General features: G+C 40.6%; 3 protein-coding genes and 2 long non-coding RNA genes across 12 annotated transcripts in view; 3 read left to right on the top strand and 2 right to left on the bottom strand.

Annotated features, from left to right (window-relative positions):
• Positions 1-52,125, bottom strand: part of LOC109977736 (NXPE family member 3-like) — a 62,269-nt gene extending 10,144 nt beyond the window's left edge. Inside the window, exons 1-9 of one of the 8 annotated variants that reach the window (XM_065951066.1) lie at positions 46,543-46,759; positions 45,196-45,328; positions 39,639-40,106; positions 38,391-38,686; positions 38,053-38,123; positions 37,729-37,935; positions 37,571-37,647; positions 12,123-12,197; positions 11,399-11,741 (exon numbers count right to left, since the gene is read on the bottom strand). In XM_065951066.1, the coding sequence (XP_065807138.1) occupies positions 11,667-11,741; positions 12,123-12,197; positions 37,571-37,647; positions 37,729-37,935; positions 38,053-38,123; positions 38,391-38,686; positions 39,639-40,106; positions 45,196-45,312 (1,386 nt within the window). In that variant the 5' untranslated portion in view covers positions 45,313-45,328; positions 46,543-46,759 and the 3' untranslated portion in view covers positions 11,399-11,666. Of the gene's footprint in view, positions 1-11,398; positions 11,742-12,122; positions 12,198-31,219; positions 37,648-37,728; positions 37,936-38,052; positions 38,124-38,390; positions 38,687-39,638; positions 40,107-43,411; positions 43,449-44,930; positions 45,056-45,195; positions 45,329-46,542; positions 46,760-51,498 lie in introns of those variants that run through there. The other 7 variants (XM_065951067.1, XM_065951063.1, XM_065951061.1 and 4 more) reach the window with 7 other exon arrangements.
• Positions 52,126-66,639: 14,514 nt separating this feature from the next.
• Positions 66,640-76,539, top strand: LOC136177671 (uncharacterized). Its single transcript, XR_010665180.1, has 3 exons — positions 66,640-66,747; positions 74,113-74,218; positions 76,302-76,539. It is a non-coding gene; the product is annotated as an uncharacterized lncRNA (long non-coding RNA).
• A 10,276-nt stretch (positions 76,540-86,815) lies between these two features.
• LOC110004852 (NXPE family member 3-like) lies at positions 86,816-99,950 on the top strand. The gene is made up of 7 exons (XM_020660349.3): positions 86,816-87,022; positions 88,250-88,382; positions 90,682-91,161; positions 91,980-92,275; positions 92,605-92,675; positions 98,316-98,522; positions 98,606-99,950. Exons 2-7 carry the CDS (start codon positions 88,266-88,268, stop codon positions 99,148-99,150), a joined length of 1,716 nt encoding a protein of 571 aa, XP_020516005.2. The 5' UTR covers positions 86,816-87,022; positions 88,250-88,265; the 3' UTR covers positions 99,151-99,950.
• Positions 94,980-97,870, top strand: LOC136177666 (uncharacterized). Its single transcript, XR_010665176.1, has 2 exons — positions 94,980-95,236; positions 96,225-97,870. It is a non-coding gene; the product is annotated as an uncharacterized lncRNA (long non-coding RNA).
• Positions 99,951-102,114: 2,164 nt separating the features above from the next.
• On the bottom strand, positions 102,115-121,347 carry LOC136177686 (uncharacterized). Its single transcript, XM_065951629.1, has 4 exons — positions 120,828-121,347; positions 117,861-117,935; positions 116,917-117,107; positions 102,115-102,321 (listed from the first exon to the last, which is right to left on the bottom strand). The coding sequence occupies exons 1-4, from the start codon at positions 121,051-121,053 to the stop codon at positions 102,115-102,117; spliced, it is 699 nt and encodes a 232-aa protein (XP_065807701.1). The 5' UTR covers positions 121,054-121,347.
• Between the last annotated feature and the right edge of the window lie 22,832 nt (positions 121,348-144,179).

Raw genomic sequence — 144,179 nt, 5'->3', positions numbered from 1 at the left:
ACCTTATTGGGAGATGATAACTCAAAATGCTCCCAAACAGGAGACGTTTTCCTCTTTCTCACAGGCTCCATTTCTCCAAAAAAAATAGAACCAAAACTCCAACTCTCAACAACCAACTAACGCAAACTAACAAGGAGACATGACAAGTGAGTTCCGCTTCCTTTTATCTACAACCCGAAACACAAACAAATCAATGACAAAGTTCTACTCGAAGTGCGGCCTCGTTTGTCATCGATGACAATTCTCTGACAATGACACGAGCCTCGATACGGGGCCTCGGCTAGAAATGCCCCTCCTACTCGACACACGCTTCAAAGCCTCGGTGTCAAACGTAACATCACTAGTGTTCGCTAATAATTATTAACTGTCTATAATTAATTAATACTTTGATGTGAACGTTAACTTAATGCTAACACAAACAAACACATGATTGTAATTGCTGCAATGTTACCAAAGCAAAAATAAATTATAGCAAAATACACAACTGTAAAGAATAATATAAATTGATAAATGAAGACTTAAATGATTTAAATGGTGAATAAGAGAAGAGCGTGTCACCGACTTTGTCACAAAATTAATTTGACTAGTTAAGTTTTTTATGATGAATAGACATTTTTGTAAAAAGTGTTCTGAGTTCAACACTCAAAGTTCAAACTTTTTTTTTTACAGTGTAAGCACATTATAAAAAAGGAGTTTGTCTTGCATTAATGACTGAACATCTCCTTTCTCAACAAGATGAGAGCTGGGGGATAGTATTGAAGAAGTATGAAAAGGTCATATCAGTAAAGAACATGTGGCGGCTGTAACTCAGTTGGTAGAGTCGTCGCCTCTCAACTGGAAGGTCAAGGGCTCAATCCCCAGCTGAGCAACATGTCCGATGTGTCCTTGGGGTAAGTGAATTGTAACATTGTAACAACATAGTGCTTTGAACAGGTGACAGTCCTGCCAGTTTTACATTTTCCGTGTAACTCCTGCCAGTCATAAAGAACTATAACATTTTTAAAACGGCAACAGCAATAGATCTCTCAACAGACAGCAGATCAAACCAGATGTGAAGGAGCTGGCATTGCTCACTCAAAAGTAATGTTTCCCTGTTACTGCACTGTATTCTGAAATAATTTTCTCCTCAACAAACATGTTACATTTGGAGCGGGTTGTTAAATTTATATGGCGTGTGTATATTAGGTTTAATCACCTGACAAGCCTTTTTATTCAAGCCATCCCATTTCTCCCTGCTTGTTTCAGTTCAGTAAAATCGAAATGTTCATCATGGATTCCAAACTCCAGTACCACAACTCGAACATTTTTTCAACAGGTTATTATTATGCACCCATGGTCAAGCAGTCAGACCCCAGTCCAGCACCCAATCAGAGCCGTTTGTGGTCCATGGTCAGCATACAGCAGCCCTGCCATCTCCATTCAAACTACTCAAATTAAATTTCCCCAACTCCCATTGGATCCCAGGCCTCATCTCGACCATCAGCAAGACACCAAGATCAAACACACCACAGGCATAGCCTCAAGAATCGGAACCAAGCCTCTCCTCACCACTCTCACTGTGCAGTAGCCTTCTACACATCACTGCTTGCGATGTCTTCCTCTTCCTCCACTAGATCAAGTCCACATCAGGAACTGGACCGCTGCTCGCCTCTGACAATCCCTGAATCCCCCTTCAACTGCCACTATGTCCAGAGGCAGGGGACCTTGTAGGGGACAGAGCTTATCACCCCCTGTGCCTGCTCCTTCTGTATCTGACATCTCATATCTTTCTCAAGCTATCACAGCTTTCTTTATATCCTGGAGGTTGCATGCTTCACAAAATTCCTGTGCACATACATCCTTCCATCCCATTATAGTTTCCTCTACTCTTCCTTCAGTCTTTCAGACAAAACTACAGCAGAGTTCACTCTAGCTTTTTCAATATAGATGCACTATTTATTCAGCCTTTCCTTCACGAAGGTCTGAGCTGGATGACTATCTGTCCATCATAGTCGACAGAGCTTTACTTTTCAGAGGAACTGGTTTCTATAGCTACCATGTTAACTTTGCAGCATTCAGCAGTTGAATCAAGGTACTGGGGAGGTCATGACTCCAAACTGTAATGTTGAATCTGTGCAGCCCAAACCTCCCTCTCATACCCCAGAATGTCCTGTCAGCGCTCTTCTACAAAGCTCACGCTCATCTTTCTCACACCCCAATCTTAAACCGTCTATCACACAGGTATCAAAATCAAGGCCCGCAGGCCGAATCCGGCCCGACAGCAGGTTCCATCCGGCCAGCGAGACAATTTGGGAAGAAGGGGAACATCTTTAAAAAACAAACGTATGAGATTTTTTTTATAACTTAAATGTATTTAATTATTTTTAATACTTTTTTAATAAAAAAAAGCTATTTTAGCTTTATTTTGTAGCTCCATTGGCCCCTGTGCTGGTGGTCGAAGAGCCCTTTTCTAAAGTGGTTATAGACTGTGTTGGCCCTTTGCCTAAGACTAGGAAAGGCAATGAGTTCCTTTTGACCATCATGGATGTCACTACCCGTTTCCCTGAAGCTGTCCCTTTAAGAAATATTAAAGCCAGAACCATCATAGAGGCCATCATAGGTTTATTTTCCCAGTTTGGTTTGCCAAAGCAGATGCAGCATGATCAGGGAACAAATTTTGTGTCTGGAGTTTTTCAGGATGTGATGGTCGAACTTGGTATCACACAAGCAGTTTCCTCAGCTTATCATCCACAGTCTCAAGGGGCTCTTGAACGGGCTCATCAGACCCTAAAAACAATGTTGAAGATTTACGGCATTCAATTTCCTGGGGATTGGGATGTTTCCCTTCCGTTTTTGCTTCTTGCCATGAGAGATTCAGTGAGTGAGTCCACTGGATTTACGCCGTTTGAGCTGGTGTTTGGCCATGAGGTTAGAGGTCCCCTGAAGTTGTTCAAGGAACAGTTGCTTTAACCCAAATCGGATACCACTATGTTGCAGTATGTGTCCGAATTTAAAGATCAGTTGTGGTCAGCTTGTCGGGTTGCCAGGGAGAATTTGCATTAGTTGCAGATGCGTATGAAGGGTTAGTTTGACCAAAAGGCTGTTGACCGGCATTATGCCATCGGGGACCAGGTTCTTGCGTTGGTGCCGCAGCGTGCATTTGGTCTAAGTGCGTCATTCTGTGGTCCCTATACTGTTGTGAAGAGGGTAGGAGACAAAAACTATGTTATCAGCACTCCCGAAGGCAGGAGAAAGACGAGACTGTGCCATATAAACCTGTTAAAGCTGTATCTGGGTCGGTCACGTGGTCCCAGTGTGGGCTGGTTGCTGAAGATGTCAGTGAGGAAGCGGAAACTGTTGGGTTCCGGCTGAGAAAATCTGAGGCTCTTAAGTCGCTTGATGACCAACTTGGGCATCTACCTGCAGAGTGTCAGAGTCAGATGAAAGCTCTGTTGGCCGAGTTCTCCCCCATGTTCCAGGATGTCCCAGGGTGCACGTCTCTAGCGGTGCACAATGTGGATGTGGGCAGTGCGGCTCCAATCAAACAACATCCGTACAGGTTAGTACCCTCTAAATTGGAGTGTTTGAGGGAAGAGTTGTCTTATATGTTGAGCATTGGGGTGGTAGAGCATGGGCAGAGTGAGTGGAGTTCTCCAGTGGTACTTGTTCCAAAATCTGATAATACGTCGAGACCTTGTATTGACTACAGGAAAGTGAACCAGCGGACTAAGGCTGATGCCTTCCCAATTCCCAGACTTGAAGACTGCATAGACAGGATCAGAGGAGCCGAGGTTGTTTCTAAGTTAGACCTACTGAAAGACTATTGGCAGGTGCCTCTGACTCCACGGGCTAGGGAGATTTCAGCCTTTGTGACACCGGATGGTCTGTATATTTGCAATGTTCTTCCGTTTGGCATGAAAAATGCTCCCGCTACTTTTCAGCGGATGATGAATACCATCACTTAGGGGTTGAGCTCTGTGGTTACTTATATTGATGATGTGGTCGTGTACAGTAGCTCATGAGAAGAGCACTTCATACAGCTAGCTACGGCAGCTCTTTGAAAGGTTACAAGAGGCAGGTCAATTTACCTAAATGTGAGTTTGGGAAGGGACAAGTAACATATCTTGGGCATCAGGTGGGTCAAGGGAAAGTAATGCCCCGTCGTGCAAAAGTGGAGGCAATCCTCGATCTTCCGGTACCGAGAAACCGACTCGATGTCATGAGAGTGCTAGGCATGTGTGGGTTTTACAGAAGATTTGTTCCCAACTTTGCTGTGGTTGCTGAACCATTGACTAACATTTTGAAGAAAGATGTGAAGTTTGTGTGGACAGATGCCTGTGAGCGTTCTTTCGGAGGGTTGAAAGCCGTCGTGGCATGTAAACCTGTGCTGCTTGCTCCGAACTTTGATGCACCTTTTCAACTTGCCATAGATTTGTAATTTGTTATTTATTTCAAGGATAGCCCCTTGAGATGCATCATCTCATTTTCAAGGGGGTCCTTACAAAACATAAATGAATCATCATAATACAAAATCAAAATAAAAGGTAAATCCAAAACATAATACCAAACATTTAAACACAGAGACACCCACACCACAAACACACACACACACTCACAATCACTCAAGAAAAAAATAACAATAATAATAATAAAAAACGAAAGAAAGAAAGGAAAACCTCTGCATATATATATATATCTATATATATATAGATATATATATCCATACACACTATACAGTACATACACACATAGTGTACGCAACATTAATCAACAATCTTCAACTCATCCCTGAGATCGCCAAAACACCCGAGGCTACGCACTCTACCCGGCCGGGCGGAAGTGCTCGCAGGCGGCGTCGAGACCGTAAACAAAGGCGGGGGAAGCGCGGAGGTATAAGGGCTAAGCTAAAGCTAACACCGCACCGTCTCCCGTTACCCAGCATTTTCCTCGCTAATGTGCGGTCTTTGGTGAACAAAATGGACGAGTTACGACTTCGCATCATCCACAGTAAGAGAATTATGGACTGTAATGTCATGATCTTCACGGAAACATGGCTAAACAACGGAGTACCGGACGATGCTATCAAGCTAGCCGGTCGCCACACAAACCGAGCAGACAGAATAGCAGAGGACTCCAGTAAGACCAGAGGAGGAGGGCTGTGCATTTATATTAACAAAGCTTGGTGTACAGACTCTGTCATTATTGGGAGACACTGCTCAGCTAACATAGAGTTTCTCATGGTTAAATGTAGACCTTTCTATCAGCCAAGGGAGCTCAGCTCCACTATTGTAACTGCAGCCTACATCCCCCCTGATGCCGATGCTAAAGCTGCTATGAAGGAACTTTACACCGCTATCAGTAAACAACAGACTGCTCACCCGGAGGCTGCATTTATAGTTGCAGGTGATTTTAATCACTCAAACTTAAAGACAGTGCTCCCTAAATTTCACCAGCATGTTTCCTGCAATACAAGAGGAAACAAAACTCTGGACCATGTTTACACAAACATCGCAGAAGCCTACACCACGACCCCCCTCCCCCACCTGGGACAGTCAGACCACCTTTCTTTGTTCCTCATCCCCAAGTACTCCCCACTCATCCAACGTGTGAAGCCATCAGTAACAACGATTAAAGTGTGGCCAGCGGGGACAGACTCTGTACTTCAGGACAAGTTCCATCACACAGACTGGAGTATGTTTGCTTCGCAGGCTACCTTGGGCTCTCACACAGACATTGACACCTACACTTCTTCTGTGTTGGATTATATCAACACCACCATCGACAGTGTTACAACATGGAAGCAGATCACCACGTACCCAAATCAGAAGCCATGGATGAACAAGGAGGTGCGTCTCCTGCTGAAGGCCCGCAACACCGCCTTCAGATCAGATGATGCAATGGCCTACAGCGTATCCAGGGCAAACCTGAGGAGGGGCATCATCAAGGCCAAGCACTGCTACAAGCTGAAGGTTGAGGAACACTTCTCCAACTCCGACCCCAGACGCATGTGGCAGGGCATCCAGGCCATCAGTGACTATAAACCCAGAAACTCCACCCCGATAACCACAGATGTCTCCTTCCTGAACGAGCTAAATCACTTTTATGCTCGTTTCGATAGAGACAACAGAGAGACACAGACCACGAACAGACCTCCTGCAGACAACCAGCCCCTCTCACTCACCTCCACAGACGTCCACGCTGCACTGAGCCGGATCAACGCTCGAAAGGCTGCTGGTCCAGACGGCACCCCCGGGCGCGTGCTTAGGGCATGTGCGGAGCAGATGTGGCACTCACACCCATCATAATGAAGTGCTTTGAGCGACTGGTCCTAGCACACCTGAAAAACTGCCTCCCACCCACACTGGACCCATTCCAGTTTGCCTACCGCAGCAATAGGAGTACAGAGGATGCAGTCTCCACTGCGCTGCACTCTGTGCTCACTCATCTGGACAATAACAACACATACGCACGAATGCTGTTTGTTGATTTTAGCTCAGCATTCAACTCTGTCATCCCCTCCAAGTTAAACACTAAACTCGGAGACCTGGGCTTCAACACCTCCCTCCGTCACTGGATAATGGACTTTCTGACCAACAGACCCCAGTATGTTAGGTCAGGACACACCTGCTCCACCACCATCACACTCAACACAGGCGTACCACAGGGCTGTGTGCTGAGCCCATTCCTCTACTCCCTCTTCACCCACGACTGCAGACCTGTACATGGATCCAACACCATCATCAAGTTTGCGGACGATACAGCGGTGATTGGCCTCATCAGCAACAACGATGACACGGCCTACAGGGAGGAAGTACAGCATCTGGCCGCCTGGTGTGCTGACAACAACCTGCTCCTCAACACCAGCAAGACGAAGGAGATCATCGTGGACTTCAGGAGAGAAAGAGGAAGCACGCACAACCCCACTCACATCAACGGGATGGCTGTTGAACGTGTCTCCAGCTTCAAGTTCCTGGGGACCCACATCACAGAGGACCTCTCCTGGTCCACTAACACCTCCAGTCTGGTTAAGAAGGCTCATCAACGCCTCTTTTTCCTGAGGACACTGAAGAGACACCACCTGTCTTCAGCTGTACTGATGAACTTCTACCGCTGTGTGATCGAGAGCATCCTGACCAGCACTGTCTCAGTCTGGTACGGAAACTGCTCTGTCGCAGACCGTAAGGCGCTACAGCGGGTGGTAAAAACCGCCCAGCGCATCACAAGGTGTCCACATCCTGCCATTGAGGATGTCCAAAGAAAACGCTGTCTGCGGCGAGCTCATGGCATCCTTAAAGACTCCTCCCACCCTGCCCACAGACTGTTTACCCTCCTGCCCTCCGGCAGGCGCTTCAGAAGCCTCCGGACCAGAACCAGCAGACTGAGGAACAGCTTTTTCCCCAGAGCTGTTTCTCTACTGAACTCTACCCCCCGAACTCTGAACTCTGTCTCTCTCTCTCTCTCCCTCTCTCTCTCCGCACCCTGCTGACCCCCCTTTCCCCTCCATATCACCTCACACCCTTCATCACCCCACCACTCCTCCTGGTCACACACACACATCTCTCATCCATCTGTATTATTGTATTATAGTATGCTCATATTATCCATCTGTATTATTGTATTATAGTATGTTCATATTATGTCCATATTCTTATATTATCTGTAAACTAGTATAACATGCTCACTGCATCTTAATCTGTATATTATTAGTATAGCATGCTCACTGCATCTTAATCTGTATATTATTAGTATAGCATGCTCACTGCACCTTAATCTGTATATTATTAGTATAGCATGCTCACTGCATCTTAATCTGTATATTATTAGTATAGCATGCTCACTGCATCTTAATCTGTATATTATTAGTATAGCATGCTCACTGCATCTTAATCTGTATATTATTAGTATAGCGTGCTCACTGCACCTTAATCTGTATATTATTAGTATAGCATGCTCACTGCATCTTAATCTGTATATTATAATCCTAAGAACACACTTATTTTGTAGCATTACTTATTTATAGCATTTATTTATATTTATTGCATCCCATTAATCCAGCCATCCAGATCTACCTAATAATTCACTTTCTTGTCTACATTTGTAAATTTTGCAATTACTGTACATAGCACAGAATTACTGTACATAGCACAGACTCTTGCACTCAATTACTGTACATAGCACAGACTCTTGCACTTTCTGCTTATTTGCACTTCTGGTGAGATGCCAAACCTCATTTCGTTACTCTATACTTGTATATGTGTAATGACAATAAAGTTGAATCTCATCTCATTAAGGCACAAGGTACAGAACAGTACATACATGTAGCTATGAGGTACACGAGCAACAGGAGAGCAAGTCCAGACAAACTAAGTCCAACAGAGAAAAAAAATCAAAAGCAAGAGCAGGATGTTTGACAATGAGTAAGTAGAGATGATTTAAAAATATGAAAAGAGGTGATAGATCTAAGTGAGCGAGGTAGGTTATTCCAATCTGATGGAGCTTTAAATTTAAATGCACGGCGACCAATTTCTTTCTTGATTCTTGGTGTGAAGAAAAATAGATGATCAGTATGCCTTAGGCTATACTGTACTCATACATGAGGCAATGATGGGTCCTATATGGACACCTCAGAACAAATCTACAGAGACTGTTATATAAGATAGTGAGGGGTTGAAGATTTCCCTGATGTTATCTAAGGTGTTCCCATAGATAACATCAGCATAATCAAAGATTGGCAGCACCAATTGTGTCACGATTCTTCTCCGGACTTGCAGTGAAAAACATTCAACAGAACGATAAAGTGATTTTAGACGACCATATATTTTCTTAGAAATTGAGTTGATATGAGGTTTGAAAGATAACTGGGAATCTAGGCAAAGGCCCACATATTTAAATTCATCTACTTTTTCTAATGCTGTTCCATCCAGGATATTAATATGCAAGTTTTTTGTTAAGGGCAAAGAATCTGGTCGAGTGCAGAACAACATAAAATATTATTTTTTCTTATTCAGAAGAAGCTTATTGACAGAGAACCATTTTTGGACTAGATTAAAATCAGATCATATTGAATTTGTGAAATGTCCGAACTGGAGGAGTATATTACAGTGTCATCTGCATATAAATGAATTTGACAGTCAGAACAGACTTGTGAGAGGTATTATATATTATATATATTATATATATATATATATATACAAATATTTTTGCTATGCAATTAATAATTGAGATAGGTCTATAATTATTCTGAGTCGGGGTAAAGTCAGAGTGAGAATAACCAGACAGGGAGCTACCAATTGTAGAGAAGTGTTGGCTAAATGCCTCTGCAATTAATGATGGTTCACTGACAGTTTCATTGTTTATTCTGATACGAGTAGTTTTTGTGGGTTTATTTGTTATACTATTGATTCTCTTCCAAAATTGCTTTGGGTTCTTAAAATCAGTTGGCAGACAGTCTTTGTAATAATTTGCCTTAGCATTTCTAGTATTGGTTTTACATTTATTCCTCAGCTCTTTATAAGCATTCATGTCGGAAGAATCATTTGTTGCACGGTATTTTTTCCAAGCCTTGTCTCTTTGTTTGAATAAGTGTATAAGATCTCCTTTTATCCAAGGTAAATGTCAACCCTTGACTTTAATTGTTGTCCAGGGAGCATGTTTATTAATTATTTCAACAAGCTCAGGCAGTAGTAAGTAATTCCAGGCATCTTCAACGGATGGTATTAGTTGAAATCTTGAGATGCTTGTGACATTGGGGTCGGAGCTGTGCTCCTACAAACTGATGAGGCTGGACGAGATCGCCCAGTAGCTTATTTCTCTCGAAAGCTGAACAAACATCAGAAAGCTTATTCAACCATTGAGAAGGAAGCTTTTGGGCTGGTTTTGGCTTTTTTAAGTGTATGTGTCTCATTCAGGCCGAGAGGTTGTGGTGTTTACGGGCCACAATCCCCTCTCTTTTCTAGCAAAGTTCAAAACATCAAATCAGAGAGTGTTCAAGTGGGCGCTAGTTTTGCAGCCTTACAGTTTGGTTGGTTCTTCTTCATTCAGCAGTGTTTTGCAAAACATTTCAGCGGTCAGCATTCCCACGCATTTTCCGCAATGCATTCAGTAAGTTCTCAGAGGTGTTGCTGTTATGAAGGTTGGAATTTGTTAAATATCATGAGTAACACCCGTACTGTACAGATACCCCAAACATTATCTTTGTCAATACCATCCGTCCATTAGCAACAACACTTATCATCCTCCGGCAGTGAAGTCATATCTTCTTTTTCTAACTAGAGCTTTGCATAACACCGCCCTTCAGTGCTATGATAAGCCAAATATATTTTGTGAAGTGACTGACAAGTACTCACTTTCCCAAAGCTTGCCTGAAGGGCCTGCTGTTAGGAGGCTTCTTGATAACCATGTTATGTAGGCATGAGTCTCCCCTGAGTAAAGGAGCCCTCTGTTTGGGGCCCATGTGTTTCAGGCAAAAGCTGTATGAATCAGTGATCGTAAACCTCAATGCAATCTGTGAGAAGTCAAGAGCTTGTAAAAGGAAAGCCTCCATCAAGAAATGTAAGTAATGTTTTTTTTTTTTCTGCCTCAAATACATTGAAACACATCAAAGGAATTGAAAAAAAAAATCTGAAAAGGCTCTGAGATAAAAGTGACATAATTTACATTTTTTAACCATAAAATAGTCTTTTCAAAGTCAATTTAATAGTTCAATAACGTTTGACATGGAGAATAGCATTCCCATTTCCACAAAGAAGCAGAGGATTTTATGGCACACCTTCACCAACTAACAAGGTGCATGAAGAGTGAAAGGCTTGAAGAGTTCAAAAAGCTCCAGCAACACTTGCAGCACGAAGATCAACTTTATTAAAGGGATACTTCACCCATTGAAACATGAATCTGTATTGACATTGGGTCATATATGGAGTAGAAATGTGAAATACATTTTGAAGTTGGTGCCTTCTTGGCCGAGAAAAGGCAGAAAGTGTCTTTTTGGCTCATGTGGATGAAAGACACCAAATCCCAGAATGCACAGCACTGCAGGCCACTCCCACTAAGGTCAGGTTTACAGACATATTTACGTTAACACATAAGGCCGTTTCCTCAACTGATTCCGAGATTTCTTCCAGAAGGAATTGGTATCTTGGAAATTCCTGGCAGAAAACAGACTCTATGTCTGTGTCCATAGGCAAACAGTGAGAGCACCGACACTACTTATGTCTCGGCTGCTGAGCTGGCAGTGGCGGCCAGCAATATAGCCGAGAGACGGTTGCTGCTGACAGGCTGGTTTTGTTTCTCAGCTGCTGCGGCCAGTGGCGGTCCCGGCGGCCAGCCGCCAGCGGCCAGATTTCCAAAAGGGGCCTGGGTGCCCTGTTTTCAGCACTATGTAACTTTGGCAGCGGTCCAAGGTTCTGGTGAAAAGTGCAAACAGCTTTACAGCACTAGTTCACAGAGCAGCTTTCAGCCATAAAGTAACGAAAGTTCTCTACAGTGCAGTTGCACTCAGCAACCTTGGATGGGCGCCAAAGCGCACCAAACTGAATTCACCTCTAGAGTTGCTTTAAAAAGAACTTAAAAAGAGATCACTGACTTTGCTGACCTGATTTGACCAGATACAATTTTTGATAAAAAACAAAATAGGGGTGGCTGTGGCTCAGTTGGTAGAGTCATCATCTCTCAACCAGAAGGTCAATGGTTCAATCCACAGCTCCAGCAGCAACATGTCCGATTTGTCCTTGGGCAAGACACTTAACTCCAAATTGCTCCCGCTGCTTTGTCAGTGGTGTATTAATGCAAATGAATGGGATTAGTTACTTCTGATAGTTTCACTAAATAGCAACCACTGCCATCAGTGTGTGAATGGATGTGAATGTGTAGGTATGACATGCAGTGTTAAAGTGCTTAGTCAGAAGACTAGAAAAGCACTATATAAGCTCAAGTCCATTAACCATATTGAGCTAGAAAAAAGTAGCTCACATATTTTCTATGACAATTATAAAACAGACTCAACTGCATCAATAGATTCAAAATAACATCACTCTACATATGCTTTAACTTTCGGATACAGATTACAGTTTAAATATAAGTCAGTAGCAAAATGTACAAAGATTTTCCTTTCATGTTAACTTTTTTCCTCCCCAAAGTGCACTTACCGATGGTGATCTGACTGACGCAGCTGTAGAAGGTTCCTGAAGAGACATTGTAGCTGCCACTGCTGGGCTCACGGTCTATGACAGAGACAGACATCAGGTAAACTCTTTACATCCAAATCACTTATGATCACCAAAATTATCACAGTCATACTTTCATGTACTTTTTGTTCCATTTTGGATCTGTACAGCAAAAAATGTTTTCCTGGTTCGCAGAGTGTCAATAAAGTGTGCACTAAGCCGCTTACAGCACTGCTCCTGGCAATTTGAGGAAAGTCATGACCCTGCAGTGTTACAGGAATAAAAACCCCAATCCTGCAATGTTAGTGCCCTGCTCCACACATCGAGCCACACAGGGGGAAAACCCTTGACCTTGGTCGGAGTTAAGGGGATAAAATCCATGAGTCTGGCAGCTTTAGTGCTTTGGTCTACCAATTTATAGAGAAAGAAATGGAGTTATCCAATGTAGCAGAACATGGTGAATAAAACTCAATGAGCCCATCACTCTAGAGGACGTTATATGACACAATTATTCACAACATTGTTAAATTAATATCTTAAAGCCTGACAAAAGAGTGTTTGGTGCTTATTGAGAGTATGTGTGTTTATGTGTGCGTAAAAACACAAGAAAGAATTGCCTTAATTTACTCAAAGAAGAGATGAGAAATTAGAAACCCATTGATGAGGTAAAAGTAACCCAACATTCAAAAATAAAATGAACAAACATTGGGGTAGAAATAAACCAGAAATACAGTTAAAATTAATAAGGAGCTTGGGTGAATATATGACATGTGGCTGGGTTAAACAGGTAACAGATCTTGTGTGGTAAAAATAAACCGAGCAGGTAGTTGGCCCTTATTTGACCTGATTTGGGTTTTTTTTAACCCAGCAATTTTGGTATGTAATTTACTACTAACCTTAAAGAAAGATGACATATTCCTGTGTATATCTTTTTGCAGTAAAAGGGTAGCAACTTATAAATATTTTAAGCATAATTCTCAAAAATGTATGTGGAAAGTCACAATTTAAAGTACCGTATTTTCCGCACTATAAGGCGCACTTAAAAGCCTTCAATTTTCTCAAAAAACGACAGTGCGCCTTATAATCCGGAGCGCCTTATATATGGATCAATTGGTTAATTGGTTGATCCATACTGGTTGTACACGGCGCTCAGCGACACTGACTCGGATAATGACGAGAGGGAGCCGGGCATGTTGGATGCCTTACTCGCCCAACTGTTCAATTCGGACACTGAAGAAGAATTCGAGGGATTCGTGGACGGGGAATGAACTGAAAAAGTGAGCTTTACATGTTATACGTAACTGAACAATGTTGAGTTATGCACTAACGCAGGGGTGCCCAACCTTTTTTGAACCAAGATCTACTTTTAAAGTTACCAGTCTGCCGAGATCTACCAGTCCACATAGTGAGCCATAGCCTTTACCAACAGCCTACAAACGCATTTAATACTCACACAACAAACAGAAAATAATAAATGAGAGTTCTGTAAAAAAATAATGCAGACTACAGACTACAGCAGGCTGCTGTGAGATGATTTTGCTTTTGTTAAATTAGCTGCAGACACGGTGAGAGTGAACGGAGTAAAGTCCAACCGACTGTTTGACGTGTGTTCCCACCTCGGTCCGTACGGATCACGGATCAACTGTGTGCTGTAGCACTAAAAGTAAAAAGTAAAAAGGTTCGCGTGGTGGCTGGCGCTCCAGTGCAAGTGTGTGTGTGTGTGCGTTTGCGCTGTTTGTTGGTGTGTCTCGTCCCCCGCGATGCTCACAGTCATGACAGCAGAGAGGAGCAGAGAAAAGTAGCTGCAGCTTCATCAAATGCGCTTAATACTCGTAGCATAGTTTCTATATATGACTTTTTGGTAAAACATTTACCCCCCCGGTTTTACCTGCACATCATTGCGCATGCCTGCACTCTCTCTTGCGCGCTCTCTCTCTCTCTCTCTCTCTCTCTCTCTCTCTATCTATCTCCGCCGCTTGCTCTCTCATGCATGCAGCAATTTCATGAATAAATGAAAAATTAAATACACACAGGTCGGAAGTATACTTGGGCTCCCAACACAGGTATCATGTGTGGGGAAACAGTGCAATGAGATGAAATTGAAATCACTTTTCTATTTTACAATTGTATTTTATATTGACAAAACATCTCGCGATCGACTGAGAATCAGTCAGCGATCTACCTGTCGATCGCGATCGACTGTTTGGGCACCCCTGCACTAACGTTTGAATTAGCGGTATCAGACTGTGTTTCTTTTACGTGTTTACAACTGAACAAGGCTGGGAGATATTGTGAATATGCACATTAACGTTTGAACAACGTTGAGTTATTGTGAATGCAATACGTATAAAACTACGTTTCGAGAGTTAAGAGAAACGTCAAAGAAATAATTTATTATTTGGGGAAATCGTCTTATGTACTTTTGTTTTTGTAGTTTTATACGTTACGTTTTATACGTATTTATATTTATATATTCACAATATCTCCCAGCCTTGTTCAGTTGTAAACACGTTCTATTCTATGCGCCTTATAATCCGGTGCGCCCTATAGATGAAAAGAGTTCTAAAATAGGCCATTCATTGAAGGTGCGCCTTATAATCCGGTGCGCCTTATAGTGCGGAAAATACGGTAATGACAAAATGAAAAGCACTATATTGAAATGCAAAATTAGCTACTACCAGCCTTCAATAGCCCAAATAGTTTCATTTAAAATAGTTTTTTGGCCTCTGACAAAGGAATAGCCAATCAGATTTTAGGATTATAGGGATGCACCAGGGGTGTCAAATCAGATAAAAAAGCCACTACATTTTGTTTGAACCTCACAACAAAATAATGAAATAGGAGTTAAAGATGTATACAACTTTACATATATATATGGGAGCAACTGTGACAAATTAAAGTTTCAGACAACATTGCTAGTGTTTCATGGTACACACTGCATTAAATATACATATAGATTGTATTGATATTTCTGAATATCTTGGTGAGAAACACAGCTTGCAATCACTGAGGTTCCGTGCTCAATTAAAAAAATAGCCTTTGACACTGGAAACTAGAGGCTTAATTTGGAACTCCATGTTATCAAGGGAGATAGAGGTTAAATCATTACTCTGCAGCAGAGGGAAAAGACTCTGTGGCAATGCAGTCGCTACTTGAAGGACACCCCTAGCAGTTTTGCATCAGACCGAGAACTGAATGCACACACTTCTGCTCATGCATCTATTAAGAGAACTTCTGTGGAAAAGCGCTCATGTCCTAATTCTCTAATCTAACACCTACAGTCCACAGTACAGAGAAGCAACTGCATTTATCACTGACCAATGAGAGTCTGCTCAGCATAAGCACTCGCATGTGCTTCTATCTTTAGAGGTAAAGCTGCAGGTATCATTTATTACCGAAGTTGTGGAAAGTTGGGGGAACCATATCAGCCTTTGAGCTGCTTTAAGTTACATCCATAATTTATCACCAGACTAAGTCTTAAAGAGCTTACACGTAAATAATGCTTTGGTATCATCTATTACCGAAGTTGTGGAAAGTGGCGGGATCTTACACGTAAATAATGCTTTGGTTGCAAAGGAATTCACTGTGAGGTCTGAAGGAGTTCTACTTAGTAGCTTTTTTTTGGTAAAAGCTGCATCCAGGAGTTAAACTATATCACGTAGCTGTGATAACTACTTCTACTGCTCTATAAATAAGAGGCCATAGTCTTCCATGAAGCAACTGTTTTCTAGTTTCATGATTTCACGATGATGTTTTCAACCTAAGGCAGTTACAACTTGAAAATAAAGAGCACTCAAATAATCGTGTTTCCTTAATGCATAAGGTGAATGAGTTAGATTTTGCCATGAAAAATCAAGAGATAGTGATACCAGTCTGTTGTGGCAAACTAAAAAAAAAGAAGCTCCAAGCAAGAGCTCCGTGCAACAAGTGGAAATCTCGCGGAGCAACGACATATCGCGAGAAAACTTTGAAGTAGTTTAAAAAAAAAATCGATGTTCCCTTTTTTTTTACTTCCTGCTTTCTTACAGTGCAGACGCTTTTTTTCTTGCTCTCTGCTTTACTTACATTCTTTTGCTGATATCTTCTTTTTTTAAACCTAATTTAATTGACAGCCGGTCCTGGACATTTCCAAATCCTCAGGACTGTATTTTTTGATAGATACAGGAGGTCTTTAGCCATATTTACCTCTGCATCGCTACACTGTGACTGTGGCCTGACAAGAGCACAAGCCTGTGCCGCAGTACTTTGAAACGCTGTACGCAGCTAAAGCTAATCAGCAACAAGATGCCTCCCTTCTCCAAGGACGATTACCACAAACTTCGTCAGAAAATTGCAGTGCAGGAGACAGAGATGAATCGTCTAGAAGTGAACGGACTGTGCGGGAATGACACCACATTACCACTAACTCAGAATAGTGGACAAGAGCAAGCTAACACACGGCTAAGGAGCACAGAGACCTCTACAATGACAAAGGTGGGCTCTGTTTTGTCTAATAAGTCTACGAATGGTAGTCCTCCTTGGAACTGTCTTGGTGCTAAGCCAAAGAAGAAATCATTTCTCTGGGAAAAGGGAGGACGTATAACAGGCAGAGCACAGCGAGCTGAGATATGTGATGTGACCGGCTGGCCTGCACTACCTCCCCTGCAAAGTGCCTCTTAAACCCCTGTATCAAGAGGGACACAGCCGTGGACAGCTGCGAAAGGGAAGGTTAGGAACAAACCTCCCCCACAAATGAATGTGGAACTACAGAACAGATATTCCCCTCTGTTACAGAGCCCTGGATCTTCATCTGGTTCTCCATCCTCAGACACCAGGGTAAGGACTGAAAACATATCAAAAAGTAAAAGGCTACAGGGAAAGCTAAAGCCTGGGCTTCAAACTCTGATTGTGGGTGACTTAGCTGTTAAAGATGTATAAAGGATGTGCGGTAAAAACACAGAAGTACTCTGTTTTCCCAGAGATATGGTCTCTGATTTAGCAGAAAGGATCTTGCATATTGTGGCTGAACACCCGACTGTGAAGTATGTCATACTGCACATTGGGTCAAATGATGTCACAAAACAACAATCTGAAGTCTTGAAGCAGGACTTCACTGGTCTGCCGAAGATGGTCAGCCCCTTGGATGTGGATGTGTTTATCAGCGGCCCCATACCACCAGTCAGAAGAGCAGAGGAGAGATTCAGCAGGTTGTTGGCACTGAATAACTGGCTTACAACTGCATGTAATGCCCATTCAGTGAATTTTATTAACAATTTTAACATTTTTCTGGGAACGCAGACATCTTTTAAGGCAGATGGATTTTGCCTGAACATGTCAGGGGTGAAACTGTTCACCTCTAACCTATTTTACTCCCTGCCTCAACCATCAGTTCTCTCTGCCAAGGACAAGAGACAAAAGAAAACAGCTTTCAAGAAAGACAAAACACAGCGGGATGAAAACCTTCGTCAAGAATCACGTCTGCCAGTTTCTGAAGAGAGACCTAAAGAGGAGAGACATCGGAACCAAGAGGAGGGGTCTCCACCCATTTTCGACCCCCTCACCAACACCTCCGCATGTCATTCCCCGCTCTCTCGCCCTGGTTTCCGACTCTATCCACTGTCCTCCCTCTGAATTAAAGGCACGAAAAAAGCCCAAAATAAATCTTCAATCAAAAAAAGCAGTTATGTGATTTTGCAAACTTGTCAAACTTAGCATCCATTCCTTTTGAGCCACAACCTGTCCTAAAAATGTTAGCAGATGAAGCTTCTAGGACCCTAAAGCTGGTTCTACTAAACATTAGATCACTGGCAGGGAAATCATTTTTAATCAATGATTTTATTACTGAGCACAAGCTTGATTTTGTGTTTTTAACTGAAACTTGGTTAGATCAAAATAACAGTGCAGCTGTTCTTATCGAGTCAACCCCTCCCAACTTCAGTTTTGTAAGCGAGGCTAGAGTGCATAAGAGAGGAGGAGGAGGAGTTGCAGTTTTGTTTAATGATTCCTTCCAATGTAAGCAATTATCTTTTGGAAATTGTGCTTCTTTTGAATATGTGGCCCTTCAGTCCACCCCCAGAGCCATGTTCCTAAATATTTACGTGCCACCTGAATACTGTGCAAACTTTTTCGATGATTTCACTGAACTGCTGTCTGTGATCTGTATTGATTTTGACTGTGTTATTATTGTTGGTGATTTTAACATCCATGTTGATAACCCCCAGGACAGAGGGACTAAAGAACTGTTTCACACTCTTGATAGCTTTGGGCTGACTCAGCACGTGACAGAGCCCACACACAACAGAGGGCACACTCTGGACTTAATCATCTCCAAGGGCTTCGACATATCCAAGGTTGTTGTTTCAGATGTTGCCCTCCCTGATCACTCCTGTGTTTTATTTGAGAGTCCTATGTCAGTGTACAAAAGTATTCAAACAAAAGTGATCACACAACAGTGTATCACTGAAAACACCAGTGAAATATTTAACCAGGTTTTCTCTTCCACAGCTGCCCTGTCCTGGGGCTCAGTCAAATCACAAATGTTATTGATTCCATTGCTCCCACTAAGGTGAAGGTTGTCTCTGGTAAGAAAAAATCTCCATGGAGAAATTCAACACTGGTAAGAAACGGAAAAAGAGATTGTCGAAAAGCTGAACGCAGGTGGCGTAAAACTAATCTCCAGATTCATTATGACATCTACAAAGAGAGACTTCACACTTCTAATTCACAACTGAGGAATGCAAGGCAATCTTTCTTCTCTGACATCATCACCAGAAACAACAATAATGCTTGTGCCCTGTTTGCTACTGTTGACAGGCTAACAAACCCTCCTGTGTCAATAGCATCTGAATTTCATTCTACCGGGGCCTGTAATACATTTTCCACCTTCTTTACTGAAAAAATCCAGAAAATTAGACAAACTGTCAGGAACTCATCATCAGGATCAGGATACGTGCTGTGTCCATTTAAAACCAACTTAAGCACCATGACACAATTTAATCCAATTAACTTTAAAAACCTGGAGTAAATTACACAACAAATAAATTCCTCCTCCTGCTGTCTTGATATTCTACAAACAGGTTTTTTCAAAAAAGTCTCCCAAGTCATGGCTCCAGATCTGTTACAAATTGTAAACCTGTCTCTTCTCTCAGGTGTCTTCCAACAGGCCCTGAAAACAGCAGTCATCAAGCCACTATTAAAAAAGAACAATCTAGACAAGTCAATAATGAACAATTACAGGCCGATATCAAATCTTCCTTTTTTAAGTAAAATAATCGAAAAAGCTGTTTTTCAACAGTTAAATAACTTCTTGACATTGAGCGACTGTTTCAATGTCTTCCAGTCAGGTTTTAGACAATATCACAGCACTGAGACAGCTCTGGTTAAAGTGTTTAATGACATCCATTTAAACACAGACAGTGGCAGAACCTCAGTCTTAGTTTTACTTGATCTCAGTGCTGCATTCGACACAGTTGACCACAATATATTACTCGACCGACTGGAAAACTTGGTGGGAGTTTCTGGCACAGTACTAAACCTGGTTTGAATCCTACTTAAAGGACAGGGACTTCTTTGTGTCTATAGGTAACTTCAAATCTGAGCAAACAAAAATTACTTGTGGAGTTCCCCAAGGTTCCATCCTGGGGCCTCTTCTGTTTAACCTCTACATGCTCCTACTAGCTCAGATTATAAAAAACAATAAAATAAGTTATCATAACTACGCAGACGACACACAAATATATATTACAATGTCGCCAGGCAACCATGGTCCCATAAAAGCACTGGGTAAATGCATAGAACAAATCAATGAGTGGATGTGCAAACATTTTCTCCAGCTAAACAAAGACAAAACTGAGGTTGTTGTTTTTGGAGCAAAGGAGTGTAAGTCTAAGAGTCAGCAATCAGCTTCAGTCAGTAAGATTTAAAACCACAGACCAGGCAAGAAATCTGGGCATAGTGATGGACTCAGACCTCAATTTTAAAAGCCACATTAAGACAATTACAAAGTCAGCCTACTATCACCTACAATTCTACAATTCACTTAGCAGACGCTTTTATCCAAAGCGACGTACATCAGAGAGTAAGTACAATACAAGCAAGGATCTAGAAAAAGGGAACAATGTCATTAAGAGCAAACGATCAGCTTTGAGTCCGATTGGACACACAGGTGCTGACAGACATTGCACCGAGGCAGTTCTTGAGAGTTCTAATCAGTATAGAAACCATCTTATAAGTCATCGTTATCAAACAAAAACAATCGTGACAACCATCATCATCATCATCAATGATATTGAAGCCATCATCATTAAGTTAGTAGGTATTAATGAAAGAGCTGGGTCTTTAACTTTTTCTTAAAGGTGCAGAGGGACTCTGCAGATCGAATGGAGTTTGGAAGTTCATTCCACCACCGGGGCGCAACAGAGGAGAAGAGTCTAGTCAGAGACTTAGGACCCTGTTGTGAAGGTTGGATCAGACGCCTTTCATTGGCAGAGCGTAGTGGGCGGGAGGGAGTGTAGACCTGGATGAGAGAGTTAAAGTAAGGAGGAGCCGTTTTTGTCTCTGTTTTGTAAGCGAAGAGGCAGAGTTTTAAATTTGATGCGAGCAGTAACTGGGAGCCAGTGTAAGGAGATGAACAGCGGAGTGACATGTGCTCTTTTAGGAAGGTTGAAGACCAGTCGTGCTGCTGCATTTTGTATCATTTGCAGAGGTTTGATGGTGCATGTAGGAAGACCTGCCAGTAGAGAGTTGCAATAATCGATGCGTGATATCACAAGAGCCCGTACCAGGAGCTGTGTAGCGTGTTCTGACAGGTAAGGTCTGATCTTCCTGATGTTGTACAGGGCAAATCGACATGACCGGGCAATCGAGGCTACTTGAACCTTAAAAGTTAGCTGGTCATCAATCATGACACCCAGGTTCCGGGCAGACTTTGTGGGCATGAGTTTGGTTGTTCCAAGCTGGATATTGATCTGTGGTTGCATAGAGGGACTGGCTGGGATGACAAGGAGCTCAGTCTTTGAAAGATTGAGTTGAAGGTGCCGTTCATTCATCCATTTAGAGATATCAGCAAGGCATGATGAGATTCTTGTAGAGACTGTAACATCATCTGGTGGGAATGACAGGAAGAGCTGGGTATCGTCAGCATAGCAGTGTTATGAGAAGCCATGAGAGCGGATTATTGAACCAAGTGAGCTTGTGTATATGGAGAAGAGAAGGGGACCAAGCACTGACCCTTGAGGTACCCCTGTGGATAAGCTGTGCGCTTTGGACACTTCTCCCTTCCACGACACTCTAAAGGATCGCCTAAAGAGGTAGGACACGGACCAGCAGAGGGCAGATCCTGAGATGCCAAGTTCAGAGAGTGTGGATAGGAGGATTTGATGATTGACTGTGTCAAAGGCAGCAGACAGGTCTAGCAGTAATAGAACTGAGGACTGACCCGCAGCTCTGGCAGCTTGTAGCGATTCTGTTACTGATAGTAGTGCAGTTTCAGTAGAGTGGCCCCTCTTAAAGCCTGACTGATTTGGGTCAAACAGATCGTTTCTGGACAGGAACTCAGAGACTTGCTTGAAGACTATGCACTCAAGTATTTTTGACAGAAAGGGCAGAAGAGAAACCAGTCTGTAGTTTTCCACCTGGGCTGGGTTTAGTGTAGGTTTTTTTAGCAGAGGGGTGACCCGAGCTTGCTTGAATGCGGTGGGGAACACACCGGTTGACAGAGAGGAGTTGATGATATGCTTAAGTGCAGCATTAAGCGGAGAGGAAATGGTCTGCATGAGGCTTGATGGTATTGGATAGAGAGGACAGGTGGCTAAGAGTCTAGCACAAGCTTAGAGACTTCATCCTCAGTCAGAGAGGAGAATGAGTCGAGTGAGGAACTTTTGGTTGGTGCCTTTGGGCTGAGTTGGTCAGGCTCAGAAAACTGGTTACTGATGGTTGCAACGTTTTCAGTAAAATACGAGGCAAACATGTCTGGTGTGACCAGATCGGAGGGTGGAGGAGGAGGTGGTTGAAGCAGTGAGTTAAAAGCAGAAAACATTTTTTCTTGTATCTGTGGCATTGCATATCTTGTTCTGATAATATGTTGTCTTGGCCGTTTTCAGGCTGGAGGAGAATGAGACAAGTCTTTGCTTATAGTCATTGAGGTCAGCGGACTGTTTGGATTTTTGCCATTTTCTCTCTGCTGTCCTCAGCCCTGCTCTTTGCTCTCTTATGACTTCAGTGAGCCATGGGCTAGGGTGGGTTTTACGAGCAGGTTTGGACACCAGAGGGCAGCGCTTGTTCAGAGATGAGGCTAGTGTGGAGCAGAGTGTGTCTGTAGAGAGTGCGGTAAAGACCTTTTGGGCAGGCATGGCAGCCATTACCTCGTTAGACAGCTGAGCTGGCTTGAGCGATCGCATGTTTTGGTGGCATGACACCATTCGTGGGTGTGCCTGAGGGAGTTCCGGCAAGGAGATTGTGAATTGAATAAAGAAGTGGTCTGATAGATGCAGAGGGGTGACAGTCAGGTTTGCTGTCGAGCAGTTCCGAGTCAGGATTAAATAAAGAGTGTTGCCAGCTTTGTGGGTAGGAGGAGTTGGGACCTGTGTGAGGTCAAATGAGGATAGGAGAGCAAGGAAGTCTGTTGCCTGGGCTTTATCAGTGTGTATATTCATGTCTCCCATTACAATCAGTGGTGTTCCATCATCAGGGATTTCTGAGAGTACCATGTCCAGTTCCACAACAAAATCATTCAGATTACACCCTGGTGGGCGGTAAATGATAGCAATGTACATTTTAATAGGAGCAGTAACCAAGGTTGTGTGATATTCAAATGAGGAGTTGTTGCTCAGTGGGAAGAGTTTATTGAATTTCCAGGTATTAGAAATGAGGATACCTGTACCTCCTCCACGTCCAACAGAGCGGGGTGTGTGTGAGAACACTGTGTTAACAGAAAGAGCAGCTGGTGTGACTGTATTTTCTGGGCGGATCCAGGTTTCAGTAAGGGCAAGTGCCTGAATGTCTGACATTTTTGCAAGTGCTTGGATGAATTCAGTTTTATTCACAGCAGATTGACAGTTCCAGAGGCCAAAAGTAAATGAAGGGTGGGTAGAAGAGGCTTTCTTAAGCAGAGACAAGTTGTTAAGATTTCGTTGTCTATGACAGATGTGTCTTTTCCTGTTCCCATGAATGACATAGATTTCTTTGTAGCACATGTTGCGTTTAGCAGATGACCAGAGAAAATAGGCAAAACAGTACTCATGTATGCCCGGGCTCTGTGGCCACGCTGAAGCGCCAGACGCTTGATGCTCAGAGAATGAAACTTAAGTGCTCAGTCCAAACAAAGCCTGACAACGACCCACTATCAATATCTACTCAAAGCAATACTTGAAACTTGAAACTTGATACTTGAAATACCTCCTGAACCATCTGCCTCACTCTACCTCCATATCCCCAAGATGTTATCCTTTAAGAATTATCTGAGCCCAGTTGTTTCAAATGAATCCAGATAAGAATGATCTGGATTAGGTAGTCCAATTTTTTTTTCATATCCAGGAGTCCAGTTCACTCTTTTTCACTTTTACCTACCCAGGATCACTAGCCCAACTCACTTTCATCCTTGTTTGAAAAAAAAAAAAAAAAAAAAAATTAGCTCAATCTGATCTAAGCAGGGACTTTTATGGATGAACCAAAGTATTCTATAAAGGCCTAAAACAGGGGTGCCCAAACAGTCGATCGCGATCGACAGGTAGATCGCTGACTGATTCTCAGTCGATCGCGAGATGTTTAGTCAATATAAAATGCAATTGTAAAATAGAAAAGTGATTTCAATTTCATCTCATTGCAGTGTTTCCCACACACGATACCTGTGTTGGGAGCCCAAGTATACTTCCGACCTGTTTGTATTTAATTTTTCATTTATTCATGAAATTGCTGCGTGCATGAGAGAGCGAGCGAGAGAGCGAGCGGGGGAGCGCGCGCAAGAGAGAGTGCAGGCATGCGCAAGGACGTGCAGGTAAAACCGGGGGGGTAAATGTTTTACCAAAAAGTCATATATAGAAACTATGCTACGAGTATTAAGCGCATTTGATGTAGCTGCAGCTACTTTTCTCTGCTCCTCTCTGCTGTCATGACTGTGAGCATCGCGGGGCACGCTGAGACACACCAACATACAACGCAAACGCACACACATACACACACTTGCACTGGAGCGCCAGCCACCACGCGAACCTTTTTACTTTTTATTTTTAGTGCTACAGCACACAGTTGATCCGTGATCTTTACGGACCGAGGCGGGTACACACGTGACCCGGTCAAACGGTCGGTTGGACTTTACTCCGTTCACTCTCACCGTGTCTGCAGCTAATTTAACAAAAGCAAAATCATCTCACAGCAGCCTGCTGTAGTCTGTGAACATCTCCACACAGATTAAAGTTGTTTGTTGTAAACAAAATTAAGGGAAAAACATATGTGATATAAATACAAACGTAATATTAAAATGTAGCCTACCCTAAAATAAGAGTTTTTAAAAAAGTATGTCGATATTGCATTATTTTTTACAGAACTCTCATTTATTATATCTGATATTATTTTCTGTTTGTTGTTTGAGTATTAAATGCGTTTGTAGGCTGTCGGTAAAGGCTATGGCTCACTATGTGGACTGGTAGATCTCTGCAGACTGGCAACTTTAAAAGTAGATCTTGGTTCAAAAAAGGTTGGGCACCCCTGGCCTAAAAGGTTCAGCAGTGCTCTAAATAGGACCTCACACTGCATACTTCGTCCACAGGGGGGCACCACAATCCACACAAGTTGAGAGAACCTCTCAGCTGCAACACATTTGATATGTAATGTCATAGCTGACATTTTCTTGTAATCCAGCCTGAATCCAGCACTCTGCTGGTATCACCATAATCCTGAGTTTTTGGATTAAAGAAATCCTAGTCAAAAATTTAGACAACAAAAACTGAAGGTTTTACCAGTGAACAAAACAGGATTGGATTGGTTTTATCTGATTATGTTTTCCTTTTCTTTTTTAAACAACCTGATTTCAAGATTTGATCCTATCCATAGCTTTAATCCTGTTGGATTACTTTACTACCGGGACTTGATGATATCAGGGAAGTATGATGACTTCTTTTAACGTTGATCTGATCTTCAGAAAATACTTTATGGGTGCATAGTGCCTCATAATGGTTCATAATGCAGAACAAGTGGCATTGCAAGGTTGTGAATCATGCAGATAACCTTTCAAGTCGAGTATTCATGCTGTTAATTATTACAACCCTGATTCCTAAAAGTTGGGATGCTGTGTAAAATTTAAATAAAAATAGAAGGTGATGATTATTTTTTTTAAAGGTTGAAACACCATGCCTGGAGCTAGTGCTAGCTCTGGGGCTACGTGCTCCAACTCATCCCTCTGCACCTGCTTTCTCAGCCTGACACTTCGTACTATTGCCGTCCCCGCTTAGAGAGTCCGGGTCGAACTTGCTGCTCATCTCTTTGCTACAGTTTAACATAACTCCCTGTCTTCAAACAATGACACTTCACCCACAGAGAGCCCTCTGCCCCGGGCCTGACAAGTTCAAAATCCTGGCGGACGGAAGTCCTGTAGTCAAGCCGAGCAACAGTGCCGGTAGCCGGGCAGCCAACTTAACAAAGCTACCAGTCAACCAGACCTCATTTCTCAAAGTTGTGTGTTTTTTCCCCCCTACATGTTATAAAGTCTTGTTTGTGCACAATAGAAAGTGGGGGACTCTGAAAAGAGGTTCCGCAGCCTTCGAAGCAGAACTTCCAGGTTCTGTAACAGCTTCTTCCCACAGGCTATAAGACTTTTGAACAGGAAAAAATAATCCCTCCATTCCCCCTCAAACCCCCACACAGGACTACCTCACTGGACTGTAAAACACAATATAACGTGCAATATATTTATCTGTATAGTATTTTTACCCATAGTTTTTCTTTTTATATCTATTTATATCTGCACCTTATTTTTATTTTTTATACGTAAATACATGCTGCTGTTTTTATCCTGCACTACAACGGGCCAAATGCAACGAAATTTCGTTCTTATCTGCACTGTAAAGTACAAGTTTGAATGACAATAAAGAAAGTCTAAGTCTAAGTCTAAGGTCAGCGGACTGTTTGGACTTTTGCCATTTTCACTCTGCTGCCCTCAGCCCTGCTCTTCGCTCTCTTATGACTTCAGTGAGCCATGGACTAGGGTGGGTTTTGCGAGCGGGTTTGGACACCAGAGGGCAGAGCTTGTTCAGAGATGAGGCTAGTGTGAAGCAGAGTGTGTCTGTAGCCTCGTCTGTAGAGAGTGCGGTAAAGACCTTTTGGGCAGGCATGGCAGCCATTACCTCGTTAGACAGCTGAGCTGGCTTGAGCGATCACATGTTTTGGTGAAAAACATTACAAGGTTAGATTGCCTACAAGAAGAGATGTAGCCAACTGCAAAATTAGAGGTTTTACACGTGTGGGTACACAATTAATTTACATAAAAATCTTCAATCTTGTCTACATTGACAGAAGCGTCATTAATGTCATATTCACAAGCACTGCACTTAGGTAAAAAGAAGTAGAAGCTTTTTGGAGAATCTCCCATGGGGAGAAGAGTAGTCACTATCCAGCCAAAAGGCAGAGATCTAGTGTACTTTTAAGAATAGAAAACACATTAACAAAAACAAATGTTAATACAATACAGCAGGGTCAAAACATCTTGAAACGCGAGGTTTCTTTGAAGACGGATAAGCAAGTAAAGTAGTCTGATTAGCAAATACAACTGCTATAGTAGCAGCAACATTTCACTGGTTTTAATTAAATGTACTTAATAAAACGAAGTATCCCTGCATCATAACATAACAGATGGAAAACAATTTCACTCACCTGTAACCACATGTGCGTAGTCTCGCTCAGCGAAAACTTTGCGAAAAACCAAACAACCTCATGTCCAACGTTTGGGGACATCACAACGTTACCTTGACTCCTGCACATGCGTTTAGCCGCCTTTCAGTATAACCAATCTGGTCACATAAACTTGACACTGTATGGCACTGCGCGAGTTGCGACTAGCAGTAGTGGTCTGTCTTTATTCGTCTGTTTTCCAATGTCGTCAGTGTATAATCGACCAGAAACAACCTGATTTATATCTCACTGCTCGCCGCACACTTCTGGGTATGGAGCTTTTATTCTTTATCATCACATGGACTTTGTTGGCTGTGGCTCAGTGTTTGTTTGATCCCTGCCACTCGCATACGGGCCGGATTCAGTATTCTCGGGGATTTTTACTGGATCTAAGGTATCGACAACAGCCACTGTCGCAACCTAATTACCAGAGACTGTTTAACAGCGGATATCTCCCGTCATCGGGATGATTTTAACAAAAAGGACAACAAAGGGAAAGTACGGAAACAAGGGAGACGGAGTGGTGTCCGACAGAGGCTCAAGCCTCTAAATCTCCACCGTATACCCCGCCCCTCGATGCTGCTCTGTAATGCCCAATCCATCAGAAACAAGATTGACGAGATCCAGGCCAACGTCATTCATCTGGAGAAATTCAGAGACTCGTGCATCATGGCTTTCACTGAGACCTGGCTTACTTCCTCGGACTTGGACACAGATCTAACTCTCAGCGGTTTTGGGACACCGGTGAGGCTTGACAGAAACACTGACGTCACAGGGAAATCCCAAGGGGGAGGTGTTTGCCTCTATGTAAATCAGCGGTGGTGCAAGAACATCACTGTCAGAGAGACTGTGTGCACTGAGGACATTGAACTGCTGTCTGTATCTGTGCGCCCCTTCTATCTCCCCCGCAAATTTCCCCAAATATTCATTACTGTCGTGTAGATACATCCAAAAGCCAACGCGAGGAATGCAGTAAATACTATTCACAAAATTACACATAAACTACAGTCCCTCTCTCCCGATGCACCTTGTTTCATCCTTGACGATTTCAATCACTATAACTTGAAATCATTGAGCAACTTTCACCAGTATATTTCTTGCCCCACCAGACTGAACAGAACTATTGACCTGTGTTATGGTTCAGTCAAAGGTGCATATAAGTCGGTTGCCCTGCCCCCTCTTGGCTCTTCTGATCACAACACCATCCTTCTTACCCCTACCTACAAACCTCTCCTTAAAAGAGGTAAAGTAGTAACAAGGACAGTGGAGATGTGGACTGAAAGTGCTATTGAGGAACTTAAGGGAGCGCTTGAAAGCACAGACTGGGATGTTTTTAATGATGATTCTGCCGATCTTGATGAGAGGGTTGAGGTGATCGCCTCTTATATTCTTTATCTTAAAGACTCAATCATCCCCACAAAACATGTTAAGGTGTTTCCAAATAGTAAACCCAGGCAAATTAAAGCAGTGAAGGATGCACTGCACAGGAAACAGGACATGTTTCTGCATGGTGGGGTTGTTGAGATAGCAGAAGCGAAGAAAGAGGCCAGACATGAAATCAAGAGGGCTAAGCTCCAATAGGGTGGAGGACAGATCTGACCAGGACAACAAGAAAAATGGGTGGATGAACATGGACGGTTTTAAATCACAGACAGAACTTGCAAATGCACTGAATGATTTTTATCTACGTTTTAATGATGAATATGATTTTACAAATGTGGTGACTTGTTCGACATGTTTAGTGACGTGCTGCCACCTCTCAGGCCCCTTCTAACGCTAGTATAAGTGTTCATTCTGTCAGATCCATTTTTAAATGTAACATTAGGTAAAGCCCCGGACCAGATATGATCACTGGCAAATTTCTTAAAGTATGTGCAGATCAGTTATGTGATGTTTTTACAGATCTTTTCAACTTGTCACTTACTGTGCACAAGGTCCCCAAGCTGTGGAAGGATTCTATTGTTGTACTTGTGGCTAAGAACAAATCTCCAAAAGAGCTAAATGACCTGAGGCCTGTGGCTCTGACTCTGACAAATGGTCAAAAGAGTTCTGACCAATCATGTTCAGGGCCTGCTTGAAACTTGAATTTGCATATCAGGCAAACAGAGGTGTGGATGATGCCACTATTACTCTATTTAACTATTTATATAAACATCTTGAGGGTACAAAAACACACACATGCGAGGCATTTATTTGTAGATTTCTCCTCAGCTTTTAATACAATCCAACCCCACATTTTAGCAAAGAAACTGCTGTCCAATTTTAACCTTGATGCTGGGTTGGTGAAATGGATCTTGGACTTTTTAACTTGCAGGCCTCAGGCAGTCAGGGCGAATGGTGCCCTATCCGAGAAGCGGCTGTCATCCACAGGCTCACCACAGGGGTGTGTCCTGTCCCCTTTATTGTATATTTTATATACAAACGACTGTAGAAGCACCTATGACAACAGGCATCTCCTGAAGTTTGCGGACGATACTGTTCTAATCAGTCTGCTCCAGGATGGAGAGGTCGATCATGGGCCTGTTGTGAAGGACTTTGTGGAGTGGTGCGACCACCACTTAAAGATCAATGTTAAAAAAACTGCAGACTTCCTTATGGTAGGTCAATGTTGTAAGACCTTGGCGTCTGGGACGGCCCTCTGATGACTCCAGCTTGCTTTTTTTGTTTTTCTACCCAGACTCTTTGTCCAGATCTGAACTCCTGCCTTTCCTTTGTAAAATACAAAACCCTTTGCTTTTCTTTCTTAGCTTAAGAAGAATTTTTCTTGAGCATGAGGATACAATTTAGAATGGATTTAAAAAGAAAAGTGTTTTTTAAATAAACCACTTTACTTTACCACGTACAGTAAGCTAAACTGTAAATGTTTGAAAACAAGCAGAACATGACACTGCTTCATTTTTTCCTTAGGTAAAAATGTAATTGGAATTTTGGATTTCATTAGAATGATGTTTTTTTTAATACATTTCTTCGTTTGGACTTTTTAAACATTCGTGTGTAAAAAATATGAAACAGACGAGCAGGAAGAACGCCTTAGATTTATGTTCTGGGTCTTTATTTTTCCATGCCCAGGTTTGTAATAAAACTGCAGTTTTTTATATTTCTTGCTATGTAGAGTATAAGTGCAATACTTTTCATTAGGTTTCCAGGATATGCGCTGCTAGACACGCCCAATTAACCACAAGTTTTCCTTTGTTTTTAAGGTTGTTTTTTCCTCTTCTTAACAGAAAATTTTAGCATTCTTTCTTACCGGGGTGGAGGAGACACAGGCCGGTGCGTTACCTGGCGATAGATTCTTTTGTGTAGATTTTGTGGCTGCTTTGCTGCGGTCTAAAAACAGTGTGACTGCATACCTGGGAAACCAGTTCCCTGACTGGGCACAGCTGATATTCATTAGCAGCCGCTCTAGCTCGTGCAATTGTGGGGCGGAGTTTGTATTACGCACCGTCCTTTCCTCAACCACTCGGCATTAATTAATAATTCATTTAAATAATAAATAAACAACTCAAAATTGATAAACAAATGCAAAATATCCATTAAATCACAAAATCAACTATTTGGCTTCAACATAGAGTATTCATTCAGTATGCTGCATTTAATTTAAGACTGACAGAAAAGCCTCAGTGCAACGAAGTATACATTTTAAAGACTTTTTAGATTAGATACATAGCTGTTTTTATTGGTTATTTCATGATAAATACTTTTAATACACCCTCTATTGTCTGTTTTTTTATTGTCTGCTCACCCCTGATTTTGGGGATGTTGGTGGACATGATGTCCATCATGTGCAAAAAGGGTATCCTCTTGTGTCTGTCGGCAGACCACACTTGAAGAGAAAGAAGCAATGCCTGACGATTGCTTTTAAAGACTGGAACTGCTGGGGGTTTACCTCAGTTCTCCTCCAATGAGGATAGAGAATTCAGACACCCCCCACCCCTCACACCTATTTGTTAGTTGTTGTTGGGGAGTGCTGGGCTAAGACTCCTTTGTTTAGTTCCCTCCAGAATAACTCTAGTCAGGCTTGAGAACTGCGATACAGGCCTGAGTCCTTTGTCCAGCACACATGGCTGAGGCCAAACAATACAGAGTAAAGGAAACAAACTTTAATAAATAGACTAAGAGAGAAGATGAAACTTCCATCCACCGTCTCAGGCTGGGACCCATAAACAAATAAGGTTCCTGTGTAAACAGGAGAAAGATGAGGAAGAGGACAGTGCTTCTGCTCAGTGCAGCTTCTCTCAGCATAATTTATTTGTTAATATTCAAAATAAATGTATTTTTTTCTGACTTGTATTTTCTCTGCATGACAGCATATTACAGCATTTTGTACAGAATCCACAAACAACATAGGTACACAATTCACCATACTTCCAAATGCGAATAGTAGAAAATTACCTCAATAAATCTTTATTCAGCCATTAAACTGAGATAGTTTACCTTTACTTAAAATATGAGGTAAGAGAAACTAGCACATTGCTAGTATCAAACAAAAACATGCATGAACCAAAGACTGACATAATAATATTAATTATACTTAACTATATTTATTCCTAAATGAAATGTACTGGAGCAAAAAATTTGACAGAATTTTAAAATAACCAAAAAGACGATATAATCGGCAGCGCCATCTTAGACTGCACTTGACACAGAGTACACACAAAGTCCCTGCTTCTTCACAAAACCATTCTTAAAACATACTTTCAAATTCGACTTAACTTGCTTTTAGTTTTAAACCAAATTCTTACATGTTGACATGTTTTAAAAGCTTCACAAACCTGTGTAAACAGGAGAAAGATGAGGAAGACGACAGTGCTTCTGCTCAGTGCAGCTTCTCTCAGCATAATGAAGAAGCAACGAGAGTCTGCAAACAAAGAGCGTCCAAGGGAGAAGCACAGCGCCACACTGCCTCCTACAGGCAACACTGATATGTGCAGTTTATTCTAAATTGAAACTCTTCTTCAAATAAATATTTCACTGGCCAACATGGCTCATATTAAAGTGCACCTTTATATTATTTATAAAATAAAACAAACCAGTTATAAACATAAAATGTGACAACACCTTTTGTGTGCGTCACACCTACACTCCGTGGAAATAAGAATGCTGAATAGAAGACAATGAAAATAGAACTTGGCTGGTTGAACTACCAAGATTATGTACAAACAAGTAAGAATGCCTACTGGGGGTGGACAAGAGAGATAGTTGTAAGCAAAGATGATACTGTATCCACCACACTTGAAAAAGGGAAAACACTTTTTTCCCCAACGGTACATTGACTTTCCCCAACGGTACATCGACGAAAGGCAAATTAGAAGACTTTGAGTGCATACTTTATGTCATTGGTTCTGAGGAGCCCCTTGAGGGTAGTGTCACAGTTTGAAGTTTGTTAGCGCAAACTAATTACAAGATCCACAGACTATACCTCTGTACAAAGCCAAAAGATTGTAGTGATTCTGAGCTTAGTGATGCAACAACAGACATGCCCTTTTCACCTGACACATCCAACACACTTGGGCCAGCTACACATACATCTCCATCCTTATCCATCACTGCTCTCCCCCACTCCTGTCAAAAGACCTCGGTACGGCAGTAGGCCTTTCTCTTGGAGCAGTCCCAATACTACCTCAACATTCCAAGCTACTCCTTCTTCTCAAACATCAGACCAGCCTCTTATAGATCTTTCCAGTGATGATGAAGTTATTGTACTTGGATATGACACCAACATGCCTTGTGAACTTGTCGATGGTCTTGATGACACTCTGATATACTCACCTCTACACGTCAAGACCACAGTAAGTCCAGATTCCTGGCTAGTTAACAGCCAACAAGAAAGCGGCGCAAACACAGTCTTTGAAAATCAAATAGAAGAAGTAGTGGTAGCTGAGATGGAAGAAGATATTATTCACATTGTGGATTCTGAGCAGGCTTTAAGTTCCACCAGCAAAATTGCCATTGATTTCTTTGAAAATCCAGAGAATATCGTGGAGAAGCAAGTCATTGTGATCCGCAAAGCACACTGTCTTGTGGACATGATTGAAGCATTTACAGACAACTGCATCCTGGATGCTAATATTTCAATCAGGCGTGTGTTTGAACGTGGCGAGGCTGAGGCTGGAGTTGGGAGTGGGGTCACCAGAGACTGCCTCACTGATTTCTGGGATATGTTTTATGCATCAAAGACCTGTGGAACCAACTACAACAGTGATTCTCAAACTTTTTAGACTGCGTACCACCATTATGGTAGATGTTAAAATATACTGTAGGCCTATTTCTACACACATTTTATGCTGGAGGCAAATATATTCATACATTTTTTTTTGATTTATTATTGACTGTTGGCAGCCACACTATAGGCCTACTAAGGGCTAGCGCTAGAACTGGCACTTAAACGCCAAACAACACTGAAATTTGCCTAAATTAAAAGAAGTGCAGCACAATAAAAATGACAACTTTATACCAACAACCTGTTTGAGAATATTTAGTCTCCAGTGTTTCCCACACAAAGACGATATCTGGGCCCAAGTATATTTACGGCCTGTTCTTATTTAATTATTCAATTATTCATAAAATTGCTGCGTGTGTGTGCACGAGAGAGAGAGAGAGAGAGAGAGAGCACGTGAGAGAGTGAATGCGTGAGAGAGTGCAGGCTCCGTGCAACCAGAGCCTCTGAATTATAAGGTTCTGCGTTCAACATAGCAAAAAAAAATCCTTCTCGACTCCTGCGCATAGTTAAGACAGCAAAATAGAGCAGAATCACATCAGCTTCAGAGCAAGAGAGAGAGATAGAGGGTGAGCGACTGTCCGTACACTCTTGTAAATGCATCACAACGGAAGCATCTCCTGGCTCCGTTTTGAAAATGTTAATGTACAGCTGCTTGCCACCGATTCTGTGCTGATCTCCAATAAGTAACAGAATATCTGTTAATGTAGGCCTACAGCTGCTTTGTGTTGATTTAGTACTGAACTCTTATAAGTAACGAAATATCGAGTGGAACTTTTCAAAACTACTCCTGGTGTTTATGTCTGTGCGCATAAATTGAGAAGATTGTTTGTTGCAAAAAACTAGATTAATTTAGAGGGGAAAACACATTTGATATAAATACAACCCAATAGATACAAGCCAGATAAGATAAGAGTATAGTGTTTTATGCTGAACGTTTTTTGTTTTTTTTATCCCAATTTTGCACCACAAATTCCAAGAGAAAGAGTGGACTGCTGTTGCTCGCATCATGGCCTTTGGATGGCAGAAATTTCAGTTCTTTCCAGTCCAACTTCCCCCTCCATTCCTTACAGAGGCTCTATCTCTCTCCTGTTCAGACAATCTACTAGAGGCTTTCTTCAACTATATCAGCGCAACTGAGAAGAATGTGCTAACTGAGGCAATTAGCAACTTCAAAGGGGCAGATATGGATGAACTCCTCAGCATACTCAGCAGTCACAACTGCTGTGTACTCCCAACTGAAGAAAATCTGCCAAGTCTGGTGGAGGAAATAGCCCACAAAGAGATGGTACAAGAACCAGCATTTATCATAAAGTGTTTGAAGCCAATTCCCAGGTCTATTGGACAATCCATGAGTTGGGAAGGACTGAAGAACATTCTGGATGATCTCAAACCCAAGGCAAGAAACATTACCAAAACCATCAAGTTACCAGGATCTATGTCACTGGAAGAACAAACTACCTCAAATCATCTCTTGAGATTTGTAAGAAAAAGAGATGAGAAGGAGCTTGGCCTATTCCTCAGGTACTGCACAGGGTCTGACTTGTTCCTATCTAAGACCATTAAAGTCACATTCACAGCAGAACAGCCACAGTTCGCAAGGGCACCTTTGGCTCACACCTGCAGTTGTTCTTTGGAACTGGCATCTAACTACAAAGACTATGGAGATTTTAGAACAGAATTCATCTCTGAATGGAGGTATTTGAAGAGTGGATTGTAGGTAATGGATTTGGCCTAAAACGGCTTTGTTTGCTTAGACAGCAAAAGAAAACTGTGCGTGCACACTCACTCAGAACTTTAGCAGCGTCATCTTTTATATAATCCTCAAGTTCTACATGTGGAGGGCAGATGCATCGTTGTAGTAAAAGAAGGTAGAACTTTTCTTTTAAATGTATGATCTCTTTAAAATTCAAATATGACAGCTGAAGGCACTGTGGAAAAAAAGTCACACTTGAGTTAATATTTCAATAAAGATATATTTCATAAATTACAGTGTTTGTAATGCTATACAGATCTTCAAACCTGGAAGAGTTTACATTGCCAGTACTGTTCTATGTTGTCAGTGTCAAATTCAAAGTGCTATATATACATTTTTCTAACCACAGTTAAAGGACCAGTCTTACCTCTTTTTTTTAAGATTTATTTTTGGGCTTTTTGTGCCTTTAATGGAGTGATAGGACAGTGAATAGAGTTGTAAACCAGGGAGAGAGAGTGGGGAACGACATGCGGGAGGGAGGCCATGGGTGGGATGTGAACCTGGGCTGCCTGCTTGAGATGACAGCCTCAATACATGGGCCGCACGCCCTAACCATTGCACCACCAGCGCCCCACCAGTCTTACCTCTATCTAAAGTTATACAAATAAGCTGGTGACCACTGCTGTCAACTGCAAAAACTCAAAATCTTACCAAGAATATTTGTCTTATTTCTAGTCAAAACAAATCTCATTACACTTAAAATAAGACACATCACCTAAAAAGTCATTTGATTTCCACATGTTTTGCTTGTTTCAAGCAAATTTTCACTTGAAATAAGAAGAAACTCCATGGAGTTAGTTTTTTTTGCTTGTAATAAGAAAAAACACTGACTCCATGGACAAATTGTTCTACTTATTTAAAGTGAAAATTTGCTTGAAACAATAATCATGTGTTTTATTTATGACACATTGAAATGAAGAAAAGATTGATCATGCCAAGCCATAAAGTCATCCACAACTGCCTCATAACCCTGCTCTCCCCCATCAAGAAGGCTGACAATCAAAGTAACATCAACACATTTCCCAATGTGTCTGTTTTTGATAGATTGATTGATCTTTATTGTCATTGTAAATTTATACAACGAAACTCTGTAGAAGCAATCCAGCTGCAGCATATAAAATATGAAATATGTACACATACAACAGCACACACACACAAATGCTGCAACACTCATTAGTGTACATAATGTACAGAAGGGCTGACAGACAACAAGCTGGTGGAAGAAAAGATCAGGATAGAAAGAACACCATTTACTGTCACGCACTGCCACCTATTGGTAAAAAGTCCATTATCCAACCATTCAGGCTAGGATCAAGTTCAAGGTCCCATATGTAGGATATTTCCTGAATTAAATCATAAAAATGACCTAACTATATCATCAGACATCAAGGAAACATGCTATGCTTCTTTGTCAATAGAAATTTTACCTCAGAGAGGACATGATTAATAATCAAAGCAACAAAACATTTACTCACATAATAAATTGAGCTCATGAATAATTTAACTACTGTGGATCCATACTTTAGCTGATTAACACATTGAATAAAAAAAGTCCACTTAATGTTTAATAAGATAGTTACATGATTGAATGAGGTGAATAGGAGACGCTCCCTCACTGACTTTTCGTTTTCAATTGAGCAGCCAAAGGTTGGATGGCATAATGGATTATTTTAGTTTAGTTTTTTAGTTTTCATGTAAATTGGCTGAATAAATTCATGTCATGGGTATTTAGTAATGGGTAGATGGTGAATACTTCTTCATTACATGTTCCAGAGTAGCTAATTATAATTTAGCAGATAATGTAACTACACAAATTGTTGCATAGTTAATGGGGAATTAACTACTAGTTAGCCATTAGTTAATGGGTAGATAGTAACTTCTCATACAATTCTATGGAGTAAATGGACTAAATGGTAAATTTAGCTTATTGTGGTATGGTAAATTTAGACTTGAGCTCAGATGTATTTAAATTTCCAAATTTCCAAGTACCTAGCTCAATGAGCTGTTTGGGTTAATGTGAATCTTCACACGCCTGTTTTTATTAGAGCTATTTGACTTCAAACTGATTGACAAGAGCTGCATTTTTCCTGAATTGTTAAAATTCCTTCATGAAATTAACAGCTATCTCTTCTTTTGTGGGCATATGTAGGACAATAGAACATCAACCATATTCTTAATGATGGGACGTTTTGGATGAATGTTGTGTGGCAAGTGGTGAGCAAGAACCATATCCCATGCATCCACCAGTTGGACATTAAGTCCTTTGAACATGGCTCTGAGCACCTTGTCCACCTGAAACGAGAACCAGTCACCGTTGCTTATCACATTACCAACGTGCATAGCTTGGAGGGTCCCAGTTCTGATGACCACCAGTGTGCCAGGAGCCCTATTCAACAGACGGACCACTGCCCTGCGGATGCTCTGAAGCCGTCTGATGTAAAGTTCAATTGGAAAAGTGCTGAAATGGGCCCAGATTCCTAAAACTACAACTGTGTTGGTACCACCAACCAGCGTATCAAGTTTTTTGGAAACGTAAAAGTCCTTACTGGTTGGTATTATTGAAATCCGAAGAGGAAGACCATGGATGCGGTACGTTACCATGATTTTGTTTGCATTTTCCCATATCATGTAAGGTCCTGCTGGCTTCGGACTGTTCAGGTTTACTGCCTTAGCCTCTGCAAGTGTGACAGAAGGAACAGATTAAGTTGCAATATTAATGAACCAAATTTTGCCTACAATAACTGTGGAACAGATACCTGGAAGCGAAGCGTCGAGGTACTCAAACCACTGCCTGATGGTTGAGTCTCCATACATGTGGACCACCTTGCCTTTCAAACACTGGCTGATTGCAGAGTCGTTGTTGAATTGGTTAACGTTAAAGCCACCTAGTGATCGCCACACACCCTGGTAGTAATACCCAGAGAGTCCAGACTTCCCACTGTCTTGATTGACTGCAGGTTGCCCTGAGAAGAATTGAAAAAAGGTTGTATGTACTCTTTCACAAGTCACTTTAACTGTCAAGGTCTCAAGCTCATTCAGTTTTGATTTTTATTGGTGAGAGTAGGAAAGATCATGCTTACCTTTCCTTCGTGGCAACACAGTGACACTGGCAGGTCCTGAAGCCGGAATGAAGACTTTCAGGTTGACATTCCTGTATAAAAATTCACATTATATATTGTACTTTACACACACTAATATAATCACTGTCAAAACATGATTTACCAAAAGGTAAAGATTTAATTGCATTAAGTTACTCTGCCTCCATATTTGGGCTTTAAAGATATATAAATACCTTTAGATTTACTCATAAATGTCCGTTGTTATTAACTAGACATATTTAAATCAGGAGATACATAGTAAGCTCTAATATTTGTATGTATTCATCAAGTGAAAAAAGTATTTTTTTAAACTTCATCACCTTTGAAAGAGCTTCAACTCTTCGGTCTTGAGTACATTATTATATCCTGTTTTCATGTGGTTAAACCTGGCATCACAGCTCAGATTCTTTGGCTTGTAGCAGAACCACGGGTCACCTGTATGGAGGTCAGTGTAGTTGCACTGTGGCTGGCTGGTTTGGCGTAGGCAAACATTACAGATGGTAGATTCAGAGATTGAGCCTGAGCGGAAGACGCTTTGGAAGCGAACCCTATCAGGATGATCTCTGTTTAGCCTACGTAGAACTGTGACAGCCTCACTTGAGTGGACAAGGGTCACCTCATAAAACAAAGAACAAAAGTTTAAAGTTATACATACAAGAAATACCCCATGTACAGTACTTGTATAATTAGATAGTTCATAACTATTTTTTTTTTTGCTTCAGCCCACTGAAGTTGCTAATTTATTTAACTTAAGAGAGATTGGTTGATATGGTAAACTCTCCACTAGCTGGCCAGTAGAACTTGTTTTCTTCTCTCTGTTATATCAGCTGAAGACAGACAGAAAATGTTGGGAGGAGAAAGTGGGGGGTGACATACAGCAAAAGGCCAAGAGTGGATTCTAATCCCAGGCCACTGCAACAAGTACTCTGTAAATTGGCTCGTAACATAATATCCGGACCCTTAGTTTTGCAACTATCTAACCCAACAATTCTGACACCATCTCTGGCCCATAGGCAATTTTAGAGTGGCTAAAGTGTTCTGTAGAGCATCAGACCATTAAAAAGTGTAAACATAAAGTGTTATGAGTGTTGTGACCAGCCGTGTGTTGGACAGACTCAGGCCTGTGGCCCAGGTGTAAAGTGTAGGGGGGAGTCAGACTCAATTCCCTCATTGGAGTAGAACTGGGGAATAACAGCAGGGAATCAAAGACTGTAGTCTCCCATTGCTCCTCGTCTCTCAAGTGCTGGCCTTCCTCCGAAGACAGGTCTGTATCACTTTCCCTGCTTCCACAGCATGTTTTTAAGAGTCTTTGTGCGTAGTCGGCAACTAGTTGGTCGAGCACAGAGAGTTTTCTTTCCTTGTATTTTCTTCGGACCAGGAGCGCTGCAGACTTCCACAATGTCTTCGTTTTAACTTTGAATGTTGTTGCTTGTTAGCAAAAGTAATCAGGGGGAATGGTTTAGATTTCATGAATTAAACTACCTACAGGACAATACCATTGCAATAGGTAATTCTTTTGGCATTACTTGTTGTACATTAACATTTAAGGATATAGCCTTGAACTGTACCTCAACCTGTGCGCTTCCTTCCCAGAGTAAAGAGAATACAGCAGAGTAGGAGCCATTAAGGAGATCCACCACTCGTCCAGCCACACCTGCTTCAAGTGCCCTGTTGTGCAACCGGGCAACAATTGCATCTCCTCCAGACTTCTTGGGGTTACCTTGGAAGTTGTACATTTGTATAATAACTTCCAGCTGGTCTCCTACATGCCAATCTCCTCCACCCCTCCTTGGGAGAATGGTAAAGGTGCTGTGGGCGGCATTACTTGTCTGATTCAATGAAAAAGGAGCTGGCAGAGGAGGAGTCTCAGGCCAAGCAATGGAGTCCAATAGGAGACGTTCCTCCTTAGCATCTGCAGAAGACAGTGGCTTGATGGTGCAGAAGTTGTCAGGCATGTAAGGAGCCAACACAGGACCGGTGGAAGGAGCGGAGGTCACTTTCTTGAGGAAGATGATAGAGTTTTCTTCAAAATTAATCTGGCAAGGGGTCGAAAAAGAAGGATGGTTACAACAATGTATCAAACAAATGGACTAAATTGAACTAAAAGAGGATGGAAGATTTTTCAAATATATTGCCATGATCTCTACACAAGAAAGAAAGTTACAGGATTGTGAGGGAATAACAAAGACTTTTTTCAATGCTGAGCCAGAGTGTGTCTGACGGCCAAATTCCACCAGCTTCCACTGTCTCAGCTCGGCCAGTCCGGAGCAATCCGTAGCAGTTACACAAGGCTTCTATTTTTGCCAGATGCCGGAGCACGGTGCATCAATTTACCACAGAAAAGATTGAGCGGGAGGGTCAAGTCATTTTCCATTTAAAAATAAATTGTACTTAAATTTGATGGTGAAGACATGTTTGAAACAGTTGGGACAGTGGCAACAAAATAGTATAAAAGTTGTAAAATGCTTTAAATAACAGCTGATGGAACATCTTACAGTTAATAAGGTTAACAGGAAACAGGCGAGTAACATTTCTAGGTATGAAAAGAGCATCGCAGAGTGGCTTGTCTTTGTTAAGTCAAGATGTGGTGGATGTTTTCTTGTCCACTGACATCCACATATTAAATCCCTTGCAGGCCTTAGCTTTCATAGACGTCCCATTAGGGGACATTCAAATGGTTAAATGGACCAGAGTCACAAATATGTGGACGAAAGTAAAAGCATCTTTTGGTTTGCAATCTCGGGACTAACTTACATTGAATTTATAAAGGGTTTTACTCCCTTCCATACAGATGCAGGATTTAGGAAATGGTCAGAATATGAACTCACTAAGCTACAGCAACTCCACAGGGATAGAAGTCTAAAATTTGAACAGTTAAATAGGAATTCACACTTCCTAACACTGATTTCTTTATATATTTACAGTTCAGGACATTTTCCACTAAGCATAAAGAATGGAATAAAATCTTGGAGCCCCTTGAATTGAGGAGTTTCTGTTTATAGCACAAACAGGAAATGGGGGGTGAGAAAATTACAAGTAATAATAATAATAATAATAACTTTATTTATATAGCACCTTTTAAAAACACAGGTTTACAAAGTGCTTTGACAAACAGCAAGAACAAAGCAAACTAAACCAAACACAGAAAAACATTAACAACAGTAAGAATATAACAGATGCAAAATACCAAAAATAATTAAATACAATTCAACAGAAAAGAACCCAAAGTGCACGATACACAACCAGACATATATAACCCAACCATCATAAGAACCATCATAAGAACCATCATAAGAACCCAGGAACACAAGAACCCAACAACATGAGCTGAGACCAAGAGGACCAAAGATTTAAAAAGATGTAAGAAACTAAGAGATAAAAGCAAATAAAAAGCAATGAGAAGGTAAGCACAGTAAAAGAAATAAAAACAAGTGGTTAAAGGATCAAAAAACCCAAAATTATAATATTAATAAAAATAAAAATGAACTATAAATACGAAACATAAATAGACAAAGTAAGTAAGATAAGAAATTACCAAGTTAAAACACAAGAGGAGATTAAGATATGAGCATGAATACGAGATAAGACCATAAATAAAAGACAGTAAGAAGTAGAAGAAGATAAAAATAGTAAAACCAGTAAGAGAAGACATTAAGAAGACGACATCACATAAAAGCAAGTCTGTAAAAGTATGTTTTAAGAAGGGATTTAAAAGAATTGAGGGAATCTGCAAGTCTTATCTCCTCAGGGAGGTCGTTCCAAAGTCGAGGGGGCCTGACTGAAAAGGCCCGGTCACCTTTAGTTTTAAGTCTCGACTTTGGAACGACCAGGAGGCTCCCACCCGAGGATCTAAGACTGCGGGCTGGCTCATATGGTGTCAGTAACTCTGTTATATAGCTTGGAGCCAGCCCCGTCCGTGCTTTAAAAGTAATGAGTAAAATCTTAAAATCGATTCTAAAACGTACAGGAAGCCAGTGTAATGAAGCTAAAATTGGAGTGATGTGATGTCGTCTGTTACTAGTAAGAAGCCTAGCTGCTGCATTTTGGACCAGCTGGAGGCGAGACAGTGACTTATTTGTGATTCCGGAAAAGAGGGAGTTACAGTAGTCAAGTCGGGAGAAGATGAGGGCGTGGATGATCTTTTCAAGGTCTCGTTGGGTTAGGATTGTTTTAATTTTGGAGATGGTGCGTAGATGGAAGAAGCTTGATCGGACAACTGTTTTGATATGGGATTCAAAGGTGAGATTGCAATCGAATGTTATTCCTAGATTTCTGGCGGTGGGTTGGACATTGGTGAATAAGGGACCGAGGCTGCTCTTTGAGATATGAGTGGTGTTTGGCGGGTTGAATATTATGATTTCAGATTTAGAATTGTTCAGTTGGAGAAAGTTTTGCGCCATCCAGCAGTTGATATCGTTTAGGCAGTTTCTGACAGCAGCTAGGCTCCTAGCATCCTCAGGTCTTAAAGGAAGGCATATCTGTGTGTCGTCTGCGTAGCAGTGAAAGGAGACATTGTGGCGTTCAATTATTTGGCCAAGAGGCAGCATATAAATGGAGAATAAAATGGGACCTAAAACCGAACCGTGCGGTACACCACAGGTAATGTTAGAGGTAGAGGAGGAGTAGTTACCGATGGTGACCGCGAAGGTTCTTTCTAAAAGATAAGAGTAAAACCAGCTAAGTGCAGTACCCTTTAAACCAACCCAATGTCTGAGACGATCAGTTAAAATTGTGTGATCAACAGTATCAAAAGCTGCGCTAAGATCTAAAAGAATTAAAATTGTGCCCTCCCCTCTATCTGTTGCTAAAAGAAGGTCATTGGTTACCTTGAGGAGGGCAGTCTCTGTGCTGTGACAAGCTCTAAAACCGGATTGGAATTTCTCAAAGAGGTTATTTTCAGTCATAAAAGATAAAAGTTGTGTTGAAACCACCTTTTCTAAAACTTTTGATAAAAATGGAAGTTTTGAGATTGGTCTAAAATTGTTAAAATCAGTGGGATCAAGGTTGGGTTTCTTTAAAAGTGGTTGGACCACAGCATGTTTAAAAGCAGAGGGGACTACACCTTCCGCCAAGGAACTATTAATAATGGATAAAATACTGGGTCCAACTGTGTTAAAAACCTCTTTGAGAAATGTTGTGGGAATAAAATCAAGGCTGCACTTTTATCATGTATTTTCAGGTATGACTTTGAAAATTGCAATGCAGATAAAAGGAAGATGGGAAACTGAAATTAATGTAGACATACCAGAGGGAAAAATGTTAGAAATATGAACTGAAGCACATCTTGTAGCCAATTCTAATACATGGAGGGAATTGAAGTGGAAGATAATGAGATACTTACGGACACCAGTAATAGTGGTTAAAATGGTCTCAGCATACTGTGATACATGTTGGATAAATAGTGGTAGACAAATCAGCACCCATACCCATATTTTGAACATTAAAAACATTTTGGGAGGAGGTTTCTGAGGCTCTGGAAACAATATTTCATCAAAAGATCGAATGAGGAAATACTGGGCCTAAAACCGATAGGTTGATGGTAGAGCTATTAAATACCTTTTAGAAATTGTGATAACAGCAGTTCTCAACTGTATCACAATTAAATGGTTAAAACCTGACCCTCCAACATATAGTACATGAGGAAGGGTAATACAATCACTGGGGTGTGTTTGTAATTATTTAGTTTATGATTTACTTTAGTATAGTTTGTGGGTTTTATTACTGGTAATGGCACACTGTAAATAATTATGGTAATGAGAATAGTTACATTATGGTATACAAGTAATTACAATTTTTAATATTATATATTATGGTATAATTCATACAAATTAAATTGAGTTAAAAGGGGTAGATTAAATCATTCTTCTTACTCCTTTTCGGGCATCAAAAACGAATGAACTATGATTTCTCTTTCTTATGTTGTGAATTCACTTTATTTTTTTACATATTTTTAATTACAGCTATTTTATTATTTTGTTTTTCATTTTTTACATGTTCCAAATAAATCAATCAAATCAAAATCAAATCAACAAGGCAGCTCATTTTGACTGTACCAATAATTATCCTTTTCACACATACTGGTCACTACAATGGACAGCTATTCAAAAGCTGTTTTCCACTCCAGTGGACTTTAGCAAGTCAGCCCATACACTGTCATCCATTGGCCAGCTGTTGAAAGTGTGCCAAAATGTAGATGGTCCATATAACTTGCAGGTGATGTTTTTTTCTTAACATAAAGTAAAAACTAAGGAGCAATGTTATTGTGAAAAGATCCAAATATTGATTTTAGTTTTGGAGAAAATCATGATTGATCGGCTGTCCACTAGTTGGGCATCGTGCATTGCCGGCTACATTTCAATGGCAATACTGAGACTTTGCTCATCATGAAAATAACTGATGTTGTGATGGTTTTGGTTACTCTAAATTTATTTTCTCCCATTAAATGCTGTTCAGACAGCCTTAAGGCAAAAACTGAGCACGTAGTTTGAGCTCATTAAGCATGTTTTTCCTTTTTTAAACAGGAACACTCAAAAACTCAAACACTTTATATTATTATATTCAAAACTTAAATTTAAATGGATCTCTCCACCCCAGTTGACATGTGAAAATTGGAAATGTGATTTTGAAAGGGGAAGAATTATTATCGTTGTTTATGCACTATAAGATAAATAAATAAACATTTTTTGCATTATAGAGTTGCATGATGTCCACTCTAGTGGACACTCCTGTAACTTCAGAATTACTATTATTAACAAAATTTAAAAAAATAAATTCAACATTTCATGTCTTAAGTCTGATGTCTTAATTTGAATCTTTATGGAATGAAGCAGTGAAATATTTGAATTAAAAATGCTCCCCACCTAAATGTTATATTATCATCTGTCCCACCTTTGACAAGGTGAATAGCTGGTTAGGATTTTGGGGGTGCAGCAGGTGAGCATCATTTTCAAGTAGGGCCCATGCTAGTGCCCTCACCCCCCAGCCCCTGTAGTGTTTATTTGCAACAAAAAGATTAATGTTATCTGAGAGTACATCGAAAGAGACTGTTGTAAATAGTCTCCTGTAATCAGACTCAAAACATACAAATTCCACCTTTAAAGTTTTACCAATAATCCCAGTTCTCACCTGCAGCAGGGCCATGTTTCTTAGTGTAAAGAACAACACATACACAAGGAGGAGGATGACACAGGTCTTCAGAAGTTTCATGTTGACATGGTTACTTGTAAAACCTTTTAGCCACATGGTGAGTCCTCTGGTACTGGATTAAAACAACAAAAAGGGGAAACAGACTCTGTGTTAAGTTTATCATATGAATTCTTCTGGAAGTCACTTAACTCAGTCATAAAAACCTCTGAATATTTATAGTGTCATCATGTCTCACTACCAACATCAAACTAATCTAGTCAATCGAGAATGTGATAATTATATGTTACCAAACAGGTAGTGTACAACAAAACAACTTTTTGGTGCTAGAGGTTTGACAGGAACATAATTACAATGTTCATACTGATGGTCAAATTCTCACAATCAGGTGTGCCAAGGTTACATGGTCTTATGAAATGTACTGAAGTCACATGAGGACAAACTGTTGACTTAAGGTAGGGTTAGTTTACCTGCAGGCACGCAGTAATGGAGGCATGAAGGAAACATGTACATTTAGTCTAATCAATCAATCAATCAATCAATCAATTTTTATTTGTATAACCTCAACTCATAACAAGTGTTATCTCGACACACTTTACAAAAAGCAGGTAAAAGACCTTAATACCTAACTAAAGATTGTTTTGAAGTAGACATTTTAACTGGTACTATTTTGTTACTTTATACTTTAACACATTTACATTTCAGATTCTAATTCTATTCCGTTTATTCCTCAATGTTTTCTCTTCAGTTTCACTTGTTACTTTGTCGATTAAAAAATCAATGATTCTATATAATTTAATTTAATATCTGTATAATTTCAGATAACATTAAATTAACCTCATCACCTCTGTTTCTCCCAACTTCAGCATATATGATACCATGTCTGCAGTAATTTAATTGAAACTGTTAAAATAGCTCATGCTTCCCAAATGAATACACTTATTTTTGGGCATTTAAATATATTTTGATGGCACTGTACTACCTCTAAATTTATCAAACTGAACATGTGCTTTTTAACTGATGGGATCATAGATTGATAAAGTATGATATATGACATGGGGTTTTATATCAGAGCTTGAACTCAAACAGTGAAGAGTATTTCCTATCCCTAAAGTATCCAGTAACAAAACAAGTAAATGTGATACAGGGGTTCAATTAAAAACAAAAATCAGAAGCAAGAAGCTTAAAGCATGCAGCATAAAAGAGGTACAGAAAACGTTAAAAAAAGTACCTTCAAAGTAGACACTAATGGAAACATGTTGTTTTCCCAGCGTCTATAAAATTAAACATAAGGTACACCCAAACAAAATAAAGAATATTACAGCTTACCTCAGAAGAGATTAATTTGGAGTGAACACAGTGGTGAAATCTCTGTGATGTGACGGAAATCCAAATTAAAAAAAGTAAACCTTTTACTCAGAAAACAAGACAACCTGTCATAACAAGCTTCAAAAAGTGATCAAGGTGCAATTATGAAGATGACGGCTACTCTTCATAAGACTTTCCTCCCTACAAGATCTGGACGATAATGAATAAAAACACCAGCTCAAACAACAGATAACAAAAAGGAACTTTGCTCACTGACAGGTGTTCACTGGCGTTAATGTATTTACTTAGGTTCAGGAGCAGGATCATGCCTAAAACCGCACCTGTATTTACCTGACAGCTTATTCACACCTGGTCACCTCACCACATCCCGTTTGTCTCAGATCCTTCTACCCACCCTCCCTTCCCTACTTCTCATCCCTTCCCTCCTTCCTCATCCGTTCCCTTGTTGTGGATTTTTCTGTTGGTAATAAAAGATCTCAAGTCAAAGTCTTTTGTCTTTGTGTATTTTATTGCATATAGTAAGAGTTGTTTTGCAAAAGGGGTAATCAGCGACAAAAGTAACATCAGTCACAAGTGCATCAAAGATTCCCGGGGCAGTCCCGGTTGCAGAGCATATTTATACATTCACAGGGTGTAGGTATTTTGCATATACATGAGTAATACATGGTCATTGGTTTCAGCTTGCCCTAGTGGCTACAGCTTCTTCTAGTTTGCCTGGTGATTTATCTACTGTATGCAAGCTTCTTTATAAGGTACCTGGTACGGTGGAACAGAACAGAAACTCCTTTGTCAGGAGGGCACTGATTTAGGATCATGCTGTACTCAGATAATGAGGAGCGTACCTGTTGGAGATGCAGACCAAGGCCATAGAGAGAAACAGTTTTTAATTGCTAAATGACGCACAAACATCTAAGTCTTTTAAGTTCAAATGAGGGCGACAGACAGACAGTATTTTTCCACTACAAACACCATACATGCAAACACCAAGGATGCATACAGATCATCACCCCTGCCCCCCCTGGGCCGCTCAGACCACAACCTGTTGAGACTGCAGCCCATTTACATACCTATGGTGAAAAAACAACCCCCCACAACCAGGTATGTGAAGAAGTGGTCTAAGGAGGCCACTGAGGCGCTGCAGGACTGCTTCGACACCACTGACTCGGAGGTGCTGTGCAGCCCACATGGGGAGGACATTGACAGTTTAACCCACTGCATCACAGATTACATGAACTTCTGTGTTAAGAACACTGTACCCACCAAAAAAATACAGTGTTTCTCCAACAACAAACCCTGGGTGACCCCTGAGTTGAAAACCCTGCTCAATGAAAAGAGAAGAGTTTTTAGAGCTGGAGATAGAGAGGAGCTGAGGAGGGTGCAGAAGGAGCTCAAAAAAAAAATCAAGAAGGGGAAAGCCAGCTACCGAGCAAAGATGGAGGAGCATTTACAACATAAAAATGCAAGAGAAGTCTGGAGGGGCCTGAATAACATCTCAGGTCACAGCAGAAGGTGTTTGAGGGGCCCTGAAGCAGGAGACAGGGAGTGGGTAAATGAACTGAATCTGTTCTTCAATAGATTTGATTCTGCTCCCAACCCCACCCCCACCCACCAGAGCACAGACCAGCCCACTTCTCAGACACTCCATCTGAGTACCCTGAGTACCCTGAGTACCCTGAGTACCCTGCCACCCCCCTCAACAGCCCTCTCCTCCTCCTCCTCAGACGACCCCCCAACAACCTCCTCCTCTTCCTCCTCCTCCGACGGCCTCTCCATAACAGCTGATCAGGTGAGAGGATCAGAGGAGGATGTTAGTGAAGCTGACATCCATCATGGACAACCCCTCTCACCCCCTGCATGACACTGTGGGGGCCCTGAGCAGCTCCTTCAGCAGCAGACTCAGACACCCACCCTGCAAGACAGAGCGCTACTGCAGGTCTTTCATTCCATCTGCCATCAGACTGTTTAATCAGACTCTTTAACAGCATCACCACCTCATGCTACACACTGTGTGTTTTTTTTATAACAATAACTCTTTCCAGTGTAGTTACTGTGTAATTTTCCATTATTGTATTTTTTATTTATTCAACTGATGTAAATATGTTTGATTTAATTTTTAACATCTATTTTTATTTTTAATAATTATTTCCCGTCCCCTGTTTTCTTGAGCTGCTGTAATGCACAAATTTCCCCCACAGGGGATCAATAAAGTTTATCTTTATCTTTATCTTTAAACGTATCTCTTTAAGACTCCCATCGAATACGTTTTGAGAATCAGCGGATACAACTGAAGTCCGCTGTTAATATATTATCTATGTTTTTTTTTATACAAAAGAGAGAAAAGGCTTATTTTCAGTTTAGTTTGCTTGGTTTATGAATTTGTTGTGATAGTTTAAAAACGGTGCATGTCCCGTTTGACTCCGGGGAGGACCGTACATGGTGGCGGGCTTTGCTCCAGGCTGCTCTCATTGAATCCCCGTTCAGGTCGCTCACAGATGCGTGAGGGAAATGGATTTATTATCCCACCACCACCGGAGCAGCGTTTCACTGGGGCTATGCCCCACTTTCTATTGTGCACAAACAAGACTTTATAACATGTAGGGGGGAAAAAACACACAACTTTGAGAAATGAGGTCTGGTCGACCGGTAGCTTTGTTAAGTTGGCTGCCCGGCTACCGGCACTGTTGCTCGGCTTGACTACAGGACTTCCGTCCGCCAGGATTTTGAACTTGTCAGGCCCGGGGCAGAGGGCTCTCCGTGGGTGAAGTGTCATTGTTTGAAGACAGGGAGTTATTTTAAACTGTAGCAAAGAGATGAGCAGCAAGTTCGACCCGGACTCTCTAAGCGGGGACGGCAATAGTACGAAGTGTCAGGCTGAGAAAGCGGGTGCAGAGGGATGAGTTGGAGCACGTAGCCCCAGAGCTAGCACTAGCTCCAGGCATGGTGTTTCAACCTTTAAAAAAAATAATCATCACCTTCTATTTTTATTTAAATTTTACACAGCATCCCAACTTTTAGGAATCAGGGTTGTAATAATTAACAGCATGAATACTCGACTTGAAAGGTTATCTGCATGATTCACAACCTTGCAATGCCATTTGTTCTGCATTATGAACCATTATGAGGCACTATGCACCCATAAAGTATTTTCTGCAGATCAGATCAACGTTAAAAGAAGTCATCATACTTCCCTGATATCATCAAGTCAACAGGATTAAAGCTATGGATAGGATCAAATCTTGAAATCAGGTTGTTTAAAAAAGAAAAGGAAAACATAATCAAATAAAACCAATGCAATCCTGTTTTGTTCACTGGTAAAACCTTCAGTTTTTGTTGTCTAAATTTTTGACTAGGATTTCTTTAATCCAAAAACTCAGGATTATGGTGATACCAGCAGAGTGCTGGATTCAGGATGGATTACAAGAAAATGTCAACTATGACGTTAAATATCAAATGTGTTGAAGCTGAGAGGTTCTCTCAACTTGTGTGGATTGTGGCGCCCCCCTGTGGACAAAGTATGCAGTGTGAGGTCCTATTTAGAGCACTGCTGAACCTTTTAGGCCTTTATAGAATACTTTGGTTCATCCATAAAAGTCCCTGCTTAGATCAGATTGAGCTAATTTTTTATTTATTTTATTTTTTCAAACAAGGATGAAAGTGAGTTGGGCTAGTGATCCTGGGTAGGTAAAAGTGAAAAAGAGTGAACTGGACTCCTGGATATGAAAAAAAAATTGGACTACCTAATCCAGATCATTCTTATCTGGATTCATTTGAAACAACTGGGCTCAGATAATTCTTAAAGGATAACATCTTGGGGATATGGAGGTAGAGTGAGGCAGATGGTTCAGGAGGTATTTCAAGTATCAAACACAACAAGGCACTTCATATTGACTGTACCAATAATTCTTTAAATGCAGAGTCAAATGTCACATTTTAAGAGTATTTTAATGTCCAACTGAATTTACATTTGACCTTTTAACTGCTCAATAATGTAAAAATGTGTGACCCTTTATTTTTTTTTACGTTGATGTTTTTTGTAAGCAGGGGTGTGTTCAGACTTTTTGTGACGTATGTAGGGATGGCATCAAGTATGTGTGTATGTCACTTATGCATTTACCCTGTCTGTCTCCAGTACACATTTTCTTTAATTACTACTTACAATATAGTATCATACAGATGTTATTTAATGTGTAATATTTCACGAGACTAACACAAATGAGTTTAAATATCATCTTTTCAGCTTGAATCTTTAAGGACTAAATTTAGCTCCATTAAAATATAGAAAAAGCTCCTCACAGCTTGTTGCCTCACAACCCATCAAGTTGATATTTATACAGGCTTTATATTAAGTTTATTATATGTCCCACCTCTGAAAATTAGATTTAATTTAAAATGTGTTTAATTTAAACTGTTGAAATAGGTAATTCTTCCCAAATGACTACACTTAAGTTTGGGTATTAAAATATGTTTTGATGGCACTACTTCTTTCATATATAAAAATATAAATAGAGGAATATTTTTAACAAGATTTATCAAACTGGTCTGATCTGATCAGCAGGGGCTTGTATGCTGGAATTAGCATCACAGAGAGATGGTCTGAGGAGCCAAGGTGGGGGCGGGGTGCAGCCTTGAATGCCTTCTTGATGTTGCTGTAGGCCAGGTCCAGCGTGCTCCCACCCCTGGTTGCAAAATCCACATATTGATGGAAATGAGGAAAAACAGTTTTCATATTGGCCTGATTAAAGTCCCCTGCCACAATGAAAACTCCCTCTGGATGTGTAGATTGCAGTTCACTGATGGAGCAGTATAAAACATTCAGGGCTTATCTGGTGTTTGCACTGGGAGGAATGTACACTGCTGTGAAGATCATAACAGTGAATTCCCGGGGTAAATAAAAAGGCCTGCTTTTTATAGTCAGTAGTTCTACATCAGGAGAGCAGTGACTTGAGACTATCTCACCGTTGTTGCACCAGTTGTTGTTGGTGTATATGCAAACACCGCCGCCTCGGGATTTACCAGTGAGAGAGCTGCTCCTATCCGACCGAAATAATGTTAGCCCCTCTATGCTAACTGCCTCATCTGGAACGGATGGTTTCAGCCACGTTTCTGTGAGAAATATGGCGCAGCAGTCTCTCATCTCTCGTTTTGCAGTTAAATCCAGCTTCAGGTAGTCCAGTTTGTTCTCCAGGGAGCGGACATTAGAAAGCATGATGGAAGGAAGCGGCGTTCTGTGCGGGTTAGCTTTTAGCTTGGTTGTTAGCCCCGCTCGGCATCCCCGTTTTTGCTTCCGGTCACACCGCTTCCGTCTCCTCCGCTGGCGGACTCCGCTGGTACGAGGCTCCGCTGCTTCACAGGCCGCTGGTTGTAGCCGGCGTAGTATTCCGAGGCTACGTAGAAGGTCCAGAGTAGTCGCATCTACCGGACTGAAACTGTTTGATTTACCTAAAACTAAAATTGCCTGGCGGTCGTATATTACTTTAGAGTAACTACGCTGCAGGTTTACTGTGAAATTATCAGAACTGACTGGGTTATTTGCCATTATATTCCTGTTGCTATCACGAGCCACTGCAGCCGCAGCCGAGCAGGGCGCCGCCATCTTGAATCAGTGACTATGAAAAATGTTTTCTGCTTTTAACTCACTGCTTCAACCACCTCCTCCTCCACCCTCTGATCTGTTCACACCAGACATGTTTGCCCTGTATTATACTGAAAAGGTTGCAACCATCAGTAACCAGTTTTCTGAACCTGACCAACTCAGCCCAAAGGCACCAACCAAAAGTTCCTCACTCGACTCATTCTCCTCTCTGACTGAGGATGAAGTCTCTAAGCTTGTGCTAAACTCTTGGCCCACCACCTGTCCTCTGGACCCAATACCATCAAGCCTCATGCAGACCATTTCCTCTCCGCTTAATGCTGCGCTTAACTATATCATCAACCCCTCTCTGTCAACGGGTGTGTTCCCCACTGCATTCAAGCAAGCTCGGGTCACCCCTCTGCTCAAAAAACACACACTAAACCCAGCCCAGGTTGAAAACTACAGACCGGTTTCTCTTCTGCCCTTTCTATCAAAAATACTTGAGCACACAGTCTTTAAGCAAGTCTCTTGAGTTCCTGTCCATAAACGATCTGTTTGACCCAAATCAGTCAGGTTTTAAGCGGGGCCACTCTACTGAAACTGCACTACTGTCAGTAACAGAATCGCTACAAGCTGCCAGAGCTGCGGGTCAGTCCTCAGTTCTATTACTGCTAGACCGGTCTACTGCCTTTGACACAGTCAACCATCAAATCCTCCTATCCACACTCTCTGAACTTGGCATCTCAGGATCTGCCCTCTGCTGGTTCATGTCCTACCTCTCTGGGCGATCCTTTAGAGTGTCGTGGAAGGGAGAAGTGTCCAAAGGGGTACCTCAAGGGTCAGTGCTTGGTCCCCTTCTCTTCTCCATATACACAAGCTCACTTGGTTCAATAATCCGCTCTCATGGCTTCTCATACCATTGCTATGCTGATGATACCCAGCTCTTCCTGTCATTTCCGCCAGATGATGTTACAGTCTCTGCAAGAATCTCGTCATGCCTTGCTGATATCTCTAAATGGATGAATGAACGGCACCTTCAACTCAATCTTTCAAAGACTGAGCTCCTTGTCATCCCAGCCAGTCCCTCTATGCAACCACAGATCAATATCCAGCTTGGAACAACCAAACTCATGCCCACAAAGTCTGCACCGGAACCTGGGTGTCATGATGGATGACCAGCTAACTTTTAAGGCTCAAGTAGCCTCGATTGCCCGGTCATGTCGATTTGCCTTGTACAAGCTCAGACCTAACTGTCAGAACATGCTACACAGCTCCTGGTACAGGCTCTTGTGATATCACGCATGGACTATTGCAACTCTCTACTGGCAGGTCTTCCTACATGCACTATCAAACCCCTGCAGATGATACAAAATGCAGCAGTACGACTGGTCTTCAACCTTCCTAAAAGAGCACATGTCACTCCGCTGTTCATCTCCCTACACTGGCTCCCAGTTACTGCTTGCATCAAATTTAAAACTCTGCTGCTCGCTTACAAAACAGCGACAAAAACGGCTCCTCCTTACTTTAATTCTCTCATCCAGCTCTACAGTCCCTCCTGCACACTACGCTCTGCCAATGAAAGGCGTCTGATCCAATCTTCACAACAGGGTCCTAAGACACTGACTAGACTCTTCTCCTCTGTTGCCCCCTGGAGGTGGAATGAACTTCCAAACTCCATTCGATCTGCAGAGTCCCTCTGCACCTTTAAGAAAAAGCTAAAGACCCAGCTCTTTCATGAATACCTACTAACTTAATGATGATGGTCTCGATATTATTGATGATGATGATGGTTGTGACGATGGTTTTTGTTTGATAACGATAACTTATAAGATGGTTTCTATACTGATTAGAGCTCTCAAGAACTGCCGCCAATGTTGTGCTTTGCCTCTGTGCAATGCCTGTCAGCACCTGTGTGTCCAATCGGACTTAAAGCTGATCGTTTGCTCTTACTGACATTGTTCCCTTTTTTCTAGATCCTTGCTTGTGTTGTAATTACTCTCTGATGTACGTCGCTTTGGATAAAAGCGTCTGCTAAGTGAATTGTAGAATTGTAGAATTTCTCAACATTATGAGAGCAGAGGGCTGGGGGATAGTATTGAAGATAAATAAGATAAGATATACTTTATTCATCCCAGCAGGGAAATTTAGGTGTTCCAGCAGCCAGCATACATACAAACACACAACACAACACATACATACATACATACATACATACATATCCCACCCATACAAAAAACATGAGCCCACAATACATAGCCAGGATAAAAAAAGTGGTATGGATGGTCCATGTGCATAAGTAGCTGTTACTCATAGATAACAGTACAAAATACTAGCTCTGCCAGTGCATAGTATGATAGATAAATAAAGAATTATTATAAAAAAGCAAAAGTGTGCAAATATACAGGTGCAAAATACAGTTTGATATAGGCAGCTCAGGCTAAAGTTTAAATGTCTTCTGTACTTACTTAAAGGGGAGTCGTTATAAAGTGCAATTGCAGTAGGTAAAAAAGTATTTTTAAATCTGTCCTTTTTGCAGCTTAGCTGTAAACGAAGTAGAAGTATGAAAAGGTCATATCACCCTACCCAAATTAAATCTCCCCAACTCCCATTGGATCCCAGGCCTCATCTCAACCATCAGCAAGACACCAAGATCAAACACACCACAGGCATAGCCTCAAGAATATGACCAAGCCTCTCCTCACCATTCTCACTGTGCAGTAGCCTTCTACACATCACTGCTTGCAATGTCTTCCTCTTCCTCCACTAGATCAAGTCCACATTCACAAACTGAGCTCCACATCAGGAACTGGACCGCTGCTCGCCTCTGACAATCCCTGAATCCCCCTTCAACTGCCACTATGTCCAGAGGCAGCTACCCTTGTAGGGGACAGAGCTTATCACCCCCTGTGCCTGCTCCTTCTGTATCTGACATCTCATATCTCTCTCAAGCTATCACAGCTTTCTTTATATCCTGGAGTTCGCATGCTTCACAAAATTTCTGTGCACATGAAGTGTCTGATGTAACTAGGACAGAGATAATATAAGTTTACAACGGGTGCGTCTTGTGATAGTATCTGAAGGAGATTTAGGAGTCCCCTCAGGTGGAATGTTTAAATTGAGGTATTGTATAGGAGTATTGCCACATGTGGTTGTGTAACGTGATGTTTTATGACCCATGACGAAAAGCGGATGTTTGGATGCATATAAGCAATTGTCTCTGTGTGTTCGAGAGAGATCATTATTGGCTTCTTGATCCTCCTGGTCAGACGTGACCAGTGATTCTGTTTCTTGCTTAAATAAAATTATACTCTTTGAAAGCAAGTCAGTCTCAACGGCGAATTTCTTCATCATCAAACATATCAACAACAAGGAAATCCACATCAATTTTGGCGTCACGAACAGGATCAGTTGGGGCCTTCTGCAGGGGACCACAGCTTGTTTATTATTTCCATCACTTCGTAAGTGTTTCTTTCTTTTTTTTCTGCACATATTGCGGAGCTGTTTCTGTCGTCTATCGGCAATTTTGGCCGCACTGTCAAAGAACTGAAGTGCAATGATGTGTTGATGTTGGAGTAATTCTCCGTCTAAATTGGGGTTTATTGAGTTAAAAAGTATATAAATAAAGGGGAATAAAATAAAGAAGAGATAAATAAGAGAAGAAGAGATAAAAAGTTGAAAGGTAATGATAGCATAAGCGCAACTAGTAACGAGACCAGTTAGCTAAAAAACTATGCAAGTTTAACAAGGACAGGGCCCGTATCCTCTTAACAGTAAGTCATGTGTAAATTAGACACTGAAGTGAAAGTTGGCTTTAAGAAGTAGTCAAATTTGAGTAAAAATAAAACAAAGGGGATCCCTGGCCAGGGTATTTGAATAGATGATAAACGTATAATGTAGGAAAATAAAAGAGAAGAAATAAAGATGAGAAGTGTAAAGATGAGAAGTAAAAAGATGAAAAGTGAAGATAAGGAATAAAGATAAGAGTTTTGAGAAAAGTGGGAAAAAAGCGCTGAGTAAAGGAAAAAGTGTGCATTGAAGCATGCAGTGTGAAGTAATTTGTTAAAAGACAATTTGTTAAAAGTTTGACAGAAGTAAAAGATTTGATAGAGGAAAATTATAAATGAGTCGACTTCAAAATCTGAACTGAAGTGTGTGTGGCTGTTGAAGGGCTCTGTCTCTGTCTGTGTCTTGTCTCTTGTGTTGTGATTTGGATGGTTTTGAGAGGTCTGTGTGGTGTGGAGATGTGTATTTGATCCGGAAATGTTCTTGTATATGTGTGATTGATAAATAGAATAGATGTATTATTAAATAGGCGTATATAGCAGGTGATTGGTTAAAAGGCGATTTAGTAACTTATAAGAGGGGACATTTTTGCTTCATCAGTGATAAAAAATATGAGCCTTTGTTTCAGAGGACTTTTACTTATCTGATCTTCATCAGTGTTAAAAACCTATGAGCCCTTTGTTTCAGGGGACTTTATATATTAAATTTGATAAAAATCTATGAGCCCCTCAGAGGATGTTTGTTTAATCTGATAAATACACATGAGCCTAATAAAGGACGTTTATACATAGCATAAGTGTATATAGTATCTGTTTTTAACAGAAGTGGAGAGACCAGCGAGGATAGTCTGTACCCATTCAGGTAGCAAGATTAGAGAAAAGAACAGAAAAATTCCTGATAAAGTTTAGAACTGCCGGCTGATTGGAGTGTGAACTTCTCTTTCTGTCTGTTTGTGCGTATGTGTGTGTTCACATTAAAATAGGTGGAGAGAATATATTTTCTATTTGGCTGTTGATTGGGAGGATATTGTGCTGATTTCTGTGTGTGCATAGACTCTGTGCACAGGGGTGGAGCAGTGATCTTAAAAGTGTGTGTGTTCTGTGCTAGTATATTACCACCCTCTAGGAAATCAACACATTCTGTTTTATTTAATGTCCAATAACTAAGTTTAGCTGAAACATCATATAACAAGACAAAGTTACAAAAGATAATTAGACACTAACTTTATGAACATCCATTGTGAGTAACCCAGTCAGCTCTAGAAACCAGATTCAAAACGGTTCTTTGTGATGCCATTATTTTGCTTTTCTTATTGCCTTACGCCTTAGTCTCTTTATTTCCGGTCTTCACATAAAATGTGCTTTTATTTAGAAAAACTGCAAAGGGGACTTCTGCTACATCGTAAAGTTATGGGAGTAAATACATACAGCTAAAATAACAACCAAGAGGAGAAAATGTTACACTTATGCTGTTTTGTGAGGTGGATTTATCTTAAAAACCTCGGTTTGGGTGACTTACTCTCTTTTAGAAGGATGCTACATGCAGCATGTTTCCATGTATGAGCTCTGAGCTCTGACTCAGTGATGAGTGACAGGAGGATTAAATGCAAATGTAACCTTACCGTGCTTCAACTGTAATCAAATAGATATGATTGGCTTAGTTGTCACTTAATAAATCTTACTTGAGTGATAAGTTTTCTTTTAATGACTCCACTAGTAAAAAGTGTACATTTTAGTGAAAGTAGGGGTGCCACAACACCCACGGGTGAGATGCGCCTGTCTGTGCATTAAATGCACTAGGTTTGGACCATAGGGTTTGGAGACGATGTTAACCCTTTGACAGCCAGGTTAGACTGGAAGCCCTTGCTAAAATTAGGAGGTGGGTCCAAGAGGCGTTGCCTCACATAGAAAGCCAATTAGATTACTCCTTTTGAAGAGGAGTGGAGAGAGAGCCCTTCCTCCTCTCTCTTCTCTCTGTGGGACACAGAGGGAAGGAAAACACACCCCCAGTAGGGAGACAGCCTTTGCAATAGATAAAAAAAAAAATAGATAAAGATTACCGATAATGTGTGCATATTTTACTGAATTGTTATTGCATTGTCTATATGGATTCAGAGTGATTAAACTTTTGTTTTGTTTTCTTTCTGTTTTCTCTGTTTCTCTCTACTATGCTGTGTGAGAGCTAAAGGGAAGACAGACAGATGGATTGAGTCTGAACTGGATCAGTCTAAAAAAGGCAGATGAGAGGATACCTGGGGGTACTTCACAAACACTGGAAGCTTGCGGATGACAGCATGTAGGGATCCTGAATCCAGCTTGATCAAGGCCAGTGCGGTTTTATCCACAAACTCTTTCAACAAACACCTGAACTTTTCTATCTGTGTATACACATTTTTTATAGTCAACATCTTTGATACATGCTTAGTCTGTTTTCGCATAGAGGCTTACATTGTTTCTTCTATGTATCACATTACAATTATATAGGAGGAAGTCTTGGCAACAGACTGACTAATTGAAGCATTTGGTCAATAATGGAGTATTTTTTATTTGATTGATCATTTATGGAAAAGTTGATTTGATTCAAATGCAGTTGAGTGCTGTGAATGCTGGTTTCATTGTCTGAGTATGGTCTAGCTTGACCTGGGCTATTTTGAGATGGAACATTGACATTATTTCCATAATTTTAAGATAAATAAGTGTGATTAGATGCACTAGGTGATAAAGAAGTGCTTTTGCTTTTATAGTAAGAAGGCTTTGGTCTCCTTTGGGGTTGGCAAATTCATTCACTTTAAAGTGTGGTAACAGTACTTTCTAAATAGGTTGACTTACAATACGAGGAACTAAGAGGGTCATTGTAATGTCAAAGATGGACACCAAAATTACAAAATCAATCACTCCTGTTGATGTAGTACAGAAGACTAATCCTCTTGTTAAAGATATTCCAAAAATATCAGAAAAATGGAGTAAGCGTTGGCCTGACATTGACCAGCCTTGGCCAGTGGAGGGGACTTTGAACCCGGATGTGATCAAAACAATACAGGTACTTGTGTCTATATACAAGGTAAAGCAGAAGAAGGGGAAAAAAGGAAAAAGGCGTATGGAGAAAAGACAAACTGAGCCTGGAGTTCTGCAGTTGTTTGAGAATGAAGGACAGAAACTGTTAGAAGCTGCAAATTAAAAAAGAGGCCGCGGTATGCAAGAAATACAGAAAAATGATAAGGCAGTGGGTAAGTTAATGGAGAACACACCCTTCTCACATACTGCCTTAGTAAAGAAGCCCCCGCCTTATGAGAAGGAAGTGAAGTTTACTGATGTTTACCCTCAGCTCCCAGTGATTATACAGAAGGGCAACTATCACATCACAGACGAGGATGAACAAATAATCGAGAAGGGAAAGGCTACAACGACCATAGAAATGTACCCAAGCTCCGACAGCAAACACAAAAAGAGCCGTTTGAGAAGTTGGAGCGGTCAGCAGTTCAGACGACTGGACATAGAGGATGACAGTGAGAGTGATTCGGATGAAGCTGTTGGTGGATATGACCCAGCAGTAAGACGGATGTTGGCTAAAGCGGAGAAAAAAGGAGACAAGCCAATAAGAAGAGTGGATCCAGGAAAGGACGACACAGATGTGAGCAATGATGATGAAGACTCAGAGAGAGAAGGTCCTTCATATCTTCACCCATTAGCAGCCGGTTCAGGGGTGGAAGATGATGGATGCAGCACTTTAAGAAAGGTGGAGAGAACTATAGATAGATGCCTTGTGAAAATGAATGAATCTACCAGTCCAGCAACCCAGCATGTCTTGGAAAGGCAACTAGAGGAACTGAAAAAAACACGGAAGAAAATAAAGAAGTCTCAAAGGTCTGACACTTTGAGGTATGAATTACGTCCAAGAAATGAAAAGAGATTCGATAAAATGTGTCCAGTAATTTTGCGAGGTCAAAATTTAGAGTATAAACCTTGGCAAAGTACAGACATGTCAAACATACTTGAAAAATTACCCACTCTTCAAGATGGAGCGCATCCTTGGATTTCGAAGTTGGAAGAGGTTTTGGTGGGAACACAGCCTGCCATGGGAGACATTAAGAGACTCTTGGCTAGCCTCATTGGGGTCCCAGCGATGGAGGAAATCCTACAGGCGGCAGGCCTTAATAGATATGTGGCGACTGCAGTATATGATCCGGAATTGTTGGCTGCCAGTAGAGGTCGGATGTGGAGAGCATTGAGAGATACATTTCCAACCAACGTACACCCTGATAATATTCTCATTGAACCATTGGGCCCACAGGAAAACCCAAGAGCTTATGTGTCAAGGGCTCATCAAGTGTGGAGAAATGTCACAGGAAATGACCCGGATTTGAATCAAATGGAGCAATCAATTTTGAGAGCTAGGATACAGAAAGGATTGCCCCTACCAGTGCGGAGCAAGCTGGCGGAGGTGGTAGGTCTTGGAAGCATGGCAAAAGGTGTGTATACAGATCACATAGCACATCAAGTTGATCTGTATCGGAAAAAAGAGCATGACCAGAAGGAACAGGACCAGGAAACTCTTAGAAAGCTTAACCAACTACAGCTGGTGGATAATAAGAAGAAGGAGAAGAAACAAGCTGTGGTTATGCAGAGTCAGCCTCAATCAACTCAATTACCACCACAACTGCAGCATGACCAGATCCAGTATCAGCCACCCCAGCCGTTATCCATGATCCCCAATGCTCCTTTTCCGCAGCCAGGGTTTGGCCAACCACAGATATGGAGAGGAAGAGGTCAAGGAAGTTTAGAAAGAACAGAGGAAGTTTAGAGGAGGTTTCAGAGGAGTATAGAGAGATGTTGAGGTTGGAGAGGACTTTTCTGTTGTTTACAGGAAAGGTCAAGGAGTTAGATTTATGTTGAAGGAATTGTAAGGTAGAATAGTGAAGGTTCAGGAAGTAGAGAGATAAGTGAATGCTCAGATAATAAAATTGTTAGACCTGCTAGGTCTGATGATCCAGAAAGCACATGGTTTAGCCCGTGTGCAAGGGGGGAGTTAGGAGAAAGATTAAGAAAGAATATGGTTTTTGGGTACTGTATTTGCTTGAACAGATTGATTATGTCATAGGCAGGTGTACTATCTGTCTAAAAAACAACGTTCGTAGGGGTGTGATGGTTCCTCCCGGTTACATTCCAACGCCAACAGGTCCTATGCGTGAGTTAGTTGTGGATTTTGTTGACATGATAAGACCGGTAGGAGGTAAAAGATACATGTTAGTTGTTGTGGATAGATTTTCAAGGTGGCCTGAGGCCTGTCCAACTAAGCGGAAAGATGCTCAGTCTGTTGCCAAGTTTTTGTGTCGTGAGGTTATAAGCAGGTGGGGACTCCCAGATCGCATATCCTCAGATAATGGGAAAGAGTTCGTGGATAAAACAGTAAGACTAATTCTGCAAAAATTGGGAATTAAACAACGTTTAGGAGCTGTTTATCATCCGCAAAGCCAAGGTGCTTGTGAAAAAATGAATGGTGTTTTAAAAAACCGCATTGTTAAAATCTGCCAACACACAGGTTTGAATTGGGTGGAAGCGCTTCCACTGGCGTTAATGGTGTGTCGTTCAAGTGGGCTCCGTGATTTGCGCATGACACCCCATGAGTTGGCAATGGGCAGACGGATGCCGACACCTTGTTTGCGTACAAGTGGCAAGGGTCCAAGTTTAGCCCTTTTAGAAGATGAAATGCGAGTGTATGTTAATTACATGGCTGCTTTACATAAGAGAATATACACATATGTCTCTGACAGGCAAAAACGAGAGGAGGTGCAAGAGAGACTCGATGAGCAAAAGACGAATGCAGTGCAACCTGGAGACAAGGTATTCGTGAAGGTATTTAGGAGGAAGTGGTTTAATGAACGCCGCGAAGGACCATTTGAAGTAGTCCGCAGTACGGGAACTGCAGTCCAGGTTAAAGGGTCTCCTACCTGGTATCATTTATCACATTGTGTTAAAGCGCCAACAGAAGAGGTTCCACGATCACAGAACCGAGATGTTGAAAGCGCAAGAGAGCCAACAGAAGCTGCAGAAGCAGCAGAGGTTCGTGCAGACCCCCAAGGTCAGGATCCGGAAGAAGGGATTGACCATGTTGGGGCTATGCATGATGATTTTGATTACACTTTTGATGATGTCAGGGATGACTTGTCAGTCCATGAGCAAGAAAGACGATTTGGTGACATTGATTTACAACTTGTCCCAGAAACAACAGAGTCTATTTCTCAAGAGCATGAGTCAAAGACTCCAGAGGACTGTGATGCCTCTACAGGAAAATCCACAGACCCAGTTGGGCCAAGGAGTCCAAGGCCAACCCGAAGAAAGGTTAGACCAAAACGTTACGAGGACTAGAGTAGAAGTGACTTTGGGAAAGTCAGTTCAGCTCCCATGTCAGTGTACAAAGGAAAATAATGGGAAAGGGAAATTCCGAGTCCAGTGGGAAGATAGCCATGGTAAGGTTATTGATTTATTGGGGACATCACCACTAGAAAAGTATGTGTTGCTTAATGATCGAAGAAGGTCAAAGATTGAGGGAGACTGTAGTCTTTATTTACGTAGATCTCAGATTGAAGATCAAGGTGACTATAAGTGTACATATTATGACCCAAAATTAGTAAATATGGGAGAGCATAGTGCCCAATCGGGGTTAGGTTACAGAAACAGTATTGTGACTTTAGTGGTACTAAATGAAACTAGAATTGCAAAACCCCCGGTTGTTGAAGTAGGAAAACTGTCAACTACCATATCAACTCTCCCGCTGATTGAGAAAATAAAGCAGACATCCACCTTTTCAAAACTGAAGGTTACTGACGTCACAGAGATATTGCGTCTAAATACAGCTGAGCCTCAAATGATTTCTACAACTCAATTTCCTGTAAACATTGTGATTAAAGCTACGTTAGGGAATTCAGCACGCCTTCCATGTAAATGTGGAAAATGGAATAATGATGATAATAATCCCCCTAATTGGAAAAATGTTCGTGGTGAAGAAATAGTGCTAACAGGACCTGAAATTAATAGCGTGCCTCATGATCAAGGAAAGTATATTTTGTATAATCACATAAGGTTGTTTAGGGTTGAAGACGACTGTACACTTGTCCTAATCAATGTAACAAGGGAAGATCAGGGAGAATATACATGCACTTATTTGGATCCAGAGTTTAAATTTGTACCATATCACAATTATTGGGTAAAAGGGTATAGAACTCGTAAGATAATGCTTGTGGTAGAAGGCCTAGATCCTATTGAAGTAGTTACGGTGGCTAAAGAGGTTCAAAAGCAACTAGTCACTCCAAGGGTGACTGATGAACAGATGATGTCTACTACTGTAGCTCAGAGAATAACTAGTAGTATTAACGTATCAACTTTGGTTACTACTCTAGCTGCGAGTAATTTTACAAGTGAGGTTGTAAAGATGGGATCTACTATCAACGAAACAATGATGAGTTCTTCGGTGTCTACAGAGTCTGTAGGTATGATGTTGGCATCTGTTGCTACATCTACATTAGTTAAGGCAGCTGAAACAATTCAGATGACTATGTCGAATCTGATTGGTGATTTTGTAGATGCTGACGGGACATCAGAAGTCATGACTAAACATCTTCATGCATTAGAGAAGCGTGAAACCCAATGGAAAGCTTATGGGTTTGATTCCTCGGTGTTGCAAATTGCAGACCCGTGGGCAAGTAGAAATATGTGGTACCAACAGTTGACTCACTCTGTTAGATTGGCTAGTAATTTGAGTGGTCCATGTGTCGTGAGAGTTCCAGCACCAGGCACATGGCCTTCAATTCTAGAGACGGTACCAGAACCTTTAACTTCTAAATGTCAAAATTATGCGCTATCGTGGTTGGTATTTAAGCAACAAGCACCAAAGGATTATTGGATGGCCGTGTCGGTGCATCTATTTACACCTCAACGGAATTGTGCTTGGTTGAAGAAGTTATCATATATAAATCTCCTTGATCAGTATGAAGATATTACGACAGCAGTCCCTGATCCTATGGAAGTGACACCTGTGAAGGTTAAATCTTGTTTTTGTTCAAATGGTACTCATGGTGGAGATGGTATGTTTATGGGAATATCAGAATGTGATAACTATATGATGCAATTTGGACGACGTGATCAAAGGGCTATTGATGACATGTATACAGTGACCTTTCATGCACCACATCGCCGACTGAGTAAAACTCTAAGTGTAAAGAATCAAACTTTACCGGGTAATTTTACCATAGGAACATTTAAAGATATCTGGTGGATTTGTGGCGATAAGGCATACTTATTTTTACCTTATGGTTGGATTGGATGTTGTTATATGGCACAGTTGAAACTTCTGTATGATGTTTTTGTTATTCAGAAGGGACAAGAGTCTGATGAGGATAACTCTACGACAATCTCTAGCAGTAGAAAGAAAAGAGATTTGGCACAATTTCACAACTTGGAGTCTTATCATTGGAGGATAAGTTTGGGAGAGAAATGGGGAATAGGATTGTTTCCATGGTATGGTGTTACATACTTAGCTGATCATATTGATAATATTACATATACCCTGTAAGGTTTTGCAAACGAGACCATAAAAGGTTTTGAATATTTGTCAAATACTCAGAGGAGTCATCGATTGACGTTGCTGAAACATGACATGGCTCTTGATTACATTTTGGCCAAACAAGGTGGCCTCTGTGTAGCTTTGAATCTAACTGGAGAAGCCTGTTACACTTTGATTCCTGATGCTACTGACAATATGACTAGTGTCATAGATGCTTTGAAACTAATTAGGGATTCATTTGGTCCATCAGAAAGAGCGGGATGGTCTGCGAATACCTGGTTACAAGACCAATTAGGACCAGTAGGAGCTATAGTGGTTCAGATTTTGGTGGCTACCCTTCTATCACTGTGTGTGATGTTTTGTTTTTGTACGCTGTTGTTGACCTTTGCTAAGGCTATGATATTGAGATGGGTAGGAGTTGTGATGCCAGGAGAAAACATTCAGATGCCGCTACTGAGTGGTAATGACCTAAGTGAAGGTGAGGAGGTCATAGAGATTGGAGAGAAATATCCATTTTTGAATATCTGAATTCAACATTGACTCACTATTATTTTGAACTGGAAGTGAATTGATAAAAGGGGGGAATTGAATATTTTAATCATGTATATTAATCATGTATATGTTAATCATGTAGTGGAATAAGGTGAAAGTATGATACAAAAATGAATATCTTTGATGTTTTTGTATGTACAAAGATACTGGCTGTTGATTTTTCTTCCCAGGATGATATTTGGGAGACCAATGTGAGGGTGGCTGATTGTCCAGAGATCCTTCCAGATTAATGGAGTTGAAACAACCAAACTTAAGAAAATGGAGGATGGAAATGGACAACGGAAACCTGAAGGAAGACATCATGATGAGGGGTTTCGATTGAAAAATCATTGAGGGTTTATTACAATGTAACTTGTAATATTGATAAATATTTTTGTATGTTTTACTTTATAGTAGATATTTTTAGCAAGACATATTTTTCTGGAACTGTATAAGATGCATATATTGGGACCTCAGGTGTTTTCTTTCTTTATCGATCCTTAGGGAAAGTGGTGTTAGGTAGGGAGAGGTCCATTGGAAGGTGCGATGGGTCGACCAGCCTGACTTTGGACAATTTTTAGATTTTATTTCTGAGGTTTTGAATGTGTGCATTTATATATCATCCTAAAAAGTTTTCATAACCCTTTTCTTTTTAATTGGTTTGGAGTACTATAGGTGGTTGCCTGGGGCAGAGGGACCGTGAGAGAGTTTTCCTGTCTAGATTGTTTGATGGATAATAAAGAAAGATAGCTGCTTGATGGGTTTTTCGCTCTCACACTCCACAAATAAAATTTTACTATATTACTAAGGTTAAGCATGGACAGAAGTGATTCGTATGAGGCTAATTAACATCATAATTGTATAATTTATCTCGTTTGCTAGGGGGGACTATGAAGTGTCTGATGTAACTAGGACAGAGATAATATAAGTTTACAACGGGTGCGTCTTGTGATAGTATCTGAAGGAGATTTAGGAGTCCCCTCAGGTGGAATGTTTAAATTGAGGTATTGTATAGGAGTATTGCCACATGTGGTTGTGTAACGTGATGTTTTATGACCCATGACGAAAAGCGGATGTTTGGATGCATATAAGCAATTGTCTCTGTGTGTTCGAGAGAGATCATTATTGGCTTCTTGATCCTCCTGGTCAGACGTGACCAGTGATTCTGTTTCTTGCTTAAATAAAATTATACTCTTTGAAAGCAAGTCAGTCTCAACGGCGAATTTCTTCATCATCAAACATATCAACAACAAGGAAATCCACATCACACATACATCCTTCCATCCCATTATAGTTTCCTCTACTCTTCCTTCAGTCTTTCAGACAAAACTTCAGCAGAGTTCACTCTAGCTTTTTCAATGTAGATGCACTATTTATTCAGCCTTTCCTTCACGAAGGTCTGAGCTGGATGATTATCTGTCCATCATAGTCGACATAGTCTTACTTTTCGGAGGAACTGGTTTCTATAGCTACCATGTTTACTTTGCAGCATACAGCAGTTGAATCAAGGTACTGGGGAGGTCATGACTCCAAACTGTAATGTTGAATCTTTGCAGCCCAAACCTCCCTCTCATACCCCAGAATGTCCTGTCAGCGCTCTTCTACAAAGCTCACGCTCATCTTTCTCACACCCCAATCTTAAACCATCTATCACACAGGTATCAAAATCAAGGCCCGCAGACTGAATCCGGCCCGACAGCAGGTTTCATCCGGCCTGCGAGACGTTTTGGGAAGAAGGGGAACATCTTTAAAAGACAAATGTATGAGAATTTCTTTATAAATTAAATGTATTTAATTATTTTTGATACTTTTTATTTGATTGTTTTAAGAAAGACAAAGAGAAAAAAAACTGTCAGAACAAGCATAAATAGATTTGCATAAGTTTGTAGTTTGCAAGATGTGTTGAAGTGCTTTCTACACAGACATGGATATATATTTCTGGTAGCTCATTCTACGACAAAAAAGAAAAGTGAGAAAAAATGTAAAGAAAAATAAATGATTAAAAGGTGATAAAAAGCAACAGAGCAGACTGATTTAACAAAAAACAATAGTAGACATAAAAGTTTAAATAAATAGTGGGCCTTGGTTTGTTCTACTCAAAGTGTTCATACATTTTTGTCTGTGTTCTTCACCATCTTTTTTTACCACCATTTTTAATACATATTTTCATTGAATTTTGAAAAACCTTTATTTAATTAGCAAGGTAAAAACGTAATATATGATACAAAATTAATTAAACTGGACACTTACAACTATTTTCTCAGCAGGGAGTAACATAAAAAAACGTGTTGCCAAGCGCACAAGCTGCTCCTGCATTACGTTTCAGTAATCAGGCTGAACAAAAAGAGAGGTGACCGTGACATAGAATTCAGAGAGACTGAAGGAGAGGTATTTCTGTAGTTTTATTCACTCAGAGTTTTGTTGCCAGAATTTAATCAGAGCTGTGGTTCTTAACTCCGGGGGAACTGTTGCACTGCGCACGCATCCTGGCGGTATTCAGTTTTGTCCACGCGTCTTACCAGCTTCTCCTGTTTTCACTGATGTAAAACAACAGTTCGGCTGATAATCACAACGCTTCCTTCCTGGAGTGAACCACAAAGAGCAGCTCGTCCAGATTTAAATAACTCCTCTTCGTCATGAATAACGGCCCAGACCGTCTCCACATAATCCAGACTGGGTGTAAATTGCGTACACAGGCGTATAGCCTAATGCATCTCCCGACTTACTGTATTTAAACTCTGATTATGGTAAAATCAGTCATTTAAGATTTAAATCTGATTTTATTTACAGATGGTTCATTTTTAGGTAATTTTTAGGAAAGTGTTGTGCTGATCACTTTTCAGTTTCATCCCTTCTAAATACAGTAGCCTGCTGTTGCGCATTTATCACCAGCTCTCATGAGACTGTAAATATGTCATTAATAATGAAAATGTCCTTCTTTTCTGAAAACGATATAACACAGGCTGTCCGGTCATATAGCGGTCCGCTGGTTTAGCCGCAGAGCAGCGCTAAAATGCTTCCTTGAATAACACACGGAGAAGGCACAGATTCATGGCACGTAAAAAGTCAGTAACAGAGTTAGATCAGTATCGATAGTATGGACACATAGAAGAACTGGCTGCCACGCTCATATTAAAAGTCGTTTAACTGATTTTACTCAGTTGAAAAACTGGAACTCAACACTGAGTTGATCAGACTGAAGCGCACATCTGGAAACATTTTATCATTTTATAATGCCTGGCACTAAAATACCTGAAGATGACAGTGTTTCCATCACAGACACATATATTCATGAGAGCAGGTTTTGTCTGTGATGAACCTTAACGAGTGAAAACTGTGCTGTGGCCTGACACCTCTCTCTCTCTCTCTCTCTCTCTGAAGCGTAGCCTGTGTTGTTTGCAAGGTGTTTTCATACGATTTGGTGTGTGTGTCTCGTTGGGTAGTCGCGGAAGTGTACGCTAAGTCGGGTGATGCGGAGGCTAGTACGGTTAGCGACTCTCTGTGGTGACTTGTTTGCCGGCGTCCAGCTGATTATAGGTTTGTATTGGGCATTGTATGGGCATGTAAGTAGCTTGAAGGTTTTGTGCAGGTCAATAGACTGCATTTGTGTCGTGATTTGTTCCTTCTCCTATTATGCCTTTACTGTGTTCTAATTTTTGGGTGAACATGGCCGAGTTTAAACCAGAGGACTTCTTGGAAAATGATGTGACACGTTCGCGGTTGGCTAAACTGGGTAAAACTAAACTATGGAAACTGATGGAATATTTGGAGTTAGATGCTCCGGAGGAGGCTAAAAAGCCTGAACTCATGCAGAGTATACTGGTAAATTGTAACCCTGAGGAGAAAGCCAGAGAGTGTGAGCGAAAAGAACGAGAGAGAGAGCATGAGGAGAGAAAACGAGAGAGAGTGTGTGAGCAACGAGAACGAGAGGAGAAAGAACAAGAGAAACAAAGAGAGCATGAAAAGAGAGAATTAATAGAGAGAGAGAGCTTGAAAAAATAAAACTTGAAGTCGAGAGAGCTAAACTTGCTTTGGATCGTAGATGTCAGGAGCAGCGAGAGGTCTTTAATGTTAATAAGTGTATGTCTTTGATGCCAAAGTTTGATCCTGAGAAGGTGGAATCTTTTTTTGAAATGTTCGAGAAGATCGCTTTGCAGCGTAACTGGCCAAAAAAGGAGTGGGTCACACTCATACAGGGCTCCCTAACAGGGAAGGCCCAGGAAGCATATGTTGTGCTAGACAAGAGTCAGATTGATGATTATGATGTGGTTCGACAGGCTGTCCTAAAATGTTATGAGTTGGTTCCAGAGGCCTATAGACAGCGGTTCAGGACCGACAGACCGCGTCCAGGACAGACTTATCTAGATTTTGCAAGACAACAGGAAGCAGCGTTTGATAAGTGGCTGAGAGCCAGCGAGGTGTATGATTTTAAGAACTTAAGAACACGAAGTAATGGTGCTGGAGCAGTTCAAACAGAGCCTGCCAAAGGTCATGTAGACCTACTTGAATGATCTTGAGGTGAAAACAGTGTCAAAGGCTGCTGAGGCTGCGGATAATTATGTCCTTATTCATAAAGAGTCATGGCGTGATAAACCTAGCAATCACTCTAACAGGACAGAAGACTTCATGACATGTCTGAGGCTTCTGTTATGGTCCTCAGGGCAGTCTCTAGTGGTAGAGGGTGCTGTAGATCTTCCTGAAACAGCTGCTTTAGGGGTTTATGTGTCTGTGAAAGGTTTTGGAGGTGGTTACAGTGCTCTTCCTCTGTACAGGATGTTTGTTCGGACGAACATTTTTGTTGGATATGCTAAGGTGGGAGTGACACCTGAGCTACCAGTGGAAGGTGTTACTTTTCTTTTGGGAAATGACTTGGCAGGTGATAAGGTGATATCAACCCTCATCCTGTCTCCATCTCCTTGTGAAGTTGCTGAGACAAAGGTTTTAGAGGAGCATTATCCAGAGGCTTTCCCAGTTTGTGTTGTCATCTGATCACACATTTTTTATTTTTATTTTTTATTTAACCTTTATTTATCCAGGAAAGTCCCATTGAGATTAAAAACCTCTTTTTCAAGGGAGTCCTGGCCAAGAGGCAGCAAAAGTTACACAGTTACACTCACAACAAACAGACAGAACAGAATTACAATTATAAAAAACAATTAGGAATTAAAATTATAAAACACAGTTACAAGTAAAGGAGGTCTTCTCAAGTGCTCTCAGCCTGGATTTAAAAGTATTCAAAGAAATCAGTTCAGTTATTTTCCAGTCTTTTTGCAGCATGTTCCATGTAGAAGGAGCAGAGTTGATGAAAGCCCTTTTTCCCAGTTCTGTGTGGGCAAATGGAACAGACAGCAACAACTGATCATTTGAACGGAAACAGTAAGAATCAACACTTCTCTGTGTGATTAGGTTACAGATGTAGGGGGGCAGTAGCCCAAGCATGGCCTTGTAAATAAAAGTGCACCAGTGTTCCAGCCAGTGGGCAGCTCCATCACTCTAACATCTCTCCATTAGTGCATGTCCATAGGATCCTGTTTGTGCATTTGTGTATATTTCAGCCTATGTGTGTGTTGCATGACTTACAGAGTGTAAAAACAGAAATTTCCCCTTGCGGGGATTAGTAAAAGTTAATCTTAAACCTCAGAGAAGCATGATTAACAGCGTCAATCTTACTTAGACATTTAGCTGAGGCATTCATATACATCAGGTCTCCATAATCTAAAATGGATAAAAAAGTTGCACTGACAAGCCGCTTTTTCACCTCAAAAGAGAAACAAAATTTGTTTTGGAAGAAGAAACCCAATTTAAGCTTCAGTTTTTTCACAAGATTGTCAATATGGGGAAGGTGAGGGAGTCATCAAGCAAGACACCAAGGTATTTGTACATATGAACCACCTCTATGACATTTCCCACAAAAGTGGACACTGTGGGGACAGTTTGAGGTACTTTCTTAGTGTTTGAGAACAATATTAGTTTAGTCTTGTCAGTGTTGAGGACTAGTTTTAGCTGCAGGAGTGTGTGCTGGACCACACCAAAAACTTTCTGCAGAGATTCAACAGCTTTGGCAGGAGCTGATCCAAAACAGTAAATAATTGTGTCATCGGCATAAAAATGCATGTCAGCGTCTAACACATTTTTTTCTAAATCATGAATGTACATAATGAACAGGAGGGGTCCTAATATTAAACCACAAATTCAGAACACAGACCATCATATTTAATACACTGAGTCCTGTCACTCAAATAATTTGTGAACCAGGAATCTACATAATCTGACAAACCCAAACAAAGAAGCCTATGCTTTAAGACAGCATGGTCCACAGTGTCAAAAGCTTTTGACAAATCAATAAAAAGTGAAGCACAGTACTGCTTTTTATCAAAAGCAACAAATATATCATTGATTACTTTTGTAGCCACAGTGATGGTACTGTGCTTTTACCTGAAGCCTGATTGCAGTTTTGAGAGCTCATTTGAGGTTAGAAACTCTTTTAGTTGATCACACACAAGAGATCCAAGAATTTTTGACAAGACACACAAATTTGATATTGGCCTGTAGTTAGTTAAAGCTGCTGGATCACCTACTTTTAATAAGGGGGTAACAAAAGCTGACTTCCAGAGGGATGGAATTTCTTTGTTTTCGATTGAGAGATTAAAAAGGATTGTTAGAGGCTGTGCTACAAAATCAGCTGCTATTTTCAAAAAGTAGGGCTCTATCAAGTCAGGTCCAGGGGGTTTTCAGTGATCTAATGTTTTGAGGGCTTTATGCACTTGCTACATAGTAAAAGGTACAAAATTAAAGGGTTCTCCTGAAAACCCTGGGGGGTCTGTGCAGGGAGTCACAAGGGCAGCTCCTGTAGAGTCAAACAAAGAACCAGATGATACAAAATGCTTGTTAAAGCAATTTAGGACCTCAGTTCTATCATAGACTGGGACCGAGTCTTTTAGAACAAATGTCAAAGACAAAGAGCCTGAGGACTTTTAATTACAGATAAAGACTTAATCACTTTCCAAAATGTCTGTGGATTATTGAGGTTCTCAGTTGTGACAGATAAGTAATATTCTGATTTAGCATTTTTGATAAGAGAAGTGCATTTGTTCCTTAGTTGCCTGAAAATAGACCAGTCAGAGGCAAAATCACTTTTTCTGGCTTTGGTCCATGCCACATTATGGTGATGGATGGTATCTGACAACTCTGGGGAAAACCAGGGGTTTTCTCGTCCCTTCACCCTGCAATTCCTGATAGGAGCATGTTTATTTACAATTTTCACAAAATGTTTCTTAAAGAATGTCTAAGTTAGCTCAACTTCCGACAACAGACCTATATGCCCCCAATTAACCAAAGACAAATCATGGTGATAAGCTTGTTCATTAAAATGTTTTTTAATTCCTCTTGAAAATAATGCGTGGTTTACATTTGGGGATTTTAGTGTCCCTGCAAGTAGCAACAACACAATGATCACTTAAATCATCTCAGAATTTATGAGGAACATTTGTTAGAATTAGATCAATCAAAGTGGACTTATCAGAACTTTTATGATTTGAAGTTTTTCTGCCTCAAATACGTTGAAACACATTAAAGGAATAAAAAATAAAGAAATCAGAAAAGGCTCTGAGATTAAAGCGACAATATTTACCTTTTTTAACCATAAAATAGTCTTTTCAAAGTCGGTCTAATAGTTCAATAACATTTGACATGGAGAATAGCATTCCCATTTCCACAAAGAAGCAGAGGATTTTATGGCACACCTTCACCAACTACCAAGGTGCATGAAGAGTGAAAGGCTTGAAGAGGTCAAAAAGCTCCAGCAACACTTGCAGCACGGATATCAACTTTATTAAAGGGATACTTCACCCGTTGAAACATGAATCTGTATTGACATTGGGTCATATATGTAGTAGAAATGTGAAATACATTTTAAAGTTGGTGCCTTCTTGGCAGAGAAAAGGCAGAAAGTGTCTTTTTGGCCCAGAATGCACAGCACCACAGGCCACTCCCACTAAGGTCAGGTTTACAGACATATTAACTTCAACACATAAGGCCGTTTGCTCAACTGATTCCGAGATTTCTTCCAGAAGGAATTGGTATCTTGGAAATTCCTGGCAGAAAACAGACTCTATGTCTGTGTCCATAGGCAAACAGTGAGAACACCGACATTACCAGTTTGCCCCGGCTCCTCGTCCTCACCACCGCCGACAGGCAGGCCTTATGTCTCGGCTGCTGAGCTGGCAGCGGCGGCCAGCAATATAGCCGGGAGACAGTTGCAGCTGACAGGCTGGTTTTGTTTCTCGGCTGCTGCGGCCAGTGGCGGCCAGATTTCCAAGAGGAGCCTGGGTGCCCTGTTTTCAGCACTATGTAACTGGCAGCGGTCCAAGGTTCTGGTGAAAAGTGCAAACAGCTTTACAGCACTAGTTCACAGAGCAGCTTTCAGCCATAAAGTAACAAAAGTTCTCTACAGTGCAGTTGCACTCAGCGACCTTGGATGGGAGCCAAAGCGCACCAAACTGAATTCCCCCTTACAGTTGCTTTGAAAAAGAACTCAAAAAGAGATCACTGACTTTGCTGACCTTATTTGACCAGATACAATTTTTGATGAAAAACAAAATGTATTACACATAGGGGCGGCTGTGGCTCAGTTGGTAGAGCCATTGCCTCTCAACCAGAAGGTCAAGGGTTCAATCCACAGCTCCTGCAGCAACATGTCCAATTTGTCCTTGGGTAAGACACTTAGCTCCAAATTGCTCCTGCTGCTTCATCGGTGGCATATTAATGCAAATGAATGGGATTAGTTAGATTAGTTAGATTAGATGGTTTCACTAAATAGCAACCACTGCCATCAGTGTGTGAATGGATGTGAATGTGTAGGTATGACATGCGGTGTAAAAGTGCTTAGTCAGAAGACTAGAAAAGCACTATATAAGCTCAAGTCCATTAACCATATTGAGCTAGAAAAAAGTAGCTTACATATTTTCAATGACAATTACAAAACAGACTCAACTGCATCAATAGATTCAAAATAACATCACTCTACATATGCTTTAACTTTCAGATACAGATTACAGTTTAAATATAAGTCAATAGCAAAATGTACAAAGATTTTCCTTTCATGTTAACTTTTTTCCTCCCCAAAGTGCACTTACCGATGGTGATCTGACTGACGCAGCTGTAGAAGGTTCCTGAAGAGACATTGTAGCTGCCACTGCTGGGCTCACGGTCTATGACAAAGGCAGACATCAGGTAAACTCTTTACATCCAAACCACTTATGATCACCAAAATCATCACAGTCATACTTTCATGTACTTTTTCTTCCATTTTGGATCTGTACAGCAAAAAATGTTTTCCTGGTTTGCAGAGTGTCAATAAAGTGTGCACTAAGCCACTTACAGCACTGCTCCTGGCAATTTGAGGAAAGTCATGACCCTGCATTTTTTGTCTAAATGTTCAGAGTATTAGTTCAATAAATACTTATCAACAGCTTTTTAATTGTTTTTTATGTAAATTGGTTGGCTTATTTAGTCTGTATCTGTAAATGATGATCTTTTATTTTTAGAAGACTGCTTCAAACTGTAAAGAAATGGCAAACATTCAGAGGGATTCAAGTGAAAACACTTATTCATTGCTGTTTCTAGCATTTTACAATCACCGAAATTATTCTAATGGTAAAAGATGGCTAACTAGCAGTAGCAGTGCAAACTGCAAGCTACAAATTACTTCCGCCTACTCTGGAGTAGAATACAAAAAATAGCTCCTAACACAGGTGCATATCTTCGGGATATAAAAAATAACGCTTTAACAATGACATTACTAAAAACGTCTTACTTACCTCGTCACTTGACATTTTTCCGTAAGAAAGCCTTTACAAGGGAAATGTTATCCACTGCTGGAGCTTGACTCCTTGCGAACGTGAGTTGAGGGGGGTTGGACTTGGAGGTGTGTTGCTGGAGTAGAGAGGGAGGCTACAGCATGGAGGAGGTGTGGCCAAACAGCCATTTGTTTTGATTTCATGTTGGTGCTCAAGCCTTTAAACAAAGATGTCATATTCCTGTGTATATCTTTTTGCAGTAAAAGGGTAGAAACATATAAATCTTTTAAGCTTAATTCTTAAATATGTACTGTATGTGGAAAGTCACAATCTCAAGTAATGACAAAATGAAAAGCACTATATTGAAATGCAATATAATAGCCCAAATAGTTTCATTTAAAATAGTTTTTTGGCCTCTGACAAAGGAATAGCCAATCAGATTTCAGGATTATTAGGATGCACCAGGGGTGTCAAATCAGATAAAAAAGCCACTACATTTTGTTTAAACCTCACAACAAAATAATGAAATAGGAGTTAAAGATGTATACAACTCTACATATGGGAGCAACTGTGACAAATTAAAGTTTCAAACAACGTTACTAGTGTTTCATTGGTACACACTGCATTAAATATACATATAGAGTTATCTGAGTATCTTGATGAGAAACACAGCTTGCAATCACTGAGGTTCCGTGGTCAATTAAAAAAATAGCCTTTGACACTGGAAACTTGAGGCTTAATTTGGAACTCCATGTTATCAAGGGAGATAGAGGTTAAATCATTACTCTGCAGCAGAGGGAAAAGACTCTGTGGCAATGCAGTCGCTACTTGAAGGACACCCCTAGCAGTTTTGCATCAGACCGAGAACTGAATGCAAACACTTCTGCTCATGAATCTATTAAGAGAACTTCTGTGGAAAAGCGCTCATGTCCTAATTCTCTAATCTAACACCTACAGGCCACAGTACAGAAAAGCAACTGCATTTATCACTGACTGATGAGAGTCTGCTCAGCATAAGCACTCGCATGTGCTTCTATCTTTAGAGGTAAAGCTGCAGGTATCATCTATTACCTAAGTTGTGGAAAGTGGCGGGATCTTACACGTAAATAATGCTTTGGTTGCAAAGGAATTCACTGTGAGGTCTGAAGGAGTTCTACTTATTAGCTTTTTTTGGTAAAAGCTGCATCCAGGAGTTAAACTATATTATGTAGCTGTGATAACTACTTCTACTGCTCTATAAATAAGAGGCCATAGTCTTCCATGAAGCAACTGTTTTCTAATTTCATGATTTCACGATGATGTTTTCAACCTAAGGCAGTGCTTGTCACTTGTGCTTTATCTGCTCTGTATGAATAAATGTTGTCCCAAGCAGTGATTGAGATCACATTGGATCGCCAAACCTTCATTTTAGCCCAAAGTCAACAAGGAAAACAGAATAATAGCAGAAATTAGCAACACATGATGACATATCATAGTTAAAAGTATCCTCTGGCAGATGTTTTTTTTTTCTTTTTTAGTATCATACACTGCAGAATGCCTTTACCTGCGGATCCGGAGGAGAGACGCTTCGCGATAGCGCGGCGAGGACTGCGCGGACTTCCTGGACAGACCCGCACACCCTCGTCCTGACACTGGAGACAGATGACCTGGCTCTCCTGACCTTCTCTGACTCTGCCGCACCCCATGTGCTCGCCCCCCGCCTGGATCTTCATACCTGTGTTGATCCGACGGACCAGCCGCATGTCTGCCGCTGCTTCATGCCTCTTCACAAGCGGAGGTCACAGTTATCATAACGCATGGCTTGGCTTTGTTGTATTCAAGCACTTATTTTCCAGACTTGTCCACCAATATCAGCTCACCTCCGCTCCATCATGCCAGCCTATCTCTGCGACTTGGGGGTTGGTTGATGTTGCGGCTCCTTACGCACGGCTGAAGGCGTGGCTGCTTCACGTGGTTGGTTCGGTCGCAGTGTCAAGTTGCCGTGGGAGTTTTAATTATCAAAAATTAAGCGTACATAAAGGAAGATCTCTACTAAGTACAGAAGAGACTCCTCACTTTAAAAATTAAGTAATTCTGAAGATTCTGCAGGGGGGTTCCTGATGACGTACCAGACCGGTAACTAGGAATTTCAGACTTCCAAGTAGTGCTGGGCGATATGGCCTAAATTTGATATCACAATATTTTTTTGCCTAATGTCGATATTATATTATGACTCGATATTTATCATATTAAAGTTTATAAATGTAGCCTATAAAACTGAAACACCACTGTATAAAAAAATATATATATCACTGGCCCGACCATTGTAGCCGCTGGCTGAGGAACATTACTTTTGATTTGAAGAATAACAGTCACCAATTTACTCTTGAACCATTCTAATGCAAAAGTCAGTTACAACTTGTATTTCATTAATTGAGCTCGAATTATAAAAATATTGTGTATTTTTCTTATATTATATTTATGTTTATTCATCATGCTGGTAACTGTAAGAGTCTACTTAATCTGATATTAATATGAGTCTGTGATAGAGCTGGAATCTCTCCTTCTTCTTCTCTGTGAGAAACTCTTCATCCTTAGATCTTTACTTTAGGAGCTCTCTTAAGGGCTAAGATGCTTTGTGAATAACTTTTATCTTTACCAGGATCTAGTCTTTAACTTGAAGGTGTTCCAGCTCCTCCAGCTGTCTGTCACTGTGGCTGAAACTTTCTTCCTTCTGTTTTCGTCATGCCCTGCTGTCACTCTCAACTTCTCCGGTGATTTTTTCTCTTTGAATGCTGATTTAAGATCGGCTTTTGTCGGGATCTGATGGTTTTAAAACCGTTTTACCGAACGTGTGTTTTGGTAGAGAAACCCTGCGCTAAAATCTTTGTGCGAGTGAACAATTCGAGTGTAGCGATCGGCTCGCGGAAGTGACAGCAGTGAAGCCGCCAGCTGAACGTGCTGGACTCTGTCAATTATTCATCCGGGCCAGGGCCAGTTATAATGTCGAGCCCTGTGTTATGAGCCCTTTTTTTGGAAGTAATTCGGCCTTGCTCGCATCTTTCTCTTTCTCCTCCGTGTTGGTCGCTTACAAGAGCTGGGCTACTCAGCGGCAGGAGTGGCGCAACAAGCGCTGTCGCGGAAATCTCACGGAGCAACGACATACCACGAGAAAACTTTGTAGTAGTTTAAAAGTAGTTTAAAAAAAAACGATGTTCCCTCATCCATATCAAGCATTAATTAAATATCGATCGAATCGAGCTTCACAATATATCGCCCAACACTACTTCCAAGTTCAAATTGAATGCTCCATAACTTATGAAGGGGGACCTGAAGTGTTAAGTGAATGCATGCACATGTTCACTCACTCTCTGCTGCAGTATTGCTCATCATATTCTTTATAGTGTTTGGCTGTAATTTAAGTTAGGATTCTAACCCTAACTTAAATTACAGCCAAACATACCGTCCAGAAGAAGCCATTGGGCGAAACGTTGAGGAACTCTTTTTATAACACTTTTAACTTTCTTTTATTGTTTTATGACAACCTTTTAAATAGTTTTTTTTTAAAAGGACTACGGATTGTTTTTAGAGCCGTTTTATCTCACAGCGTGGTTTTTAACAGCTCCCACAATGGATTTTAAAGTGGATAAACATCAACGAAGGAGACCGGCAGCAAAACCCACCAGAATACGGTGAGTGACAGCGTGTAAGTGTGCACACTGAAGACAGCAAGTCACCACCGTCTGCCCGGAGCTCCAAGGACCAAACATCGCATTTTATCCTGCTTTTATCTGCTTTTACTGGTTTTATGGATCTTATGTGAAAACTGGGGAGCGACGCGAGGGGGACTCCCTCAGTCCCCCCTCCTCCCCTGTCGGGAAAACCTTTCGGTAGGCCTCCACCAGGCCCCCGACCTGTGAGTTTTAAAGACTGGTTTTATTAATAATCCTACTCCCTCTTTGTCATTTTTAGTCACAGCTCTTCCTTTACTCTCCTCCTTTAACTTCTTCTACTGCCTTTATCTCTTTTTACATTTCCTCCACATTTTAATCCAGTTTTAAAACACACCTGTTCGTCCTCCATTTTAGCTCCTGGTTTTTAGCTCTTGTTTTTATTTTCATTTCTTTTATTTCTGGTGCTTCCTCCTGTGTCCGCGGGGGGTGCTACAGATTTTTCACACACTCTATGTGGGGCGTCTATCAGCTGGGATTCCCCTTCTCCAGCTCTGCAGCGATATGCCCATAACTCTCACCAACCACTTTACACCACTGGCTGCTCCTCCTGGCCGGGGGAGGAGGGGGAGCACTAAACACTGCTCCTCTGCCCCCACCCGGGTCCCCGTCCACACTCAACACACACACAGCTCACACCGGAACTCCACACACAAACTAAACAATACTTCAGACTCCTTCAAGCCATTCACCACTCGGATATACTCAATAATACATTTACTACAGGTTCATTCCCACAGGGGATGATGAGGAAGGTGAACCGTCTCACCTCCTTTATCAAACCCTCCTCACCCAACACCATAACATTTGAAAAGGTTAAATCAAACACAGCTAACTGGATGCATAACAACATGTCTATTCTCAGAGAACACTATGACCAAGTCATTGCTGTGGAGCTGGAGACCGTACCCCCTTACAACCAGGAGGTCTTGGACAGGGCCATCGAGTGGGGGAGGGTGAAGTATAGGAGGAAATTCACGTCCTCCTCTGTCGCCACTCTTAGGGACCTCCTAACCAGGGGGCCCCGGAGTGAGGAGGGCCCTCCTGTGCCTCAACTCTCCCCTCTGGACTTTCCCCCACTCCCCCAACCAGCAGGTCCATCCACCACCCACCGTAACCTCCCTCGCCCTCCTCTCTTACCTACTCCTACCTTCCCTCCGTTCTCCTCCTCTGTCCTCCCTACTACCTTACCCCCCCCCAAACCTAACCTTACCCCTGTTCCCTCCTCCTCTCCTAAACCTAACCTTAACCCTGTTCACTCCCTCTCTCCTAAACCTAACCTTACCCCTGTTCACTCCCCCTCTCCTAAACCTAACCTTAACCCTGTTCACTCCTCCTCCCCCTCTCTCTCCACTATACCACACCCTCCTCATCCCGTAAATCTAGCTCACCCCCCTCCTCTCCTCCCCCCACCACTTCCTCAGGTCTCTGTACATTGGGGGGGCAGCGGCGGCATCGGGGCCCGGCGGGGTGACTCATCCCCCATTGCCAAAACACAGCCCCGGACGGCGAGTGAAATCCACCCACTCCCACAGAGTGCACTCGACCGTCTGGGGGTCACGTGGGCTGGGTCCTCTGCCTTCCCCCCTGTCGCCCCCTCCTCCCCTCCCTCTTCACCCCCTTCATACACATACGTCAATAACCGCACTGAACAGACACCGCCTTACAGTAACATTGTTCTACCCTGCAGTAACACCATTTCATCCTCTCCACTTACAGACACACCACATAACCAGCAGAGGGAGCCACGGCCACAGCTGCTTACCACGTAGCCCTGTGTGAGAAACAGCAACCCAGAGGTGGATAACAAATCAATGATGATGAAGGGAGTAACGAAAGCAAAGCTGAAAACAACCCCAACATCTGAGATATCCACCTCTTATGCCACAAGGGCCTCCGTGGCAGCACATGGCTCCCCAAGTAGGCCGGAACCACACACACACCCACGCACTCACAGGAAAATACAGGACTGGTCGTTGGAGGTCCGGAAGAAGACACTCATTACAGGTGACTCCAACCTCTCCCGGATCCGTCCTTTCACAGACCCACACATACAGGTCGACAGTTTTCCCGGAGCAAACTTCCATCACATAGCCAGCATCCTTAAGAAACTCACTCCATGCCACAACACCACACAGCTAATACTCTCAGCCGGACTCAATAACTGCTTATCAGAACATGACCCTACTACAACACTCAAACAACTACAGACCATGTGGAGGACCAGTCAGACCACCTTCCCCAATGCCACCATTTACATCCCCATCATAAACTTTTCAACCAGACTGGACAAACACAAACAGACATTACTAAAAAAGACTTCATGACACAATAGCATCCAAATACAACTTCATACCGGAAATCAACCCTCTACTCTTTCAGACAGGCAAGGACGACATACATTGGACTTCAGACACGGCCGGGATGTTGTTCAGGTACTGGAAACAGCAATTAAACTTGTAACTGGGGAAAACTGTCATACCACAACTCCCCACCAGTCCAACATTACCAACCTCTGTGCCGTTTTCTCCCTCACAGCCGTACAGCTGGAGATATTAGAAAAAGGTCTCACCTTCATCCCCACACCCAACCCACCCACCCGAGCTCAGAGGGGACCTACACATCTTCCACAGGAGGTTGAAGCTCAAAGACAATTTCCGGGGGGAGCAGAGGCGGGAGCCTGTGCCGTTCACTGGACCGTCCCACTGGTCACCAAACATAGACACACTTTCACCTGCCATTTCTCAACTCATCCATAAAAACAACCTCGCACTCACACATTGGCGCCCCCTGCCACACAGAACGCACAACATTAGTGAGGAACATAAACGCATCATCAGAACATTGGGTAATCACAAACACATAGTCATTAAGCCAGCAGATAAGGGGGGCCAAATAGTTATTCAGGATAGGGACAATTACATTTTAGAAGCACACAGACAGTTAAATAACGGCACATATTATAAAACACTGACACACCCACTACAATTAGAGACACAGACACTAGTTAGAAAGATTACAGAAACACTCTACAGACAAAAATTCATCAATTTCAAACAAAAACAATATTTGGACGGTCCCAGTGAGTCCAGGCCCCGCCTGTTCTATCTGCTCCCCAAGATCCACAAGCCTCCTGAGACCTGGACGGTCTCCTCGGTGGTTCCGGTCGGCCGCCCCATTGTTAGTGACTGCAACCCGGAAACATACACCATAACAGAATACATAGACCATTTCATCAACCCACTCACCAAACTTCACCCCAGTTACATTAAGGACACGTCACCTATCACTTTGTTAATAAAATCAAACACCTGCACGTACCCGGTCACACCTTCCTTTTCTCTATTGACATAGATTCACTTTACACCAATATAGAAACACCACTCGGATTAGCTGCAATACAACACATATTTAACAAACACCCAGACCCATCCAGACCAGACAGCCACCTCCTACAGTTATTACAGATCACCCTCACCCGCAACGATTTTATGTTTAACAATCAGCACTATCTCCAGCTGTGCGGCTGTGCGATGGGCCAGAAATATGCACCAGCATTTGTTGACATTTACCTGGCCCACTGGGAGGAAACGGCCTTCACCAAACTCCCCATCAAACCCCTCCTGTATTTCCGGTACCTGGACGACATCTCGAGGCTCGGACATTGGTTTTATCCGTCTCCCCCACGTTTTTAACCCCTACGCAAGAATCGGCACAAACCCGTGGCAGGCCTTGAAACCTAGTACAATTAATGCAGTTTATGCCATCCGATGTAAGGCCTGCCACAGACTCTATGTGGGGGAGACACAGAACGACATTACAGCAAGAATCAAACAGCACTATTATAAAATGAACAGCGGGAATGACACCAGTGTCTTGTATGAACATTTTAAACTCCACGGCCAACACAATGTTGAGAGCATGGGCCTGGAGAGCAACATGGACTGGACCACTGTCCAGAGACAAGCAGCGGAGAGGAAGTGGATCCACCCTCTTAAAACTATAGACCCAACTGGTCTAAATGAAAAATACTAGGGTGGATCCGCTTCCTTCTTTTTAATAAAGATTTTAGTATCTAGAAATGCTGACCTTCTGGTCTCCCGGGGCCTCTCTTTTATAGGCTTTTATCAGGGGGGCTCCCTCTGCTGGCGGGAAACCCTTTTATTCTCTCCCCTTTAATTTATAATTTTAAATCCTTTCTTTCACCCGGCTCTCCCCCTGTATTGGACTTTATGGATTTTATGTGTATTTATGTTTTAATTTTAGAGGTTTTCACTAACATTGTATATAAACACTAACTTATGATTTTAGATCAGGTTTTAAAGCACTTTTTAAAGCACTTTTAACGGCACACTTCTGTGCCATAGCACTTTTTAAATCCATGCAGGGAGGAGTGGCCCTTCTCTTAAATTTCTTATTCCTACTTTATTTTAACTTGGGATCCCGTCGGGGGAGAGTCCTTCTCTTAAACCAAAAATTGTATGAAGCTCCTTTAATAAAGCCTTGGAGTTGTCCAGTGACGGTGCATTGCACTTTTATCCCTAAGTTATTTATTTATTTTTTACATAATTATATATTTATTTATATAATTCCTTTAAAAAAAAGAAAAAAAAGAAGCTCTTACTTTTCTGATTTGTATGTTGGGTTTTAGCTGTTTTAAAACAAGTGAGGGCATATATATTTTTACTTTGATGGGTTTGTGTGTGTTTTATTGACTTATCTTTTGAAAGCACTTATTTTATTGTCTAATGCACTTTATATATGCAGACCTTTAAGACGGCTTTAACTCCTTCATTTCAGGGCACTTTTAAGATCTTTCCTTTATTTATTTATTACTTTTATTTCCTTTAAGTGTTATTAATATATTATTTAGCAGTGGCCGTCGTCTGGATGCTCCTCAGATGGTTTTATCAGAGGCCCTTGGACACCGGAGGCTTTTAATTAACAATTGCGCCGCCACAGTGGTCCAGTCACCCTTTTATCCAAATTTTGAACTGTCTTAGAGGGCTTTTATCAAAATACCGCGGTGTGGTTTTTAAGGAGGTTTTAAACATATTTAATAACCATTGTCCCCCGAGTGCCCGTGCCCCTCGTAGCGTCCCTAGAGGATGCTGCACACCCTACCTAACCCTAATGTCTTAGCCGATGTGAATACAACATGTTGGCATTTGAGTTTACTTTGTCGGCATTTGTAAAGTTTTCCTTTACCCTTTTTCCTTCTGCTTTGTACTTCTGCATGACATTTACTCGGTTTCTTACTGGTTACTTTTTTAACTATGGTTACATCTGTTACAGACATCTGACCAGTTTGATAAATCTTGTTAAAAATAGTCCTCTATTTATATTTTTATATATGAAAGAAGTAGTGCCATCAAAACATATTTTAATGCCCAAACTTAAGTGTAGTCATTTGGGAAGAATGACCTATTTCAACAGTTTAAAGTAACACATTTTAAATTAAATCTAATTTTCAGAGGTGGGACATATAATAAACTTAATATAAAGCCTCTATAAATATCAACTTGATGGGTTGTGAAGCAACAAGCTGTGAGGAGCTTTTTCTATATTTTAATGGAGCTAAATTTAGTCCTTAAAGATTCAAGCTGAAAAGATGATATTTCAACTCATTTGTGTTAGTCTCGTGAAATATTACACATTGAATAACATCTGTATGATACTATATTGTAAGTAGTAATTTAAGAAAATGTGTACTGGAGACAGACAGGGTAAGTGCATAAATGACATACACACATACTTGATGCCATCCCTGCATACGTTGTTGCACCAATTGGGCCAACCCAGTCACAAAAAGTCTGAACACACCCCTGCTTACAAAAAACATCAACGTAAAAAAAAATAAAGGGTCACACATTTTTACATTATTGATCAGTTAAAAGGTCAAATGTAAATTCAGTTGGACATTAAAATACTCTTAAAATGTGACATTTGACTCTGCATTTAAAGAATTATTGGTACAGTCAATATGAAGTGCCTTGTTGTGTTTGATACTTGAAATACCTCCTGAACCATCTGCCTCACTCTACCTCCATATCCCCAAGATGTTATCCTTTAAGAATTATCTGAGCCCAGTTGTTTCAAATGAATCCAGATAAGAATGATCTGGATTAGGTAGTCCAATTGTTTTTCATATCCAGGAGTCCAGTTCACTCTTTTTCACTTTTACCTACCCAGGATCACTAGTCCAACTCACTTTCATCTTTGTTTAAAAATTAAAAAAAAAACATAATTAGCTCAATCTGATCTAAACAGTGACTTTTATAGATGAACCAAAGTATTCTATTGTTTGGCCTAAAAGGTTCAGCAGTGCTCTAAATAGGACCTCACACTGCATACTTCGTCCACAGGGGGGCGCCACAATCCACACAAGTTGAGAGAACCTCTCAGCTGCAACACATTTGATATGTAATGTCATAGTTGACATTTTCTTGTAATCCAGCCTGAATCCAGCACTCAGCTGGTATCACCATAATCCTGAGTTTTTGGATTAAAGAAATCATATAGTCAAAAGTTTAGACAACAAAAACTGAAGGTTTTACCAGTGAACAAAACAGGATTGGATTGGTTTTATCTGATCATGTTTTCCTTTTCTCTTTTAAACAACCTGATTTCAAGATTTGATCCTATCCATATCTTTAATCCTGTTGGATTACTTTACTACCGGGACTTGATGATATCAGGGAAGTATGATGACTTTTTTTAACGTTCGTCTGATCTTCAGAAAATACTTTCTGGGTGCATAGTGCCTCATAATGGTTCATAACGCAGAACAAATGGCATTGCAAGGTTGTGAATCATGCAGATAATCTTTCAAGTCGAGGATTCATGCTGTTAATTATTACAACCCTGATTCCTAAAAGTTTGGATGCTGTGTAAAATTAAAATTAAAATAGAAGGTGATGATTATTTTTTAAAAAGGTTAAAACACCATATCTGATTAAAAATTGCACAAAGACAACATATCAAATGTTGAATCTGAGAAATTCTATCAATGTTTGAAAAATGGACTCCGATTTTAAATTTGAGGCTGAAAGCATGTTTAAAAAAAGTTTTGAAAGTTGCAACAAGGGGACAAAGAGTTGAGAAAGTCTTTCAATAACAGCTATTGATAGAATACATCTCGTGGATGCTCCTGAACACATCATCAGTGATGTAACCTGGGGTCATCGGGTGTTTCGGGTCTTTCAATCATCATACACCCTCGCCCAGGCGAGATGGAACATCTCACAGTTAATAAGGTTAACAGGAAAAAGGTGAGAATCATGATTGGGTATAAAAAAGAGAAGCAGCAGAGTGGCTGAGTCTTTGTGCAGTCCAGATAGGGATGTGTTCAATGTGTTTAAATTGATGAGGTTTAATTACAGTTGTTTCAAATGACTGTGGTACAGTCATCTCCCCAGTATAACTTTAACCCCTCATACAAGAACACGTATAGCTTCACCTGAACAATGAACGAGCACCGCTCTAAACAGTCTCACCTTTCACTACAGTCAAACGAACCATGTTGAAAGACCACATTCCTGTGGTTCAGGATGTTCTTAACATGTCATTCTCAACCTTTCACCATCTGCTCTCATCATGTTGTGTAAGGAGGTGTCTGTTTATAGCTGAGGGATTATAGAGCATCATGTATGTTGTAAGTAGTAATGATCAGTCTTAAATAAAGGCTACTGTTTGTTTAGTGCTGATGTGATTAATATATTGTAACTAAAATTCAACAATGACATATGATCTGATTTAATAGTGCTCTGGCCAGAGTTTTCAGATTGTGAAATATAAAGCACATGTTGTAGGTATACAAGTCACAAAACAAGATCATTTTCTGATGTTGATGATCACAGAAGGATTCAAAAAGGTTTTTTTAAAGAGTTATAAACATTACAAAACTGGATTCTGGATCTTTTACGTGGTTTGACTGTCATGCACAGGGGTGGGCAACTGGTGGCCCCCATCAACCCTCAATGAGGCCCTCAGGTCAATTTTTACATATCAGTTAATTGGAACCATGAAGAAAACATGACAAAATCTGCCATGAAATCCAGAAATATTGCCCATCCCTGTCATGCGTGTATTAAGTTTCAGATTAAAGATATAAACATTTAGTAAAACATTTTTATTTCTTTTCCATATGGGTGTCTCCACCACCTTGACATATTTCAGCACTCAATGGAGATGCGTTGTTTTTGCAGAGTTTATGCTTCAGGCCCGTACTTCAGTTACTGTCAAACTGGTTTCTTATCTGTTCAGTTGTTGTTCAGCTGGCGTTTATGTTATTGCAACCAACTGTTAAATGTAGGGAGGCAACATTCTTATGAAGGGCATCATTCGTCTTGATAACAGAACTTCTAACCTTGATGACTTTATGAAGCTTCTTTATCACTTTTTTGGCGCTTCTTGTTATGACAGGTTGTCTTGTTTTCTGAGTAAAAGGTTTACTTTTTTTAATTTGGATTTCCGTCACATCACAGAGATTTCACCACTGTGTTCACTCCAAATTAATCTCTTCTGAGGTAAGCTGTAATATTCTTTATTTTGTTTGGGTGAAACTTGTGTTTCATTTTATAGACGCTGAGAAAACAACATGTTTCCATTAGTGTCTACTTTGAAGGTATTTTTTTTAACATTTTCTGTACCTCTTTTATGCTGCATGCTTTAAGCTTCTTGCTTCTGATTTTTGTTTTTAATTGAACCCCTGTATCACATTTACTTGTTTTGTTACTGGATACTTTAGGGATAGGAAATACTCTTCACTGTTTGAGTTCAAGCTCTGATATAAAACCCCATGTCATATATCATACTTTATCAATCTATGATCCCATCAGTTAAAAAGCACATGTTCAGTTTGATAAATCTAGTTAAAAATAGTCCTCCATTTAGAGGTAGTACAGTGCCATCAAAATATATTTAAATACCCAAAAATAAGTGTCGTCATTCGGTAAGCATGAGCTATTTGAACAGTTTCAATTAAATTACTGTAGACATGCTATCATATATGCTGAAGCTGTGAGACACAGAGTTGATGAGCTTAATTTAATGTTGTCTAAAATTATACATCATGATTTTTAGAATCATTGATTTTTTAATCTACAAAGTAACAAGTGAAACTGAAGAAAAAACACTGAGGAATAAATGGAATAGAATTAGAATCTGAAATGTAAATGTGTTAAAGTATAAAGTAACAAAATAGTACCAGTTAAAATGTCTACTTAAAAACAATCTTTAGTTAGGTATTAAGGTCTTTTACCTGCTTTTTGTAAAGTGTGTCGAGATAACACTTGTTATGAGTTGAGGTTATAGAAATAAAAAATGATTGATTGATTGATTGATTAGACTAAATGTACATGTTTCCTTCGTGCCTCCATTACTGCGTGCCTGCAGGTAAACTAACCCTACCTTAAGTCAACCTTTTGTCCTCAAGTGACTTCAGTACATTTCATAAGACCATGTAACCTTGGCACACCTGATTGTGAGAATTTGACCATCAGTATGAACATTGTAATTATGTTCCTGTCAAACCTCTAGCACCAAAAAGTTGTTTTGTTGTACACTACCTGTTTGGTAACATATAATTATAACATTCTCGATTGACAAGATTAGTTTGATGTTGAAAGGTAGACATGATGACACTATGAATATTCAGAGGTTTCATTTTATGACTGAGTTAAGTGACTTCCAGAAGAATTCATATGATAAACTTAACACAGAGTCTGTTTCCCCTTTTTGTTGTTTTAATCCAGTACCAGAGGACTCACCATGTGGCTAAAAGGTTTTATAAGTAATCATGTCAACATGAAACTTCTGAAGACCTGTGTCATCCTTCTCCTTCTGACTGTGTTGTTCTTTGTATTAAGAAACATGGACCTGCTGCAGGTGAGAACTGGGATAAGTGGCAACAATGTTTTTTTGTGAGTCAGATTAAAGGGTACTATTTTCAACAGTGTCTTTTAATTTACTAAAAGGCCTCATTCACCAAGATCTGTGCGACAATTTACACATAAATAAAGTAGAAATCAAGTATGTCCTCTGTAAATGTCTCTCTGAGTCATGACTGTCTATTAGTGAGAAGCAGAGTCCTGCTGGCTGTGTTGTTGTTGGAGCCGTGTTTACATCATGTTTACATGAGTATAAAGCTGTTTCAGTCAGGACTGGACAAAATAAGAATAACATAGCCAACACACTGTTTATTTAAATGTCAGATAAGTGTCTTTAGGCCTTTCTGTGTCAATTTATATGCAATATGAAGATAAGAGTTAACCACTGTGCTAGTAGTCATATATAAGCTCAAGTCCATTTACAATTTCTGTTTAATTACTACAGCAGCACAAAATTGTTAAATGGACTTATATAGCGCTTTTCTAGTCTTCTGACTACTCAAAGCGCTTTCACACTGCATGTCACACCTATCCACACCCTGACGGCAAAGGTTGCTATGTAGTGACATTATCAGAAGTAACTAATCCCATTCATATGGCGCTGACGAAGGGGTTAAGTGTCTTGACCAAAGACACATCAGACATGTTGCTGCAGGAGCTAGGGACAAACAATCGACCTTGCGCTTGAGAGATGACGACTCTACCAACTGAGCCACAGCCACATCTAAAATAGAACTTGCCCCCGGAACCCCCTAGGTGGTTCTGTGTCCTCCTGCCATAGCCTCATAAAATCCTGTGAGAAACACTCTAGACCAGGGGTGCCCAAACAGTCGATCGCGCTCGACAGGTAGATCGCTGACTGATTCTCAGTCGATCGAGATGTTTAGTCAATATAAAATACAATTGTAAAATAGAAAAGTGATTTCAATTTCATCTCATTGCAGTGTTTCCCACACACGATACCTGTGTTGGGAGCCCAAGTATACTTCCGACCTGTTTGTATTTAATTTTTCATTTATTCATGAAATTGCTGCGTGCATGAGAGAGCGAGCGAGAGAGCGAGAGAGAGAGAGTGCGCGCGCAAGAGAGAGTGCAGGCATGCGCAAGGACGTGCAGGTAAAACCGGGGGGGTAAATGTTTTACCAAAAAGTCATATATAGAAACTATGCTACGAGTATTAAGCGCATTTGATGAAGCTGCAGCTACTTTTCTCTGCTCCTCTCTGCTGTCATGACTGTGAGCATCGCGGGGGACGAGACACACCAACATACAACGCAAACGCACACACACACACACACACACACACACACACACACACACACACACACACACACACACACACACACACTCACACACGCACACACTTGCACTGGAGCGCCAGCCACCACGCGAACCTTTTTACTTTTTACTTTTAGTGCTACAGCACACAGTTGATCCGTGATCCGTACGGACCGAGGCGGGAACACACGTGACCCGGTCAAACAGTCGGTTGGACTTTACTCCGTTCACTCTCACCGTGTCTGCAGCTAATTTAACAAAAGCAAAATCATCTCACAGCAGCCTGCTGTAGTCTGTGAACATCTCCACACAGATTAAAGTTGTTTGTTGTAAACTAAATTAAGGGGAAAACATATGTGATATAAATACAAACTTAATATTAAAATGTAGCCTACCCTAAAATAAGAGTTTTAAAAAAAGTATGTCGATATTGCATTATTTTTTACAGAACTCTCATTTATTATATCTGATATTATTTTCTGTTTGTTGTGTGAGTATTAAATGCATTTGGAGGCTGTCGGTAAAGGCTACGGCTCACTGTGTGGACTGGTAGATCTCTGCAGACTGGCAACTTTAAAAGTAGATCTTGGTTTAAAAAAGGTTGGGCACCCCTGCTCTAGACTAATGCTTTGAATTGGAAATTACAATTAAAAAACAAAAATCAAATACACGATTTAATAAGCTACAAGGTTGTAGATAATAATGCACTTTTTCAGACTTATGTACTAAAGCTAGAATCATAGCATATATCTCCAGCGAAAGGATATGAACAATAGGCTGGTCAGAGCAATGAAACTCCCGGGCTTCTTGCCTTCTTCCCCTAGTAAAAGACTATTGCCCTTAGGCATCGTTTTAGAGACATTTCAGTGACTTCCAGCAGCTTACAGTTTACAAATCAACAGTTATGATTAATCCTTATTCTTTTAGAAAAATCACTTATCTTTCTTTCAGTTTATTTTATTGAAGTAAATTTGTTCGATGCGTCTTTGTCACCATCTTCTTTTTCAACCCCTTTCCAGCTACATTATGAAGAAAACTCTACCATCGTCCCTAAGAAAGTGACCTCTGCTCCTCCCACTGCTCCTCCCACTGCTCCTACCACTGCTCCTCCCAGGCCTGATGATTTCTGCACCTTTAAGCCACTGTCTTTGGCAGATGCTGAGGAGGAACGCCTGTTATTAGATTCCATTGCTTGGCCTGAATCTCCACGTCCGCCACCTTTTTTTTTATTAAACCAGACAAGTGATCCCGCCCACAGCACCTTCACCATTCTCCCAGGGAGGGGTGGAGTAGAGCGGCACATAGGAGACCAGCTGGAAGTTATGATACAAATGTACGACTTCCAAGGAAACCCCAAGAAGTCTGGAGGAGATGTCTTACTTGCCCGGTTGCACAACAGGGCACTTGAAGCAGGTGTGGCCGGGCGAGTGGTGGATCACCTTAATGGCTCCTACTCTGCTGTATTCCCTTTACTCTGGGAAGGAAGTGCACAGGTTGAGGTAAAGGTCAAGGCTTAAAATGGTATTGTAAAACAAGTGATGGTAAAGGAATCACCTAATGTTATTGTCCTGTAGGTCATTTAATTCCAAAGTTCAGAGTGCTATCTGCCACTGGGCGGGTAAATGTTTTACCAAAATGTCATAAAAACTATGAGTAATAAGCGCGTTTTATGTAGCTGCAATTACTTTTCCCTGCTCCTCTCTCTGTCGTCATGACTGTGAGACACACCAACATGCTGCACAAACACACACACACACACCCCCACACACACACACACACACACACACACACACACACACACACACACACACACACACACACACACACACACTCACACACTGGAGCGCCTGCCACCACGCGCAGTTATTTAGAGTATTACAAGTTCAACTTTCCAGCTAGTAGAGAGTTGACCAATTCCATCAATCTCTCTTACGTTTTTAAGTTAAGTAAATTATTAACTTTAGTCAGCTGGCACCAAAAACACAGATGAATTATCTTGGAAACATTGATTCAAATGAAACAAACAAATGAAACAAATGATACAGTAGCAGCAGTAGCTCAGTCTGTAGGGACTTGGGTTGGCTGCCGGTTCAAGTCACGGTGCCGACGAAATATGGAAGTTGGTCTGGTAGCTGCAGAGATACCTGAGCACTGCCTAGGTGCCCTTGAGCAAGCCACAAAGTCCCCTCCCCACCACATGTTGCATGATTAACAGAGTGTAAAAACAGAATTTCCCCTTGATCTTAATCTTAAATAAAAAATAGCAGGCAAAGGGTGTATGCTATAATTTGAAAACTCTTGTGTTTTGTTTTATCAGGTAACGCTTGTCCACTCAAGCGAGGCTGTCACAGTTCTGCACAGGCTGAATAGAGAACATCCTGAAAGGGTTCTCTTTAAAAGCCTGTTCCGCTCAGGTTCAATCTCTGAAACTGCCTCCTGTAATGTTTGCCTACGTCAAACCAACCAGCCACAGTGCAACTACACTGACCTCCGTACAGGCGAGCCTTGGTTCTGCTACAAGCCAAAGAAACTGAGCTGTGATGACAGGATTAACCACATGAGAGCCGGATTCAATGTAAGACTCAAGGACAAAGAGGAGAAGCTTTTCCAAAGGTGAGGGAGCACAGCAGTAGAAAAGTTGCATCTAGTTTTACATGTAATGACTTTAAGTATGTAGTATGTGTCACATGGTGGAGAATGTTGTGTTTGTAACTACAGGTGGCAAAGATGAAATGTATAATTTAAGATAATACCTATCAAAACACTTAATCTGAACAATTAAAGTTGACTCTAATCAACAAAACTATGAAGTGTATATTTTCATTCCAAATATGGAGTGATTTATTATGACTAAAGTGTTACCATTTGGTAAATCACTTCTGACATTTATATATTGTAGTGTGTTTAAGAGATTCTTAATCATGGCAGTTTTTCCCACCCAGCAAAATCAACCTGAAAGTCTTCATTCACTCTTCAGGACCAGCCAATGTTACTGTGCTGCCTCCAAGGAAAGGTAAAGCACAGCTTTTCTACTTCCACCTTTAAAAGATATCCATGTGACCTTGAAAATAAAAAATACTACACAATAAAAAAAAAAAAGTGACAATAGCTGTTTATCTCTGTGCCTTGTAGAGAGCATATCACATATAAGGCAAAAATAAATAAATGAAACAGATTCCATCTACAAAACTGAGATAGAGCTGGAAGCGTTTACTTCATTCATGCTCAAAACAAGATTTATTTTATGCAAAATACGATAGGGGTTATCGCAACCGGCTCACCTTTACAGGTACTCTCCCCTACACCATCTGTGAGCCAGTGGAATCGCTCTCTCCTTTTCCCTCCCTCAAGGCACCCCCTCCAAACTGGAAATGAGTTGAGTGGCTTATGCAGGTTTTCAAATGGGCACCCCCCTTCCTCGATGTTTCATTGATTTAAGCCCATGACATCTCGGGGGGGCTCGACGGTAGAACCAGCATCCTGGTACTACCCCCGCAGTTTGCCACTCAACTCTGATGTTTTCCCTCCCCAGGTTTGCTCTGCAAGTGCTCATTCCGCTTCATCCAAATCCACCGGGATGTTGCCTCTGCCTGCTTGGTGATGTTGGCTATCAGCCGCTTCCTAGCCTGGCCTTCAATTCCAAGCAGTCCAAGAGCTCTCCAGAGCGACTGTCCTGCGAAGCCCCTGCAGCCGACCTCCACCGGCAGGTTCCATGCCTTCCACCCATTACGCTGGCTGTCGAGGATGAGATTCTGATATTTCTTGAGCTTGCACTCATGTGCTTCCTCCATCCTCTCTTCCCAGGGTACTGTAAGTTCCATTAGGATCACTTGCTTGGTACCTTTAGACCAGAGGACAATGTTGGTTCTGAGGTTGGTAAGGGTTATCTCCTCTGGAAATTTGAGCTGCTGCTTAGGTCAGCCCGCATCTCCCAGTCACTTGCCGTGCCCAGGACTCCCTTAGTCCTCAACTCTGCTGTTGTTGTTGCACTTTCCCCTGACCTGAGAAAGTGGATGAAACGAGGACCATCAGTACGTTGTTTTGGCCTCTTTCTGGCCTGTTCCACACCAGCAGCCAGTTGTGTCAGGATCTGGTCGTGTCGCAACCTGAATTTCCCATTCGCCAGACTTGACCCACACGAGGAGAGGACATGCTCCAGGTTAGCTGGCCTTCCACAGAGCGTGCAGCAGGGCCTTTCGGCCAATCCCCATGTGTGGAGGTTTGATGGAGTCGGCAGGACATCATACACGGAACACAACAGAAACTTGATCCGGTGTTCTTCCATGCTCCAGATGTCCTTCCAAGTCAGTGCCCTTTCTCGCACACTCTCCCACCTCGTCCAGCTGCCCTGTTTGTTCATGGCTACTGCCTTGACATGTCTGCCTTCCTCCTCTGCCCTGCGTACCTCCCTTTGAACCATGCCACGGCGTTCCTTTGGATTAGCCTTTTTCCAGTTTGCCTTAGTGGAGCAACCCAGGCCTAGCCTGCCCTGGGCTACTGCCCCAACAATGTCAGCATGGTGAAGGCAATCCTCCGCCTCCCTCAGCGCTCTGCTGGCTGACCACTTGCAACCTGTTCTGACCTCAATATCTGCCTGGCGAACTCTTGCATCTTTGCTGTCTCGCAGCATCATGGCCTGGCGGGTTTTTGTTGCCTTGTACTCCTCCACTACTGATGCAGCTGCAGCTTGCTGCCTGTGCTGTACAGGCCAATGGAACAGAAGCTTCTTGGGACCCCCAGCCATCTCCTCAGGTAAGTGTCAGGAGTGTGAGGAGATAGTTCTATTGTACTATTAAAAATTTTAACTATTTAACAACTGCAACGTTTTGCTTTTAATAATTAATATTTTCTTATAAAAGGTATTTTTCCTTAAAGAGCATATTGCAGGTTAAATCTTTTTGTAAATTAACACTTAACATTGTCTGGCAAAGGTTGTAGAATAAGTCAATGTTTGATTTGATATTTTATACAACACAAAAGGGCAAAAGATTAGAGGAGAAAGTGGCCGTTTTCTGTATTGCTGTTTAGAACGTTCTTTTTTTTATCAACATCACGTCATATACAAGGGGCAACCTCCGGTCTCGAAAAATGAAGCCTATGCGGAAGTACAAAAAACTGCAGTTCCTCGAGGTTCCGCTTGAGGTTGGCTGCAGAAGCGCCGGAAGTGCCATAAGCCCACAGCCAAAAAAGCCCGTTTTTACCACAGGAATCAACATGTTTACAGCCTGGTTCAAAAAACGAGATATATCTGAGAAGCTGACGGCTCCTTCTCCTCACACTGTGGGGGGGGGGGGGGGGGGGGGGGTGGGGTGAATTTTTTTATAACTCATCGGATTTTATTCTATGAAGGAAAACGGCTATGCCCATATTTGGTTGTGTCAGATTTGATTGACAGCTCTGCGCGCTGCATCTGTCTGTCAGGTCAGCAGGTCACGAGGCTAACAGCTTGATCCGTCTGATTTCTCCTCTTTCTTACTTCGTTTGGAGAGTTTGTTTAACACATATCTGACAACATACATGGCTTGCTGTGCGGTTAACAGACCATCCAACAAGTTGATGCTTCAGTTTTCTTCGGTAAGTGATATAGTAGTGTTATATTTACTGCATACTTGTGTGTCGGTATTTATATTTACGGACCTAGCTTGTTTAGCATTAGCTTGTAAACCAGTCGACGAACTGTGTAGCTAATTATTTACGGTCAATGGTTTAGAAATGTTTGTTGTTAAGATGTTGAAAATGAGTTTGTGTGATGTTAGAAGCTAACGGTTCACCTCAGTTGTTATCTGACGTTATGATGAATGTTATACTCCACGTAAATGTGGACATTAAAAAACAAACTTTGTGTAGTAATTATCCGTCAGTAACATAAACTGAACTGAACCTAATATGCTGTGTAGGTTATAGAGGATGACATTAAAGTTACATGGTTGATGTAGTGTCTTAAGATTTGAGCAAACTGTTAACAAATTAAAATAAATTCACTTTGTAAGAGCATCTGTAACCATTAAGAACTATATTAATAACCATATTAATTTTCACTGAACTCATACACAGAATATAGCAGTAGAAATATCAATAACATATGAAATATGTATGAAAATAAGATTTAAAGCACATAGATATAAAGTATAAGAAATAGTTTGAAGAATACAGCCATGTACTGAGCTCATGTTAATAATAAATGAGTTACTGTATGTTCTGTACTAAAGCACAGAGACTGTTAATGATTTAAATAATTCAGGTTATATTTGTTTCATGTTAAGATGAAGTACTATCCACAATAAACTGCTTAATTTTTCCTCACAAAATCTGAGACAATTTGATGTGGAATATCATTGTGTGAGTGAGAGAGCTGAAAATAGCATGACTACAATAATGTTTATCTTCTTAACTTTGAATAGATGTTGATTACCTGAATACTGTACCTTTGTTGTCTGGGTAGTACACTGTTGAATTTATAAATGTACTCTTACACACAGATGAATACAGAAAAATAGATGAGAACAAAAAAAATGATTTAATGAATAACTGATATTTTCTCTCTTTCTTTGTCATCCTGAAGACCCCTCACTAAAAGTCCATGTTCTCCTGGATCCATGTCACATGCTCGAGCTTCTTCTGAATGACTTTTCAACAGTCGAAGTTCTGGTGAGAGAAGATGGCCAGCAGATAAGACGGCAGTACATGAAGGAGCTCCACAGGCTTCAGGAGGAGGAGGAGGGTTTGCACCTTGGAAGACTGTATTCATGCTGTTCAAATAAAACTAGATCTCCTCCAAACAACTTGCAATCAAACCATTTTCTTCCCATTTTAAAACCCTTTGTCCAGTTTAGATGGGAGAAGTTGATATTATGTGATATTGATCAGGGAAGACTACATTTCTAAATCATTTTTAACTGTGTTTTTATTCACAAGTTATTGATCTTATTTACTCTCCATGTATCTTGATTTAAGAATGGGGCTGTGTTTAAGGGCATTTTTTTGCAATGACTCTGTTCCATCCCACTTTCAGAAATGAACTGCATTAGTATTTGGTAAAAGAAAATGTCGAAAGAATAAGAAGTTGTGTAAAAGTAGACTTCCTTCCCTAAGCTATTGAGTTTAGCATTAATGCACATTTTAGTCTTGTCAATTCAAATCTGAAATGTATACTCATAAGTAGACATAAAGGAGTGCATTTATATAGAAATATTTATTTAATCTGAAAAACAACATTAAAAAAAATCTGTTTTTACAGCAGAGATGAACATGTTTACAGCTTGGTACAAAACAAACAAATAGGTGTGATTAGCTCATGTCTCGATGGACACACACTCTACGGGGGGTGAATGTTTTGATGACTCATCAGTTTTGATTTGATGAAGGATAAGAGTTATTCACAATAAGGCTTGTAGCTGACCAGCTTGACAGGCGGGCGCAGTGTAACGGTTTGTCAAGAGGCTTAAAACCCGCCTCAGCTCTCAGCCTGTGGGTGTCATCACTCAGGCCACCCGGGGGAGACCTCCCTCACAGCGAGTTGTTGAAGAGAAGCAACTGAAGTCCACCCCAGAAGAACCAACAAATACAGATGTTGTTGAGGCTCAGGTTTCTTCCTCTGTCTCTGCAGCTCTCTGGGAACCTCGACGGACCAGTCACCAATAATCCACACTGTGTCTATAGGAGAAATACAAAGGTGTTCAATTAATGCCTCAGACAAAATGTACAGTTAACTACATGTGACAGCTCAGGCTGTTTTTTTGTTATGAGCCACATCTGAAGGAATAATATTGAACAAGGTAGCTGCAACTCATGATAATAGATGCCAGTCTTAAACACTATTTTTTCTAATAAAGTTTTTGGTGTGAAGCTGACACTGTCCACAGACTCCATGACTTCACGGGGTTCAATAGAAAACAAATGTCTTGTAATAAATACTAAATAATTATTTTTCAATTGTCATGTTCACCTCATCGCTGTTGACATCAGTAAATATAAAACACAGACATTCCTCTTTTTGTCAGAACAGTAACATGAACTGTATGCTTTGTAATATTGATTTCTTCTGGATGTCTCATATTTATTTACAGTTTATGGATAAAACTTTGTTAATGTATTTCTCTGCTAACACTGACAAAGTCTAACTGCTCTGACAAATAACTAATAACCATGACTGTATATTTAAAAAAGTGTAGTTTTAAGACTTTAATTAAATATTTGGGTTGAATATAATTAGTTTTAACTGTGTTGTATAAAAGTTAAATGTTAACTTACTGTTTGTAGAGTTTTCTCAGGACGAGCAGGAGTAGGGGATGATAGCAGCCTAGCCGTTAGCGATGCTGTCAAGTGGACTGCTAACGTCGAGCTGAATGGGTGGAGTTAAGTCCCGCCGGTCCCGCCTTACTGCTGTCGTTAGGTTGATCCGAAGTTAGGTTGAGACTGCAAATCCAATATGGATGCGGCCGTCGATTGGACTCATTTTCTGTAACAGACGGGTCAGGGTTCGTCCAGTAATATTTACAGTCTATGGTCATATATGATGTCATCTTAAGTCTCAAGTGAAATAAGCAAGGTCAAGGAGAGACCTTGTTTTGGGTTTTTTATGGGATCTGTTGACAATATATTTTAAAACAATGACTTTAATAACTTAAAGGTTATTTTGATCAATATTTCTTAGGGCAACCTGAGGTCGATCAAGGCAGTGGGAAGTCTGGACTCTCTGGGTATTACTTCCATGGTGTGTGGCGATCACTAGGTGGCACCAAAGTCCACCAATTCAACAACTCCTCTGCCATCAGTCAGTGTCTGAAAGGAAAGGTGGTCCACATGTATGGAGACTCCACCCTTAGGCAGTGGTTTGAGTACCTTGATGCTTCACTTCCAGGTAGTTAATACACATTCATTTCAGGTGACAGTTTAATATTATTTATATAACAGCTAAACTTGTTCCTTCTGTCATACTTTCAGATGCTAAGGAGATTAACCGGAATAGTCCGAAGAAAACTGGACCTTACATGATATGGGACAATGCAAAAAACATCTTGGTAACATACCGTGTCCATGGTCCTCCTCTTAGTTTTATCTACGTCCCAACCAGTGAGCTGCGTTACATTTCCAATGAAATTGACGGGTTGGTAGGTGGCACCAACACAGTTGTAGTTTTTAGCATCTGGGCCCACTTCAGCCCTTTCCCAATTGAGCTCTACATCAGACGGCTTCAGAGCATCCGCAGGGCGGTGATTCGTCTGTTGAACAGGGCTCCAGACACACTGGTGGTCATCAGGACTGCAAACCTCAGAGGTTTAACACCTTCTGTATCGTTAAACTACAGTGACTGGTACACACTACAGCTGGACAAGGTGCTAAGAGCTGTGTTCAAAGGACTTAATGTTCGACTAGTGGACGCTTGGGAGATGACTCTGGCCCACCACCTGCCTCACAACATTCACCCAGGCCGTCCTATTGTTAAGAATATGATTGACATTATCTTGTCCTACATATGCACCAAATAGGGCTAATAGATGTGCATTTGTTATGAGCAGGTTAAAGACCTCAATCTTTTTTACATTGTGTTACAGTATAGCAGGTAAACTCTGTGTTATCTGCAAAGACCCAATAGTAATCCATCACAGCACTTAGCAACATTTAGCAAAGTTACAGTGGCAAGGAAAAACTGTCTTTTTACAAACCGAAACCTTGAGCAAAACCAGATTCATGTTTAACAGCCAACTGCTGAAACAGTGTTGGGCTTGAAAGTATGTGTTTTATTAGCAGTAACAGTTAGGCATGATAATAGACTGATCAGTCTAATATTAACGTTAGTAACAGTATGATGAAACAGTTAGGACTGCTTATGTTTGATCATGTGTATGTTTTTATCAGACCTCCGAAGGACTTTATATTTTTATTTTTATAAATCATGATTAAAATGATAATTTTGGTCATGTAAAAAAACATGTTTGTTGTGTTGAACTTTCGTGCACGGCCTGAATACACCCTCTTTTGAGAAATAGAAATATCGCATGCTGGTCCATCCATGCTCAAACTGCCTGCAATCCCTAAGTACAACGAGAAGAGATTACCATAATAGGGAAATGGGGAGCTTAAAATGCTTATGAAGAGTAATAATGGTTTGAATATGAACTTATTGTTAATCGCATTGTGTATTCATTTAGAGGGAATTAAAAGTAGTTGAAAAGTCAGTACCTTAGAAATTACCTCATGAAAAATGAAACAGAACCAATTGTTAACAGATTTTTCAAACAAAAAAAATGTGTTTTATTAATAAAGAATGATCTCTGTCTAAATGCATAAAAGACCTAGATGGTCTAATTTACATGCTACACAAACATAGGCCGAAATACACAAACATGCACAAACAGGATCCTCTGGACATGCATTAATAATGAGGTCTCAGAGTGAGTGGGCTGCCCACAGCAAGCTCTCCAGAGCAGTTTCAGGTTCGGTGCCTTGCTCAAGGGCACCTCGGCGGTGCTCAGGAAGTGGACTGATGCCTCTCCAGCTACCAGATCAATTTCCGGACTTGGTCCGGGGACTTGAACTGGCAACCCCTCCGATTCCCAACCCAAGTCCCAACAGACTGAGCTACTGCCACTCTTGGTTGTCGCTAATGCTAAGCTACATGCTATGCTACATGCTATGCTACATCAGAAGCAATACATAACATTTAATAACAAGGCTAATGCTAATGTTACACATAGTAACTTCAGTACACCCTGTTACTTCAAATACATACTGCAACCACATGCTAACAGAACAACAAAAGGCTAACCACATTGCAATTGCAATACATGGTAAATAAGCATACAGCAAGTGACTGTCCTCTGCTCTTGAAGCAAATTTGTCGAACCACTGTGCCGAGGCATGGTTTGGTCACGTGACTAGTGACATTCGAAGCAGTTGAAGGCTTCGAATGTCATACGAATCACCTGATTGGTGATTACCCCAATCCCCTACCCCGGAACATACTCAAGTATGTTCCGGGGTAGGCTATCCCTATTTAGTGTGGTTCATTTGAATTTTTTTCGAGAGTAGGTTGGTTTTTTCGCTGTTGTTGCTGTTGGTTGCTTAAAGAGTTAGTAGTGTTGTATCAGATTACGTATTTTGTAGAGAATCAGTGTAGATAGATAGACCCGGATAATAAGGTAATTACCAGTGTTATTTTGATTTCACTTGTAGCCTATTTACCCTGGAAACCCCCTTAAGGGCAAGCCCTCAAGTACAATGATGTCGCTGTAGAAAACATAATTACACAATTGTTGTCCTTGATGTACATGCCTGTAGTAGCCAATGCCAAATTTCAATGGGGTGGAAAATTACATATGAATGCATTCAAATTATGATTGACTTTGCTAACTGATTGTTTCACAGGTCCAGTGTGTGCTGTTTGATTCGAGGCTGTCATACAGCAACAACACCTCGTCCATGCTGAGGCACTTGTAGCGTATACAATTATAATACGGGGCACCAGCTTTAAGAATAAGCACAAGACTATTAACCTTAATTATAGTAATGAATTAATAAATGAATCTGTCTCATATTATCAGAGTAAGTTCTCAAGTAGTTTAAAACCAGAAAAATACACAGACAAATTACAGAATTTTTATGTGTAAAGTTTAAAGGTCCCATATTATGCTTTTGCTGGTTTTATATGCCCTTTAGTGTGCTTTCCAAGTGTCCTGTGCATGCTTAGGCACATCTATGTGCAAAAATTCAAAGTCCACGGAAACGCGGCTTCTCCTACGTTCTCCTGTTAGCTGTAGCATTAGTCACATGTAACGCTCAGTTCTAGGCCCCCTCGATAAACATTTGTCAGTCCGACGTCATTGTCAGTGTGAGATCACTGATCTAAGCCCATTGGCTCGTTGTGGCAAGCCTTGCAGCTCATGTTGAAATTTCCGAGACGTGTGCTGAGCAACTGACCAATAACGACAGAGCGGATCGGCAGACCAATCAGAGCAGACTTGGCCCACGTGGGGTCTAACAGTGGGGGCTCAGCAGAGCGTAGCTGACGGACTCAGAGCGTAGAGGGAGCAAGGAGGAGCAGTATGAAAACAGACACTTTTTTCGGACTTTAGCTATTATGAACGTACAAAAGTAGGTAAATAGATTAAATATACAAACTCCAAAAAGGGCAGAATATGGGCTCTTTAATATAGAAAATGGTGAACAAGATATATGAATAAAGTAAATATGCAAAGAATATAATTGCAACAGTGATACTGACATGACAACGTAAATAAGAGAATGTTAATTCTTGATTTCTAAGTTTGATATGGTGATTTTCTTATGTTAGAGTAAGGGGGTAAAACGCGGTATCGTTTGAGTGATTTAACTAGGTAAGGATTTATAAAAAAGGGGACTTAATTAATTTGTTATAAAAGTTGATTTAGAGGCTTTGATTTGGATACGACAAGCTTTGCTTCCACACACCCAATGCTTAATCAGAACGCTCCTTACTCTGAGTCACGTTCGGTAGAACTCTGCCGAATGGTACCACTCGTCAAGTTCTTTCGGATCGAGGACGCCGGCGGTCCACGGTGATAGCCGTAGCAAATGTGGTCGGAGTTGATGAGTGAAGTGGGGTAATGGATGGCACAGCGGTCCAGTCGTTGTCCATTGGGTCCGTCTCTCAGCTGCTCAAAGCAGGTCCAAACAACGTCCTTTAAAAATGAACAGTCGTTAACTCTCACTGAAATGGTCAATTCTAGTCAGTTTGAGAATAACAAAAATAAGGTTCTGAAAGATGTGTGGTCAATACTAAAGGGAAAAGCTAAGCGCGTAACTTGGGTCAAAAGGCACCTGAGTTAACGTGCGATGAGAAAAAAACAAGTTAAAATGCAGAAGTTGAAAATGTCTTAAGAAAAAGGCGGACTCATTGTCCCTAACCTAAAGCACTATTTCTATGCAGCTCAAATACAATCAATAAGCACCTGGCTAAATGATAACTCTGAAGCAAGGTGGAGATCCATAGAAAAACACATGTTGCCATGTTTCAATAAAAACAATACCCTTCTGTACAAAGACTAAAAGTAGGACACAAGTAATCAACAATGCATTAATAAGAAACACCTTAAAGACTTGGCACATAATTTAAAAAAAATGCAAAATGAAAGAGGACTTCATTGTACTGAGAGAAATAAAAGAAGATCCTGAATTTAGTCCTAATAAACAGGATACAGTCTTTAATACATGGGTACAAAAGGGACTGACCATATTTGGACAATGTTTAGATGAAAACGGAGTTATACCATTTGACTCTCTAAGGACATATTATGATTTACCACACTCCCACTTCTTCCAATATTTGCAACTGAGAAGTTACACGCAGAACAGTGAAACAGGGAGGAAGACTAGCAGTGATCTCCATCCACTTGTGCAATTTTTGGTAAAGAACTTTAGTAATGTTAGTGTACCACATCAAATTTCAACTGTGTATAATATTTTAGAAAATAGTCAAAATTTTGAAGATACATGGGCAAAGCTAAGATGGGAGGAAGAACTTAATTCACACAAATCTGATGATACCCGGAAGGAAATGAATCGGAATGTGCACTCAACCACTATATCTCCTTACTCGAGAGAATATGCATGGAAAATACAATCACGTTATTTTATAACACAAGTGCAACAAGCTAGGTATAATAATAAAATATTGCCAAACTGCTGGAGGGAATGTGGCGAGTCTTGTGTCAATTTTGGTCAAATTATTTGGTCCTGTCCATTATTAAAAGTGTTCTAGAACAATATTCAGAGAGAAGTCAAAACCATTTTCAATGACGCCATTCACTTAAACACAGACTTTATATTGTTAGGTAAAACAGTGGACAACATTCATAATGAAAACGATCAATATGAGTTAAGAAGTTGGCTTCAAAAAACATGCCCCTTGATATAGAACTGGAGAAACAATTCAACAAATATATCAGATGGAAAGTTTAACTTATTCAACAAATATATCAGATGGAAAGTTTAACTTATAAAATGAGGGGGAACTCAAAACCATCTGAAAAGAGATGGTCTAAATGGTCAACATATTATGATAGGAAGGAACTGTATTGAAACTTTGGGATCAAGACAATCGGACTGACAGTCACTTAGGGGAGCACCACCTAGGTTTTTTTTTGTTTTGTTGTTTTTTTTTGTTTTCTTTCTGTCTTCTTTCTCCTTTGACTCTTCTTCTCTTTCTCTTGTGGCGTATGTGTCACGTCAGGCCTTTAACCTGAAAATAGCCACGTAAAACATCATGTGACATATATGTCACAATAAAACATATTTTAATAATCCTTTCAGTTAATTAAGCTGATCTAATGATATTTAATGAACTATATGTTATATTGTTCAATCCAAAGGATTTTGATTTTAAAATTTACATAAAAAACATGTCATATTGATTAAATTAATAAAATGAAGGAATACAATACATGTTTCCAATTAATCAATAAAATAAACAAACAAACAATGATTGAATACCCTATTCCAATGAAATTTCAATGTCATATAATGTGTTATTTAGTTTGAATAACTTTGAGCAGTTCAGAGCTCAGGATAAATTGACAGTTATTCATGGAGATGACGGTAAAAGTATGAGCAACGTGAAGTTAGCTCAAATTAGGACCCTGAAGACCTGATTACACTACCAGCAACAAATTCATATAATATAATTAGTCAAGTGAGTCTGATTCAGAAAGTAGTGAATTAAGTGATTTAGATCAAACAGTTCCACAAAGTGGGAGTTGGGACACCCCAGGGGGTTGCCAGCCACAAAAGGGAGGTAGCGAGATGCCTTTCAAAGAACTAATATAAAAGTAAAATCATTTAAAATTGTTTGTTTAGCCCATTTTTGTAAAAATAGATACTTAAGTAGTTAGATTTCAAATAAAACCACATGACAGCAGTCAACAGTGTAGGTGTCTGCTGCTCTTTACACATAAACATGAACACACCTGTGTGTTTTTTTAAGTTCTTTAAGGCCACTCAGTCATAAAGTCCATACATGGAAATTATTTTTATTCTGCTTCTAGCCTATCTAAAGATTAATTACTATATAAACGTCCCTCCCAAGAAAGTTGGTGTTGTTTTTGCTGAAAATGTTCACATTGACCAGTTTGTAGACTGGCCTGGGAAATGGGAAAAGTGTGGCTTTTGCAAATTCTGCCAAATCAATGCAACCACCACCCTCTAATGTGTGTCACTGCTTCACTGCAGAAATAAATTGTTATAATATTGTAGTAATATGACCATTTTGTCACAGTTCAACTGCCACAAATGCTGATAAGGCTGATTCAAACTTGGTGTGATAATATGAAAGTTATAGTTTCTAAACTTATTTGCGTTATGTTTAGTCAAGCTTCCTACTTAAGTCTGACTGTTTTTCAGTCATATACAGTAACAGTAACTTGTTTAGAAGACCTCCAATATGAGGTAGTCTTATATATTTTTTTGGTTGCAAAACAAAAAAAATATGGTTTAACCAGATAAGTAAAGTTATAATTTTGAAATATGTTGTGCAAATACAAATAAATAGACAAATCAATGTTATAAAGTGAAAAAACCATCAAGTTGATTTACTGTAAAATGTGGAAAAGAATATACCATAAATGCCCAATGTGATGTATATGTCACTTTTCAGCTCTCCAACACTAGTGGGTGGTATTTTTTAAAAAATGTCAGAAATGTCTTATATGGGGTCCATTTAGTCTAATCTATGTTCCCCATAATTTTCCTATCAGTATTAATGGGTGCGGGTTCTTATGGGCTAAACACAGACCTGACTCCTCTGACCAACCAGCAACATGAAAACACAGGGGAATGCATCAAGGTATGTAATAGAAAACCAGAGAAAAAATTACGTCAAGTTCACCACATAGTTTATGCATTCGGACAACATGTATTTTCCTGTCATTTCAGCTGCTGGCTGCATTCCAGGTGGCAACTGTTCAGCTGTAGGAGGAGAAGATAGTTTTGGAATCAAAGGTCATCCCCCTCTACCGTGTGTTGAATCATACAACAGAGCAACTATATTCACAGACCATCACCCCCATGGGATGATATCTGGCACATAACCTGATCATGTGCTTGGTGGACAGATTACAAGATAAAAAAAAAGAGAGTTCACTGGCAGTCGCTACACTGGTGGATCCATGCTTCAAAACCTTTGGATTCACCAGTCAGAGAGTGGCTGCTGGTGTCAAAGAGCGTCTCATTTCAGAATGTACATAAATCATCAATAGAAACAATGCCCAGCAGCAGCAGCAGCAGCCATCCACTTCTCAAGCACCACCTCAGCCTCGTCCTCCAGCACCAGCAGCAGTCTATTTATTTTTTATTATATTATGAATAAGGAATGACTAATGACATTTCTGGTGATGATTATTTTTTTATTTAACCTTTATTTAACCAGGTAATGACCCATTGAGATCAAGACCTCTTTCACAAGGGTGACAAGTGTCAGCTTTAAACCAATTGAACAGGAATGTGCATGGCGAATCAAATTCTAAACAATCTATGGACCAATAAGTAAAATGTCTTGATTGCAATTCATTTTATTGACCACTAGATGTCTTCCTCTAGCACTGTGTCATTGAAGCCTCGAGTAATGAACCAATCAAGTCTCGAAGCTTCAACAAAGCCTCAATCAGCCATCACTAGTGTACACTGTGTTAAATGAGGCCTCGAGTAATTAATCTATTTGTGATACAATTGGCTACAAAGCCTCATTTCGCCATCACTACAGCACGTCCTCACTTCTCCTCCTGTAAGACTAAATGCCTCCTGGCTTTATAGACGTCCACATTAACAAAACAACCGCAGCTGGGTGCAGCACAATTTAAATAGCAGGTTTACACTTTTCTTTCAAAGCAAAGAAATTAAAAGAAAAACCTTAAATTAACCTCAGATCATTTACTCAACTAAATGAACTTTAAATAATGACATGATATTCTACCAGTAACTTAAATGTTAAAAAAATTATTAGAAAGAAAACATTTCTCAGAAATAAAACCCCTTCAGTTGGTCTGCCCCAGTGATGTCAGCGATGACATCATCAATCTTATAAATAACCAGGAAGTGCTGAGCCAGACCCTTTTAGCTGCATGGGACCACATGGGGAACTGAACAAAAGAACAAACAAAGGTAAGTATGGATAAGAGACAATTATAATTTAAGTAAATAAAAATGACTAAACTTAACCAAGAATGTGTGTTCGCTAATAAATATTAACTGTTAGTGATGGCGAAATTAGGCTTTGTGAAGCAATGAGGCTTTCAAGCCAATTGTATTGCAAATAGATTCATTACTCGAGGCCTCATTTAACACAGTGTACACTAGTGACACCTACTGGTCAAAACTATTTAGAGCAGCCAAATTATTATTGATCACATCACATGCCATTGCATTACTGACATGTTATAGCAAATTGTACTACTGCGGTAACCAATAAGGATTCACATGATATTACTTTATAACATACCTTAGTTAATATAATCATATTATCATTCAGTCATCTTATTTTTTTATGATTTCCTATCAAGATATAGCCTATGAAACAACAATATATATAAATCTATTGTTCAACAAGTTTGAGGACCTATGTTAACTACAAATCCAGGAAAAAAGGAAGATTGAAAGAAAGATCCTTGAAGCACACCTTCAAATCAAAATAATAAGCCATCGATAATGAACACAGATAATGATGATAATGACAGAAATAGAATCAACTAATGGAAGCGATTCAGCATGGCAATACATGAAAGCTTTGTAGCATAATGGTTATGGCAGCGCCATGTTGTCATAGAGGCTTGGGTTCAGTTCCTGGAACTGCTGAACAAATGTTTTGTTTTAATGTTTTTTAACGTTTATCTCATTGGGAGATGATAACTCAAAATGCTCCCAAACAGGAGACGTTTTCCTCTTTCTCACAGGCTCCATTTCTCCAAAAAAAATAGAACCAAAACGCCAACTCTCAACAACCAACTAACGCAAACTAACAAGGAGACATGACAAGTGAGTTCCGCTTCCTTTTATCTACAACCCGAAACACAAACAAATCAATGACGTAGTTCTACTCGAAGTGCGGCCTCGTTTGTCATCGATGACAATTCTCTGACAATGACACGAGCCTCGATACGGGGCCTCGGCTAGAAATGCCCCTCCTACTCGACACACGCTTCAAACCCTCGGTGTCAAACGTAACATCACTAGTGTTCGCTAATAATTATTAACTGTCTATAATTAATTAATACTTTGATGTGAACGTTAACTTAATGCTAACACAAACAAACACATGATTGTAATTGCTGCAATGTTACCAAAGCAAAAATAAATTATAGCAAAATACACAACTGTAAAGAATAATATAAATTGATAAATGAAGACTTATATGATTTAAATGGTGAATAAGAGAAGAGCGTGTCACCGACTTTGTCACAAAATTAATTTGACTAGTTAAGTTTTTTATGATGAATAGACATTTTTGTAAAAAGTGTTCTGAGTTCAACACTCAAAGTTCAAACTTTTTTTTTTTACAGTGTAAGCACATTATAAAAAAGGAGTTTGTCTTGCATTAATGACTGAACATCTCCTTTCTCAACAAGATGAGAGCTGGGGGATAGTATTGAAGAAGTATGAAAAGGTCATATCAGTTAAGAACATGTGGCGGCTGTAACTCAGTTGGTAGAGTCGTCGCCTCTCCACTGGAAGGTCAAGGGCTCAATCCCCAGCTGAGCAACATGTCCGATGTGTCCTTGGGGTAAGTGAATTGTAACATTGTAACAACATAGTGCTTTGAACAGGTGACAGTCCTGCCAGTTTTACATTTTCCGTGTAACTCCTCCCAGTCATAAAGAACTATAACATTTTTAAAACGGCAACAGCAATAGATCTCTCAACAGACAGCAGATCAAACCAGATGTGAAGGAGCTAGCAGTGCTGACTCAAAAGTAATGTTTCCCTGTTACTGCACTGTATTCTGAAATAATTTTCTCCTCAACAAACATGTTACATTTGGAGCGGGTTGTTAAATTTATATGGCGTGTGTATATTAGGTTTAATCACCTGACAAGCCTTTTTATTCAAGCCATCCCATTTCTCCCTGCTTGTTTCAGTTCAGTAAAATCGAAATGTTCATCATGGATTCCAAACTCCAGTACCACAACTCGAACATTTTTTCAACAGGTTATTATTATGCACCCATGGTCAAGCAGTCAGACCCCAGTCCAGCACCCAATCAGAGCCGTTTGTGGTCCATGGTCAGCATACAGCAGCCCTGCCATCTCCATTCAAACTACCCAAATTAAATCTCCCCAACTCCCATTGGATCCCAGGCCTCATCTCGACCATCAGCAAGACACCAAGATCAAACACACCACAGGCATAGCCTCAAGAATATGACCAAGCCTCTCCTCACAACTCTCACTGTGCAGTAGCCTTCTACACATCACTGCTTGCGATGTCTTCCTCTTCCTCCACTAGATCAAGTCCACATCAGGAACTGGACCGCTGCTCGCCTCTGACAATCCCTGAATCCCCCTTCAACTGCCACTATGTCCAGAGGCAGCTACTCTTGTAGGGGACAGAGCTTATCACCCCCTGTGCCTGCTCCTTCTGTATCTGACATCTCATATCTTTCTCAAGCTATCACAGCTTTCTTTATATCCTGGAGGTTGCATGCTTCACAAAATTTCTGTGCACATACATCCTTCCATCCCATTATAGTTTCCTCTACTCTTCCTTCAGTCTTTCAGACAAAACTTCAGCAGAGTTCACTCTAGCTTTTTCAATGTAGTTGCACTATTTATTCAGCCTTTCCTTCACGAAGGTCTGAGCTGGATGACTATCTGTCCATCATAGTCGACAGAGCTTTACTTTTCAGAGGAACTGGTTTCTATAGCTACCATGTTTACTTTGCAGCATACAGCAGTTGAATCAAGGTACTGGGGAGGTCATGACTCTAAACTGTAATGTTGAATCTTTGCAGCCCAAACCTCCCTCTCATACCCCAGAATGTCCTGTCAGCGCTCTTCTACAAAGCTCACGCTCATCTTTCTCACACCCCAATCTTAAACCATCTATCACACAGGTATCAAAATCAAGGCCCGCAGACTGAATCCGGCCCGACAGCAGGTTTCATCCGGCCTGCGAGACGTTTTGGGAAGAAGGGGAACATCTTTGAAAGACAAATGTATGAGAATTTCTTTATAAATTAAATGTATTTAATTATTTTTGATACTTTTTATTTGATTGTTTTAAGAAAGACAAAGAGAAAAAAAACTGTCAGAACAAGCATAAATAGATTTGCATAAGTTTGTAGTTTGCAAGATGTGTTGAAGTGCTTTCTACACAGACATGGATATATATTTCTGGTAGCTCATTCTACGACAAAAAAGAAAAGTGAGAAAAAATGTAAAGAAAAATAAATGATTAAAAGGTGATAAAAAGCAACAGAGCAGACTGATTTAACAAAAAACAATAGTAGACATAAAAGTTTAAATAAATAGTGGGCCTTGGTTTGTTCTACTCAAAGTGTTCATACATTTTTGTCTGTGTTCTTCATCTTTTTTTACCACCATTTTTAATACATATTTTCATTGAATTTTGAAAAACCTTTGTTTAATTAGCAAGTTAAAAAGGTAATATGATGATACAAAATTAATTAAACTGGACACTTACAACTATTTTCTCAGCAGGGAGTAACATAAAAAAACGTGTTGCCAAGCGCACAAGCTGCTCCTGCATTACGTTTCAGTAATCAGGCTGAACAAAAAGAGAGGTGACCGTGACATAGAATTCAGAGAGACTGAAGGAGAGGTATTTCTGTAGTTTTATTCACTCAGAGTTTTGTTGCCAGAATTTAATCAGAGCTGCGGTTCTTAACTCCGGGGGAACTGCTGCACTGCGCACGTGTTAAAAGGTAATATGATGATACAAAAAAGGTAATATGATGATACAAAATTAATTAAACTGGACACTTACAACTATTTTCTCAGCAGGGAGTAACATAAAAAAACGTGTTGCCAAGCGCACAAGCTGCTCCTGCATTACGTTTCAGTAATCAGGCTGAACAAAAAGAGAGGTGACCGTGACATAGAATTCAGAGAGACTGAAGGAGAGGTATTTCTGTAGTTTTATTCACTCAGAGTTTTGTTGCCAGAATTTAATCAGAGCTGCGGTTCTTAACTCCGGGGGAACTGCTGCACTGCGCACGCATCCTGGCGGTATTCAGTTTTGTCCACGCGTCTTACCAGCTTCTCCTGTTTTCACTGATGTAAAACAACAGTTCGGCTGATAATCACAACGCTTCCTTCCTGGAGTGAGCCACAAAGAGCAGCTCGTCCAGATTTAAATAACTCCTCTTCGTCATGAATAATGGCCCAGACCGTCTCCACATAATCCAGACTGGGTGTAAGTTGCATACACAGGCGTATAGCCTAATGCATCTCCCGACTTACTGTATTTAAACTCTGATCATGGTAAAATCAGTCATTTAAGATTTAAATCTGATTTTATTTACAGATGGTTCATTTTTAGGTAATTTTTAGGAAAGTGTTGTGCTGATCACTTTTCAGTTTCATCCCTTCTAAATACAGTAGCCTGCTGTTGCGCATTTATCACCAGCTCTCATCAGACTGTAAATATGTAATTAATAATGAAAATGTCCTCCTCTCCGAAAACGATATAACACAGGCTGTCCGGTCATATAGAGGTCCGCTGGTTTAGCCGCGGAGCAGCGCTAAAATGCTTCCTTGAATAACACACGGAGAAGGCACAGATTCATGGCGCATAAAAAGTCAGTAACAGAGTTAGATCAGTATCGATAGTATGGACACATAGAAGAACTGACTGCCACACTCATATTAAAAGTCGTTTAACTGATTTTACTCAGTTGAAAAAGTGGAACTCAACACTGAGTTGATCAGACTGCAGAGCGCAACGCTGAAGCGCACGTCTGGAAACATTTTATCATTTTATAATGCCTGGCACTAAAATACCTGAAGATGACAGTGTTTCCATCACAGACACATATATTCATGTGAGCAGGTTTTGTCTGTGATGAACCTTAACGAGTGAAAACTGTGCTGTGGCCTGACACCTCTCTCTCTCTCTCTCTCTCTCTCTCTCTCTCTCTCTCTCTCTCTGAAGCGTAGCCTGTGTTGTTTGCAAGGTGTTTTCATACGATTTGGTGTGTGCGTCTCGTTGGGTAGTCGCGGAAGTGTACGCTAAGTCGGGTGATGCGGAGGCTAGTACGGTTAGCGACTCTCTGTGGTGACTTGTTTGCCGGCGTCCGGCTGGTTATAGGTTTGTATTGGGCATTGTATGGGCATGTAAGTAGCTTGAAGGTTTTGTGCAGGTCAATAGACTGCATTTGTGTCGTGATTTGTTCCTTCTCCTATTACGCCTTTACTGTGTTCTAATTTTTGGGTGAACATGGCTGAGTTTAAACCAGAGGACTTCTTGGAAAATGATGTGACACATTCGCGGTTGGCTAAACTGGGTAAAACTAAACTATGGAAACTGATGGAATATTTGGAGTTAGATGCTCCGGAGTAGGCTAAAAAGCCTGAACTCATGCAGAGTATACTGGTAAATTGTAACCCTGAGGAGAAAGCCAGAGAGTGCGAGCGAAAAGAACGAGAGAGAGAGCATGAGGAGAGAAAACGAGAGAGAGTGTGTGAGCAACGAGAATGAGAGGAGAAAGAACAAGAGAAACAAAGAGAGAATGAAAAGAGAGAATTAATAGAGAGAGAGAGCTTGAAAAAATAAAACTTGAAGTCGAGAGAGCTAAACTTGCTTTGGATCGTAGATGTCAGGAGCAGCGAGAGGTCTTTAATGTTAATAAGTGTATGTCTTTGATGCCAAAGTTTGATCCTGAGAAGGTGGAATCTTTTTTTGAAATGTTCGAGAAGATCGCTTTGCAGCGTAACTGGCCAAAAAAGGAGTGGGTCACACTCATACAGGGCTCCCTAACAGGGAAGGCCCAGGAAGCATATGTTGTGCTAGACAAGAGTCAGATTGATGATTATGATGTGGTTCGACAGGCTGTCCTAAAATGTTATGAGTTGGTTCCAGAGGCCTATAGACAGCGGTTCAGGACCGACAGACCGCGTCCAGGACAGACTTATCTAGATTTTGCAAGACAACAGAAAGCAGCGTTTGATAAGTGGCTGAGAGCCAGCGAGGTGTATGATTTTAAGAAGTTACGCAAAGTAATGGTGCTGGAGCAGTTCAAACAGAGCCTGCCAAAGGTCATGTAGACCTACTTGAATGATCTTGAGGTGAAAACAGTGTCAAAGGCTGCTGAGGCTGCGGATAATTATGTCCTTATTCATAAAGAGTCATGGCGTGATAAACCTAGCAATCACTCTAACAGGACAGAAGACTTCACGACATGTCCCAGTAATGAGAGCAGTGGCAGTTGGCGTCAGCCTGAGAATAGTAGGCGACCACACAAGCTGCCTACTTACTCATCTTCTCCTTTCTCTGGGGAGATTATTTGTTATTATTGTCGAAAACCTGGTCACATAAAGTCTCGTCCGGCCCTACAAAGAAAGGGGCCCTCCAGAGCAGAAGCCGGTCGTTCTGTTGCGTGCAACTTAATGAGTTTAAACTCTGTTGGAGATCAGGCAGAAACTGTTGATAAAGCAGATATGAAAATGTTTGATGGTTTCCTCTCTGATGGGACGGTCGCTGTAGAAGAGGGCGTAGCTGAGGCTTCTGTTATGGTCCTCAGGGACACCGCCTCAGGGCAGTCTCTAGTGGTAGAGGGTGCTGTAGATCTTCCTGAAACAGCTGCTTTAGCTGTTTATGTGCCTGTGAAAGGTTTTGGAGGTGGTTACAGTGCTCTTCCCCTGTACAGGATGTTTGTTCGGACGAACATTTTTGTTGGATATGCTAAGGTGGGAGTGACACCTGAGCTACCAGTGGAAGGTGTTACTTTTCTTTTGGGAAATGACTTGGCAGGTGATAAGGTGATATCAACCCTCATCCTGTCTCCAACTCCTTGTGAAGTTGCTGAGACAAAGGTTTTAGAGGAGCAGTATCCAGAGGCTTTCCCAGTTTGTGTTGTCATCTGATCACACATTTTTTATTTTTATTTTTTATTTAACCTTTATTTATCCAGGAAAGTCCCATTGAGATTAAAAACCTCTTTTTCAAGGGAGTCCTGGCCAAGAGGCAGCAAAAGTTACACAGTTACACTCACAACATACAGACAGCAATTAAAATTATAAAAAACAATTAGGAATTAAAATTATAAAACACAGTTACAAGTAAAGGAGGTCTTAAGTGCTCTCAGCCTGGATTTAAAAGTATTCAAAGAAATCAGTTCAGTTGTTTTCCAGTCTTTTTGCAGCATGTTCCATGTAGAAGGAGCAGAGTTGATGAAAGCCCTTTTTCCCAGTTCTGTGCGGGCAAATGGAACAGACAGCAACAACTGATCATTTGACCGGAAACAGTAAGAATCAACACTTCTCTGTGTGATTAGGTTACAGATGTAGGAGGGCAGTAGCCCAAGCATGGCCTTGTAAATAAAAGTGCACCAGTGTTCCAGCCAGTGGGCAGCTCCATCACTCTAACATCTCTCCATTAGTGCATGTCCATAGGATCCTGTTTGTGCATTTGTGTATATTTCAGCCTATGTGTGTGTTGCATGACTTACAGAGTGTAAAAACAGAAATTTCCCCTTGCAGGGATCAGTAAAAGTTAATCTTAAACCTCAGAGAAGCATGATTAACAGCGTCAATCTTACTTAGACATTTAGCTGAGGCATTCATATACATCAGGTCTCCATAATCTAAAATGGATAAAAAAAGTTGCACTGACAAGTCGCTTTTTCACCTCAAAAGAGAAACAAAATTTGTTTCAGAAGAAGAAACCCAATTTAAGCTTCAGTTTTTTCAAAATATTGTCAATATGGGGAAGGTGAGGGAGTCATCAAGCAAGACACCAAGGTATTTGTACATATGAACCACCTCTATGACATTTCCCACAAAAGTGGACACTGTGGGGACAGTTTGAGGTACTTTCTTAGTGTTTGAGAACAACATTAGTTTAGTCTTGTCAGTGTTGAGGACTAGTTTTAGCTGCAGGAGTGTGTGCTGGACCACATCAAAAGCTTTCTGCAGAGATTCAACAGCTTTGGCAGGAGCTGATCCAAAACAGTAAATAATTGTGTCATCGGCATAAAAATGCATGTCAGCGTCTAACACATTTTTTTCTAAATCATGAATGTACATAATGAACAGGAGGGGTCCTAATATTAAACCCTGTGGCACCCCCTTGTGGACACTCACAGATTCAGAACACAGACCATCATATTTAATACACTGAGTCCTGTCACTCAAATAATTTGTGAACCAGGAATCTACATAATCTGACAAACCCAAACAAAGAAGCCTATGCTTTAAGACAGCATGGTCCACAGTGTCAAAAGCTTTTGACAAATCAATAAAAAGTGAAGCACAGTACTGCTTTTTATCAAAAGCAACAAATATATCATTGATTACTTTTGTAGCCACAGTGATGGTACTGTGCTTTTACCTGAAGCCTGATTGCAGTTTTGAGAGATCATTTGAGGTTAGAAACTCTTTTAGTTGATCACACACAAGAGATCCAAGAATTTTTGACAAGACACACAAATTTGATATTGGCCTGTAGTTAGTTAAAGCTGCTGGATCACCTCCTTTTAATAAGAGGGTAACAAAAGCTGACTTCCAGAGGGATGGAATTTCTTTGTTTTCGATTGAGAGATTAAAAAGGATTGTTAGAGGCTGTGCTACAAAATCAGCTGCTATTTTCAAAAAGTAGGGCTCTATCAAGTCAGGTCCAGGGGGTTTTCTGTGATCTAACGTTTTGAGGGCTTTATGCACTTGCTGCACAGTAAAAGGTACAAAATTAAAGGGTTCTCCTGAAAACCCTGGGGGGTCTGTGCAGGGAGTCACAGGGGCAGCTCCTGTAGAGTCAAACAAAGAACCAGATGATACAAAATGCTTGTTAAAGCAATTTAGGACCTCAGTTCTATCATAGACTGGGACCGAGTCTTTTAGAACAAATGTCAAAGACAAAGAGCCTGAAGACTTTTAATTACAGATAAAGACTTAATCACTTTCCAAAATGTCTGTGGATTATTGAGGTTCTCAGTTGTGACAGATAAGTAATATTCTGATTTAGCATTTTTGATAAGAGAAGTGCATTTGTTCCTTAGTTGCCTGAAAATAGACCAGTCAGAGGCAAAATCACTTTTTCTGGCTTTGGTCCATGCCACATTATGGTGATGGATGGTATCTGACAACTCTGGGGAAAACCAGGGGTTTTCTTGTCCCTTCACCCTGCAATTCCTGATAGGAGCATGTTTATTTACAATTCTCACAAAATTTTTCTTAAAGAATGTCTAAGTTAGCTCAACTTCCGACAACAGACCTATATGCCCCCAATTAACCAAAGACAAATCATGATGATAAGCTTGTTCATTAAAATGTTTTTTAATTCCTCTTGAAAATAATGCGTGGTTTACATTTGGGGATTTTAGTGTCCCTGCAAGTAGCAACAACACAATGATCACTTAAATCATCTCAGAATTTATGAGGAACATTTGTTAGAATTAGATCAATAAAAGTGGACTTATCAGAACTTTTATGATTTGAAGTTTTTCTGCCTCAAATACGTTGAAACACATTAAAGGAATAAAAAATAAAAAAATCAGAAAAGGCTCTGAGATTAAAGCGACAATATTTACCTTTTTTAACCATAAAATAGTCTTTTCAAAGTCGGTCTAATAGTTCAATAACGTTTGACATGGAGAATAGCATTCCCATTTCCACAAAGAAGCAGAGGATTTTATGGCACACCTTCACCAACTACCAAGGTGCATGAAGAGTGAAAGGCTTGAAGAGGTCAAAAAGCTCCAGCAACACTTGCAGCACGGATATCAACTTTATTAAAGGGATACTTCACCCGTTGAAACATGAATCTGTATTGACATTGGGTCATATATGTAGTAGAAATGTGAAATACATTTTAAAGTTGGTGCCTTCTTGGCAGAGAAAAGGCAGAAAGTGTCTTTTTGGCCCAGAATGCACAGCACCGCAGGCCACTCCCACTAAGGTCAGGTTTACAGACATATTAACTTCAACACATAAGGCCGTTTGCTCAACTGATTCCGAGATTTCTTCCAGAACAAATTGGTATCTTGGAAATTCCTGGCAGAAAACAGACTCTATGTCTGTGTCCATAGGCAAACAGTGTCCACGGCTCCTCATCCTCACCACCGCCGACAGGCAGGCCTTATGTCTCGGCTGCTGAGCTGGCAGCGGCGGCCAGCAATATAGCCGGGAGACGGTTGCAGCTGACAGGCTGGTTTTGTTTCTCGGCTGCTGCGGCCAGTGGCGGCCAGATTTCCAAGAGGAGCCTGGGTGCCCTGTTTTCAGCACTATGTAACTGGCAGCGGTCCAAGGTTCTGGTGAAAAGTGCAAACAGCTTTACAGCACTAGTTCACAGAGCAGCTTTCAGCCATAAAGTAACAAAAGTTCTCTACAGTGCAGTTGCACTCAGCGACCTTGAATGGGAGTAAAAGCGCACCAAACTGAATTCCCCCTTAGAGTTGCTTTAAAAAGGAACTCAAAAAGAGATCACTGACTTTGCTGACCTGATTTGACCAGATACAATTTTTGATGAAAAACAAAATATATTACACATAGGGGTGGCTGTGGCTCAGTTGGTAGAGTCGTCGTCTCTCAACCAGAAGGTCAAGGGTTCAATCCACAGCTCCTGCAGCAACATGTCCAATTTGTCCTTGGGTAAGACACTTAGCTCTGAATTGCTCCTGCTGCTTCGTCAGTGGCGTATTAATGCAAATGAATGGGATTAGTTACTTCTGATGGTTTCACTAAATAGTAACCACTGCCATCAGTGTGTGAATGGATGTGAATGTGTAGGTATGACATGCAGTGTAAAAGTGCTTAGTCAGAAGACTAGAAAAGCACTATATAAGCTCAAGTCCATTAATCATATTGAGCTAGAAAAAAGTAGCTTACATATTTTCAATGACAATTACAAAACAGACTCAACTGCATCAATAGATTCAAAATAACATCACTCTACATATGCTTTAACTTTCAGATACAGATTACAGTTTAAATATAAGTCAATAGCAAAATGTACAAAGATTTTCCTTTCATGCTAACTTTTTTCCTCCCCAAAGTGCACTTACCGATGGTGATCTGACTGACGCAGCTGTAGAAGGTTCCTGAAGAGACATTGTAGCTGCCACTGCTGGGCTCACGGTCTATGACAGAAGCAAACATCAGGTAAACTCTTTACATCCAAACCACTTATGATCACCAAAATCATCACAGTCATACTTTCATGTACTTTTTGTTCCATTTTGGATCTGTACAGCAAAAAATGTTTTCCTGGTTTGCAGAGTGTCAATAAAGTGTGCACTAAGCCACTTACAGCACTGCTCCTGGCAATTTGAGGAAAGTCATGACCCTGCATTTTTTGTCTAAATGTTCAATATTTCAATAAATACTTATCAACAGCTTTTTAATTGTTTTTATGTAAATTGGTTGGCTTATTTAGTCTGTATCTGTAAATGATGATCTTTTATCTTTGTCCCCCCAAAAATTGAACTCAATTTCAGTATGACAGTCACATGCTGTAATGACTATACTTGTCTGTGTAGACATGTCAAAAATATGCATACATGCTTCTGCTTTGTAAATATTAACAGCTCACTGTCATGTAATTATAAGCAAGAACACTGTGGCTAACTTATGTGTTTTCACTAGCTAATGCATAGAAGAGGAAACCTATTACTTCCTACTAGAAAATGTGTGTGGTTTTCACAGATCATGAAGAGGATATGCAAATGCAATTGATCAGACCTTTTACATCACAAAATTAGATTTATTAAAAAAATGCAACATTAAATAATTCTAACAGAATACAAAGCACTTCAAACAAGTTGGTGTTGGCATTTGATGCCCCAAATGTGCATGTAGCCACATGTAAAATAAGCTTTGCTAGTGGCCAGGAATATATCCAGTATACTGAGCATAGGAATCAGGCCACTTGTAATCCTCCACACACAGCATCTGGGAATTACCAACCGGTTTCCAATATATAAAGCTTCTGTATGCAGCGAAGCGGTACTCCCGGTTGTCTTGCGCTGGCTCCCTTGTCCTGCCAAGTAGAGTGATGTCCTCCCTGAAGTTCCTGTGGACCCGCAAATCACCTGCACCAAGGCAGTAAAGGGCGAATGATGCCAAACGGCTGAAGCAATGGCCTCGGACACTCGACCGGCCCCTCGTCGACGGTATCTAGTCGCTGCAGCCTGCTTCAGCATACCGACATCCGACTGTAAAGAAATGGCAAACATTCAGAGGGATTCAAGTGAAAACACTTATTGCTGTTTCTAGCATTTTACAATCACCAAAATTATTCTAATGGTAAAAGATGGCTAACTAGCAGTAGCAGTGCAAACTGCAAGCTACAAATTACTTTCGCCTACTCTGGAGTAGAATACAAAAAATAGCTCCTAACACAGGTGCATATCTTCGGGATATAAAAAATAACGCTTTAACAATGACATTACTAAAAACGTCTTACTTACCTCGTCACTTGACATTTTTCCGTAAGAAAGCCTTTACAAGGGAAATGTTATCCACCGCTGGAGCTTGACTCCTTGCGAACGTGAGTTGAGGGGGGTTGGACTCGGAGGTGTGTTGCTGGAGTAGAGAGGGAGGCTACAGCATGGAGGAGGTGTGGCCAAACAGCCATTTGTTTTGATTTCATGCTGGTGCTCAAGGGCGACATCTACTGGATCAAAAAATCGCATATAAAGCCTTTAAACAAAGATGTCATATTCCTGTGTATATCTTTTTGCAGTAAAAGGGTCGAAACATATCAATCTTTTAAGCTTAATTCTTAAAAATGTACTGTATGTGCAAAGTCACAATTTAAAGTAATGACAAAATGAAAAGTGCTATATTGAAATGCAAAATTAACTACTACCAGCCTTCAATAGCCCAAATAGTTTCATTTAAAATAGGTTTTTGGCCTCTGACAAAGGAATAGCCAATCAGATTTCAGGATTATTAGGATGCACCAGGGGTGTCAAATCAGATAAAAAAGCCACTACATTTTGTTTGAACCTCACAACAAAATAATGAAATAGGAGTTAAAGATGTATACAACTCTACATATGGGAGCAACTGTGACAAATTAAAGTTTCAAACAACGTTACTAGTGTTTCATTGGTACACACTGCTATAAATATAAATATAGAGTTATCTGAGTATCTTGATGAGAAACACAGCTTGCAATCACTGAGGTTCTGTGGTCAATTAAAAAAATAGCCTTTGACACTGGAAACTTGAGGCTTAATTTGGAACTCCATGTTATCAAGGGAGATAGAGGTTAAATCATTACTCTGCAGCAGAGGGAAAAGACTCTGTGGCAATGCAGTCGCTACTTGAAGGACACTCCTTGCAGTTTTGCATCAGACCGAGAACTGAATGCACACACTTCTGCTCATGAATCTATTAAGAGAACTTCTGTGGAAAAGCGCTCATGTCCTAATTCTCTAATCTAACACCTAAAGGCCACAGTACAGAGAAGCAACTGCATTTATCACTGACTGATGAGAGTCTGCTCAGCATAAGCACTCGCATGTGCTTCTATCTTTAGAGGTAAAGCTGCAGGTATCATCTATTACCTAAGTTATGGAAAGTGGCGGGATCTTACACGTAAATAATGCTTTGGTTGCAAAGGAATTCACTGTGAGGTCTGAAGGAGTTCTACTTAGCAGTAAAAGCTGCATCCAGGAGTTAAACTATATTATGTAGCTGTGACAACTACTTCTACTGCTCTATAAATAAGAGGCCATAGTCTTCCATGAAGCAACTGTTTTCTAATTTCATGATTTCACGATGATGTTTTCAACCTAAGGCAGTGCTTGTCACTTGTGCTTTATCTGCTCTGTATGAATAAATGTTGTCCCAAGCAGTAATTGAGATCACATTGGATCGCCAAACCTTCATTTTAGCCCAAAGTCAAGGAAAACAGAATAATAGCAGAAATTAGCAACACATGATGACATATCATAGTTAAAAGTATCCTCTGGCAGATGTTTTTTTTTTCTTTTTTAGTATCATACACTGCAGAATGCCTTTACCTGCGGATCCGGAGGAGAGACGCGTCGCGATAGCGCAGCGAGGACTGCGTGGACTTCCTGGACAGACCCGCACACCCTCGTCCTGACACTGGAGACAGATGACCTGGCTCTTCTGATCTTCTCTGACTCCGCCGCACCCCATGTGCTCGCCCCCCGCCTGGATCTTCATACCTGTGTTGATCCGACGGACCAGCCGCATGTCTGCCGCTGCTTCATGCTTGAGCATTCTCTTCACAAGCGGAGGTCACAGTTATCATAACGCATGGCTTGGCTTTGTTGTATTCAAGCGCTTATTTTCCAGACTTGTCCCCCAATATCAGCTCACCTCCGCTCCATCATGCCAGCCTATCTCTGCGGCTTGGGGGTTGGTTGATGTTGCGGCTCCTTACGCACGGCTGAAGGCGTGGCTGCTTCACGTGGTTGGTTAGGTCGCAGTGTGAAGTTGCCGTGGGAGTTTTAATTATCAAAAATTAAGCGTACATAAAGGAAGGTCTCTACTAAGTACAGAAGAGACTCCTCACTTTAAAAAGTAAGTCATTCTGTAGATTCTGCAGGGGGGTTCCTGATGACGTACCAGACCGGTAACTAGGAATTTCAGACTTCCAAGTAGTGCTGGACGATATGGCCTAAATTTGATATCACAATATTTTTTTGCCTAATGCCGATATTTTATTATGACTCGATATTTATCATATTAAAGTTTATAAATGTAGCTTATAAAACTGAAACACCACTGTATAAAAAAAAAAATATATCACTGGCCCGACCATTGTAGCCGCTGGCTGAGGAACATTACTTTTGATTTGAAGAATAACAGTCACCAATTTACTCTTGAACCATTCTAATGCAAAAGTCAGTTACAACTTGTATTAATTGAGCTCGAATTATAAAAATATTGTGTATTTTTCTTATATTATATTTATGTTTATTCATCATGCTGGTAACTGTAAGAGTCTACTTAATCTGATATTAATATGAGGCTGTGATAGAGCTGGAATCTCTCCTTCTTCTTCTCTGTGAGAAACTCTTCATCCTTAGATCTTTACTTTAGGAGCTCTCTTAAGGGCTAAGATGCTTTGTGAATAACTTTTATCTTTACCAGGATCTAGTCTTCAACTTGAAGGTGTTCCAGCTCCTCCAGCTGTCTGTCACTGTGGCTGAAACTTTCTCCCTTCTGTTTTCGTCATGCCCTGCTGTCACTCTCAACTTCTCCGGTGAGTTTTTCTCTTTGAATGCTGATTTAAGATCGGCTTTTGTCGGGATCTGATGGTTTTAAAACCGTTTTACCGAACGTGTGTTTTGGTAGAGAAAACCTGCGCTAAAATCTGTGTGCGAGTGAACAATTCGAGTGTAGCGATCGGCTCACAGAAGTGACAGCAGTGAAGCTGCCAGCTGAACGTGCTGGACTCTGTCAATTATTCATCCGGGCCAGGGCCAGTTATAATGTCGAGCCCTGTGTTATGAGCCCTTTTTTTGGAAGTAATTCGGCCTTGCTCGCATCTTTCTCTTTCTCCTCCGTGTTGGTCGCTTACAAGAGCTGGGCTACTCAGCGGCAGGAGTGGCGCAACAAGCGCTGTCGCGGAAATCTCACGGAGCAACGACATATCACGAGAAAACTTTGTAGTAGTTTAAAAGTAGTTTAAAAAAAAAAACGATGTTCCCTCATCCATATCAAGCATTAATTAAATATTGATCGAATCGAGCTTCACAATATATCGCCCAACACTACTTCCAAGTTCAAATTGAATGCTCCATAACTTATGAAGGGGGACCTGAAGTGTTAAGTGAATGCATGCACATGTTCACTCACTCTCTGCTGCAGTATTGCTCATCATATTCTTTATAGTGTTTGGCTGTAATTTAAGTTAGGATTCTAACCCTAACTTAAATTACAGCCAAACATACCCTCCAGAAGAAGCCATTGGGCGAAACGTTGAGGAACTCTTTTTATAACACTTTTAACTTTCTTTTATTGTTTTATGACAACCTTTTAAATAGTTTTTTTTTAAAAGGACTACGGATTGTTTTTAGAGCCGTTTTATCTCACAGCGTGGTTTTTAACAGCTCCCACAATGGATTTTAAAGTGGATAAACATCAACGAAGGAGACCGGCAGCAAAACCCACCAGAATACGGTGAGTGACAGCGTGTAAGTGTGCACACTGAAGACAGCAAGTCACCACCGTCTGCCCGGAGCTCCAAGGACCAAACATCGCATTTTATCCTGCTTTTATCTGCTTTTACTGGTTTTATGGATCTTATGTGAAAACTGGGGAGCGACGCGAGGGGGACTCCCTCAGTCCCCCCTCCTCCCCTGTCGGGAAAACCTTTCGGTAGGCCTCCACCAGGTCCCCGACCAGTGAGTTTTAAAGACTGGTTTTATTAATAATCCTACTCCCTCTTTGTCATTTTTAGTCACAGCTCTTCCTTTACTCTCCTCCTTTAAGTTCTTCTACTGCCTTTATCTCTTTTTACATTTCCTCCACATTTTAATCCAGTTTTAAAACACACCTGTTCGTCCTCCATTTTAGCTCCTGGTTTTTAGCTCTTGTTTTTAGATTGTTTTTATTTTCATTTCTTTTATTTCTGGTGCTTCCTCCTGTGTCCGCGGGGGGTGCTACAGATTTTTCACACACTCTATGTGGGGCGTCTATCAGCTGGGATTCCCCTTCTCCAGCTCCGCAGCGATATGCCCATAACTCTCACCAACCACTTTACACCACTGGCTGCTCCTCCTGGCCGGGGGAGGAGGGGGAGCACTAAACACTGCTCCTCTGCCCCCACCCGGGTCCCCGTCCACACTCAACACACACACAGCTCACACCGGAACTCCACACACAAACTAAACAATACTTCAGACTCCTTCAAGCCATTCACCACTCGGATATACTCAATAATACATTTACTACAGGTTCATTCCCACAGGGGATGATGAGGAAGGTGAACCGTCTCACCTCCTTTATCAAACCCTCCTCACCCAACACCATAACATTTGAAAAGGTTAAATCAAACACAGCTAACTGGATGCATAACAACATGTCTATTCTCAGAGAACACTATGACCAAGTCATTGCTGTGGAGCTGGAGACCGTGCCCCCTTACAACCAGGAGGTCTTGGACAGGGCCATCGAGTGGGGGAGGGTGAAGTATAGGAGGAAATTCACGTCCTCCTCTGTCTCCACTCTTAGGGACCTCCTAACCAGGGGGCCCCGGAGTGAGGAGGGCCCTCCTGTGCCTCAACTCTCCCCTCTGGACTTTCCCCCACTCCCCCAACCAGCAGGTCCATCCACCACCCACCGTAACCTCCCTCGCCCTCCTCTCTTACCTACTCCTACCTTCCCTCCGTTCTCCTCCTCTGTCCTCCCTACTACCTTACCCCCCCCCAAACCTAACCTTACCCCTGTTCCCTCCTCCTCTCCTAAACCTAACCTTAACCCTGTTCACTCCCTCTCTCCTAAACCTAACCTTAACCCTGTTCACTCCTCCTCCCCCTCTCTCTCCACTATACCACACCCTCCTCATCCCGTAAATCTAGCTCACCCCCCTCCTCTCCTCCCCCCACCACTTCCTCAGGTCTCTGTACATTGGGGGGGCAGGGGCGGCATCGGGGCCCGGCGGGGTGACTCATCCCCCATTGCCAAAACACAGCCCCGGACAGCGAGTGAAGGTTGAAATCCACCCACTCCCACAGAGTGCACTCAACCGTCTGGGGGTCACGTGGGCTGGGTCCTCTGCCTTCCCCCCTGTCGCCCCCTCCTCCCCTCCCTCTTCACCCCCTTCATACACATACGTCAATAACCGCACTGAACAGACACCGCCTTACAGTAACATTGTTCTACCCTGCAGTAACACCATTTCATCCTCTCCACTTACAGACACACCACATAACCAGCAGAGGGAGCCACGGCCACAGCTGCTTACCACGTAGCCCTGTGTGAGAAACAGTAACCCAGAGGTGGATAACAAATCAATGATGATGAAGGGAGTAACAAAAGCAAAGCTGAAAACAACCTCAACATCTGAGATATCCACCTCTTATGCCACAAGGGCCTCCGTGGCAGCACATGGCTCCCCAAGTAGGCCGGAACCACACACACACCCACGCACTCACAGGTAAATACAGGACTGGTCGTTGGAGGTCCGGAAGAAGACACTCATTACAGGTGACTCCAACCTCTCCCGGATCCGTCCTTTCACAGACCCACACATACAGGTAGACAGTTTTCCCGGAGCAAACTTCCATCACATAGCCAGCATCCTTAAGAAACTCACTCCATGCCACAACACCACACAGCTAATACTCTCAGCCGGACTCAATAACTGCTTATCAGAACATGACCCTACTACAACACTCAAACAACTACAGACCATGTGGAGGACCAGTCAGACCACCTTCCCCAATGCCACCATTTACATCCCCATCATAAACTTTTCAACCAGACTGGACAAACACAAACAGACATTACTAAAAAAGACTTCATGACACAATAGCATCCAAATACAACTTCATACCGGAAATCAACCCTCTACTCTTTCAGACAGGCAAGGACGACATACATTGGACTTCAGACACGGCCGGGATGTTGTTCAGGTACTGGAAACAGCAATTAAACTTGTAACTGGGGAAAACTGTCATACCACAACTCCCCACCAGTCCAACATTACCAACCTCTGTGCCGTTTTCTCCCTCACAGCCGTACAGCTGGAGATATTAGAAAAAGGTCTCACCTTCATCCCCACACCCAACCCACCCACCCGAGCTCAGAGGGGACCTACACATCTTCCACAGGAGGTTGAAGCTCAAAGACAATTTCCGGGGGGAGCAGAGGCGGGAGCCTGTGCCGTTCACTGGACCGTCCCACTGGTCACCAAACATAGACACACTTTCACCTGCCATTTCTCAACTCATCCATAAAAACAACCTCGCACTCACACATTGGCGCCCCCTGCCACACAGAACGCACAACATTAGTGAGGAACATAAACGCATCATCAGAACATTGGGTAATCACAAACACATAGTCATTAAGCCAGCAGATAAGGGGGGCCAAATAGTTATTCAGGATAGGGACAATTACATTTTAGAAGCACACAGACAGTTAAATAACGGCACATATTATAAAACACTGACACACCCACTACAATTAGAGACACAGACACTAGTTAGAAAGATTACAGAAACACTCTACAGACAAAAATTCATCAATTTCAAACAAAAACAATATTTGGACGGTCCCAGTGAGCCCAGGCCCCGCCTGTTCTATCTGCTCCCCAAGATCCACAAGCCTCCTGAGACCTGGACGGTCTCCTCGGTGGTTCCGGTCGGCCGCCCCATTGTTAGTGACTGCAACCCGGAAACATACACCATAACAGAATACATAGACCATTTCATCAACCCACTCACCAAACTTCACCCCAGTTACATTAAGGACACGTCACCTATCACTTTGTTAATAAAATCAAACACCTGCACGTACCCGGTCACACCTTCCTTTTCTCTATTGACATAGATTCACTTTACACCAATATAGAAACACCACTCGGATTAGCTGCAATACAACACATATTTAACAAACACCCAGACCCATCCAGACCAGACAGCCACCTCCTACAGTTATTACAGATCACCCTCACCCGCAACGATTTTATGTTTAACAATCAGCACTATCTCCAGCTGTGCGGCTGTGCGATGGGCCAGAAATATGCACCAGCATTTGTTGACATTTACCTGGCCCACTGGGAGGAAACGGCCTTCACCAAACTCCCCATCAAACCCCTCCTGTATTTCCGGTACCTGGACGACATCTCGAGGCTCGGACATTGGTTTTATCCGTCTCCCCCACGTTTTTAACCCCTACGCAAGAATCGGCACAAACCCGTGGCAGGCCTTGAAACCTAGTACAATTAATGCAGTTTATGCCATCCGATGTAAGGCCTGCCACAGACTCTATGTGGGGGAGACACAGAACGACATTACAGCAAGAATCAAACAGCACTATTATAAAATGAACAGCGGGAATGACACCAGTGTCTTGTATGAACATTTTAAACTCCACGGCCAACACAATGTTGAGAGCATGGGCCTGGAGAGCAACATGGACTGGACCACTGTCCAGAGACAAGCAGCGGAGAGGAAGTGGATCCACCCTCTTAAAACTATAGACCCAACTGGTCTAAATGAAAAATACTAGGGTGGATCCGCTTCCTTCTTTTTAATAAAGATTTTAGTATCTAGAAATGCTGACCTTCTGGTCTCCCGGGGCCTCTCTTTTATAGGCTTTTATCAGGGGGGCTCCCTCTGCTGGCGGGAAACCCTTTTATTCTCTCCCCTTTAATTTATATTTTTAAATCCTTTCTTTCACCCGGCTCTCCCCCTGTATTGGACTTTATGGATTTTATGTGTATTTATGTTTTAATTTTAGAGGTTTTCACTAACATTGTATATAAACACTAACTTATGATTTTAGATGAGGTTTTAAAGCACTTTTTAAAGCACTTTTTAAAGCACTTTTAACGGCACACTTCTGTGCCATAGCACTTTTTAAATCCATGCAGGGAGGAGTGGCCCTTCTCTTAAATTTCTTATTTCTACTTTATTTTAACTTGGGATCCCGTCGGGGGGGAGTCCTTCTTTTAAACCAAAAATTGTATTAAGCTCCTTTAATAAAGCCTTGGAGTTGTCCAGTGACGGTGCATTGCACTTTTATCCCTAAGTTATTTATTTATTTTTTACATAATTATATATTTATTTATATAATTCCTTTAAAAAAAAGAAAAAAAAGAAGCTCTTACTTTTCTGATTTGTATGTTGGGTTTTAGCTGTTTTAAAACAAGTGAGGGCATATATATTTTTACTTTGATGGGTTTGTGTGTGTTTTATTGACTTATCTTTTGAAAGCACTTATTTTATTGTTTAATGCACTTTATATATGCAGACCTTTAAGACGGCTTTAACTCCTTCATTTCAGGGCACTTTTAAGATCTTTCCTTTATTTATTTATTACTTTTATTTCCTTTAAGTGTTATTAATATATTATTTAGCAGTGGCCGTCGTCTGGATGCTCCTCAGATGGTTTTATCAGAGGCCCTTGGACACCGGAGGCTTTTAATTAACAATAGCGCCGCCACAGTGGTCCAGTCACCCTTTTATCCAAATTTTGAACTGTCTTAGAGGGCTTTTATCAAAATACCGCGGTGTGGTTTTTAAGGAGGTTTTAAACATATTTAATAACCATTGTCCCCCGAGTGCCCGTGCCCCTCGTAGCGTCCCTAGAGGATGCTGCACACCCTACCTAACCCTAATGTCTTAGCCGATGTGAATACAACATGTTGGCATTTGAGTTTACTTTGTAGGCATTTGTAAAGTTTTCCTTTACCCTTTTTCCTTCTGCTTTGTACTTCTGCATGACATTTACTCGGTTTCTTACTGGTTATTTTTTTAACTATGGTTACATCTGTTACAGACATCTGACCAGTTTGATAAATCTTGTTAAAAATAGTCCTCTATTTATATTTTTATATATGAAAGAAGTAGTGCCATAAAAACATATTTTAATGCCCAAACTTAAGTGTAGTCATTTAGGAAGAATGACCTATTTCAACAGTTTAAAGCAACACATTTTAAATTAAATCTAATTTTCAGAGGTGGGACATATAATAAACTTAATATAAAGCCTCTATAAATATCAACTTGATGGGTTGTGAAGCAACAAGCTGTGAGGAGCTTTTTCTATATTTTAATGGAGCTAAATTTAGTCCTTAAAGATTCAAGCTGAAAAGATGATATTTCAACTCATTTGTGTTAGTCTCGTGAAATATTACACATTGAATAACATCTGTATGATACTATATTGTAAGTAGTAATTTAAGAAAATGTGTACTGGAGACAGACAGGGTAAGTGCATAAATGACATACACACATACTTGATGCCATCCCTACATACGTTGTTGCACCAATTGGGCCAACCCAGTCACAAAAAGTCTCAACACACCCCTGCTTACAAAAAACATCAACGTAAAAAAATAAATAAAGGGTCACACATTTTTACATTATTGAGCAGTTAAAAGGTCAAATGTAAATTCAGTTGGACATTAAAATACTCTTAAAATGTGACATTTGACTCTGCATTTAAAGAATTATTGGTACAGTCAATATGAAGTGCCTTGTTGTGTTTGATACTTGAAATACCTCCTGAACCATCTGCCTCACTCTACCTCCATATCCCCAAGATGTTATCCTTTAAGAATTATCTGAGCCCAGTTGTTTCAAATGAATCCAGATAAGAATGATCTGGATTAGGTAGTCCAATTGTTTTTCATATCCAGGAGTCCAGTTCACTCTTTTTCACTTTTACCTACCCAGGATCACTAGTCCAACTCACTTTCATCTTTGTTTAAAAATTAAAAAAAAAAACATAATTAGCTCAATCTGATCTAAACAGTGACTTTTATAGATGAACCAAAGTATTCTATTGTTTGGCCTAAAAGGTTCAGCAGTGCTCTAAAGAGGACCTTACACTGCATACTTTGTCCACAGGGGGGCGCCACAATCCACACAAGTTGAGAGGACCTCTCAGCTGCAACACATTTGATATGTAATGTCATAGTTGACATTTTCTTGTAATCCATCCTGAATCCAGCATTCAGCTGGTATCACCATAATCCTGAGTTTTTGGATTAAAGAAATCATATAGTCAAAAGTTTAGACAACAAAAACTGAAGGTTTTACCAGTGAACAAAACAGGATTGGATTGGTTTTATTTGGTTATGTTTTCCTTTTCTCTTTTAAACAACCTGATTTCAAGATTTGATCCTATCCATAGCTTTAATCCTGTTGGATTACTTTACTACCAGGACTTGATGATATCAGGGAAGTATGATGACTTTTTTTAACGTTCGTCTGATCTTCAGAAAATACTTTCTGGGTGCATAGTGCCTCATAATGGTTCATAACGCAGAACAAATGGCATTGCAAGGTTGTGAATCATGCAGATAACCTTTCAAGTCGAGGATTCATGCTGTTAATTATTACAACCCTGATTCCTAAAAGTTGGGATGCTGTGTAAAATTTAAATTAAAATAGAAGGTGATGATTATTTTTTAAAAAGGTTAAAACACCATATCTGATTAAAAATTGCACAAAGACAACATATCAAATGTTGAATCTGAGAAATTCTATCAATGTTTGAAAAATGTACTCCGATTTTAAATTTGAGGCTGAAAGCATGTTTAAAAAAAGTTTTGAAAGTTGCAACAAGGGGACAAAGAGTTGAGAAAGTCTTTCAATAACAGCTATTGATAGAATACATCTCGTGGATGCTCCTGAACACATCATCAGTGATGTGACCTGGGGTCATCGGGTGTTTCGGGTCTTTCAATCATCATACACCCTCGCCCAGGCGAGATGGAACATCTCACAGTTAATAAGGTTAACAGGAAAAAGGTGAGTATCATGATTGGGTATAAAAAAGAGAAGCAGCAGAGTGGCTGAGTCTTTGTGCAGTCAAGATGGGGATGTGTTCAAAGTGTTTAAATTGATGAGGTTTAATTACAGTTGTTTCAAATGACTGTGGTACAGTCATCTCCCCAGTATAACTTTAACCCCTCATACAAGAACACGTATAGCTTCACCTGAACAATGAACGAGCACCGCTCTAATCAGTCTCACCTTTCAATACATTCAAACGAACCATGTGGAGAGACCACATTCCTGTGGTTCAGGATGTTCTTAACATGTCATTCTCAACCTTTCACCATCTGCTTTCATCATGTTGTGTAAGGAGGTGTTTGTTTATAGCTGAGGGATTATAGAGCATCATGTATGTTGTAAGTAGTAATAATCAGTCTTAAATAAAGGCTACTGTTTGTTTAGTGCTGATGTGATGAATATATTGTAACTAAAATTCAACAATGACATATGATCTGATTTAATAGTGCTCTGGCCAGAGTTTTCAGATTGTGAAATATAAAGCACATGTTGTAGGTATACAAGTCACAAAACAAGATCATTTTCTGATGTTGATGATCACAGAAGGATTCAAAAAGGTTTTTTCAAAGAGTTATAAACATTTCATATTACAAAACTGGATTCTGGATCTTTTACGTGGTTTGACTGTCATGCACAGGGGTGGGCAACTGGTGGCCCCCATCAACCCTCAATGAGGCCCTCAGGTCAATTTTTACATATCAATTAATTGGAAACATGAAGAAAAGATGACAAAATCTGCCATGAAATCATGAAAACAAGAAATATTGCCCATCCCTGTCATGCATGTATTAAGTTTCAGATTAAAGATATAAACATTTAGTAAAACATTTTTATTTTTTTTCCATATGGGTGTCTCCGCCACCTTGACATATTTCAGCACTCAATGGAGATGCGTGTTTTTGCAGAGTTTATGCTTCAGGCCCATACTTCAGTTACTGTCAAACTGGTTTTCATCTGTTCAGTTGTTCAGCTGGCGTTTATGTTATTGCAACCAACTGTTAAATGTAAGGAGGCAACATTCTTATGAAGGGCATCATTCGTCTTGATAATAGAACTTCTAACCTTGATGACTTTATGAAGCTTCTTTATCACTTTTTTGACGCTTCTTGTTATGACAGGTTGTCTTGTTTTCTGAGTAAACGGTTTACTTTTTTTAATTTGGATTGCCGTCACATCACAGAGATTTCACCACTGTGTTCACTCCAAATTAATCTCTTCTGAGGTAAGCTGTAATATTCTTTATTTTGTTTGGGTGAAACTTATGTTTCATTTTATAGACGCTGAGAAAACAACATGTTTCCATTAGTGTCTACTTTGAAGGTACTTTTTTAACATTTTATGCTGCATGCTTTAAGCTTCTTGCTTCTGATTTTTGTTTTTAATTGAACCCCTCTATCACATTTACTTGTTTTGTTACTGGATACTTTAGGGATAGGAAATACTCTTCACTGTTTGAGTTCAAACTCTGATATAAAACCCCATGTCATATATCATACTTTATCAATCTATGATCCCATCAGTTAAAAAGCACATGTTCAGTTTGATAAATCTAGTTTAAAATAGTCCTCCATTTAGAGGTAGTACAGTGCCATCAAAATATATTTAAATGCCAAAAAATAAGTGTTATCATTCGGTAAGCATGAGCTATTTGAATAGTTTCAATTAAATTACTGTAGACATGGTATCATATATGCTGAAGCTGTGAGACACAGAGTTGATGAGCTTAATTTAATGTTGTCTAAAATTATACATCATGATTTTTAGAATCATTGATTTTTTAATCTACAAAGCAACAAGTGAAACTGAAGAAAAAACATTGAGGAATAAATGGAATAGAATTAGAATCTGAAATGTAAATGTGTTAAAGTATAAAGTAACAAAATAGTACCAGTTAAAATGTCTACTTCAAAACAATCTTTAGTTAGGTATTAAGGTCTTTTACCTGCTTTTTGTAAAGTGTGTCGAGATAACACTTGTTATGAGTTGTGGTTATACAAATAAAAATTGATTGATTGATTGATTGATTAGACTAAATGTACATGTTTCCTTCGTGCCTCCATTACTGCGTGCCTGCAGGTAAACTAACCCTATCTTAAGTCAACATTTTGTCCTCAAGTGACTTCACTACATTTCATAAGACCATGCAACCTTGGCACACCTGATTGTGAGAATTTGTCCATCAGTATGAACATTGTAATTATGTTTCTGTCAAACCTCTAGCACCAAAAAGTTGTTTTGTTGTAAACTCCCTGTTTGGTAACATATAATTATCACATTCTCGATTGACTAGATTAGTTTGATGTTGGTAGTGAGACATGATGACACTATAAATATTCAGAGGTTTTTATGACTGAGTTAAGTGTCTTCCAGAAGAATTCATATGATAAACTTAACACTGAGTCTGTTTCCCCTTTTTGTTGTTTTAATCCAGTACCAGAGGAGGACTCACCATGTGGCTAAAAGGTTTTATAAGTAACCATGTCAACATGAAACTTCTGAAGACCTGTGTCATCCTTCTTCTTCTGACTGTGTTGTTCTTTGTACTAAGAAACATGGACCTGCTGCAGGTGAGAACTGGGATTATTGGTAACACTTTAAAGGTGGTCATTGAGTGTCTTTCAATGTACTAAAGTGGGGATTGGGCCCCCCTGGGGGCTCCTGAGACACTGAAAGGGGGGTCGCGAGATGCTTTCCATAAACAAATAAAAGTTTTAGGATTTGAAAAATGCATATTTTACCCATTATCGTGAAAATACATACAAAAAGTAGTTGAATTTAAAATACAGCCATAGTTGTTAAGTAAGATTTATGCTGAAATGAAAGTGATATGTAAAAAAATCCATTAAATGTAAGTTTGTACAGAAGTGCAACAATGAAGGTGTTCATCTACTCCCTACAAATAAAAATACACAGATATCAGCTGTCTACTTCATTATTACATTTTGTATGTCCACTCAAGCCCTTAAGTTTATACATGGAGATTACTTGGGTTCTGCTTCTAGCCTTTCTTACAATGAATTACTAAAATATGGACAGTGGGGCGCCCCAGTCTCCAGCACAGTTATTTTATATATACAGATTGAAAGAGTTTGTGTTGAGGAGACAGGCTGGCTATTCATCAACAAGTGACATCAGGAGGGTAATAATGTCATAACTGTGAGGACCAGAGGGGTATTCCATGAAGCAGGATAAATTCAATTCTATTGATTTCAAGAAACTTTATTTTTCCCCTGGGGGCAATTCAAAGGCACCCAGAGCAGGAGCATAACAAAGAAGGCTAAAAACTTTGAACTAAAAATATAAAATACCAAATTAAATACTAAATTAAAATACAAAATAGATGCAGTAGACTAGAGATATAAGTGGACAGTGATCGGACTAAGTAAACTGAATTATTGACAAATGTAAACAGAGCTATATGCAGTAGATTTATACTGAGTGAGGGGAGCAGCCGGCCAGCCGTCCCGTCCATGTAAACACGCTGTAGATACGGCTCTGAAAACATCACAGACAGAGGGACTCGGGTGTCACACTCCTTGTAGACAGACATGACTCAGAGTTATTTTCAGAGGATATACTTGATTTCTGCTGGATTTATGTGTAAAATGTCACACATTCAGCCTTCAAAGTATGCACAGACTCTTTGCACTAGCTCCATTCAGACAGCTGCTGTACCTTGCCATATAAATTATGCTGTGCAGCTGTATAACAGAGTTCATTTAAATCTGATATAAATTGTGTATCATTTTTTAATCTTATTCCTGCATTGGTTCATTTATATTTTATGGTAGGCCTACGCCTTTAATTTGTCATTTCTGTGGGTTTTTTAAAAATATTTTAATGGGGGGGGGCAGTGGGTGTTGTTAGATTGTAGATTGTTAGATTGTTGTTAGATGTGACAAATATATAACATATAGGCTTAGTCCATAACTATAGAAATAAAGTTATTACAACACAAGCTTAGTCAATTTTTAATTAATTTAGACATTTTAGTATAAAGAGCGGCATAAAATGTGACATATTGTACATTTCCTGTACACTCCTGGTTTGATAGAAAGATGTGCAGAATCACATAATTAACAGAGTGACATCTTGACTCACACATCTTGCTAGTTGTTGTCTCACTTAGACTGACAGTTATGTAGCAGTGCAATTGCTCATACAATGGAAAATGGAGTTGATGAAGGGGCAGAAGAAAGGATCCTTTGTTTTCTTGTCCCCTGACATCATCATATTAGATCCCGAGCAATTCTGTCCCGAAACACTTTTTTTTCCATGTTGAGATCATTGCAGTGGATATTACTTCAGTGTTTTATAGAGTGGCCCTCAGTGTATCGGCCTGGTCTTATAAAATGTCTATAATCCGCCATTAAATTAATAATGCACCAGATACAGAAACACCTAACTTTGAGAGGGAAAAGTAGACAATATATAATCGGAAAAAATTAATACACAACTTTGATCATTGAAAAGAGTAAATAAGAGAACATTTGTAAATGAAATGTTCATAAGGGGAGAGCATGCTGTAAGATCAAGAAATGTAAACGACTATTGTCCTTAGGTCAAGTTAAGAATAATTCCAAAGTGACTTCCGGCAGATTAAAGTTTTAAAAATAAACAGTTATTAATAATACAAATTTATTTGGACAAATATTCCATCTTTTTTTTGTTTATTTTATTTTAGTAAATTTGTTTGATGCATCTTTGTCACCATACTTCTTTTTCAACTCCTTTCCAGCTAAATTATAAAGAAAACTCTGCCATCATCAACAAGAACGTGACCTCTACTCAGCCTACTGCTCCTCCCACTGCTCCTCCCACTGCTCCTCCCACTGTTCCTCCCACTGCTTCTCCAGTGCCTGACAACTTCTGCACCTTCAAGCCACTGTCTTCTGCAGAAGCTGAGGAGGAACGTCTCATATTGGAGTCCATTGCTTGGCCTGAAACTCCTCCTCTGCCAGCTCCTTTTTCATTGAATCAGACAAGTCACGCCGCCCACAGCACCTTCACCATTCTCCCAGGGGGGGTTGGAGACGAGCGGCATGTAGGAGACCAGCTGGAAGTTATGATAAAAATGTATGACTTCCAAGGTAACCCCAAGAAGTCTGGAGGAGATGCAATTGTAACCCGATTGCACAACAGGGCACTTGAAGCAGGTGTGGCTGGACGAGTGGTGGATCACCTTAATGGCTCCTACTCTGCTGTGTTCCCTTTACTCTGGGAAGGAAGTGCACAGGTTGAGGTACAGTTCAAGGCTATATCTTTAAATTGTTAATGTACAATAAGTGATGACTAAATAATTACCTAATGCAATGTCCTGTAGGTCATTTAATTCATGAAATATAAACCACTCCCCCTGACTTACTTTTGCCAACAAACAACAACATAAAAAGTAAGAAAAAAGAAAAGACATTGTGGAAGTTTTAAAAACTGCTGTTCCTCCAATTGCCTCTTCTGACGGTCTCTAATGAGTCATTCACCTTTGATCCCGTTGTCAAAATGCCCAACTTTACAACACAAATAAACATGTTTTTTTTATTTTTATTGAACCTTTATTTAACCCGATAAATAATCCATTGAGATCAGGATCTCTTTCACAAGGGTGACCTGGCCAAGAGGGCAGCAGCACACGTCATAAAAAGCATTACATGATAAAGAGACAGTTTACAAACAATAAGTTAAGAGAGAACAACAATTCGTTTTTTCCAATTGCTGAAACACTATTTTGCAAACTAGGCTGGTTTAATCAAAATACTTAACACGGTTCACAAAACCACACACCCAAACTGCAAAATACCTCATATGTCCTGCAAAATGAAGCACTGCAACCAAAACTACATATAGCATTATCAAAATCAAACTTTTGCACCAAATGGCACACACTTCATTCATATTACCAGATTTTTGTCTAACCAACTACACACTGTTGGGCATAATGAAAAGCACTCTCATCTTTAGTATGCTTTGCCATAATACTAAAATAGTTCAAATTGTAGAAAATTCTTCAGATTGTTCACATGCACAGAAATATTTGCAGATACACACACATGCTGTTGAAACATTTATTTTTTTATTTTTCACAAAACAAGTCAGTGCTACATATACCAGTACAGTAAAACGGCTCAAGTTGGGCTGCACTCTCTGTCCAGCCTCTCACATTGTCAGCCCATGGCTGATGACACGATCAACTAAGGTTGCTCTGATTTCATTTGAAAGTTGTTGTCTTCTTTGGCCATGAACTCCTCTACCAGCTCTACCCCTACCTCACACTCTTCCTCCCCCTCTCATTCTCCCCCTCCCTCTTCCTCTCTCTTCAACGTCTTCCATTGTTGTAAAAAAAAAAGTGCTCACCTGTGTCTTTTCATAGTTCTTACTTCCTGATTGAAGTGATAACAGTTAACCACTGAGGTGTTTGGCCAGGTGGCACATATATTGGCCAATTAGCTCATGTAGTGTCATTTTGAATGGCAGTGTTTTGAAATGGCAAACTTGTGACTTTATGTCAGATTGTTGTGTCTTATGCAGAGAAACGTGGTCAGTGCATTTAAAAAGTGCCATTTTGAATTGCAAAATGTGTGTAAAGCAGAAAATGTGTTTAGACTTTTGGACACTTGAGAAGAGGTTTTGCTCTCTGTGTGTCAGTTTAAATAATTGTGCTATGCATATCATTTTAATGTGTTAGCAATTGGAAAAAACTGTAACAATGTGCAAATTGATTTACAGATAAAGTGCAGAATCTTGTCAGGGAACAATTCAGAAACACAGGCACTGTCCAATTGTCTCGCATTTTTTATCTTTTAAGATCGAGCCAAAGGCTTCAAGAGCTCTGCCATTTTCAAGTCATTTTGGAGAAAGTTCCATGCAGTGGGAGCAGCAAAACTAAACGGTCTTCTCCCGAGCTCAGTGTGGCACAGTCTACAAGCTCTCACATCACATTCTACAAGCTCTCACATCACATTCTACAAGTTCACATCACATTCTACAAACTCTCACATCACATTCTACAAACTCTCCTATTTTGCAACATATCTACCTTCATAGAAGAGCTTTATAAATAAGCTTCAGCTAGTGTATATGCCTGCGCACCTTCAAAGATGGCCAATCTGAGTTAGTGTACAAGTCACAGTGATGAGTGAAGCGTCTACAACCAGTCTTACAAAACGGTTAAACGTTATTAAGACAGTAGCTTTTACCTGAAAAATAAAATATAGACTTTAGACAAAAGTAATGCTAACTCAATCATCACTTGAGTGGGCCTCCATACATCTGTAGTGGTGACTGTGTCTCCAGACGCCCTGTCCTTTGCCTGCATTTTAATGTTTTAGTTTTCTGGGTGTGGAGTGGATGTGCTTCCCCCTGCCAATGTCAGTGTGCAGGTGTGTTTAGGAGTGGATACAATTCAGTTATTGGTTGCGATTCAACCCCCGGCTAATATGATTGATGTGGAAGTAGCGGCTATAACTTAAAATATAATCATAGTGAGGTGAGACGAAACGCTACACGGATAAACCTTGTTCAAAAACGAGGGTTGGCTCTCACTCTCTTACAGAATTGGCCTGCATTCTGTTGGACATGCAGATGTCATACATCGGTGGTTAGCTTGTGCTAGCATGCGGTATTGCAGTTTATGTACAAGCAGGAAACTTACACACTACTCACCTGCAGTGAGTATGTGCTTCTGGGGACGGTGAGCCCAGGAGGAGGGGGACACCAAAAATACAACTTTGTTTTCTCATTATTCAATTAATAATTAGTAGCCATGACTTGTATGCTAGAACTTTAAACTCTTGTTCTTTGTTTTATCAGGTTACGCTTGTCCACTCAAGCGAGGCTATCACAGTCCTCCGTAGGCTAAACAGAGAAGAGCCTGATAGGACTATCTTAAAGAGCCTCTTCCACTCAGGTTCAATCTCTGAAACTACCATCTGTAATATTTGTCTACGTCAAACCAACCAGCCACAGTGCAACTACACTGACCTCCATACTGGTGACCCGTGGTTCTGCTAAAGCCAAAGGAACTGAGCTGTGATACCAGGATGAACCACATAAACGGAGGAATGGGTATAAAACTCAAGGCTAATGAGGCGAACCTTTTCAAAAGGTGAGGGAGCACAGCAATAGAAATGATGCATCTAGTTTTACATGTAATGACTATAAACAAAGTGTAAAGTATGTATCTCCTGGGGGGAAATGTTGTGTTTGTAACTACAGGAGGCAAAGATGAAATCTTAAGATGTTTACAGTGTAAGATGATACCTATCAAAACACTTAGTCTGAACAATTAAAGTCTCTCTCATCAACAAAACTATGAAGTGTATCTATGGAGTCCAAATATGGAAGCAAATTGATTTATGGTGACTAAATCACATTTGACATTTACATAATGAAGTGTGTTTAAGAGAGTCTTAATCATGGGAGTTTTCCCCCCCAGCAATGTCAACATGCAAGTCTTCATTCAGGCTTCAGGACCGGCCAATGTTACTGTGCTGCCTCCAAGGAAAGGTAACGCACAACTTTTCTACTTTCAACTTTAAAAAAAATCTCCATGTGACCTTGAAAATAAAAATGGTTTGGTAAAAATGCATACAACCTAACTCTCTGTATTCAAGCAGATATACATATAAGTCAAAAATATATAAAAAACAAACCAGCTTCTATCTACAAAACTGAGGAAGAGCTGCAAGTGCTTATCTCATTAACTCAGTACCAGTGTACTAATAAAAAACTCAAATCACTTAACATCTGTAAATAATTTACTTTAAATAATTAACATTGTCAAATAAAAGGCATTTGGTAACATTTTCCTTAACCACAATAAACATGTGCATTCGAGACATACACTCACTATACTGTAGTAAAGCATAAACTTAATCTTTTGAAAAACATCAAAGAACTCTGTAGAAGCCATTTTAATCATGGTCCATTTAATCCATTTAATTGGCGGCAGTAGCTCAGTCTGTAGGGACTTGAATCAGAGGGTCACCGGTTCAAGTCCCGGCATGGGCCGAGTCCGGAAATTGGTCTGGTAGCTGGAGAGGTGCCAGTCCACGTCCTGAGCACTGCTGAGGTGCCCTTGAGCAAGGCACCCTCTGTTAGTAAAACACAACATTTAGATCATAAGAAATACGAATATAATTTACAGTAAATATTTCATAATTAAGAAACAGATTGGCTCCTACTAAGTGATAAAAACTGTTTATGAAAGTTGCCACTACAAATGCTTTTGTGACATATGTATAATGTCCTCATTAGTGTAAAGTAAAATGAGTAAGGTAAAGCAGAGACCTTGTTTTGGCCTTTTTAGGGGATCTGTTGACAAATGATACAACAATGAGTTTAATAACCAAATGCTTATTTTGATCAACAATTCTCAGAGCAACCCATGGATAGTCTAGGCAGTGGGAAGTCTGGACTCTCTGGGTATTACTACCAGGGTGTGTGGCGATCACTAGGTGGCACCAAAGTCTACCAATTCAACAACTCCTCTGCCATCAGTCAGTGTCTGAAAGGAAAGGTGGTCCACATGTATGGAGACTCCACCGTCAGGCAGTGGTTTGAGTACCTTGATGCTTCACTTCCAGGTAGTTGATTCACAGTGATTTTAGGCAACAGTTTAATTGTATTTATTTCACAGCTTAATCTGCTCCTTTTTTTTTTATACTTTCAGATGCTAAAGAGATAAACCGGAATAATCCGAAGAAATCAGGACCTTTCATGATATGGGACAATGCAAAAAACATCTTGGTGAAGTTCCACTTACACGGTCCTCCTCTTAGTGTTTCCATCCATATCCCAACCAGTGAGCTGCGTTACATTGCCAATGAAATAGATGATGTAGTTGGTGGCACCAACACAGTTGTAATTTTTGGCATCTGGGCCCACCTCACTCCTTTCCCAATGCAATTCTACATCAGAAGGCTTTACGGCATCCGCAGGGCGGTGATTCGTCTGTTAAACAGGGCTCCAGACACGCTGGTGGTCATCAGGACTCCAAACCTCAGAGGTACAAACCCCTATATATTTACCTTTAATGACTGGTATGCTATTCAACAGGACAAGGTGGTCAGAGCTGTGTTCAAAGGACTTAATGTTCAGCTGATGGATGCCTGGGAGATGGTTCTGGCCCACCACCTGCCTCACTACATTCACCCACCTCCTCCCATCATTAAGAATATGGTTAACATTATATTGTCACACATGTGCCCCCAATAGTGCATTTAATAATAATAATAACTTTATTTATATAGCACTTATCTAAACAAGGTTACAAAGTGCTTTACAGAATGTATTCAATCAAACAAAATAAAAAATACATGAAAAGTGCTTCACAAAAGAATCAGGATAAAACATTGGTGAGTTATAAAAATGTATTACATTAATTAAAGCAGGACATTAATTACTAATCAATCGTTAAAAAGGTCTACTTATAAAAATGTGTTTGGAGCAAGGATTTCAAAATAGGAACAGTTTGCCAGCCTAATTTCTACAGGTAAGGAGTTCCAGAGCTTCGGTGCTCTGATGGCAAATGCCCAGTCGCCCTTGGTAACCAGCCTAGATCTAGGAACGACTAATAAAGGTGCTCTTGATGATCTAAGATTCGGCTCGGAGCATAAGGGGTTAAAAGTTCTTTAATGTAAGGGGGGGGGGGGGGGGGGGGGGGGGGCTGGACCGTGTTGTGTTTTAAAAGTTTTTTTAAATAATTTTTAAATCAACCCTGTAAGTAACGGGCAGCAAATGGAGGGAGGAAAGGATTGGGGTAATGTTGGACCTGCAGTTTGCATTTGTTAAAATCTGAGCAGCAGCATTCTGCACTTGCTGGAGTCTGGCCATTGAGGACTGACTCAGGCAAGTGAAAAGTGAGTTGCAGTAGCCCAAACGTGAAAAGACAAAGGCATGAATAAGATTCTCTAGATCAGGGAAAGACAGAGTTGATTTAATTTACTAATGTTTCTTAGCTGGTAGTAACAGGATTTAATGAGATTATTGATGTGCGGAATGAAGTTAAGCTGTGAATCAAATGTAACACCTACATTTCCACCTGTAGATTTTATATTGGGTGTTAGACCAGACCAAAGAGCGGCTTGAATTTGCTTGCTATATGATCGGGGCCAAAGAAAATGACCTCTGTCTTCCCTGTATTTAGCTGCAGACAACGACAGTTCATCCATTTCTCAATGGGGGCCATGCACTCCACTAAATTGTTTAAGCGGCTGATATTGTCTGACCTGAACGACAGGTACATTTGCACATTATCAGCATAACAGTGATAGGAGACCCCCTCAAAGTGATTCATAATATTTCCTAATGGGAGCATATGCAGGGAAAACAAGACTGGACCAAGAATTGAGTCCTGTGGCAGACCGTACGTCATGCGGGCCGAGGAAGAAACAAAATGATCAATTGAGACAGAGAATCCTCTATTTGACAGGTATGACCCAAACCATCTGAGTGTGGTTCCGGTGATGCCAACAAACTGATTAGGTCTATTGGCTAGAATTTTATGATCAATAGTATCAAATGCTGCACTTAGGTCCAACAGCAATATAACCAAACATTCCCCATTATCAGCGCTCATCAGCAAATCGTTTGTAGCCCTGATAAGAGCAGTTTTGGTACTGTGTCGTTGGAAGAGCCCTGATTGAAACTTGTCACAGATGTCATTATTGTTTAAAACAGATGCGAGCAGGCTAAAAAAAAAACACCCTTTCAACCTTTTCAAGAACCTTAGATATGAACGGGAGTTTGGAAATGGGTCTATAATTCTCTGGAAGTGATAGATCAAGGTTAGGCTTTTTGAGTAAGGGCTGGATGCTTGCTTGTTTAAAATGATTGGGAACAGTTAATGATGTAAAGTAAGCTGGGGCCAATTGTACCAATAACCTCTTTCAGGAGTGAGGTGGGTAAGATATCAATAGGGCTTGAGGTGGTACGCATGTGAGACACAGTATCGATAAGCTCAGTAAGAGAAATTAATTGAAAATGGCTGAGCAGTTCAGAGCGGACAGGATAATCATAAATATGTGCAGTTGTTGGTACAATATTAGACCTAATATTCATGATTTTTTTTTGAGGGAAAAAGAGAAGAACTTTTCACAGTCAGCATTTGAGGAAGCTGACAGAGCTCGGGGGGCAGGGTTAATAAAACCCTTTTCACACATACGGAAATCTCTTGAAAAAATCCGGAGATTAGGCTCCCCGGAGGGGCTTTAGGCTATATGTGAACACACACAGCCAAATTTTTCACGCAGACTTTACCCGGAGTTACTCCGACCAGACCCCTAGTATATTTTTCGCAGAAAGTCCGAGTGAGAACGCCGCAGAAAATTCTCCGGGGAATTCACCTCGAGCCAATGGGAAGAGTATGACATTTATACAGTGACTGCCACACAGTGCATAAAGTGTCTGCACGTGACCACTACGATCTCGGTGCACGTAATTAAAAGGTTGCATTATGTTTTCTGTTCATCAGTATATTGTTCTCCGCTCTTTTGTGGATGTTGTCATTCCATTGGACTACACATAGCATTGATTTAAAGTCAAATATTCTCATTATAGCATCGTGTAGCGGACTCTGTTGCTTCGGCCGCTACTTCTAAAGCTATTAACTAAGTCAACTAAGCCACTGTGTTGAGATAGTAAAGATGGAGTTTGGTTTAGTTGGCCAAGGGAATGAGAATTTGAAAATTTAGAAGCACTATGTTCATTAAAGATACGTGAACAAATAGTAACGCTGGGGTATTTTGGGGCAGTATCAAACACAGTGCTGAAGTAGACACACAAATGATCTGAGATAAAAACGTTTTCCAAGGCCAAACCTAGAGTAAAATCTAATGTGTGGCCCCTGTTGTGAGTTGGCCCAGATACATGCTGTACTAGGTTACTCAGTGAGTTTTAAAAACTCAGTTGAAAGACCATTAGAGGGATCATCAATATGGATATTAAAGTCACCAGCAATAATAAGTTTGTCAAAGCCAGCAAACGATAAAAGTTCAGAAAATTCATTTAAAAAACTACCATTGGACCCGGAGTCCCTATGGCAATATTCAACGTCTTCGACAAACTGATAACAAAGTTTAGATGGCAGAACAAGAAACCAAGAGTAAGACTTAAGATACTATTACTACCAAAGCAAAAGGGGGGGCTTAATTTACCTAACCTCAAATACTACCACTGGGCGGCACAACTGAAGACCTTAATAGCAAGGATAACTAACAATATTATTACTGGCCTGGTCAGTATAGAACAAAATTCATGTCCAGACATCCCTTTAGGGGAGCTTCCATTTCTAAGCCAAGTGAACTGGAAGAAGTTAAAAAATAGAGAATGAATGGATAAAATTCACAATGAAGACTTGGCTGGATATAAAAAAAAAACAATTTCATCTTTTTAATTCCAGGACATTTAAAATTGTAGCTATTCCAGGTTTTTTACCTATTAAAACTGTTAACGGCTTCAGAAAATGGTCGGACAAAGGTTTAACTACCGTTATTCAGCTCTGTCAAGGGGAAGTATTGACATCTTACGAACACCTCCACAGAGAATTTGGTTTATTAGGGATGGATGTTTTAAGATTTCTCCAGTTACGACGCTATCTACAGACGCATTAAGACTGGGAGCTGGTATGTAAGATCGAGTTTAGAAAGAATCTTTATGTTGACTATGGAAGGAGTGTTGAAAAAGAATCTGATTTCCCATCTCTACAGATGGTTTCAGGGTAAGGACACAGGAGACACTTTACAAATGAAACAGAAATGGGCATTAGAAATGAATACTATTATTACTGATGAAATGTGGGAAAAGACATGTCTTTCTGTGCATAAACTAACAAGCAGTCCTACCTGGAGGGAGTCTGAATGAGAATATTTA

Source organism: Labrus bergylta, chromosome 23, assembly GCF_963930695.1.
Source record: "Labrus bergylta chromosome 23, fLabBer1.1, whole genome shotgun sequence".
Classification (NCBI taxonomy): domain Eukaryota; kingdom Metazoa; phylum Chordata; class Actinopteri; order Labriformes; family Labridae; genus Labrus; species Labrus bergylta.
Note: the sequence above shows the minus strand (reverse complement) of the source record. Positions and strands in the feature narration are given on the sequence as shown.

What these genes read in the sequence shown, in the direction of transcription:
- LOC136177686 (XM_065951629.1), bottom strand. Translation starts at nt 121,053, where the DNA reads ATGCTCAAGCATGAAGCAGCGGCAGACATGCGGCTGGTCCGTCGGATC. An exon ending in TCTCTCCTCCGGATCCGCAG is followed by an intron (nt 117,936 to 120,827) that starts GTAAAGGCATTC and finishes CTTCTGTCATAG; the next exon opens with ACCGTGAGCCCAGCAGTGGC. An exon ending in AGGCCTGCCTGTCGGCGGTG is followed by an intron (nt 102,322 to 116,916) that starts GTGAGGATGAGG and finishes TCATTTTTAAAG; the next exon opens with GACGTTGTTTGGACCTGCTT.
- LOC110004852 (XM_020660349.3), top strand. Translation starts at nt 88,266, where the DNA reads ATGTGGCTAAAAGGTTTTATAAGTAATCATGTCAACATGAAACTTCTG. An exon ending in GAAACATGGACCTGCTGCAG is followed by an intron (nt 88,383 to 90,681) that starts GTGAGAACTGGG and finishes ACCCCTTTCCAG; the next exon opens with CTACATTATGAAGAAAACTC. An exon ending in CCTTGATGCTTCACTTCCAG is followed by an intron (nt 98,523 to 98,605) that starts GTAGTTAATACA and finishes TCATACTTTCAG; the next exon opens with ATGCTAAGGAGATTAACCGG.